We start from the raw sequence: 142,212 nt of genomic DNA, 5'->3' as shown, positions 1-142,212 counted from the left end.
AGTGAACTATGGTTACTTTATTCTGCTTAAGTAAACGATCTGAACACTGTTGAAGTCTTCTATCAGCCACAGTACAGCTACAGTCTGAACAGGTGAGGGAGGCAGCAGAGAGCTTACCAAAGCAGAGATTCGTAGGCATGCTCTTGTTCACTGGGTGGATCTGAGGTAAAAATGGGAGCGCTGTCATAGAGGCCTGCGCTGTCTTCCTCAGCTGAGGAAGAGGAGCAGACAGAGGCGAACCTCTTCCTCATTACAGCCATCTCTGAGTCTGAAGGTTCATCCACAGAGGAAAGTTGATCAGTTGAGTGAATCCACTTCAGGAAAAACAGAAAAAGGCTGATAATATACTTTGGTTTGAAATATCACATGCTCACCACTGCCTTAACAGACTGTAAAGATAAAATTGGCTTGAAAGTGTTTCTTAATGTCATTCTCTTTATTGAAGAGAAAACAAAAATAAATTTAAAAAAAAAAAAACAATAGAACTTGATGGAAAGAGAAAAATGTTTAAACATAAAAAAAATTAAATGTGTTTAACCTATTTTAACCTCAAGAAATTCTCATGATGCTTTGGTTTTTCTTTTGCTAGTTTTAAACAATATGTATTAATTAAACCTGGGCATACACCTTATATACACATTACAGCTGGGGGGTCATTTGTTTGCATTTCCTGTAATTTTTCGTTGTCATATGTGATGTGTAACGATTATCATCCATGAAACGGTGTTGTATGGTCTGTGGGACTAAGCTCAGATCAGCAGATCATTTACATGAGAGCAGCACCTTTATTAACCCAGATACTTAAAGATACCCCCCTGTCCTTTCACACAGAGAAGGAATCTGGCCAAATTCTCATAATAAATGACCGGTTTAACGTCGCCTCGTTTATCTACAAACGTAGACATGTCGTAAGAAGACTTCAGACATTATTTGAGCGTCAAATTTCATTGAGTAAATTCGGCATGCATTCAATGGGCATCCAATGATACACTATAAATTTAACTACAAATCACATTCTATGGGTCGGTATGTTATTGTGTTGTTATACATCACATTTATAAAAGTTGGCCATTTTATGGATTTTATCACTACTTGGTAGAAGACATATATGCCGAATGAAATAACTGCCTTAAATTATTCAGTACTCATAATGTGGGATTTTAATATTATGTGTTACATTTGCTGCTAATAAGTGAAACTTTAAATTGGCAGAAATCTCAATGGAGATCTTCTTGACTTTCTCTAACACCAAACAGCGACAAACCTTGTCATCCCCGCAAAAACGTAGCATCGCTCCGGCAGGTCGAGACACATTAAAGCTTTATCCTCCAACATCCACAGCTCCTCAGCTCAGTGTCAGAGCACATCTGTACAAACAGAGACGTTTTGACCTCCGATTCCATCTGGGAATGTCACGTACCCAGTGTCGCACCAGTCTGCCTCAAGAAAATATTCAAAATAAAAGCCTCTGAGGAAACGTTTTTCTACAATACCAAAAATATAGGGTGTACCTTACTTACTTGAGCCCATACATTTTCAACCGTTTATTTATTCATTTGTTTGTTTAATCTCAGTGTTTGTTCCACATTTTATTTGTTATTGTCAGTATCACGGCTGCTAAACAAATTCACAAATTTATTTCAACAGAACCGTACCACACAACCTTAAAAAACAAAAAAAAACAAACAAAAAAAAGTTAAGTTTTTGCTATCACCACATTAACATTACCAACATTAGCATTTACAGAGTTACCAAAAGAAAGGATGACTCCACCATCTCACTTGATTCCTTTACTTGCTGGGCTGTCTCCAGTGTTAAGTGAATGGCTGTCTGTGTCTGACTTATATATTGATATGTAATATACTGGTTGATTGATTTTATCTTTTTTTGTCTTTACAATGTAGTTTTTTACAAATACCTGAGATTTTATTGTGCAGACCTAGTTTGTTTTTTTTTTAACCTGTTTTATTTGGGTATTTGAGCTTTTATGGTATGTGCATATACAGTACACTGAAATTAATCTTAACCACTGAGAAATTACAATAAAGGAAGAACACCGAGCTCTTCAAAAACAGATTTATTTCAAAGATAACATAAACATGAACAAAATAATAATCCAATGTTTTACGCATTACACTGATAACAACAAAACTAAATCCCTCTCGCACACTGACCTTGACCAGGATGTGTGCCATGTGACTTCCTAAAATCAGCTCTCTGATCATTACAAAGCTGTGTGAAGGAAAGTCCTGGTCTGTTCAGATGGCCTCAGTTGATGGTGAGTACGTCGCTCTGGATCTCGTGGCTCAGCTGGGTCTGCAGGTCACTCAGCTTCTTCTTGAGAACAGCCAGCGCTGACATGACGATGGTCTCTGGTCGTAGAGAGCCACATGACTCCACGTTGTAAAAGAATCTGCAGAGGGGAAAAGAGCCATGCTGTAGTCCTGACACCAGTGTTGTACTGTCCTTCAAGTCTCACCATGTGTAAAGAAAATTCTGTCCTCACCTTTCCGGTTTTCCATTGGGGTCGTAGGGAGCCTGAACCTCATCCTCCTCAATCTCGGAGTATTCACTCTTTGGCCTAGGAATCAGAGTGATGTCACTTTAGTCAGGGTTTTGTGTTGGATTATTTTGTGGTTATCATTGGTGACCAATACTAGAACAAGTTACACACCACTCCTCAGGTCGTGGGTAGACTGTGTGTCTCAGTGCGTTGTCTGGGTCATACTCAAAGGACACGCCTGCTGTTGGGTTCCACTTGGCGTGCTCCTTCCCAAAGCCTTTCTTGGCATATGCCCTGAGTCGCAGTTCCTGGCCTTTACGAAGCTTCACCAGCAAAATGTCTGTGTTGTGTCCATAAATGACGAGGAAGCAGAGAGAACAAAGAGAAGGTGAATGTGATGATTAAATGATTAAAATCTATGTGGGAAAAACCAATAACATAAGGAAAAGGCAAAGGCCTTAACAGCCAGTGTTTATCCCTCAAGATGACTTTAATCTTACCATCTTGTTCAACGTAGTCATTAGGATCATTGTCTCGACTCCTGGAAGTCACCTGGAAAGCCACAATAAAACACAGTCAGCTTTTCATATGTTTCCATGTAACAACTTCAATAAACAGAATAAAGACTCACTGGGATGACTCTGGGGTTGTTGGACAAAAGGTCACGTGAGGTGACATGACGCGTCTGATCTTCTGTGCATCGGACGTCCAGGGTCAACTCGACAGAGCACTCTGGACAGAAATCATCACAGGTACAGTCCTGCAGGAGGAGCACAGCACAGAGGGGAAATGATGTCTGCCCTTCAGTTACAACAAAGAACAAACTCTGCAGGAACTTGGGTATAATATCCCATTATTGTAAACTACATTTATTTAAAACTATGGTTTGGAGCTTTGTATTAAAAATAAAAATCTAGAGGACTCTAATACCAATACTGAATATGTGTTTAAGTATAATAGATCTCATGTTAAGACAATCAAGCTGATGTCTATCATGGGTATGATCCAATAGAAGAGTGACTTTGTGGTGTTCATGGAAAATGCCATGACATGATTACAGTCCTAAGCAAACAACAATAAATGATTAATACTTGTATCATAAATGTAAGAACTTTTAGGACTTCATAGTAAAATGTATGATGTAGCATGAAAAGGAGGATACAAAACAGGAAATAAGCACAAGAGATAAAAGCCAGTTATACTAAAACAACCAGTTAAAACAACCAGTTTACCTACCCTAGAATACTGCATTTTGTCCACAATGTCATCACTGGTGAGAGGTATGAGACCTGACAACACAGGAAACATCAGTCTAACAGGCACCTTCATATGTATTAGACCTCTGTGGTTATTTCTGACACTGTATCAAATTACTATCATCATGTCACACTGGTGGTTCATCACGAATGCTGTGATACATACCAACTCTGTGGGCAATGAACTCATCATGCAGTACTGATGAATTGGCATCGATCTGGATCCAGTCAATCGCTGTGAAAAAAGTAATGCAAGTTCAAATTATTAAATTAAGAGTTTTTGTGGCATATTACTGTTGGTAGAAAAGTGCTATGCAGACTTCAATTTCCATGTGTTTCAATGATGCTGATGCAGTCACACAACTCTACAAGATCATCTAAACTCTCTTCAGCTTACTTATTTTGTCATTTCTATGTGACCCCCAATAATAGTGTACCTCAGGGCATATGCGGGTACAGTAAGTTATGCTTTTGTATCATCATTATTAGTTTTTTGGTCAGTAATTAGACTGGACTGAGAGGCTATTTAGACACATCCCAGTAGGAAAAGCGCAGGCTTAATAATAAAATTAATAGTGGCTGAATTCCACTGAGCTGTTTTTGTTAAAGGACTCTGGTTTAGTCAGTGTCATGACATACACTTTGACTTGTCACAAGAGATTAAGATTAAGATAACAAATTTTGTTAATGGTGACTCAGTTCCATTAAGTACATACCAATGAACTGAGTGTTCCCAATTTCCAAGATCATGGTATTGTGCATGTCAGTCATTATTAATGTTATTATTTACACCTATGTTTTTTTTTTTTTACACTTGTGTTTTTCCTGCTATGACATGCCAAAATGTCCACTATGAAAAAGGGTCTGATATCTGCACTGTCGATGAAGTATTAAAATATTAGAAGAGAGCAAATATTATTAGTAACATCTGTGATTTTCCTAGCTGCATGTCAAAATGTCTATTGTGAAAAATACCTGGGACAACACTTGAAATTTTATAGCTGAGTCGACTGCTTGCTCCATCAAATTGAACTGAATGAGTGAGTTTTAATGATCCCAACATTTGACCAGCACCTAGCACCTTGTTACACGCACATATTCATATGATAGATTAGAATAGAGACCAGTAGAAACGCTCTTCTCAGTAAAATAGTTTTCATTTATGACACTGTTTACATGTAATGACAAACAGGTTATGACAAAGGCCAAACACATACTGAGGTACCTTAAGTTCTGAAAGTAAATCTAACAAGACAAGTTACTTTACCTATGGTGGGAACTTCTGACATAAAGACACGGCGGAGAGAATTTGCAACCCTGAGAAGGAGAAAGACAGATGTTTTTAGATGTGAAGAGAACCTGCACTTAAATGACCATCAATGTTTGTAACTGGGATAGTTACACACCACCGTAGAGTAACAAAACGACGCTGAGATGCATCTAAAACACAGTAATTCAGACTGTAGCTTAACTCAAGTTCAAAACAAGCAACGCTTTCTCACACTGGGCTACTGTATTTAACAACCGAAATGTAACATTACCATTCTTTTTAACAATTCATGTAACCGTAAAGATTATTTGACATAAGACGTGTAGTATCGGTAATTATTCCTGTATCCACCTCTTAGTGAGCCGGGTTTATATTTCTGCCTGAAACTGAGATACGAAAGAAGACCGCTCTACATATAAAGATCATAATACTTTTATTTAACGCGCCATATCTTATAACATTAGTGTGTTTTGGTGCTGAGGAGAATCATGGCTGCTCCCTGCCGCACAAACGCATACACACACTCTTTGAATGGACAAGTAAATGCATACTCACGCCAAGTCGGTGTTTTCAATGACAAACTTGACATTTTCGTCTGTCAGTTCTGTAATTTTCACCGTCGGCTGATTAGCATACGGCATTATTGGAATTAATGAACAATTAACTTTGATAACTCGTTCCCACACTCCACAGCCGCTGCTTCTGCTTGAAGGCCTTCACGGAAATGTGTACCGCTCTCTGATTGGCCAGGAGACGTAAATCTGACTAGTGATTGGTCTCGTTGAGATATGGAGGCGGGTATTTCTTTAATATCCGGGTCATACATAGTTAGAGATTCTTTTCAAAATAAAAGCGCTCACTACTTTGTTTTGAGCAGATAGTTATTTTGTCCAGGCAGGAACATTTGATTTAGATACTCAACAACCCCAGTCTGTAATGTATTACATTGCAAATTACTCAGATTCGCATTTGTATTTATGTATAGACCATCCCACTGAAAAGTTTACATCTTAATTTCTGGACCCAAATTTGACCTTCAGAGTAGATAACTTATTTTAATCAGTTAAATCAAGACAAACAAAAATGTTAAATATACAATAATACTACTTTATTGAACTCTTAATTGATCCAACAACAAAATGACAGATTTGAGTGTCCTTTTATACAAAGAGAAAATGATCTGAGCAGGATATTGAAATCTTGGGCAGTGAAACAAAACTGGACAAAGCCATTGGTCGTGCAGGTGAACAAAGGGAAAGACCTATGGCCATTGTCATAATCCAATACTTTCAGAGTCATTTCATACATGTAATCAGAAATAAGAGCAAAAAGAAATTAAATTGATCTCAAGCTCGTGACACAAACTAGATGTTCTGTCAGGATCAGTGTGACTCAGATGTTTTAATATCATCGCCTCTGGTTCAGTCCTGTCAGGTTCTTCAGCTGTAAAACACAACACTTGTATGAGACACATGTCTATCAATACAATTACATGTATTTACATAAATTCAAAAAAATGTTTGTGCTACCCTGTTAAAATGCACTAAATGTATAAATCAGTATAAAAATTCATGCATGATTCAATTACTAATGTCATCATGAGGAATGAGCACACACTACTGAACTGCACATATAGATTTAAAAAATTGAGTGTATGATTGTTAATGTGGGTGAAGAAGTTTCAAAAAGAATACTGCACATATAAATGACGAACAACACCTCTGAGCAAAATACTCACTGTTACAGCAGCTCCCATCAGCCCCTGCACAACTGCTTCACCAGTCGACTGCACCTACAGAAAGTAGAGCACACAACTTAAAAGGTATGGCTTAAGAACTGGGTCAAATGGAGTCCAAACCTATTCCTTAATGACCACACTTCATCTGTTTGCCTTCTTGTTCAGCTCTTTAACGCTGCAGACACTACGCACTCTACCTGTTTGGCAGTGGTGGCCATGTTGACTACATCCTGAATGCGGTTATCAAGGAAGTTCCAGGTGTCCTGAAAGTCTGGAGAGGAATCCTGGACCATCACCAGCTCTGTGGTGTTATAGATGCCCGTCAGCGCTGCTCGTTTGGTGTACCAGTTCATCTGCATAAGAAACAAGACAATTTTATTTCTACTGCAGCTTCCACTACAAGGAAAATAACTATGCTTGATATTAAAATGCATAAAAATGTAGCATATACAGAAGAATACATTCAATGAAGAGCACAGCAGCAGCGAGGGAAAAGAGAAAAATTACAGACGGAAACAACTCAGACTGCACACTTTATGACACATTCTTCCACCTGTGAGAAAGAAAACAGTTTGTTCAACAATGAGATATCATTTAAAAGGACAGGGACTGGACAACAGGACCAGGCTGCTTAACAGACAGGACAGAGTGCTCCAGCAGGCACTCAGCGGACAGCCAACATAAGTAACTCTTTAGGACACTGGTTCAAATGTTGTATGTATTCCTGCACACAAGCCTTCATGGTGCTTGGTCAATAACTTGAAAGTCATAAAACAGCTGCCCAGTCAATCATACACATAGGCTACCACATTTTATTCTGGGGTTCTTTATGAACTGATACCTGTAGCTACTGTAACTCATTGCCACCAAATGCACAACAAGAAGTTACTTATGTTTTCCAATTAGTGTTTTCTTTTGTATGGTTTATGACTCTGCAACATTTCTGAAATCTATATTATTAGGAAGTGTGTCTTAGAAATAGAAATGTATGCTCTCACAGTTAACAGTTATATTTCTCACTGAAATATAGCAGATAGCAGGGTTGTTATTTTTCCCAAATAATCGTTTAGTCAGACTTAGCACACTTAAGCAATGTCACAGTGACAACCACACCTGATGTTACTATCAGGGTGCAGAGGAAACAAGAATAGATTGTGTAAGGGATCATTATATAGTCATCATGCTAAAGCCATGAACACTCACTGACGTAAACACACTAGAACTGAAAATCATCAGTCTGTCTGTTAAACGTCTTCTGGCCCATGTGGTGAGAGTATGTGGTTTAACCCTTTGATAGGTTTAAATTCCTCACTGTTGTTTGCTCTGTAGTCTGTGCTCTGGGTGCTAAAAAGGCAGGGGAGTAACCTGAAGGGTAGCAGGCCGGATATTGTGGGGGTGGTGATGAAGAGGGGACAGGAAGGTATGAGTAGAAGAGGAAGGGGATCGAGGGTGATGGGATCCACTCACGTCTGTGGATCGGTCTCCAGCATAGTACCAGATGTCGTCCACCAGGGTGGAGAGGTGCTTCAGGCTGTCTGGGATGTTGTGAGGAAGGAGCAGGATGCTCATTGCCTGAGGACACGGACACAAAGTTAAAATGTAGTTTCCACTTCGCTGACTTTCATATACAGTCATCTCTGTTCATCAATGCGCCTACTGTACCTGTGGCCATGTTTCAATGTAGGGGATGTACATCCTCAGTCTGGTCTCTATCGCATCTCTTAGAAAGTCAGCAGTCTCCTTTGGTCTGAAACACAGACGTCAAAGCTATAAGCTAAAATGTGCAGTTTTCTATCTGGAGCTCAACTGTAGCAGTTTACACAAACAGCAAACTGTAAAAGAACAACTTCAGGTGGCTGTGTGACATGAGAAAAGGAGAATGCTTTGTGTGTGTGTGTACGTACTCAGCCTGACCCAACTGGACCTGCTTGTGTTGTTCAGCCAGGATCTCTGTCAGCTGTGAGTTGCAGTGGGTGATGAAATGTAGGACCAAGTCTCCAGCTCCATTGTAGAACATACCAGTGGAGGCAGAGGACAGACCCAGTGTCTGGTGCCAACACACAACAACAACAACAACACATAATTTGAAACCTCCATTCACAACTGCGATAGTAGTTTAGTTTCCTTCTCATTTATATTTCAATAATAGTTGGTTTTTAGTTGAGGTTTTTCAGGAGAATTTTCAGGCCGTTATTTTGGCAGGACTGTAGAGATCTGACAGGAAATGAGTGCAGAGAAAGGGCGAATAATATGCAGCAAAGAATTCACCACATTCCACTCATGATTTTGAACTTTAGTTTAGGACAGCCCAAAACTGCACAGTGTGAAGGGCCCCCAAGTCAGGTTAGGTACATGAGAGCCAACGGAAACGCCCCCTGAAAGTGTCTTCATCAAATAATATGTGGTAAATGTCCACTAGCAGTATATTTCTGCTATATGTGACGTGATGTGAACATAGCACAGTATGGCTGTTCATTGTAACAGCAGCTCACCTCAGCACCAGCTGCAATGGCTTCCATTGACCAGCCGTGCTGCGGAACGAACTCCAGAGCAGCAGTCAGGATTCGAGCTTGAAGCTGCTCCTCTGTTTCGTACTCTTCACCCTGCTCTCCGCTCTGGTCCTGGTAACTTTACAGAGACACACACAGCCATGTTTCAGCATGAACACAGCAGAGGGAGAGAGAGCATGAGATGAGTTGAGGTGAGGGGTAGCTACTGTTGGAACTTCAATACCTGCAAAGTGTAACACTTAGAAGGTGACCAGTAAACTGCACACAACTTATACTTATTTGCACAAAACTCTAAATGCAGACATTCTGCTGGATAAAGACATTTGTGGTGGCTGACCTGGTGTTTGGCCCGGAGGCTGTCTCTGCTGCTGGGTCAGATGCGGAATCTTCCTGGGAAGCTGCTGTTGTGTCCTGTTCAGTAGAGTGAGCCTGGTAGTGCTCATGGTAGGTTGTGGATGAGGAGGAGGGGGGTTTATCTGATTTAGATTCGTCTTGAAGTCTCAGTGCTGCACAGTGGAAACCTCGTCTCAGGCTGCTGCACTGGGGGGTTGTTGCTGTCGGTGTAGCCACCACTGGAGGGGGAAATACTTTGATTAGCTTCAAAGAATGTGGCTGAGAGGGAATCCAACCATAATGAATCCTTACATTTCTATTGAAACTCCAGTTCCACAAAACCTATGTATTCATAACTTTGTTTTTCTATTCAGAGCTGATGATATCACATGCATACCTTTATTGGTAGTTAGGACCACTCCTCTTTAGCAAAATGATCCAGTTTTCAGTTTTGAAGGAAGCCGTCTACCTACTGCTGTCTGCAGATCTCTGCACGGGTGTTAAGACTCATTTCTGACCTTTTCATTCAGTTGGAGAATAATGCAAGTTAAACTCAAAAAACAAATGTTTGTGTGAGTCTGCCTGGCTGCTGCATCTGGCTTTTTCTCCAGCACTGAACAATCCTTCAATCCAACCTTTCATTAGCTTTTCTAAAGCAGCCATGAGCCTCAAATGTCTGAATGTGTAGAGAGTAAAATGACTTAAAAGACACTGTTTTAAAGGGGTTTTGATACAAGTTGTGCTGAACTGTATACGGACAGGTTTGTCTATTATTTTGACAACCTCACTTACATCAACGGGTAGGCTTAATAAAACAAACAAACTTGAGAAAACGCCCCCCAGTTACAGGAACTTGTTTATCATGCCACGCATGTCTAAATACTAAGGTCAACAAAACCACAGCACCATGTCAACCAACAACTATCCGCCTAACGACTTGTTTTTCTAAAGCCACAGTCAACACAACGTTGCCCATTTCTGTCCTTCATGATCACCTTCTATGCCAAGTCACATTAGCGCTGACAGCTAACGTCAACACTGACTCGTTTCAACTTCACGCATGTACATATCAGACAAACAGTAATTTCCCAGGCTGTTCATTATTAACATGAGACTACAATACCACCGTGGCCTTGTCTTACCGCTGCCCAGCCCCCGAAGTGCCCTTCCAGCCCGTAGACCTCTCAGCAGCGCCGCCATGTCCAGCTGCACTGAGAGGCTTTTTTTTTAGACACAGCTGCGTCACTTTAGTGCGACTCGGTTGAGAAATACAAAATAATCAAGCTAGAAGAAGGCCGAGAACAAAGGGATACGTTCTTCAATCTAAAACGTAGTAAGTATTTTCTGTAGGGGTGAATGAAAAAATAACAATGAAAACAAATTGGGGGCGGGGGGGGTTGTGTCAAATTACTTCGTATTATTCCTAAAAATATATGGTATGCGACACGTTCACCGGATATGAAATGTTACAAGACAGTAACAAATATTTTATTTTGAAAACTGAGGCCGGAAAACGTTTTTTAGATTATACAATTTGACACTTCAATCGCCATCAAGCTAGCAGGTAGGTCAGTGAGTACATTCGCTTGAAACTTTCTTTTGATTAACTACCAAAAAGGTTCAAGAACAATCGTATAAAACTGTGAGTATATTTTGTTGGCGGGTAGCTGTGCCCCGGACTCGCAGTGTTATCAATGGGCTAATGAACTTGATAAGCACCGGCGTTTTCTGCGTCACGCTGTTTGCCTGGTGCAACAGAGAGCTAACCCTTGCTTTTTATCAGTGTCAACATCAAGCTAGTCCGCTAACTACCAGTTAGTCCATTGTAACCTTTAATTACATAATTCTTTAATCACTACAGTCGACATAAAGGCGAACGAATAACCACATTTCTGGGCTGTTGGCATTGCGGAGAAACCAGTTCAGGGATAATAAACTTTTCAGAGAACTTTCGAGATCATTCTCCAGTTTTAGTGAAGAATAACACTTTATAATACGACAGCACTGTTTTTTTATTATCACGGGCTAGCTGCTAGTTGGATTTAAGGTAACAATATATTATTGTTATGATTGTCTCTATTATTTGAATATCAGTAATCTTGGTGTTCGTATAGTTTTATTAGATTGTCAGAATGGAGACTACAGAGACATTATATGCCAGCGTTACCACAGTTTCAGACCACCTTTTCTCTCTCACAGAAATCATGGCGGACCTTGGCATCAAAGCAGGAGACAAGGTGCTGTTTGTCTGGACTCAGCCCTCAGCTCCAGCAGCCCTGAAACAGTTTGCAGAGGAACTTGGCGCCACTGTTGGTGCAGACGGCAAAGTGTCAGTGGAGAACATGGAGAGACTAATGCTGTGTGAGTGACTTTTGGTCTGACTTTAAATTACACACAGCAAGATTTTTATTTAAAAAAACAGCATGTGACTCAGTCATAGATTATACACAAGAAGACATGACTCAAAAGTGAGGAGTAAAATTTTCTCTCTTCCCCTCCTCTCAGCCTCCCATTCAGCATCCTCCTTTGACTGGGTGCTCTCCTGCCTTCTGGCTGACAGCTCCTCCATCCACAATTCAGAGAGTCTAGCTGAGATGGCCAGAGTGCTCAAACCTGGTGGGAAGCTAGTTCTGGATGAACCAGTCACTGGTGAGATAAAGTTTTATATCAGTATCAGTATCATGCTGGATTGCAGGTTTGTTTGAAAGGAACAATGATGACTCTCTAGAAGGAAATGTCAGTGTACATTGTTTTATTGGAAGTTGAGGTCTCTGAGTCACAAGTCCTGTAAGATCATCATAAGATGGAAGAGGTATCTGGAAATGCTACACAAGCCTTTTTGTTCTCTTTACATCTGAGCGTGTAGGACTTGTTTTTCTCTGTTGCAGGAGCTGAGATGCAGAGTGTGAGGACGGCTGAGAAGCTGATGTCAGCTCTGAAGTTGTCAGGCTTCATGTCAGTGACAGAGGTGAGGATCCAGCACAGAGCTGCAGGATAAAATACACTCACACTTAAAGGGTTTAAAACATAAATCATACATGTGTCTGAGTGTGTGATTCATTTGTGAATATGTTTCCTGCTATTGTACTATTATACATAAATGTTTGCACTAAAAGGAAGTGTTGCATTCATCAAACCACAATGTGCAGAATAGGAAAGAATCCCAGAAACGTAATCCTGGGATTGGCTCCATAAATACAAATCTGATATAAATCTTATATTAGTTTTGGTAAAAAAAAAAAAAAAGAAAAAATCTTCATCAGTTAAATTCTGTTGCAGAATGTCTCTGTTTTGACCTGTTGACCCTCTTGTCTTCCCTGTGTAGGTCAGTAAAACAGAACTGAGTCCAGAGGCACTGAGCTCCCTCAGGACAGCCACTGGTTACCAAGGAAACACCCTGTCTAGAGTCCGCATAACTGCCTCCAAACCCAACTACGAGGTGGGCTCATCCAGCCAGATTAAACTGTCATTTGGGAAAAAGACAGCCAAGCCAGGTGGGTTTATAAGATCAGTTTTCTTTTACTGTGTTTTTGTCCATAAGTGTTCAATTTTGTTAGATCTCTTGTCTTAGATCTCTGTTGATCAAGTGACACAGGGGATCTGAAAAAGTGGATATATGAGGGATCTCATTGGTTTAAGTTTGTAAAGAAAGTATCAAGTTGAGATTGTATTTAGGTTGTGGATCAACATATATAAAAATATCAGCTCCAGTTAAACTTTATGCAGTTTTGTTCTAACCTTTATAGATTCTATCTAATATTTTTCATGTCGTTAATCAGTGAACTACAAATAGCTGTGATCCATCACAACACGCATGAGACTGTACTTAAAGTTTATTGATTTGAGAGGTTATAAACTACAGGACAAGATATTCAGATCTGTGATCCAGCAGATACAGAGGTTCCTTCAATTTCTTTACTTATTGTCATTAGTATCAGTTTGTGTCCGATTTTTTCTTATAATAAGCATAATCATTGAATTGCCTCATTTTATTTACTGATGTAACAGATAATGAACTTTGTCCAGTGAACTGTCCCTCACAGTGAAGTTGTATCATCTAAACTGTTTTCTGCTAAACAGTGTGAAGCTTATTTTTGCTCATGTCTGTGGTTGCAGCAGAGAAACCTGCTCTGGATCCCAACACTGTCAAAATGTGGACGCTCTCAGCCAATGACATGAATGATGACGATGTGGTGAGTTCTTGATTTCTGTCTCTCAAATCACTGAATACAGTTTGGCCAGCTTGGGAGCGAGACGTTTCCTCTTGACTGTAGTTTACCACTTCGTGTATGGTAGCCTATTCATATTCAAACGAGATGTGTTTGAAGTGTTTCTTGTTCCCTCTGTCCCCTCCCTAGGACCTGGTAGACTCCGATGCTCTGCTGGATGAAGAAGACTTGAAGAAGCCAGATCCAGCTTCTCTTAAAGCCCCCAGCTGTGGAGAAGGAGCTGGAAAGAAGAAGAAAGCCTGCAAGAACTGGTGAGGTCACCACACAAGTGTTTTTAAACCATAGATGAAGAATGGCACAAAAACATCAATTATTGCACCTTTATCTGTGCTTTGACATGCATGTAAACAGTGTTTTGTGTGTTGTATGTGTAGCACATGTGGTCTGGCTGAAGAGTTGGAGGCTGACAGTAAAGGAAAACAGAAGACAAATCTGCCAAAATCTGCCTGTGGAAGTGTGAGTACATGTTTATTTAGTGTCAGGTTCATCTTTCTATCACACTAACCTGTCAACAGAGTGACAATAATAATTTCAATGATTTTCATCTCACGTTTGTGGCAGTGTTACCTTGGTGATGCATTCCGATGTGCCAGCTGTCCCTACCTGGGAATGCCAGCGTTCAAACCAGGAGAGAAGATCGTACTGGACAACAAGACACTGACGGATGCTTGAAACCAGAGTTCACACATTTATCGTTTATGCTTCCAAACATTACATTCCTTCCCTTTTCCATCCATCCTGAGACGTCCCAAAGATTTGATGGGTCTCTGCAACAGTGACTGGTGTCTGTTTCTTCAGTGGACCTCACTGCTGACGTAATGGGGATTTCTGTCTGTTTGTCTGGAGCTCAGTGAGATGGTTCCTGTTTGATGAGTTCAGAGTTTCAAATTACCACACACAACACCTTGTTTTCGCAGTGATTCACCAGCACTGATTGTCATGCTGTCACGTCACAACAATAGCAAGTCATGTTTGTAAAGAGTTTCCTAATTTGAGAATTTGGCATTGCAGCTCTGACAGTGAGTGGGATGAAATGGAAAAAGTGCATTGTTACTGCAGTTTTACTCAGTGTTGTTAATTATGAAAATTCTGATGTGCTTGAGGGATTCAAGGAAGTCTGAAATTCATTTGTTCTTTTCATTTCCAGTTCTATTTACATCTGATCATTGAAGTAGTAATAGTACAGTCAGAACTCATTAACATTCACCATTACAGTTTAGGCACAGAGGTCCATACAAGAAGGATACAAACTGATGTGATTCAAGCTTATTTATGTAAGTCAAGGCAAAGAGTGCTGTTTCATTTTAATACAATAAACTAAAGCCAGACTAATGTCTGTAGGTTCCCACTGATGATTGAGTGAAGTGAGTAACTTTACAACTTAACAGCAATAAAGACAACCAATATAAAACTTTATTAAACATTTCTGTAACAACACATTTGGCTTTTCCAGGGACACAGAAAGTCACATAAGCTGTCTGTCATCTCTGCCACACAGACCTGAGTTCTCCCAGTTTTTTAATGACCCTAATCTGTTACCAATTAGTATTTCTAGTTGTACTGAACTGACTGAATATCCATCAGCCACCCTGTGTTATTGAAATGATATATATTGTTTAAAATATTGTTTAACTGTAGACATGGTAAACACTTCACCAGCTGCTTACAGGAAGCCCTTCATATGAACTATTTACTTACATATGAGTTATATATATATATACTCAGTATGAGCATAAATAACATTCTGGGATTTAGTGGACATTTTTCATCTTCTTCAGTCTAAGAACAGTAAACTCTGGTCAGTGAATTAATATAAAGGCAGACGGCACATAATACTGGCTGAACCACAGATGTTAAATATGCCAAAAATGCAGTGACATGAGGTAAAAAGCAAGAAGTATTAAGAGTTCGTTCTTCAGTCAGGGACTGTTCCACATCACTGAGACTCGATGCTGAAGTCCATCTTAATGTCTCCTAAACTGGGTTCAAAGGTGAAGCTGTAAGACACAGCAGCTCTGCCATCACCTGAGCTCTCCCAAGGCGACCTGAAGAAATACACTCCCTGCTTCCTGTGTCGACTCCACTCGCAGTCACCCTGCAGGAGGAGCACCAAGAATCATCACATCTGTCAGAAAATCTGCAACTGTCCCACGTCACCAGGCTTCATTTAACGGCTTCCAGTTGATGAATGCTCTTTAACCAAAGACAGTGGAGTGATGGAGCCACAGAAAGTATTACAGATAACACATTTGAGCTGAACTTCAGACATTACACCTGAAAATGATGATTTAAAGGTGTGATTTCAAAATGTTTCATAATACAAGCTGGTCATTTGACATGTTTATGTTCAGTGAGTTGGAGAAATTGATCCATTACTCATTTCTAGTAGTATTCACAATCTGAAAACTTCCTCAGTCAATACTGTCAAAGATACTGAACCTTCAACAGAGTAGCTCAGTGGAAGCTGGAAAACAACCGACATGCTCAGATTTAAAATACAAAAACAGATAATATACATCACCAGGAAAGCACTTAAAACATTACCTGAAGTAAGATGATGTGACAGACAGTGAATCAGTCAAATTAAACTAAGAAAAGCTCAGGGTAGAAAGATGCTCAATTCAATTAGTTCAGGAAACAAAGATGATAAAGGCAGTGATACCTGCTCACTGATTGGTCCAATCAGACCCGCACTGACAGTGATGTCGCTGGTTAGGTGGTATTCCATCCACAACGCAACTCCATGGCAACGACCAATCCTGAAGCAGACGTTTAAATAGACTGTTCAAATACTCAGCAGAGTGTGAGGAAATGTGAGAATATAAAAGCTCCTGTTTGACTGTGTCCACCTGCTCATGTCTGCAGGACCACGTCGATACACAAAACAAGGTCTGTCATTTGTCACAAATGAAGTGATTCAGGTTTAATTGTTCAAAAAGCAAGAAAAAGGATTTTAGAACCAAAAGGCTGCACTTCATCCCAAAAACTATCCATTATGGCATTATTTTGTGCAGAGGAGAAGTTACTTCTTTTATGTAACAGGCAGGTGAAACAGACAAACAGTCAGTCTAGTTCTGCAAGCTCTAAGCTGCTGCCTGCTTGGCTACCACCTGCTTTTATCAGGCTGTACGATTTATTTTAATGCCTTTTGAGAACTGCTCAACTGCTCCTGAGAGGAGAGATGGAACTACTTGTGTTCAGACTTCAGTGTTCAGAATGACTGTGAGAAGACAGTGACTGAGTTTTCATTTTTCTCCGCATCAACATTCAGTCACAATCTGCTCACAATCTACTCTCTTGTCTAGTCTATCTATAAAATTTCTAAAGTGTAATCATGATGATAGAAAGAGACTGTACCTTATGAAGGGCAGAGAGCCCTGACTGCTGATTGGCTGCCGAGGGACACACTGTGTGAAGTCAAAGGTCATGACGGCTGTTGACTGGGTCAGAGCGCGGCACGGGTACTCCCACAGAGGGTGGGGCTCTGCCTCACGGGACTCACGGAAATCCAGAGATTTCTGGAGGGACAGATGTGGAGAGTTATTTCTCTTCAAACAAATCTTACTGTAGCATCCAAACCCATTATTTTCAAGTATGGCGGCATCACTATTTGTCTCCTTCTCTACACTTCATCCAATAAAGTCAACTAAAAGATCAGTCATTTTCCAAATCAACGACTCAAAACAAGATTTTTGACCCGATGTAAAGGTCCAGATAGAGATGTTCATCTGAACATGAACAGAGCTGTCCATCACCTGTCCTGTACTTTTCTCTGTAACACATTCCCTCTCCATGATCAAAATATAGGTCCCAGTGAAAGACGCCCACAGTGGATGTAAAAACTGACAGCCAAGAAAATAAATAAATTACAGAAAACAGAAAGTTACCTGGACCATTTCATCCATGGGTGTGACATCAAAGCCCTCACACGTTCCACATGGTGCCCTGATCCTCCACAAATCCTGACAAACACACGAAAAACAGAAGTTATTCAATGGGAATTTTTATTCTGTTGTATCGCTGCTGTTATAAAAAAGTGAATATAGACATTTACACATAAAAACTTTACATTCTGGATCTTCAAACAGTGATAATGCCATCTATAGAAAAGTCACAGAGACACTGAATGAGAATGACTGATGAGGAGGACAGCAGGATATACTGCATCTACCCTGACGCAAAATACTAAAAAAAAAACAACAGTGTAAGTTCCCTTATGGCCTCTTTTAAAGGTAATTAGAAAGACATGTTTGAAAATATTCGCATGTGTCCCACCTGGAACTCCACAGCCACCATGTGAAGAGTGGCAGCGCAGGGCAGGACGGTGGCACTGGGCTGCAGGAGGCCTGCCAGGGCAGTCCGACAGTACCAGAAGAAGAGAGAGTGCCAGGGTAAGAGGCTGGTGCTGAAGTACGGTTCACCCATCAGGACTGAGATCTGTACGACACACACAGCACACACTGAGTTACACATCTCTGGTATTTTGTTACATTACCAAATTTTACAATACATGTTTGGTGGGGACTTTTGACCTCAAGTGTTGAGAACCGGGTGGAATTCCAACAAATAACAATCAGAAAGCAAAGTGTTGAACATGAATAGATTTTTTGGCCAGTTGAGGGCAGTAAAACAGGCTGCAAATACAACACTAGGTTTCCTTTGACCTTTGACCACCAAACTCTAATCAGTTCACTTTTGAGTCTGAGTGAAAGTTTGTGCCAAATGTAATGAAATTCCCTCCAGACGTTACTGAGATATCACATTCACAAAAATGGGACGGATAGACGGACAGACAACCTGAAGATATAATTACTCTGGGATCACCTGTCACTGGCACAGAGGCATAAAAATAATGATGAACACAGCTCTAACATATTTATGCACTACTGTATTCTGCTGATTTAACATACATACATACATACTGTTTGTGTCAATAAGGGATGGGCATAATAAATCAATGATCAATTATTATAACGATTTTGTCAATCACATGGAATTTAGTTGATGCGTTTGTATCACTGAGGTTATGTTTTGTGTCTTGAAGCAATATAATGATTTTCAGTAAGTGACAGCAACCAGCAGGAGGCGCCATTTAAATTCAACAGAAAATCAAGCTGCGTCTGTGTTATCGTAGGGACTGAAGGTAAACATGAAGAGAGTGTTCGCATCTCACTCGCTGATGTCTCAACCCGGTTGCTCATCTTTCTCAACAACAATCAGGAGCTGGAGTTACATTACTCCCTCAGCTTGGTGCCTTTTGTCTTCTTACAAGTAACATTTAGGGAAAACTGTCTGTACTAAATCAAACTTTAGTATAAAGGTGTGTTGTTTCACATTGTGAATTATTAAAATATTAATTAGTTAAGCTAACCTGTTCTCCTCCTAAGTCATTACTGGTCAGCTGGTCAGGCCTCATCTCCAGCAGCTCAACACCTCCTTTCATCAAGTTAGCATCCATCACCTGTAGAGAGAAATGTGCAGTATTAATACTTTTACACTGAGAGACAGTGCAAGGATATAAAGGAGCATCTGTCAGTTCTCAGAGATGAAGTGGTTCATTTACCTGCTCAATAACTTGTTTGGACATTCTGGAGTTTTCTAAACCAAAGACCTGAGCAGAGAATAAAAAGAGATTTCGGTCACAGAGTTAGAGCGTGGCGTTCAGTCAGTGAAAGGACAGTATGTGCTCACACAGTCAAAGCAGAGTACCTTCTTAGCTCCGAGCATGTGAGCAATCACAGGAAGCAGACTTCCATCACTGATGCCAAGACACACGCTGTCCTCTCTCAGAACCTGCAGGTAACACGGGAGGTGATGAGAGAGCAATCATGTCCAGTTCTTCACCAACAAACAGTCGTGGGTTCTGGTTTGTCTTGACTTACACTGCGCAGTGCACTGACATAGCTCTCCGAACGCTGCCTGTCATTGAGTTCACCAAAACGAGGCCGGGTCCAAACCAGGTGAGCCTGGCAGGTACAACTTGGCCGAGATGGAAGAGCTTTAGCCTGCGAGTCCTGCTGGCTGGAAACATTAACACACAGACTGTCACAGACTTTTTAAAAAACATTTTTTTAAGTTATTTGTTAGGGACAGACAGGAAATCTGAGGAAAGAGAGTGGAGGAGTAACATGCAGCAAAAATGCTCTGGCTGGTCAGGAACTGAACTGATTGGTACTGGTCAGGTTTCCACTGCTTCTTACAAGTAGGAAATATTTCAACTTGAGGAAAAAGTGTTGCTTTTCCATTGTTTTTCCATGATTTACAAACAGGAACAAAGCAAGGCACAAGAATGCTGTTCTATCTATCCAGCACTCTGACAGGTACTGACCACTGCAGCCTCACTAACAGAACCTTATACTGAGATCAGACTGTCACAGAGTCAGAAATTCTTTGCTGTTGATGATATAAATGACTTGGCAGAAAGACAGGGCAGAATAAACAACGGATGTTGAATGAGCTACGTCTGGAGACTGTCAGTAAACTACGGACATGAAAATGATGGCTGAAGTCATTTCATTATTTTGTGCGTATTTTGTGTTCTTTTGTCTGACTTGACCAAACAAACAAACAAACACAGGTAACTGACAGTCAATTTGCGTGTTGTGTGCATCAGTTATGTATATAATCACATCTTGTTCATACAATATTAATGATGGAGCTGTGCTGTTACAGACTGTACTGAATATGGACATGGACATGGGGCAGCTGTGGAGAGTAGTCGCCCACCAATCAGAAGGTCGGTGGTTTGATTCCCTGCTCCTCCAGTTCGCGTGCCGAAGTATCCTTGGGCAAGATACTGAACCCCAAATTGCCTCTGATGTGTCATCAGATGTGTGTGTGAATGTGTGTGTATGTGTTAGAAAGCACTAATATGTATGAATGTGTGTGTGAATGGGTGTTGAATGAGCTACGTCTGGAGACTACAGTAAACTACGGACATGAAAATGATGGCTGAAGTCATTTCATTATTTTGTGTGTATTTTGTGTTTTTTTTGTCTGACTTGACCAAACAAACAAACACAGGTAACTGACAGTGTGAAGCGCTTTGAGTGGTCGAAAAGACTAGAAAAGCGCTATATAAGTACAGTCCATTTACTCCATCTCCACAACAGATACTAAATGAACCTTTTGCATTTTCCTGTGTCACACTGGGTTTACAAAACAATTCAATAGTGCAGCAGGCACAGATTCATGCTGTATTAACACTACATTGTCTGAGCTGTTTTACCTGTGAGACTGCAGGCTGTACCACAGACTGTAGTCGTCATGGCAGACAGTCAGACTGAGCTCCTCTCCCTCTGTCACCCTGCTCTCCACAGGCAGGAAGTACACACTCTGCATCCAGTGGTCCCGCCACTGAAACACACTACAGCATTAACAACGAGCCATGGGAGCCTGAATCAGAGCATCATAACATTATGTCCTATTAACTCACTGGAGCAGTCTTTGGCTGTGGGTATGTCCAGCCGGGAGCCATGGTGCACACAATGCTTCCGCTGGGATCCATGTCGAGGTCCCACCAGGACAGGACCACGTGGGCTCGACCGCCGGACTGAGCCACAAACTGGGAGGAGTGGGACTGGAAGGCACTGCTTACCGGTTTACTGAAATCCACACTGAGAGGGGAAAATGGAGTGCAGAGGTAGGGGAGGTACGATGTGAAAAAATGTTGAGAGAAAACAATCTGGAGGAAAATGTGTCTCACTGTCATACCTGAACATGGTGCAGAGAGGACCCAGTGGGGTAAAGCTGTTTGGAGACACCTGGCTCAGCTGGATGTCACACACTGAATGAGATCCAGCACAGCGGCCCACAGCGGGCGGCGGGACCAGACGGGCCCCCTCCACCTCCACTGGCTGCAGCTGAGCCCAGCTCCACAGCAGCTCCGACTCCACAAGCTGAGCGTACACGGTGGCCCGATGAGGAACCGCCTCGCAGCCTTCCTGCGGGGCGGAGGGACACGACAGATTAGAAGACTGTAGGTGGATTTCACTTCTTGCCCTCAGGCAAATACAGAAAAATACGACTGGAAAAACACACACACACACACACACACACACACACCTGGACCAGATACTGATGAGCATGTTCATAGCTGGGCAGAGCTCCTTCACCGATCAGCTCTGTGTCAAACAGTTCTGTTATCAGGACGTTGGCCTTCATTTGCATATCGCCATCTGTAATAAATCACAGATGTAACACATCTCCTAAGAACAAATGAATCCAACCTCTGAGAAAAAACCTGCACAGTGCAAGTTCCCATCAAGCAAATATCAGCTGCAGATACACACCTATATGACAATATTGTGTGTGTGTGTGTGTGTGTGTGTGTGTGTGTGTGTGTGTGTTGTTTCTCTCTGACCTGGCCCCACAGTGACATCAGTAGAGTGTTTGTTAATAATCTTGATCTTGTCAGAGAAGCCGTTCTTCTCCACGATGCACTGCGCTGCTTCAGCCATGGGCTTAAAAACCTGCACACGCACAGGAAACAGAGACGACACCTGAAGCTGGACAGTGTCTGACATCTGAGACTGACAGGTGCTGAGTGAGTTAGTGACACAACACATAAGTAAAGTCCTTCAGTGAGATGAACAATAACATCGTTAGGGCTCAAATGATTAGTTGTGTAATCAATCTGTCATGAGTAGAGTAGAAAGAAATTTGATCGATGAACTACTTATTTTCAGTTGATATTAGGTCAAATACCGAACCTTCTCTGGTTCCAGCTGAACAAATGAGAGGATTTGTTGTGTTGTTTTGTATCATTGTACAAGTTAATACATATATTTGGGTATGAGTATGAGTATGTGTACCTCCACAGCGTAGCAGAAGTCAGCACCAGCAGTGACGGCCATCATGGACAGCAGGCCTGTTCCTGTCCCGATGTCCAGGACGATCACCTTCTCACCACGAGCCTGTACTCTGGCCACAGCCGCCCGGATCCCCTGGTAGTACTTCTCATTCTGAGAGGGAGAGAGGATGTCAGCTGTGATATGGGAATGATAATGATTATGAGTGTAATGTTACACAGAGAAATCATCAGCAAATATACTGATAAACTCATCTTTAGTCATATTTAATAAAAAAAATAATAAACATTCTCAAGTTCCTGCTTCTTAAATATAAGGGTTTGCTGCTGTTCTTTAGTCTGGCAGTGAGCTGACTGTTGGTGGGTCAAAGATTAAAGTATGAATAAAATAATCGTTAACTGAAGTCCTTGTTTGGTCCTTTGGAGTTCAGTCAACTTTCTCAGAAGACAGATACTGAAGTATGAACTGAGAGTTTAACAGTGTGTTATTTTTGTAGTCATAAGCAGTGTACAGGTCTTTGTTTTGACCTCCTAAGATTCAGATTCAGGAGTTTTTTCTTCCACCTCAGGCAAAAAGAAGTGGACAGATTTCATCATGTGTAGATTTTTGACTTTGAGGAAGTCAAATATATATATCCATAAACATTCATACCAAGGACACACTATACAAATCTCAATAACATAAATTCTCCTTTGTCGTGTTGTCCATCACTCACCCTGTCACGATCATGCAGCATATCAGCGTAACAGGACCTGAAAGACACACACACACACACATCTCAGGAGAACAGGTTCACAGTGTGTTGATGTCTGTGATGGTTTAGTGAGGGTGTGTATTTTAATGAAACAGACGTGAGAGAATGACAACACATCAAACTCGAGTTAACCTCAGTCTTTGTGGGTTGTTTTAAAATTGTGGTGTAATTATGTGAACCGGACCACACAGTATTGATGTGTATGTAGTGTACTCTGAACAACACTGCTTTACAACATTATGTTTCTGTAGAGCTGCCATACACTGGGAATACACTGACACGACTACTACACACAGCCACTGTCTCATAGTGAGTTTGCGTTTATTTCCAGCGCCGACATGTCAGTGTATTGAGTTTGTGTCCACGCTGTGGTGCGGGCTCAGTACCTGGCTATCTCCTGGTGGTAGTCGTACTCCTCACTCTCCTCTACCCAGTCTAAAGCTCCGGTGGTCGGGTTGGCTCTCCCACAGAAGGTCTTCATCTCTGCCACAGCTGCTGTTTGACTGTACAGCGAAATAAAAACTGCTTTTTTTTAACCAGAATATTCCACACACTGCTAAAAGTAAATTGGATTACAGGAGCAGCGTTGTTCCAACGGAGGCGGCCATCTTTCCCGGAGACGTCACGGAGTCACTGCATCACGTGACTGATGTCTAAATGTTTTGTTTGTTTTTTTTACTTTGGCTTTTTAAGGGGAAATAAAATGAAGAGTACCCAGTTTACCCTTAGTTTCACAGTAGCAGCGATAATATAAAATCTGAAAATTCTACATTTAAATTCCAATTTAATTTGGAAATAAAATATATATCTATACATGCTATTTGACTTTCTGATCTAAATATGTGAAAAGGACCATCACTAACTGGCACGTTTTTAATCCATATATTATACTCTTATTGGAATTACATATGATAATAATAATAATAATATAATTGATGATAATAACAGTTTACTTTCTAAAGCAGTCATGTCAGCGTTTATTTAACAGCATTTACAATGTGCTTTAAAGATTGTCATCAAACCACGAAAAGCAAAATACCCTTTAAAATAGCAGTAGGAAACACTATTCAAAAGGGAAATGACATAAATACAATAAATATATTTAAAAAGCTGATTAAAAACACCCAGTATAAACAATGACACAAGATGAATTTGGAGAAAATAAAAATATATAAAGACAGATGAATGAAAAAGAGAGATGTATAGGTAATGAATTAGCAGCCTGAGTTTATCAGGTAGGATGGTTCACAGTCCAGGAGTCCTCACTGAAAACATACCGTACTCTCTAACTCATACAACTATCATCTGTTACACACTGTAAAATAATCAGTACACTTCATGGACTTCATTCTCTTCTATTTCTACATGATGCTGTAATTTTTTCCTTCATTATACCAGTAATTAGCACAATGATGTTTTACTCTGATCAATTTTAGACCTCTCTGTCTGAATACAAACACAATGAGTCTGAGGCTCAAATAAACAACATTAACTGATGGAAATCACAGTTTGTTTCTTCAGTAGGAAGTTATCAGAGGCTCTGAGTTGCTTATATTCAATGATAATTTGCAGATTTCAGTAAATAATTATTTCTACAACTGCCTGAAGTACAGTGGAGGTGAATGACATGTTTGTTTTTTGTGCTTAAAGCATTTCTCAGAGTACTATCAGTGAAAACTGTGGACAACAACTAACTAAGCCTTTAAAGTGACATTATGTAGCTTTTGAAAGGGGAAATAGTACAATCCACCTGCTGAATGAAAAGTTGAGCTCATAAGCAACAAACTAAACCACTCCACTTAGAGGTTTTACTGTTACAGCCGTACTTGTTCTGGAATGATTAGTGGGTTGTGATGGTTAATGTTAGCAAACCTCTAGTGATCGATAATGCTTCATTAACTGTTTGGCAACTTTGTCTCTTCTCTGTTTGTGCTACTGTTTTAGGATTCACATATGAGGGGTGAATGATAATTTTAAGGTCGAAGCAGAGTTAAACATGTGCGTGCAGATCGACTCTTTGAGTCACTATCTGAGAAAATGGCCAGCATCAGCCTTCATAAAGTCATATTGTCCAACTCCCACCCTGTCCACCTGATGTGACCCCCCCTCAGGCTACAACCTCTTCCCCAAGATGATGCAGGAGCTCAGTGTCACCAGCAAACACACTTTTGAAACATAATCACTCAAAGAGTGGAACTGCATGTGCATGCACAAGAGCTGTTTAACTCAAGTCCTCCTACATTAGGACACAAACTTATCAATCACCCCTCATATATATATATATATATATATATATATATATATCACATAATTCTTTCTTGAGGCTGCTGTTCAGCAAAACTTACATAAGATTGTTTTGAAGTTGCACCGTCCTCATTAATCATCATAAACCTAGCAACATAAAGAGTGCCATGTACAGTTTACTAATGACATTTTACATGATTTCTGAGTGAGAAGAAGAAAACTTTATAGTTGCTATTCTTGCTGTTTAAAAGCTGATTTATGCAGCTTTAAATCTGTGCCACAAATAGCTGAAACACAACCTGTGACAGGGAAGAAGATATTGGTTTACCAGTGATATTTTTAAGGCATTAAAGGAGCCCTCGTTACCAAACCAGCCACAGGGGCTCATAAATTCAGACAAACAACAACAACAGAACTTAGCTGATGCTCCCTGGATAAATAAAGAGTTGGCCTCTGTCAACTTGAAACACAGCAGGAGCAGATCCAACAGCATTTTTTTTGCTCGGTCCTGCATTTCTCTGCTAATGTCAGGCTGAGGGGATCCGGCCTGAAGATCCATCTAAGATTCAGATCCAACCTGATCTTAATGTGAAAAATTTAAGTTTATGTTCTTATAGTCATGCACACTTGGCAGTGGGCAGACAGAAGGCCATGGTAGAGGGAGGCACCAGGATGTCAGTGAAGATGGGTCGGTATCCTGCTGGCAGAGGGGGGGCGCTCTGCTCCAGCAAGTCCAGCACAGCCCCTCTGATGTCCCTGGAGACATCACCACGAATGTCCAGCAGCACAGACACATGCTCCTCACTGGTGGGACAGAAAAACATGACTTTATACATATTTTATTTTACATTTTAATGGTTCCCATGAGTGAAAACAAATACCATTCTAATTTTGCAAGAAGGATCGGAACTATATTTCAACAACTACACATCAAACAGGGTCAGCTGAAGGGCATGTGACAGTGGGTGGAGAGCAGGTGAGGTCAGTTTACCTGATGTCGGGGTATTTGGCTGCAAGTCCTGACACTTCCAGAGTGAGCATGCTGGGGTCTTTGAGTCGGATGAAGTCAGCCAGGACGGGTAGTAAGGTTAAAGGGTTCACCTCAGGCACTGACCCCTCACCCTCCTGCCCAAGCACACAGTTACACACCTGAGTTTCGACTGATTATTGGATTGTAAAAGCTGATACAAACACAGGTTCTCTGACTGAGCTGCTGTTTTGTGCAGATGATGCAGATATTATATTTTTATTCACACAAATCAGTGTCAAACCTGTACTTCACTTAAATCGGCTTTAAACTTCTAAAACAGTAAAACTCTGTAGTAAATTACAAAAATGATTTAAGATAATATTGTTCATTAATGTAGAGTCAGGTGATAGAATGCGTTCATTTCCAGACTTTCCAAGGTCAATGTAGTATTGATTTATTTACTAAATCAATCAAACCCCAGCACTTCTATCATATGAGAGATGAATGTGACACTGACACATATTCACATCAGACACAACACTTCAAAGGGCTGGGACGTATTAACGAGGAACATTTCTGAAGCGTCACAGCTCCAGTAAATGCAAGGTGACTGTGAAGATGTTTTTACATTAATGATGCTCACCAGGCCATGGAAGATTTCCCGGTACAGCTGGTCATCCTGAACCATCTGCTGGGCGAGCTGCCTCCTCTCCTCGGCGCTGCGGCACACCAGCCTCTTCTGCATCAGAGCCCTGACGTACTCTACCACCATTAGCCACTGGGCCTCCTCCTGCAGACGCTGCAGACACAAATATAAGATCAGTGGGTGTTGACCATACCTAAATAGGTTTGTTGATTTGGGTTTAAGTTTGACACCATCATCTTGTTATTTTGATGCCCAGTAAACCTGATAGATTGCTATGAAACATGCTCTTATGCGTCCACCAAAGACCTGCACCAAAACATTACAGTAAAACTGGTAAATCAGTATTATTATCCTCCAATATGATGGCTATTTTAAAGCAGTATGATTGATTTTATATGTATTGTAAATTCTTTGGTGAGTACTAAGTTATCAAACCTGAACCACTGATTAGATTCAACATGAGTATTATTATTGTATATATATAACACTTATATAAACTTTAATTTGCATCAGTGAATAGATCACTGCAGGTGGTGGAATCAGAGAAGCTCTGACCTGTCGGCAGGGAGGCCGAACGCGGCCGTACAGGTCCAGGTGACGCTCCAGAACCTGGCAGAGTTTGGGTGTGGGGTCTCCCTGGACCAGCCAGGGTCGGGTCAGCAGGCCCGGGAGGAGAGGCTGAAGGTCCAACAGGAGCTGATCCATCACCAGGCGACAAGCCCGCCTCACCGCCCGGTCCAGAGCTGCCAGTGGGTTGGGAGGAGTCCGAGAGAACTGGCCCGCCAATCGGGACGACTGCTGCTGCTGCAGGCTCTCTGTGGACTTCCTGCATTGGACACAAGAGGGCACTGAACTTCCTACAAACCTACAAAGAGATTTGAACTATGACCTGTGCCTGATTTTTATTCAGACTTAATTTTGTTGTCATCTGGGTCTCCTGAAATTATTTTTCCTATCATTATGAGAGGAACACTAGATAAACAGCACCACCTTAACTGGATAGATGATTATTCATTAAGGAACAAATTATCTACATGATAACCTTGTTACAGGAACTGAGAACTTCCCTTTTCTCTGAGTGGAAGAGCAGATTCTACTCAGAGTCTTTCCCAGCTGCACGGACTGTATATTGAGAGGAGACTGTAGAAAACACTAATGCTTGTTATACTGGCTAACAGGATATTAATCCACTCTGGTTCATTCTCTGCCATAATCTTACTTGAGGATGATACAGTTGCTGATGGAGGCCAGCAGATAGTGGAGGTAGAACTTGTTTTTGTTGTTGCTCGGATCCCTGCGATGCTCTCTCCCAAATTCCACCAGCGCTTCCCGAAACCTGGAGGTAAAGATGGGAAAACATGAGGGTAAATGAAAGGTGAGCTGCCCAAAGCAGCTGAGAATAAAACAGGATGCAGGTATGTGAAGGTAAATCACAAGAAAAACACGCACAAACACACACCTGTTCAGGAGGTTCTCCATCTCATACAGTCCCATCTGTATGGTCTGATCTCGTAGGGATTCTCCGATCATCAGAGCCACGCGGGCGTTCTCCTCCAGCATCTATTACAGTCCCACAAACAAAACAAGTCCACACAACATAATAAAGTATGATATGGTATGAGCTACCTCAGGCTCGTGCTGCAGTGCTGGACAGTGGCTACAGAGTCTGAAAGTTTAAAAGGAGAAGCAGGAGTAAAGTAAATTCAGTTTAAAGAAGCAATAAGCACATAATGTCATTACAAACTGTGAGTCCAGGCAGTGGACAGGGGATGGAGACCATTACTGTGATTCCATTAGATTAGATGAGATGAATCTCACTTTTCAGCCTGAACTCCAGCATCTCTCATCTCCATCACTTGTGTGTAGACAATTTCACTCTTCAGTTAATCACAGCTGAGCTGACAAGCTCAGATGAATCAAAGGCATGTGTGTGTGTGTGTGTGTGTGGTTGTATTTTTAGTAGTACCTGTGTAATGATGGTAGGCAGGCTGGTTTGGTAGAAACCTTCATGGTCTGTGTCTGGTTCCTGGTCTCTCTGCCAGTCTTGCAGCTCCACCTGCAGAGCTTTGTGCATCCACTCTGACACACTCTTCTACAACCACAACAACATGGAAACAGATGTTGAATGTACTCGAATGACACCATTGTACTCCACTTTTCTTAATATTCCAGAGTCCGGACTTTTGCAGAGATGATTTTGAATTATTTTCGCAGGCACACACACACCCCTCTCCAAAAAGCAAATACTCATGAACAAAGCGTGATGGGTGTTTAACTCAAATGAGCAGTCCCAAAATATTACCTACGTTGGGACCCTGTGGCTTCTATACAGAAACATTTGTGTTGGACTCACCCGAACACTCTGGACATATTTGTTCTGCAGCTGCTCCAGTCCCTCGGTGGAGATGAGAGGTCCCAGCTCTTCTTTCTCCATCTCTGTTACCAGCTCTGGATGACCCATCATGTCCGGGCTGTCAAAACAAGACTGTCACACTCAGACTTTTCATGGGATAAGTAAACATACAGACAGCAAAATGTAGAGAAAGTATTGAAGTAAAAGTACTGCTTTGGTCCCTCTGTCTGATATATTATTATATCGACATCATTAGATGATTAATAGTGAAGCGTCAGTGTGTAGCAGCATGTTACTGTTGTAGCTGCTGGAGGTGGAGCAGGTTTATAGACAGGGACAGCAGATAAATCTGAGGAGTCATCAGATGATTCATGGGAGAGAAAAAAAGAAAAAAACAAAGTTCTGAGTCCACAAATCTGTTTTCAGTTTCTGGGCTTTTTCTCTAATCTTTAATTTTTGCTGAGATATTGGATCACTAGAACATTTCCTAAAATCAAACCATGTGAGAAATTTAGAGGAAAAATCACTGTTTAGTGAAGCTGTTAACAAACAAAGACATCTGAGGTGTGACCCTGACTACACACCGGACGTCAGACACCAAAACGTTTGGAAACCACTGGTTAAATCTTTGACAATGTGTTGTACCTTAAAAGTTTGTTATGTTATCCACTGTGTAAAATTTTAACCTGAAATATAATTAATAACAATCTGTCTAATGTATGTGGAATAGAAAGTGCAATATTTTCCTCTGAGGTGTAGTGGAGTAGAAGTATAAAGTAGTAAAAAAAAAAAACAAAAAAAACCTCAACTTAAGTACAGGTACCTCAAAATTGTACTTATGTACAGTATCTGAGTAAATATACTTAGTTACTTTTCACCACACTAAAAGTCCGTCCTACTGAGTCAAAGTGATTTTCAAGTTCATGCTGAACTATTTGATTGAGTGAAGATCAACTCTCCTGTAAAACGATCTTGTGCACACACACACAAGCGTGCACACACACACACAGAGAGAGAGAGAGAGAGAGAGAGAGAGAGAGAGAGAACAGTACAGAATCAGTGCAGGTCATTGACGTCACCTGTTGTAGATGTGGAGCACCCAGTTAAGCACAGCAAAGATCTCACCACTCTCCAGGTCCCAGCTGCTAACCTAGGCCACAAATATCACTTACATGTGTATAGAGAAGCTGTCAACAGTTTCACTTGATACACATATATATATATATATATATATATATATAAAAGTCTACATAGTAAAAAGACATATCATGGTTTATCTCTGTCACATCACTCACCTGTGCCAGGTGAGTTTGTAAACAGCGATGGCTGGCTCTCAGGTAAGCCCCTGTTAGATGATAGTGTGGTGGGACACAGTGCTCCAGCAGGTGGCGGACAGTGGCCAGGTCAGTCATTGTAGCGTGCTGGAGAGCAGAGAGGTGGCCTGCCAGACCCGGACCACGCGTGTGCAGGTAGGAGACACTACGAAACCGCGCAGAAACTGCCTCCTCTAGTACCTGACGGGCAGGAGATGTGACAGAGGACAGAATGTAACGCACAGATCAGAAACTTAGGAGAAACGTAGTAACAGGTGAGGTGTATGAGCTGATGCTGACCTGGAAGAAGCACGCTCTCCAGCAGCGAGGTCGTCCAGGAGGTAAGGGCCTGCTGTTGCTTCCGGTTCCCCCCCTCTCCTCTAGGAGAGCTTGGTCCAGGGCCTCCTCCCGCTCCACTATCCTCACTGCTGATACAAATGGTGTGGGGTTTTGTCGGGCCAGAGCCAGACCACTGCTCACCACCGCCCACAGCTCCTTACCTGCAGTGACAGGGTGGATGTTGAGGATGTGAGGATCTTTTTCATTAATGCTGCTGATACTAACACTCTCAGTTTCCCATAATCCACCACCACAATTTGCTGCAACATTTACACACAGTTAAACAGGCAGATGAATGCTAATATCACCCTGTGTCTGCTGGACGTGTAAATAGGAAACTGTCTGACAAGAAGTTTCACCATTACAAGGGGAACTTCAGTCAGTGTGGTGTTAGGAGCTTGTTTTGTTGCTCTCAATAGGCAAAAAACAAACAAACAACAACAACAACAAAAAAAAACACATTAACTTTTATCCAAGCTTGTTGAAATCTCAATTCTTTAGCAGAGGATGAGTCTGAGTTTGATCTGAATTTTGATTTTAATGTGAAGATTGAAAATGATTAAGTGAAAACGCTGCATGGGTTTAAGTGTGTAGAGAACTTTTCTGTCATTTTGGACTTTTTGATGCTTCCATCACCTTAAAAAAAAGAAAAAGCGACTGGGTGGAGCTGAATAAATGCAGCCATATCTAATTAAAAGCTACATGTTGGATCTAAACTGAGAAACAATCATATAGTGTAATTTATCACAATGACAAAATGATAATACAATATTTTTTAAATTATAGGCAAACTTCTCAAATGTGTTTAATGTTGACAATCAACAATCAGTTTTCAGTACTTGATAGTTTTCGAGACTAGAAACTGTAGGAACAGTTTGGTTGGTGCAAAGAGAACTGTTACCTCGCCTTAGTCCTGAGTCATCAACATCTTACAACATTCTGGACACATATAGATTTTTATATATATATATTCTATTCTTTCATTCACTGTATGTTTTGTATTTGATTTATTCCTATATTCTAATAATATATGTTTTATTAGTGCAATGCACCAAACAAAAATATGTGTCAATAAACTACAGTAACAGTGTCATACATATATGCTGTACTGTTTTGTATGTTTTGCTTTTGAATGAGTTAAACTGGCTGAGTGAACTGAGGATTTCCTCACCCAGGGCGTCCACAAGCTGCCCAACACCAGAGAAATACTTGGCCACCACCTCCTGGTCCTCGGTGCTGAGCGGACTTCCTGCCATCCCAGCAGCTCCATGGAGCTGCCACAGGATGTCGTCCTGCCAGCGCTCCAGATCCATTAGCCTGGCGTGGGCCTCCAGGAGCCTCCGGGACTCCACCAGACGCTCAGTCTCCAACACCATGCTACGCACTGCAAAGGGCCAAGAGAGGGGGGAAGGAGGGATAACTTTAATTCCTCCAACTGTCAACAATTTATGCAACCTCTTGCTGCTGCTTGAGGCTATTAAACAGTGAGGTTACTCATTTTAGTTTCCAGCAGAAAATGTTCTGTTTTATAGCATAACTAGCTGTGAGAGTTGTAGAGCCAGAAACATTTCTGTTCTTCTGTGGTTCTACACAGAATCAGAATGAGTGGGTAAAAGAAATGAGATAAAGAACAGACTCTGTTTTGACTGTGTAGCAGATGTAAACACATTAAACTGCACTTATATTAGAAAATGTTGACATTTAGATGTTTGTTAGTACGGAGACCAACTTTGTCTTTATTTTACACATCTATAAAAATCTGACATTTCAGGATAAAAAGTAAAACCAGCCCCATAAACTCATGATTTCTTTTCTGATATAATGTCAAATTAAACACTTCATAAAAGTGGCATTTATTGCAGAACTGATGTATTGGATCCCATTATATTGCCTGTACAATATATTTAGAATGCTCTTTAAGTCTATATCATTCACTCATACAGTAGGTACAGTAGGATTAAGGCAATTACATCCTTTAGCTCCTGAATACAACAGGACATCACTGACACTACACTGTAAAAAACTGATGTTTTAAAACCTTTTTAAACTGTAACTTAAACAGTAATGTTGTTTCAAGCTTTTTTCCCTATTTTGTCAAATAATATTTAGTAGAATCATGTGGAAAAATATTTACATGCCATTCATGTAAAAAACAGTGAAAAACTGTGAACGATATTCAGAGAATTTAATTTTTCAGTTCATAATATTTATGGTATTTCTGCATCATTCTTTGGGTGATAATCTGTAATTTAACATTCATCTCTCATTTAAAGGTGATTACTATTCTATATGTGCTATTTTTATGTTCTATTATGTTTATTTTTTTCATTAAATGACAATACTTACCTTGGCAGAGAAGAGCTCTAACTGTAAAATAACAGGTATGTACTGTATTTTAGGTGCGACCAATAATTTTTTTAGTCACAGCGTTCTGCTGCATTTTAATGTGTTTTTTCTGGTGCCCTTGTTGCCAGATTTTCATTGTTTTTTTAGACAATTTTTTAAAAGTGTATTAGAACAAAAATAATTTCTATTCCCAAAAATGAATGAAACAGTTTCTTTTCCTCATAAGACCCTATTTTCACCCATGTAGAACAAATATACTGTGTTACTGTAAATTAAAAAGGAAACTGATTCATAATGACTGGCAGATTTTGAAGCCTGTGTGTCCACAAAGCAGCATCTCACCAGAGTAAAGTCGTGGTAAGTTGCTGACAGCAGCGAGGAGCTGACAGTGGTTGACTGACACTTCTCTCAGCCTGTCCAGAGACTTCACCCCCTCTGCATTTTGGTTGGATTCCAGTGCTGCTTTCTTCAAGGCATGTGACACCTCTCTCAGCTCAGCTTTGGCCTCCTGGAGCTGCTCCAGACCCCAGCCTACCCCCTCCAGGTATGACTGGACCATGGACTGGAAGGACATGACGGACAACCAGAAATAAAGTAGTGCTGAGTCACTAATAGCAGGGATTCAAGTGCATGGTTGTTATTCATGAGACCAGTAAATAAACTGTGATCTTTCTGTATCATTTGTTTGTCTTAACATCTCTGTATGTGTGTCTGTGTGTGTTCTGATGTGTTGTCACCTTGAGTCTGGTGTGTATGGAAGCAGTCCTCTGACTCTCTCTCTTCCTGTACTGGCTCAGTCTCTCCAGATGTTCGGGCTGACAGAAAACACCTGACGCCCACTTCAGGGCAGCACCGCGGGCCAAACACTCAGCCCTCTCCACCTCTGGCCATACCTCCACCGCTGACACCTTGTCTGTCAGAGAGATACAGGAAGCAAAGTCAGGGCAGTGTTTTGAATCCTGCAGTGTAATGTTCACAAAATGATTTAAATATTTTATCCTTTTAGTGATTTTTTTAAAGGTTCCAGACACCATAAAGAGACAGACATTTTGTCTAAAGAAACCAAACTGATAACACAGATGATATATTATCTTATCTTATCCCAAGGGTCCTGACTTGCTTGTGCTGAGAAGACAAAGGTCAGGTGACAGTGGAACATCAAAATGTTGACACAAAGATATCCTGTCAATTTCAAGACTCCAAAAGGACTGTAACACACTGCAGGATCACAACATATGATGAAATATCCCTTATGCTTGTTACAGCTCCGACACAAAGAAAAGTCACCTCAGAGTTCATTCTATGTTCTGTCTTCTCTAATTTAAAAGTTTAAACAAACAGGATTTCTCCACAGTGGTGTAATGGGAGAAAGATTCTTTGTGGCCCAGCCAGGTCTGTCTGAAAGGAGTAAAATATTAGTTCAGAATCAAAATTAAATCTAGACACAACAGACACTAAATGATTCCATTCAGCCCTGTCAAAGGTTTTCTCAGCGTCCACAGAGATGGTCACCATTGGCACCACATAGTCATTAATATGACAGAGAATATAAGAATATTGACATAAGCAATAAAAGACAACCCTGCACAAAACCTTAAGATTAGATACTGCTGCATATTCACAGAGTAATGGCTGCAGGGCGAAGAGAAGGAACAGGTATTTTTTTTCTTGAGGCAGGTTAAAGCCATAGAAACAAAAGAAGGACATCAAACATTGGGAAATGTTTTCTGTAAAATTCAACAAGGAAACCATCAAACCATCAGGTATTTAAAGAAAACCTTAAAATCTCAGATTATACAACCATCAGGCCTTTATATCTGGAGCACAACCTTCCCAATGAGAGAAAAGTGGCCTGGTTATCTGTAAAATGAGGTTTCACTGACTCAGCCAGTGTCATTATTTCAGCAACTCTGCCTCAAAGAAACATTTGGTGGAAAAAAAACAACACAAAAATCCAGTGAATTATGATTTGTGATAAAGCTTGTTCCCAGATGGGAAGATTACTATCAGGAGTAATTATGTTATTTTTGTTATGTTGCTTACTGTTATTTTTCTCTCATTTACCAGCTCAAGAAACGTACACCCTGATTTTGTTCTGCTCCCATTATTGTCCCCAAATGTCCTCCCAGCTCTGCCATGTTTTCACCGCTCACTGTTGAGCTAACAACTATATCACCCCCATAAAAAGAGACAATTATGAACACACTAAACAGCACTGATATCGATGTTTAGGGAATGGGATATGCTGAACAGTCTGAGTCAAACATATCTCTGTGTCCTAATGGAGAGAATATTTTTATAGCAGAGAGAACTGAGGCTGTGTTGTCAGTCAGGTAAGCAGGATATCGTTTCTCATCTGTTAGTCAGCGAGACGGGGAGCTGAGCAGCCATCGCCGTCACATGATGGTGCCTCCATTTGAATTACACAACTTAATTGGTCTTAACTGAATAATGTACTGGTTAGTGACTCAGCAGAGAGTAATGCGCTGGGTCACCAGCACAGAGCAGTCTCTCTGTGACTTTAGGGTTGAAAGATTAGTTGACAGTCACAGACTTTTCTCACCAAAAGTTAAGATGCTGTGAGTGTGATATCCTGGTGAATATAATAATTCATGGCTTGTTTTACAGTATTTGTGGGGTCCAACAGCTTTGTGGGGACCAAAATGCTCAACCCCACTAGTTTAAATGGCTTTCAGAGTATTAAAGACTTGGTTTTAAGGTTAGGGTTAGAATTAGGTTCAATTAGTGTTAGACTTCAGTTGTGATGGTTAAGGTTAGGGTAAGGGGCTAAAGAATGCACTATATCACTGACGGGAGCCCACAAAGATAGGTGTACATGGAAGTGTGTGTTTGGACGTCTCAATTACACAAACAGGACTGTCTCTGTCTCAGAGAAGGTTATGGGACACTCTGCTTTCTCTTACTGAGTCTAAATCTGAAACGTCATCAGCAGAGCTCAGAACATTCAGGAAAGTGATGAGTGTCATGTAATATGCTGCTGCCACAGCACAGTTAATGACACAACAGCACAGAGGACAGTGCAGCAGTCACTCACTGAGCACTCTGCTGTAATGGCGGTCTGGTATGGAGACCATCTGGTCATGATGATGACAACACAACAAACCAGTTTTTAGCTTATTTAATGCTAATGTTCAGTGCATCTTTCTAAAAGGGGAACTACGCTAATATTATTGTTATCAATACTGGTGATGGATGTTAACACTAATTTTCTAGTCATGTTGAACACAGAAGATCAAGTTGCATTATGGGAAGTGTAGGCCTCAGAGATTTTGGAACCTGACTCATACCAGACCCTAAAAGTCAGAATATCTCAGCCTCTGTTGCTTTTGTTAATCAGTCTTTCCAAAATCCAGCAGCTTTATACAAGTCAAAGACTTACTCAAAGGATTATCCTTTTAAATTGGGCTCTTTCACTTCAGAAAAAAACAAATACTCACAATTTTCTTCACCCCCCGTCAGGGTAGAGAAGTAATTTAAGAAGGTGGTTGTGGAGCTTTCCATCATATCACATGATCTTTATCAGCAGATGGCACTTCTACCAAGTGGCCCCAGGAGTTCAAATTTTTATTTTTCTCAAAGCAGTAACCATCTGCTGATGAAGGTCATATGATGAGACTGAAAGTGCCACAAGAACTACTAAATGGACCTTATGGTGACATAGTTTTCTCAACTATTCAGAATCACATTTGGACCACCAGGGGACACTAAAACTTTCTATTCAAACAGACGGCCCAGACCTCTTTTGTTTTTGTTTTTACACTCAGGATGTCTCAGCCTGTTTTTCTGTGGCTGTAATCAGAGAGGAACCTTTATCACACCGGCCTAGATGGCACTGACCTGCAGATGTTCAATATGAAATCAAACGCCACTCAAAATCAGTACATCACTCTAAACCTGATTGCTGAATGATGGATACTGAGGAGTTCATTCATTTCTCTCAGAGAGAAGCAGCACACTGTCCTGCACTAGATTTGGTTTGTCTCTAACCATTCAGAGACTTTAGAAGAAGACATGGGTGTTGGCTGTATTATAGCAATGCTGTCAACCCGTGTGTGTGTGTGTGCATGTGTGGTCAGTGTGTGTGTCCCATTACCTTCTGGTTTGTCACCACCATGCTTCTGATCTCCTGCTGACATTGAAGTTCAGTTTTCAGCCGCCCATCCACCGGACGAGTCTCCTGTTCCCTGAGGGCCGGCACTGAGGGTGCCCGGGATGTGACACTGGCAGAGGAGGGTGAAGAAGGACAGAGGAGACAGAGGAGAAGAGAAAGAAGAAGGAGGAGATGAAAGGGTGGAGGAGAGAGGGCACAAATCCATTCTACTGACGGCTTTCCTCTTCTCCCTCACACACACTCTCTCACCCAGACACATCCTCTGCTGAGAGGCCAGCAGGAAAGGGAGGGAGTTGAGGGAAGGGGGGGGGCGGAGGAGAGAGAGGAGAATAATGCTGGAGGGTGGAGAGGTGGGAGGGGGGAGGGGAGAAAGGGGCAGGCACAGGGAGGGTACAAGTAGATATGCTGCATTCAGGGGCCTGTTAAGAAGATGGTAAATACTATTACAGAATAATTTACCTTAGATTTCTGATCTCAGTTTCTACTTAACTAACAAAACAATCCCAACTCAAGTTCCACTTACTAGATTTTTCCAAAGCTTTCAGTCACACAGTCTTCACTGGACAAAAACATCATTATGGATGCAATGTTTACACCACTGAGGTTGCATGTCAACAGATACATCTCCAGTACAACCAAGCAAAAACCACCCACTCATGAAGACCATGTGGTACGACTGAAAGCCCCAGGAAAAGTTTGAAAGTTGGGGTTGTTTTGTCGAACCACTATTCAAAGATTACATTGTTCTGTTTTACATTGGAAATTTTTAGGAAGATTTTGGAAATATTTTTATTGCCGATAATTAAGACTGAATACATGGGGACACAACCAGCCTGGCATCAGCCCCACAGCTCACTGATTAACATGTAGTACCTCATTTGTTTAAGTCATACAAAAACATAAGTGTGGAAACACATATGACATACATGTCATATGAACCTGAGTCACAATGTCTTGATTTCATCAAGAGAACTCAAACATGTACACACTAAATGAACACTGTTTTCATGTTGAAGAAATTCAGATTTGTCCCATATGACTTTAAAGGCCACAGGAGAGAAAGACATGGTGAAGGTAGGGGACCAGGAAAAGAATCCAGATGGTGGAGGAGGGGGTGAGGGCGTGGGGTGAGTAGGGGGGTAAGTGGACCTGATGTTCCACAAAACCTTCTGGGAGTCTGAGAGTCTCCTTGACTTGTAAAGGGAAACCAATCAAACACACAGTTACAGGAAGAAACAATGTATAATGCATAAGTCATTAGCTCCCAACCCACAGTAAAAGACAGGAACATGAAGGAGCCAAGAACTAATGGAGTCACGACGATTACGCTTCCATTGTGCTGCACTTCACAGGTGTCTCAGATGATTCACCTCATCTCTCAATCGTTCCCCTTCCTTTAACACCAGGTAGATAAACTCTGTGGCTCTATTGTTGATGCTGAACAAAAAGTGTGGTATTTTTCCACTGAAACAAAAACAGTGTCACTGACCGTCCCTGATCCTCTGCAGCTGTTTGACTGGCGCAGGCTACTACCACTGAGGGGAGTTTGTTTATTTGGGGACCAGTTGAGTCCTCTGACCTCACCACCCTGTTTACGTCTCCAAGCTTCCCGGACCTCTTAAAAAACACAAGGAGGATCGTGCCAAATGACCCTGGAGCTGAAGCCAGCTTAAACACAGTATCTGAAGGAAACACAGCACCATCATCCATCAGTGCCGCACTTGAAATCTTTTCATGCAGTTTTAAAATATATGCGTGGGGGTTCTGTGAGGTAACTTTGAATAAGAAATTGAATCTGAACAAGGGACAACACTGTGAAAGACTTAAGGAAGATTGTGGACCCTCCCCTTGACTTACCCCCTATATAATTATGTATAAAGAATTTCAGAGGATGCTCACCAAATATACCTGCAATATCTGATTTTTCTGGCCACCTGGGGGCAGTAGAAACAAGCTGTCAACCTAAAACTGACACATTATCACTTTATCAACTGTTACAGCAAACTTGTCGGCATACACACCCAACAGATATGGAGCAACATTAGCATCTATTTGAAGATGTGTATCTGGGAACCTGTAGAATATAAATATAATACTCACTCAAACTTCAGATCTGCTTTGGTTTGGGGAAACATATCTGGCTTTTAGCTGCTAAATGTTTCACTATATTCACCAGCTAGATGCTGCTTTGCCTGCTCCCTGGTGCTGGTAACTCACAATGGGTATGTAGAGCTTTTTCCACACAAAACTGTGATCTGCTCCTGGTGCTAATAGAAATGATGATTTCTAAGTGGTTAAAATAATTAAGGTATAAAAGTGTAAAACCAAAACAATGAGCTGAAAGATGCTAAAACGCTCCATAGAGCTGAAGGGAACTGCAGAATTGGGTGATGATTCTCAGAATTTATCTCTACAAATGGCACATTTCACATTATACAACCTCCTTTCTTACTCTGTCTGATCATTTTTATGCAGTGTTGAATTCTCTTCAGGGTGCAAGATCTTAGCACACAGAATGTTAAAATTCTTTGTTGAACAAAGCAGTGTGGAAATGTGTTGTCAGTCAGTTCAGGTAGAAGGATTCCCTTATGAATTTAAATGAATCTATGTGACATCCACATCCATTTGTTCATACTGTGTCTGCTTGTGAATCATTCTGTCTGTTTGTTAGTTGTGTTGGCAAGGCCGCTCTCCTCTGTATCACCTCTGGTGTTCTTTGTCACACAGGAACAATTTCCTCTAAAGTCGTGTAAGGAATAGAGCAGAGGTTGACACCAGGATGTTGTGCAGATTGTATTCCTGCCAGGGTGGGACAACATTACTGAGGACAACAAGGCCACTGTCCTGCTGAGCTCTAGTCTTGTCAGTGACAGCAGGGCTCACTGCACTAGAGTGTTTCCTCCCCTGTCTGTGTTTGTGGCAGCTCGGTCACTCCCTCTGCTGTGGAGCACTGATCTGATTCACGTTCACAGCTGCCCAACAGCTTAAAATCAGAATTAAAGATGAAGTTTATCCTCCAGACTAATGACACTAATGTTCTAACTTTTGCACCTTCTGACTGACTTTCCAACGGCCACTCATTCCATTCAATACTTAATCCAGAGCTAAATATTTTCTCATATTGACATGAAATTCACTGGATGTTCTGGGTGTCTAGACAATGGTGACCTGCTGACCTTTCGTCCAACATTTTCATCAGTACTCAAGACAGAGAAAAGATAACAAACTCTTTTAAGCAAATTATGAAGAAATTGGTCAGATTTAGCAAAATATTTACATTTTGATGAGTTTTACATGGACAGATCAGTTATCAGATTAGTGCACAATGTGTACAAGCCTCCATTTGCATTAACCACCTGCGCTGAACTTAAACTACTGCCATAAATCTGTCAAAGCTGTGTGAAGGTGACAGATCCATAGAAACCCACCGTGTTGTAGTGTGCACGTATAAGAATGCTGAAACAACTGTGTTGGCCGATTCAACACAGTTGTGTGTGTGTGTGTCCTGAAAGCAGAATGAAGTGCTCCCCTCCCCTTGTTGTTGTCATCACCTTGAGCTCCATAACATCCAGCAGTGCCTCCACCCTGGAACGAACAGGATGTCTAATTCTAGACCACTTCCTGTATGACATTCCTGACCTGGGCTGCCTTCCTGTCAGACTCTCTCAGACTCTGTATGTATAGATCATCTATGGCTCAACCACCTCAACTTTTACATTCGTTTGTATGTGAATGTAAATGTGAGAAATTAAGGGATGGGGAAGACATGGACATCTGTCTAAAATAATATTGTTTATGGATTTTATGGAAGGAAAATTAAAAGGGATATTGCAGTATATATGTAAGTAAAAGCCACTGTCTGAACTGCTTTTGTAGCCATTATATTCCATTTATTTTATTGGTACCTTCCATTAAGTGCATAGAATGAGAGTTCACATGAATAACATTTAGAACAAAGTGACAGACTGATATGTGAAAATACATGGAAAAGAACAAGACATCAGACAGAACAAACTACATCCACTGTAGCAGTGTCACTGCAGTCCCTTCTTCTACCTCGCCAGTTCTGGTGTATTACATATATAACATGGCTTTACATATGTAAATACAGGATTATATATATGTGCTGTAAGACAAATAATGCACTGAGGAATGTGAGTGAACACTTCAGGGCACTGAGAAGGAAGTCAAACCCTAAGACACCAATGACACAAGAGGAATAGATACAGATGCTGAGCCTTATCTCTTCAATCACAGCAATAAGTGAAATAACAACCACATGTCTGTTGGTTCAGTGGAACAAAAACCTCCATTAACTTCTACTTAGTATGGATTGAGTGTGCCCCTCATCAAAAACTTCTTATTTCTCAGAAGCAGACAGTGTCTACATTCAATATTTATTAGTGTATCTATATAAATTAGTTTATCCTTCCAGTCTAAATGAGACAAAAATACAACTTGAAGCAAAACAGGAAGTAGTGTAAATCATTTCAAAAATATAAGCTTCTGCAGAAGTTTCACCTTAGCTACTGAAAGTGACCAAATAATCGTGCCAACAAAGGCTAAAGCAGCTGATTACCATGGAAAAAGTCAAAATAAAACCTGATTTCCACAAACTCATAATAAAGAAAAACTAAAAATATTCAAATGGCAACTGAAACTTATCAAATAAAAGTGAAAACCAACAGTAATGATTGGATTCAGATTAAAAGAAAAAATCTGAAACTCATAGATAGCTCCCAAAGATAAATCAACATGAGATACATTACATTTTGTCTGGCTATATGTTTGTAATTTGGCTGTTTCATTTCAACAGTGAAACTGAGCCTGTAAAGAAGCTTATCATCTCTCTGAGCTGCAGCTCTGAGATAAAGAATCTAAATCCTGATGTCAGCTCATACTGTAAGAAGCTGCATCTGAGTATGTATGTTGGTTTAGTGATGGAGTTACAGTATGCTCTCCCTCAAGTTCCCACTGCTCAGTGTGTTTGACTGCTGACTTTCTGTTTGGGTTGCTGAGGTTCGGTTCCATGTGTGAAAGTCCAAAAGGACTTGGTTGAGTTTCTCCATCCAGTCCAGTCGCTCCTGTTTGGTGTCGGCTGAGAACCAACTCCTGAACAAGAGGGAGCAAAACCCATCAGTCTGTCTTCTTTCACAATTAATCTCAAGCTGCAACCCAACTGGTGATGTCACAGAAGGTGTTTCCCATCAACTGTCTAAAGTAAAACACCCACTGTGACATCACTAGTTGGGTGCAGCCAGAGAAGAATACCTCATGCTTACGGTCAACAAACATGGCAATCCCTGGGACCTGTTTTAAAGCGCTCAATGATAACTAAAAGCTAGTTCATGTATTTATCACTTAACACTTCAAAAACTCCAGAAGGTGTAGTTTTTCAGGGTGTTGAGAGTTATTTCTTCAGACTTACTTGGCCAGGGCTTCCTGGCTGTGGTCCTGCTGCTGATGTGGGACGTTGCTCACAAGCTCAAAGGTAAAAGGTCGAGCACATGAGTCCCTCTTGACAGGCCTGACACACTGACTGGGAGAGCTGGACAGAGAGATGCTGCCCTCTGCTTCCTGAGATGTTCAAACAGAAAACTGAATCAAACCTGATGGAGGAAACTCGGTGACGTTGTCTGCACATCTGTCAGCTGGTCTGTTCATACCTTGGTTTCTTTGTCATTGGGGTGGTTCCAGTACGACATGCTACATCCCTCCAGGACAAAATATCGGCGATGCCACACCCCGTATCCACTGATCAACTCAAACATTGTCTGAGAACAGACCCAAAAAACAGAGAGGAGACTGAATTTGATGCAACTAAATGCAACAAAAACACATTTACACTGTTTCCCAACATTCTCCATTTGCTTGAAATCATAACATTTTAAAACAGTATGACACTAAATCATTTGCTAAGGTGGGCGTGTTTGTAATGTAGCCAGAGTGTTGAGTAGAAGAGAAACATTACTGACCAGGAAGCCTTGGTGCTGCACATTAGAGTGACTCTCGCTGTCCAGGCGTAAGTAGATGTTGCCCTCTAGAGGAGAGAGAAAAGGCACCTACAGTCCAGAGGAGGAGAGGGAGGGGACACGCTGTAAAAAGAGGTATGATGTGGAGGACAGAGAAGCAAGAAACAGAAAACTATATGTTGAAGAATTTCATTCCAACATGCTCTTCAAATCAGTTAAAGAAAAGCAACCTGAAATCAAAATGTTCGGGTCAAACTGTCATCAGATGTGGGATTTTATTTTTACCCCTTAGAAATGCTAAATCATCAAGGGAATCAGGAAGGGATATGTGGTGACTGATAAGAATCAGGGGGCATCTACATCATTGATTCCAAAAGTCTTGTTCCTGCCCATCCACACTAAAACACAACCCCAGAGATTTTAAAGTAAACAGCATTTCCAAAAGGCATACTGCATTCTGGAGGGAAATTCTTCTTGTATATTTAGACAGCTAACAGAAACATGAACGTGACATGTGGAGCCAACGTAATGAATGTTTAAGATCAGATGGGAAAGAACTTGAACTAAAAAGAGGAAATTCCATCAGCAGATTATTTGTATGACTGAAATCATGAGCTAGAGGTTAGTTAGGGGAAATGTGAGAGGTGAGGGGGTGACAGCGTTGAGAAAAAGAGTGAAACCTTTTCCTGAAATTCATCTCCCAGCAGCCTCCTGATTTTGCCTTCAAGTTTCATCTGAGTGGAGGAAGCAAGAAAGAGAGAGGAGTGGGAGAACACAGGTTACATCACCAGTGAACCCACCCATGTGCAGAAAGCGCTCACAAAAAATAATAAAAGGAGCAAAGGGATTTATTAGTGGTGCCTGAAGTGCTGAGCTTCTGTTTGGTCACAAATAAAATGCACAGACAGTGACAGTGGATGTGTTATATGGACCAGGTGTTCAATTAAAAAGCATCTACATGGCTGCACATATAAAAACTTATTGATATAATGTTATTTTTTCCATGGCAAACTGACACACGTTTCTGAGTTGATATAAATATGGTGTATTATATCACTGGAATTCACCAGTTCCCTCAAAGTTTTACTGATGCTAAGTAAGTTTTTTAACTTTTTAAATCATTCAACTGACCAACAATCCTGATTTCATCAACATCACTCAGTAAATCGTTCAGGCACAATCTCTGGGCCCAGAGTAAGAAAACTGTGTTTTCACTTTCATTCTTAAGGATGCCAAAAACAGTGTGAGCAGCTCTTCCCAGAAATATCGAGACAGACAGTTACCTTATCCAGAGGGAACTTGCTGTGTCCCAGTGAGGCCAAGGTGATCTTATGGGAGCCGACGAGACAAAAGTTACTGGAGCGACGAGTGTTGAGAGCAGGAGGAGCAGCAGCTGAAGGACCAAGGAGGACAGAAAGTGAAACTGCCACAACATCAAACTGACAGTTTATTTTTGCCATTAGAGAGCTCCTGAGTTTAGTAAAATGGGGAAAATGAAAACCTCAAACTCACACAAATACTGACCAAAATAAACTTAACTTACATGTCAGACTGTTACTGGATCTCTGTTGAAAACAAAAAAAAGGTTTAGGTGACATTTCTGTGTGAGGGGAAAAAAAAAATCTAACATCCCACTCAGGACAGTATTTAGGCATGAAACTGAATACTCACTGTGATGGTGTTCAGAAGCTTTCTTGGTGTGACCTTCATCATGTAAAAACATCCATAATGAGTTAGACTGTAATTAATAAATACACACCTGGCTCATTATTTGAGAGAAATTCAACCACTGACCCGTGACTTGGTGGTGGCCCGGTCCATGCTACAGTTACTGGCTGAAGTGTGGGACTAGATGGCACAAAACAGACACATTAAAAATTCACATATTACACTGATTTAACAATGCTGTGCACTGAACAACTTGGAAAAAAAGTTATGAAACAGTGAAATGGAGTAAGAAAGTAACCAGTGCTGGGCAGCTCTCTCACATGGCCAGGACACCAAACAAACAAATTATATGTACTATGTATCTGCTCAGGCTAACCAACATTAGCTTCCGCTACAGGACTGATTATGTCAGAATCAGACTACATGTTTTTTTTTTTGGTCTTTCATGTCCGTGTCTTGGTCAGGAGACTGAGTTTGGCCCCCACCAGTCACTGTTCACATCCTTGTGTGTCGTTGGGGGAGAAGGGTGATAAGTGATCAGTATGACTGTTAAAAACACTATATAAATGCTCTCCATTTACTAGCACTGAACAACTGCAAGTACAATATCTAAATCTCAGGAATTGCAGTTTTTTTGATAAAGGTAAAAGTGTCACAACATACCGTTAGAAATCAAACACTGTAGTGTTACAGTGACACATTGGCCTACAAATCATATTTCCAGATGTATGGGAATATTCTTGTTTGGTACAGACCCCAGCAAAAATCAAATCATCATCATCATTTTTATACATACATTTTCTTTCCACTAATTTTGTGACTGATATCGCAATTCCAATGTCTGTCAAAGTAATCGCTAAATGTTTTTTTGTTGCCAATTGCCCAGTCCTACCATTTACCATTGGGCCTGATGCTGGAAATTTGTGGTAGAGCAGGTGGTCCATCTGGCATGACAGGCAATTTCATCTGAATGCTGCAGCCATGATTGTATATCCAAGTCAGTCTGTCTATAAAAGCCACTAGCATGATATACTTTTTATAACATAGGTTGAAAAAGCATGTTCATCACTTCCATAGCAAGTTATTTTACTTTTGTCTACAACGTTGCCAGCTAACAGCACACTACCTTACAACAACAAGCTAACAACATGTCAAACTAAGGAGCAATCACCTGCAGCATGCTGCTCAACTCACCAAGCAAAAGCTAACAGCATGCTAAGTCAACCAGCACAGCACCTGAGCTGCCAAACAAACTAAATAATCTGTCAATAACATCACTAGGTCTAGCCTGGAATAAATATGATTTTCAGAATAAAGATGATATTTAATTAAGCTGAAATATTTATAATTGATGTCCTATTCATAACATAAGCATGCAGTCCATTACTCTGAACTCCTATGTGTAAATAATAGTAAACTGATTTATGTTGGGGAAAATACTATTACTAGAACTACTGCAAATCAAAATGTTATTGTTTTGTCTCACCAGACTGTAGACTTCCACATCAATCTCAAAGGATGAGCGAATATCCTTCCTGGAAACATTACGGAGACAAACAAGTCAAGATTATAGATTTCCACTGAAATAACCACATCAATAGTCACAAAACTCTTTCAGTTCCATGGGCAAGTGAGCCAAGTCATATTTCAGAGGTCTAGTTCACATAGACATTTATTAAACTGGGGTGTTTTCCTCCTATATACAGTTCAGTATATTTATCTTATTTCATTCTTATTTTATTCTATTTATATTTTGTATATTTAGCTAAGACTTTACTGTGCATAAGAGTTTACTGTGCATTTTTTTTATCCTATTAAGAGTCTACTGTTTATTGTTTTTTTTTTAAATCCTATTCTCTATACCTGTATGCAAGCAGTTTTGTTGTTGTTTGCAAACTGTCCTGTGTGCTGCTTCTGTCTGTATAAGCTGCTGGAAACTTAATTTCCCTAAGGGAGTCATCCCAAAGGGATCAATAAAGTCTAGTCTAAGTCTAAGTCTCTAAGTCTATGTCATTCTTTCAAAACACATTGTCAACAGTGTGTAAAACCAACAGGTGGCGATATAACCCTCACCATAAAGCCATGGAAATAGAAAAAGCTACATACATAAGTGATGGTTAAAAAAATTTATGAGTACACGTGGACTTGGTCAGAACTTCAACATGAAATTTGTGCAAAAAGATGTGATTTGCATCACAGTTATTCATTAGTTATTTAAATAATAAATTGCAGCTTACAGTGTGACAGATGTAGGGAAGGAGATAGTGTCTCCATTCTGAGCGTCAGCAGCTGTAGCCAGTGGGGTGGCGATGATGTTGCACGGCCCGTAGCGGATCAGGATGAAAAAGTAGTGACTTGGCCGACCTGAACAAGTACATTACACAGTCCTTTCAAAGTCATTGTCAACTACAATGTTTGTGTTAATTAAGCCCTGGATGTTAAAATGAGCAGTTTTTATTGACGTCATACAAAAGCATCAATATGTTAAATAACTGAGCCATTTAAAAACACAAAATAGCAGAAAAGCTTTCTTGCTGTGCTACCTGTTCGGCTGTGTGAGGAGCAGACAAATTCAACCTTGAGAGGCAGCTGGATGTTTGTGATGCTGACAGTCCCTCTGCAGGGCTGCTGGGAGACATACTCCCTGTCTTCCCCTGTGCCCTCTCGCAGTCTCTGAGTTCCTCTCCTCCCTCAGTCTGGCCACCTCTGCCAGCAGGGCAGAACGTTTCTCACCTGAAACAGATCACAAGAATAAGGAAACGGAGAGATAAAGGAGAATAACATGAAGTGTCGATGCCATTACTATTAAATAAACAGGTAAATGTATGTGTCTAATATTAGTAATACTGTTGTTGTTTATCAACTGAATGTAAAATGTGCCAACATAGTAATGTGAACATGGCTTTCTATCTATGATGCACAAAGATGCTTCTATTAAATCAAATAGTGCTACAGTCTACTTACAGGAGACTAGCAGTAGTTTTTCAGCCTCAGCCTCCTCCAGTGAGCCTCGTCCATGCTCCTCATCAGTACAGCAGCTCAGAGCCTGCAGGGTCTGGTTGATCACAGTCTGCAGCTTCCCTGCTTCTTCATTAAGGGCCTGAAGGAACACAGAACAACACCTAGCATCATGGATAAAGGAACATTTGCACAAGATTTAATTCAATCAAACAGAAGTCAGTTTCAGCAATTGGACAATTTACATTTTCAAATGGCAGGAGTTAGTAAAGTTAGTGTTTGGCAGTGGGAACAAGATAGTTAGAGTTCATTCTGAAAACTGACTCATGTACTGTGAGAGTCTGGCTTTCTCCAATAATCATAAACTGTGTTACACACCGTGATTTTCTCCTTGGTGTTGACAGAGTGTTGAGGTTGTGACTTCTCTGGAGCTCGTCTCTGAACCCCAGGAGTGACACTCTGAATGGTGGGCAGCTTACTCTGTCTTTGTGTACGGTAGGCATCAATACTGTCAAACACAGAACCAACCAACAACACATTAGAGTTAAGCATGATATAGTACAATATATATTCATATTGAAGGTTATTAAACATTTATTATTAAACACTGGGCTTGTAATTTCTCAGATTTGTCACACCAGTCTGGAAATAGACAGCACTGATGATTCAAGACTGAGAATTCAATCAGGGTTTATTCCAGATAAATGGCTGTGCTGCTGCTGTGACCTGTACCTGTACAGAGGAGCAGATTCAACAGGAGGGGTGGTGGTCTCTTCTGGAGTCAGGAGCAGAGATGGAGGGTTCGATTCCTGGGTTGCTGCTAGCCGCTGTTGGTGGAATACAGAACATGAACACACAATAAATATTTTTTTCAGTTTTTGAATACATTCAACTCCAGAGAGCTCCCATAATGGAAATCATGTATTGACATCTCAAAGTTATGAGTTAACCTTACCAGAGGGGTGACCACAGCTTCAACAGACTTGCTGAGAGGAGAGAGGATGCCGCTGGGAGGGAAAGTGAGCAGCTCATCTCCATTGCTTTCAAGATTCTCGCTGTCATTACACTCGTCTTTGACCTCTCCCTCTTCATTTTTATCCTTCTCTGACTCCGTGTCCATTTTATCTTTGTCTCCAGAGCAAGCACCAATACCACTGTCGCGGTCCTCAGCATCTTCATCAGTCTCCCGCTCTTCCTCCATCCTTCCAGCATATTCCAGCACCTCCTCGAACATCCGATCAATTATTTCAGTGGTGTTGGTCTCATCGTGAGAGCTCAAGTCAACATCTAAGGAAAGAAACATTAAAAATGTACCAAATCACTTTCAGAAGTAAATACGGATGGATTTCTATGATAGGTAGATAGCTCATGAGTGTTAAAAATAAAGAGAAGCCACAACAGATGGTCACCCACATGTCTCAGCTGTATGCCCTGTCACCTTTATTGTAAGTGCACTCGTGCAATACCAACTGTATACTTGAGATGCCTTGGTGAGTACAAAAGAAACAGCAATACCAACATCTCTGAACAACACCTGTTAGCTTGTGTGCAGCATGTCCAAATCACCCTGCATTTTCAAAAACATGCTGCTCTTAATGTAGACCCAGTGTGTGCAGGTTAGCAGTGGTCAGGTTCTGTCTTACCAACAACTTCACCAGTGTGCTCCACCTCTCCTAAGGTGTCCTCAGGAAACCCAGGTGCTCATACATACATCTGGTTACTGTTCTCACCTGACATACTTGTCTCTGCCCTGGACTCCACAGAGATACTGGTCTCAGACAGGGATGAGTCATTGATTAGCTCAGGCTCCAGGATAAAAGTGACTTTCTTTAAGCTCTCTCCTCCCTCTGCCTTGTGAGTTTCTGCCATCAGCCCATCTTTAACACCCTGCCTTTCATCTACTGCTTCCTGATCCACTTTCTCCATCTCCAAAAGGCCCTCTGACACCTGGACCTCTGTCAAGCTCAGAGCACCATCATTTGTATCAGCATCTACTGGTTCAGCATAAGCTTCTGTGTTTGGCTGTGCTACATCTTCAGTGTTTCTTTGTAGTTCCATATACACTGTCTGTGTTTCTTTCAGAGCCTGAGCTACATCTGCAGAAGGAGATGGCTCTGTTTGTTTCATTCTGCTATAAGGACCTGTTCTGTTTGACTCTAGATCCATGTTTTCTTCTTCTATGGTGATTGTCTGGATGTCCTTTGACTGTTGACATATACCATCCTCATCAGTACACCCTTCTGTGTCTCTCTGATCTTGCCTTATTGTAAAAATATCAGCATCTCCTCTAGCTGTTTCCTCATTACATTCTTCTAAATTCACTTGGTCTCTGTTTAAAGTAGACTGGTCTGTCACAGAGTCCACATCTGGTTTCTCATCTTTCTGCATTTCAGAGGAACCATCAATCTCAGCAGAGACGTTAGCAAAATAACATTCACTGTCCTGGATGACAACACTACTTCCTTTCTCTTTTTCCACTATGGATGATTCTAACTCCCCCTCCTCCTCTTTAGCACACACATCTTCCTCCTGTTCCTCAGCTATGACAGACTCTCCCTGTTTGTACGCTGTGTGTTGAGGATATGTCCACAACCATAACTCCTCATCTGTTGAAGGCTCAATCACCTCTTCACCGTCTGAAGACTTTTCATCTTCAAATGAAAACATCTCTGACCTGCTCTGTTCAGTTACTTTGGAAACCTCATCCATTTCCTTTGACTTGTCTAGACGAGTTGATTCTAGCAGTCTCTGTTCATCACCTGACACATTCTGATCCTCACTGAAAGAGGTCTTGGAGAGACTCTGATCCTCACTAAAAGACAGCATCACTACAGTCTGGGTCTCTGGTTCTTGGGATTCACGCTGTTCTTCTTCATTTCCAACTGAAGCCTCATGGTCTTTGTCCTTCATGAGTTCTTCACCCTGATGAGTATTTTGCTCCTTCCGTTCCATTCGCAGCTGCCCTTCACCAGAGCTTTCAAGCTCTACAGATACTGTTGGGGCTTTAGAGACACAATGTGCCCTTTCACCTGTTGAAAGATTAGTCTCACATCTTAACACTAGTAGTGTAAGCACCATATTTAACATTAGAGTAGGTACAACTATTAATATCAACCCACAAGCTATTTAAATTCTGTAGGATAAGATACAGATTGTATCAGGAAAACACAATAACACAGCTTAACAAAAGAAATACATCTGGCATGATAGCAAATGTAAGGACTGACTGAATTTTAAAAATGCAAGTCAACTCTTTTTGTACTTGCTGCTACTGGTGTGTCTCTACTTGTAGAAAACACTGTATTAAAATAGGGATGCACTAATCCCAATTTTTCTACCTAAGTATTGATTCTTCCCAAAACCTAGGGTACTGATTGATCTGATACTAGTGCTTTTTTTCTTTTTAAAATGATAGTCTGTACACCACACTGTGTGGAACTCATTACTCCATGTGCAAAATAACCTCAGTTTATAACAACTGACTTGGGTAGCGACACAAGAGCCTACCAAAGGATTTAAGACCAAGCATCAGCAGGCAAGACACAGGGTATGTCAGCTGAGTTTACCAGCAAAAAGGAGCTGCCACTACCTCTGCAAAGAGAATAAAGAAACAACCACCAAACTCTTCAACAACACTGAAGCCTCACAGCCAGGCGAACAACAACAGGACCTTGCAAACCAGCAAACCAAAAATGCATCTTCTTTTTCCTTTAATGAACTTGGTAATGTAACTGGGTCTAGTTTACTCTACCTTACATAACATATATATAGCTAAGAATATGACTATTCAACTTGGTATTGTATTTGTATTGCATTGTACGCCCTGAGCTTTGTTGTAATGTCTGGTTATAGTCTGTTTAGTCAGATTATTGGTTAATGTTAGCACATTCAGCACTTAAAGGATTGAGGGTACATCTCTTTTAAGCCATGCAGCCTGAAACAAAGCAGCCACTTTGAATTGGCCATCTTATCATCAGTCAGTGTAATTCTGTCAGTGTACTGGATTGGTTCATCACTGGTTAGGAACAAATCTTTGGACTGGGCTTTACTATGTATCATACAGTAGTCCATGGATACTGTCTATGATAGATAAACATCAATCCAGGACATTCATGCATCTAGGCACATTCATACTTCACCCAGGTCAAGTCTAGGGAAAGAAAGTATATACATTTCGTTATGAGTAGTTTATCGAGGAAAACAAGATGCCAAAAATCATACCTGTTGTATTTACAGGTTGCTTCTCTGCACCTGATGTAGGACCTTCTGTGAAGCTGCCATCTTTCATCTCATTATGACCATCAACCTGCTGGAAGAAACAATATCATCAGCACCAGGATTAAAGAATAAGCAGCAGAGATGAAGAGCACTGCTCTGTTTTCTGTAGATTATTGCAAATAAATAAGTAAATATACAAACAAACAGATATGATTGTGATTTTATTTGAAGGGCATCTTCAATATACACGGTGTATTTCCATTAAAGGTAACTAATAAACTAGAATACATTCTTTTAAAAAAGTTAAGTAACTCCATCAAATCTAATATCAAGAAAAAACAAACCATCAAACCAGACAAAACAGGTACTGTAGGAAATGACCTGAGTAACTAATAACGAGGTGGAGTGGTGCTAAATAGAAAAATAAACCCCTCTAAGGTTTTCCAGTCCACACTGTAAGTATTTAGACAATTACGACTGTGTTTCAGGACATTCAATTGGAAATATAAAAATGTATTCTTCATAAAGTGCCATGTCTCAGATTTAAATCAGATTATGTCAAAACTGAAAGAACTGTGTGGGAGATACGGCCCTTTTAAACACACACTGCCTAAATTGTAAGGGTTAGGAATTAACTGGTCAGTTGTGTGTTGTTTTAATTAGTTCATGTATGTGAAGCTGAGAGTTAATAGAGTTGCAATTTTAGATTGAAATGGAGCTGTCTGTCAATATGTGGAGTAAAGAGGTGGCCATGCAAGTAACAACGATAATGATAATAAGGCCCAAAAACAGCACAAAAGTATTCCATAAATATCAAAGGTCGGGTTTTCGCAAAAACAAGATTTGGGTACACTTTTTAAAAAAGCAGGTATTCACAGGGAAAGTAGAAAATGGAAAATGACAAGCAGATGATGGGAAAATGATGTGTAAAGTGAAGAAAAACCCTTTTATGACCACATAGCAAGTCAAGAATGCTCTCCAGTATGTAGGTTTCCATGTCAACAATTAAGAATAGACTTCGTGAGAATAACCTCAGAGGATTCACCACAAGATACTGGTAAATTTCAAAAAAAGAAAGACCTCGTTGCAAATTACAAAAACCACCAGGTGGAACAAAGCTCTGTGGACTGATGAAACAAATATCAAGCTCTATCAAAGTGATGGGAAGAGGACTGTGTGGAGAGAAAAAGGAGCAACTGATGACCCAAAGCCACCTCTTCTGTTCGAACATGATGGTGGTTCTGTTATGGTTTAGGAATGTACGGCTGCAGTGGAACTGTCACATTGGTATTTACAGGAGCATTCTGTGCTCAGATTCAACCAAATGTCTCAGAGATGCACTGGAAAACATTTCATCACTCAGCAGGACAATGATCCTAAACATATGGTCAAAACAGCCAAAGAGTTTTCATGGTGAAGAGGTGGAATATCCTCGACTTAAACCTGCTCAAATTAAAGCTGAAACATGGCTCTTAAATGTAGCAATTATTATTTAATTTATGTTTGAATGTGCTGAAGCTCAGAACCTGAAGAACAAAAACTGTCTAACCATCCAAGCACTTGGTCTGGACTGTATACCGTACATTACAGGGACTGTGAGGATAACCACTGTGAAACTTAAAGAAAATGTATGAAAACTTCTCTGTGGAGCAGTTTATCACCTCATTATGACCCCACACCAAATAAGACAGTAACTTTCCACTGCTGTTCATGTGTGAAGTGTGAAGAGAATTCCTTTATTCCACCAGTGAGCAGCCCACCAAAACCACACCAGACTACCCTCCTCTGAAGAGTGGAGCCATGTAAATGAGGACATTCTTCCACAACAGTGCTTCAATAGTGATGAGTTCCCTATTCCCCATCCAATTTAATTCTTATGAAAGCCAATTCAATATTACTTAATGTACTAGCTCAAAGTATTGCCCATGTGCAGGAAGTGACCAGACAGTACTGTGTGCTTTTTTTCTTTAACATCACTGACTCACATCCCAGGGCTGCATGGGAGGCCAATGAAATCTCCCTTTAGATCTAGGGACCCAGGAGGAGGGAGATGATGGGCCAGGAGGGGTCCTTACCTGCTAATGTTTACACAAGCAGGTGTGTATAAAAAAAACTAAACAAAATGGAAAAGAGCAGACTAAACAAAAATTACATTCACAAAAAAAAAAACAATTTAAAATATGAGTTGTCAATCATCTGCAGAGTCAGGTCCTTTAGGACATACTATGTTCTGACTTTGACTGTAATCTAATACAAAAATAATCTAAAGGACTGTGAGACAATTGAGATTATCATGGTCAATCTACGGTTTAGGAACCAAGAATTTCAACATGACAAGACAAACTTGACAGCTGGGACAAAAACATACTTGAATGTTTGACAGCCAAAATACCACAATCTCAAACCCACCTGAGCCAACGAGGGATCAGAGCTGCTCCTTTTGAGCCAGGCATTCTCACTGATTGGTTGGAAACACAACTGGTTCAACTCCTGCTCCCGTTCCTGAACCAGAAAACCATGTCAGATGTCAGACATATCCTTTTTAGGTCATCTCAAAATCAAATTCATTTTTAGAAAAAAAAATTACATTTAAAGACTTACAGACACCATTAGGCAATGTGGGTATATTATAATTAATTAATGGGTATAAATAATTTAATTCCTAATACTTTTGAGCTTATTTACCCTTCTAATTATGCATACTTGGGAGCTACAAATGTGCTGATCCCACTATGATACTACTCATGGTTTCAGTTATAAACCCATTCAGACAACCTGACGGATGCGAGAGGCCTGCTTGGAGCTGGGTGTTGTGGTGCCCTGGAGCTTCTGATGAATGTCAGATACAAAGTTAGAGCATGTCCGGGGGCATATGTTGGCAGGGCTCGGTGTGGGGCCAGCCTGGAAGACTGGCACTTTAAACCGCTCCATTCGCTGACTAAACTCTCCCTCATCTGAAGGGACAAGAAACAAAACAACAAACAAACAAACAAAATTAAAATAGTTTTTAAAAAAAAAAACATAAGTAGAAATTAAGTCATAAATCAAATAATTGATATTGATGTATTCTTGCCACAATCCAAAAAAAGTTTAAAGCAACACCATGTAACTTTGCTGAGCAATAGCGGCCTCTACAACTCAACTCACTTGTACCAGAGTGCCCTAACAATTTTTTCAATGCATTTAACAATGCATTCAACAGAGACAAGATTGATGTTCACTCTCAGAGGTTTCTGAATGTGCATATTCATATGCATGCTTACTGAGGAGATGCTCTCTGAAGCCCTTGTCATGGATGGCAGCTGATGGGCTGTCAGCCCCAGGATCCGACAAGCACCTCTGGGCCAGTGGAGCTCCTCCAAAATAAAAATAAAAATGCTGTTACAAACTATAGCATTTATCTATCATCCACACTGACTTGACACAGAATACAGAACCCTGGACAACATCTTGCATGCAGATAATCCAGCTTGACTGTTGACCTTGGCTACCATGACATGTCACCATCTTAAGCAGTAACAATAAAGCCTGCAAAAAAAACACTATAACACTATGTACAGATATGCACACATACACACTTAGTTGCCAGTTTATTAGCGCCAGCTAGCAGGGTCTAATGGAATCTAATACAACAGCCCTGCAAATGAATTCTACCTTCATATCTACCATCACCATCTATATATATATATATATTATATTATATATATTATATATATATATATATATATCGTGTTGCATCTGTTGTAGAGAGAGGTTGATGAACTCATGGTCATTTTAAAGGTTGTACTTTGTTAATAGTAGTCTGCTGAGTTGTATAGTGTTATACCTAGAGATGACTCAAATATTTTGTCATTTCATTGATAAAAAAATATTATTAGAATAGAATGGCTCTTTCAACAGGAAAGGTAGGATTACCCTCTCTTCTCTGGGTGAGCTGATGGACTCTGGACCGGATTGAGGGAACGATCGGTGTATCTGGCTTTGTCCCTAGCTCAGCTAAGCGTCCAGAGTTGGATGGTGTAGGACTACGGTTCTCCTGACCGGCTGCCTCCAGACGCCGTCGCTTCTGGCCATCACTCACCTCTGAAACACAAAATAGATAAACAACAAGTGATAAGGTAAATATATATACAATAACTGCCAATACCATAGTAAATATGTGGCCACTCTGTAGAAATGCAAACATTGGCATTCTTGTTAATAAAGGCACAAACAAACCTGCTGATGAGAGGACATTGTCTTCAGAGTCTGACAGAGGTGCTCTCTGTCTCTTTAAGCTGATGTTGCAACTATTTTCCTCACCAGCTTCCATATTGAGCTGCAAACACAGTGACATTATAGACTGAATATTTTGTTGAAGATGTCAGAAACATAGAGCTGTAGTACAAACAAGGGTCAGCTTTTTACAGGAGTTAGTCTTCAAAACACCTGTTTATGTGGTACTAAAATCGCGCAGGAAAGTAACAAAGCAGATATAAAAATAAGATTTTTATGTTCAGTGAGGGTCACGGACGTAACTATCATGGACCGTGTTAATAGGTTAAAACTCTTACTATGACATGATAGTTATTTGGTTAAAATTATTAATGCCAGCTGTCACATACTTTTATTCAGACAGTGCAAACACAATATTGGACTGAAATTTTTCAGCAATATCTCCAATTCAATGGAAGGCGACAACGCCCTAGCGTTTCAGTTTCAGCTCAGGACAGTTTAACATGAAACGCACATTCAATGCTAGCTGTGCTAGCAAGTCAGCTAAATACACAGCGTTATATTGTTAACGTTGTCAAGACATCAAAACCCCGTGTTAGCTCAATTTGATTACTCTTCAATTTTCGAGCACTGACAGCCTGCTGCTAAGCAGCTAGTTACATGAGCTACATTAGCTATCTTATGTTAGCAACGCTGCCTTTTGAGTCAACTCTGGCAGGATCATTTCAAGCTAACTTATGAAAAGTTGGCCAACAAAACGTTAGCCTAGCTTAGAATGGCAAGCTAACTTTAGCAGGAACAAACTCTCTTGGCGTGTTACAAAGTTAGCAGGGCATAGCAAAGCTACTGAAAATAGCTAAGCGAGTCATTTTGTTGTCTTACCTGAAAAGAAGTCTGTAAGAAACTACAGTAGTAAAACAGGTCCACGCTAACTGACGGGAAACAAGAAACAACACTTCTTGTTGTTTTGTGCTTTCAGTCTCCTCCTCTTCTAACTTTGAATTTCAGCGGGTCTTCTGACGTTAGTCGAACTACAACTGGAGTCCCATAAATACTCTTGAAGAGTGCTGATCTGGGAACAGACTAAATTCACCAGGCATGGTTGACTCGAAGGACTGCACAATTCTGTAATCTGATTCCACGTCTGCACCTGCTGCGTAGCTCGCAGTGAGGCCGCTTTACCGTATTAAACCAAGTAAATACGCAAATCAAGATTCCATTACTTTGTCGTGGTAGAGCTTTAACCAAAAACTGTACAGGTCAGTGTTTTGGTGTGTGACACATAGCTTTAACATAGCTAATAATTCGATGCCATATGAATGAAGTCTGTTTAACACATCAGTTGGTTTGTTAATACGCTATTTGTGCTGGTTCTGTCCTCATCCAGTTTTAGGACTCTGATCAGTGTGTGGTTAATCCTGGAATAACAGAAAGAAAATAAAATTTGAAAAGCCTGTGGTCAGGACAGAACAAATGGACTATAGCTGGAGCTACAGGCCTGCTTTGACTGCACTGATTCTGATGAAAAATGTATGTACTTCAAAAAACTTTATCTATTTTTTGAAAATATGATTCATTATAGACATAAGTTTATGTTTATTCTTTGTTGCCCTTGCTTCTACTGTATGTCCACGTGTATTTTCTTGAACATTTCTATTAGTACTGTTTGAGGGCCACTATAAACTAGAGTCAGCCCCCGTATGAACAAATATACTTGGCAGATTCTGATGTGTCAAAATCAGAAACCACAGTAAATAGGATGTTCATATCTTAGCCATATGAATCAGTCAGTCCTCTACTGAAACATCTCCCCCATGACATTTAGAGTATGTGACTAATTATATTATGTACCCAGGGTTCAGCAAATAGCTTCTACCATCTTTGCTTTCTCTGTTTTAAGACAGTATCTGAGGTCAGATGTAATTATGCATGTTCATTTATTTGCAAATACAAATGTATGTGTTGCACTGTGGGTCTATAGATGTATTTGATAGTTTATCCACATATGATAAACAGTGGCCTGACTCAGTTATAGCTGAATGAAAGTACTGTTGTTGTTGTTGTTTTTCTTTGACTCTGCTCTGTATGTGTTTTATTTAAATGGGGTAAACTGTACTATTTATTAATGCTTTTAATCTACTTTGTTTATCAGACTTAATCTCAGCACCATGTTGGATTTCAATAGCTGTGTTAGCATGTCTCCATTATTAGATGTTAAGATGGCCTATTCATTGAAATTTACTTGCCCTGGCCTTGTATTTACATTATTATCTACCATATCTGTGTGGACAGTCACGTAAAAGTCTTAATGTACTTTAAGTGAAATGTTCAGCTTTTGTCATATGTATTCTATTCTTTTGTTTTTTTTTCTTTTTTCTTTTTTTTTTTTTGAAGGACCGGATTTGGCCTATATGTGATGTATTCTACTGATCCAGTTACAGTGAGTTACAGTAGCAATAAGTGCAGTGGCCAAAAACTCATTTTCCCCAACAACTATCCCCAAGTAATACTATTTGAATCTATTTTGTGTTCTACTCAATCAGTGACATAGTGCAGAGACCGCTGACCTTTAATATGCCACCCTTTTATCTAAACTGAAAACCATCAGCATGGCACGGTGCATAGTGAAATACCTTATTCAAATAAAAATCAATTAAATCATGTGTCTTCGGATGAAGGAACTATTTACATTTGTTGATGGGTATGTTTATACTTATATTTTTGAATGTGAAACTTCATCGTACCACAGTTACATTTCCTTGAATATGTTGTATAGCTTGTCTGACATATTAGTAGTTTAACTGAAACATATGCAGCACATGCTTCTCAAATGTACAGCATCTTTGAAAAGGACATCATACGACATATTTTATATAAAAAGCTCATTGCATTAAATGTCAACCTGTTGACAGAGTTATGCAAATAAATTACGGTTAATAATCGCAGGGAAATTGATGGGGTTGCAAACACATGCATGAAAGTGATCTAAATAGGTCACAGCTGCATTGCTGAACCTTGAGTGGCGTACTTGACTGAAAATAGCTGTGATAAGATCTTGTGAACATCATGCTATCTTCATCACTTCAGTCTGCACCATACATATTTGCATATGTGGTGGAACTGAGCTCCTGATAGACTCTTAATGTAGTTTACCCTGGAGGAGGCAGAAACCAGTGTGATTTTGTGGCTGGAATTTTTTTGTTTTATTTCAAGTTCCACAGCCACCTGATTTAAGAACTTAAAAACCCTGAACTTTGACTTTTAAATTAGAGATAGAAAAAAAAATTATGGTTTGATACCACTAATGATGGATGAATAAACCCTGTGTGGTGTGAATAATATAATCACCTTTCTTACTGTATCTACAGATCTATCAAACCTCCAGACATACAATACACTGTATGTCAGTCCTCTAGGACTGTAAAAATCTTAATCTAGTACTTATTGCATTTAAAAATCCACTAACCTCTGAAGTGACTTTGGCAGTTTAAGTTTTCTTATTCTGTTTTCCTTTGCTGGATTTACCTGCCATGGGGAGCTAGGGCAAAAATAAGCTGTTTGGTCACGATTTACCCCACATTCTATTCATCTTGTACAGTATTACTATGCTTTTTTCCTAAAACACCTGGCACATGGGGAATAATTTAATTACAAGCATTAATCTATGAGTATAACATTAAAAAAAAACTACAACCCATTGACCTTAATAATAATAATAAAAGTCTTAAGGATTCTATGGAATATGTCAATAAAATGTTGTGATTGGCAAATATTGTACATGCTGGGTCATTCTGTGTGCCTTTGGTTTATGGAGCAGTTCATTTGCTGCCACTGAAAATGTAAAAGATGAAATGTTAACAATTAATTTTATGATTAAATTATTAACAAAATGTCTCTCAAACTTGAGTCTATTGAGTCTAATTCAAACAAAATGTGCTTCTTGTCTTTGTGTGTTCTTTGTGTGTGGTTTAAAACTCATAAAAGCATATAAGGAACTTGAATGAACAAGATAACCTTTCCACTAAGTAAATATAAACCGAGATGTAAAGATACTGAGGAATAGAATCTTCCACTGTCTCTGGTTGTAGACATGATTAAATCTGTAGACTCTCTACTTACTGTAACCTTCCTAGACAGCTGCAACTGTTTGATGTTTCTGTGCAGTGGAAAGTTGAGGAGGTGTGGGGGAATTATACTCTATGTTTTTTGGCTGACACACACATCTCAGTTCCACAATGGACAAAATTTATCAGTTTTACCCAAATGAGTAAACAGACTGTGTAAATGTTATTAAAGTATAGTTTAATATCGAGTTGAGTTTTTCCTTGAAATCAACTGGAGCCTATCCCAGCTGTTATTGGGCAAGTGGCAGGGTACACCCTGTACAGATCACCAGTCCATTGCAGGACCAATATATATATCGAGACACACAACCATTCACACTCACACCTACATGCAATTTATAGTCACCAATTAACCTAAGATGCATGTCTTTGGACTGCAGGAGGAAGCCAGAGTACCTGGAGAGAACCCACACAGACACAGGGAGAACATGTATACTCTACACAGAAAAGGCCTGGGCTTGAACTGGGGCTCAAACCCGTAACCTTCTTGCTATGAGGCAACAGTGCGAACCACTCCACCACCATACCACACAAGGGTAAACTGAAAAAAAAAAAAAAAAAAAAAAAAAAAAAAAAAAAAAAAACGAAGTGTGTCCTGAGTGTGACTGGTCATACCAGGCCAAGGAAGGCTGTAGTGTTGCAGGTTGTAGTGACTTGTGTTATTTTCTCTTTCAGTAGTTAGTGTCATGGTTCCTTCTGTGACCTGAGCCTCTCCAGTGTTTTCTGGTATTTTCCTCTGCTTCCCTAGAGCCTCTGCCTCTCTGCTCTCTGTGTGTGGAGGAGTGGAGCATCTTCTGCTTCACCTGTAGCTCATCGATTGTTGTTTCTGCTTCACCATGTGGTAACACATCTGGGCCACCGTAGTTGGTATTCGTGACGACTGTCACGCGTCTCCTGTTCTCCCAGTCCCTCATCTTTACCCCCCCAGTACTCTCTTCAATATCCATTAAAGCCACTTACTTTCATCATCACCAGTGTTCCTGCCTGTGTCTGCTTTGGGGTCCGACACAAGACGTCAGCTTTCCAGCCCTGTAACATACTGTGAATAAAGATAAGAGACAATGGATGAACGATTGATCTAAAGGTCTCAGTTGGTGAAAATTTGTTCCACTTGTACTGTATAGATGTGTGAAGTTGTTAGATGACTTACTAATGTAGTTGTGTTAATGATATGGAATGTGATATTATTCAAAAATGTGTACTTTCAAGCCCACCTTTTTAAATGTGATACTTCATATAATGAATATTGACCCTGAGTATATGTTTCTCAAGTCAAATTCTGTCAAGTATTCTGTAGTTTTTAGAGAAATTTGTAAATATACAGTATATATATTTTTTTATCAGTACTTAAATGATCTGCAGCAGTTCGAGCAATAGTCTTCCGCACACACTTACACCACATGGTGCTTTTTTGTGGCGATAACATCAGTGAGGTTTTAGCATTTAGATCTTCCCTGTATGGAAAGTTGTTGATTTCGCAAAGTACATTTTCTTTTGGGGCTGTGTGTGTGACCACAGCTTGAAACAAACATGATTACATCAGCATCATGTAAACCTCCGCCCTGATAACATCAAGAGATGCTGCTGATCTGTAGTGCTGTGTACTGTGTACATGCAATTTTATCTTAAACACAAATATGTTGCTTCACCCAATGCACATAACAACACAACAATAACTGCTAAACCTAATCTAGGTTACTGAAAAGACAGTGAAATCTTACTGTTTTTAGAGTTGATTATATGATCTTAGAAATGGCTAGATTAGATTAGATTAGAGATTAGGTTAGTTTACAATACATTTATGTAGTGCAGGGACATAATATAACACAGTATACAACATTTAGTTTATGTGATTCAAAGATTCAAAGGCTTATTTGTTATATAACTAAGGTGTTTAGTTAAATGCAGTATGGCTTGCTATGAGGTCTTTAAAAATGATAGCACCCATTTTGACAACTTTACAGACAAGACAGAAGAATGACACACAAAACACAGAAAGAGTGATTTAAATGAAAATCCATACTGCTTTTTGTAAGTCGCTGAATAATTACTACTCCATCACAAAAGACCATATTGATGTTTTGAGGTGGAAGCTTTTACATCCTGTCTCTGTTTAAAGATCATCTCTGGTGTCAGGTGTGAATGTCGTCTTTGATCATTCTCCAACTCTCCATTGATCATTTAAAGTGCTTCTGGTGGACGCTGTGACCAGTTTTGCTCAGGTGTTCACTCAGTCTCCATGGTCACTGCTGTTTCACTGATGTAGGTTAATGCTCCTCTGAGTCGTTGAATGTGAAATCATACACAACTCTCGACTTCAGAGTTTTGATTCAAGATGATTCTGTCACACATACTGTCCCCGAAATCAAGAATGAACTTCTATACTCCAATACAGAACTCACTGTACAGCTGGTGATCTGTCGAGAGAACAGTTTCCTTTGTGTATATCACATTTACTTAATAAGTTCATCTATAGTATGTGAGTTTTGTAACAAAATGCTTCATTGAAAAAAAGCTCATCAATGCCATCTTCAGTCTGCAACTCACAAAACCATGCTGTACAAAACAGCACCAAACTGAAGACCAAAACAGAGCTTGAAGGAGAGTAAATATTTGACTAACATTTATTTGGTTGACAGACTGTTGTGGGAATTTATAATGAAAGTATATGTATATGTATAATGAAAGCAGAATTCACACAGAGAAATAGTCTCTCCAAGTTTATTTCATGATCACACATGCACAGTAAAACAGTAGTGGGCAGGGGGAAGTTCCTCCAACTAAAGAGGCGGGCCAGCTTTCAGATACAAATATATGCAAGCTGCTATAAGACAGTCAGTGAGCAGAGTGAATCACTTCAGACAGCAAAGACAGGAGAGAATCATCAGCTCTACACTGAGACACCATGAAGACTCTGAGCTTTACAGCGGGACTGCTGCTGCTGCTGCTGCTCACTGTTTACCACTGCACCACCATGCGTAAGTGTGACAGTCTACTCTCTGTCATAGTGTTCAGTTTTCAGGATGAAGGGTCTCAGTGATGTTTTGTACAGTTTTATCACATAATTACCTCATGAGAAAGGTTCACAACAAAGAACTAAATTAAGTCTGATTGTTAAAAGTTTTTTCTTTGTACTCAACTCGATATTAAAACTGATTTCTTGTGAAACCTGTAACATAAAATCATTCATTCATTCATTATCTATACTGGTTATTTGTGATGGTCGTGGTGGCGGTGGGGGGGCTGGAGCCTATCCCAGCTGTCATTGGGCGAGACGTGGGGTACACCCTGTACAGATCACCAGTCCATCACAGGGCCAACACATATAGACAAACAACCATTCAACCTGCATGTGTTTGGACTGTGGGAGTTCGAGCCCGGGGCTTCTCTGTGTAGAGTTTACATGTTCTCCGTGTGCCTGCGTGGGTTTTCTCCAGGTTCTCTCCTGGTTCTTCTCGCAGTCCAAACACATGCAGGTTAATTGATAACTCTAAATTGCCTGTAGGTGTGAATGTGAATGTGAATGGTTGTGTCTATATGTGTTGGCCCTGTGATGGACTGGTGATCTGTACAGAGTGTACCCCACGTCTCGCCCAATGACAGCTGGGACAGGCTCCAGCCCCCTGTGACCCCTCACGGATAAGCGGTATAGATAATGGATGGATGGATGAGCAACTAAAGGTGAGTCAATCAGAAAATTAAAAAATTACATTACATCATGAATTATTGTACACTGTTATGAATAATTCTGACATTAGACTGAATTTGATTTATTGTTCTTAGAGGACTGCTGCAGTGCAAGTATATTTAATTATATTAAATATATTTAATATACATTAGATTACATATACAATAAGTAGACAATAAGTATATTGCCTAAAAGTCTATACGTTGATAATGACAACTCACACACTCGTCATGAACTGCTTTTGCTGCCTGATGACTTATGAGCATTATTTTTATGGTTTAGAACCACTGACTCGTTCTATGTAGATGTTATTGAATGAAGGTGTACAGGTCTAAATGATCCCTGTTATTATTATTTTTTTTTTTTACAGCTCATGGACCAAATGAAATGTCACCTGCATCATGCTGCTTTAAATTCTTTCCAAAAAGAATACCAAAACCACACATCATCTCCATCATCAAAACTCACAAAAGATGTTCAGAAAAGGCATTTGTGTAAGTCTCTAACACCTTCACTCTGACAAGTTTTCATTTTTATTTATTTATTTACTTTTTAAATTCTATCACAAGGAGTCAGCAAAGTGAGACATTCTGAAATTCTATACATAGAGGCTTTAAATCTGAATGTGATATCAAAATAACTTTCCAGACCCAACTGTGATTACTGACTCTGCCACTGATTTCTCTGCAGGGTCGGTACTCCCTATGGACCATTATGTGTGAGGCAGGCTCTGGATTGGGCTAAGAAAGCTTTTAATGAACAATCATCTGAGAATCAGTGAATGAACAGCTCCACCCACTCCACCTCCAGCCATGACTCAACTCTGACATTAACAACCTGTATTATTCTATGATTTAACTAACCATTAACCATTTTATTATTAATCCTATATACCTTTGTTCTGCTTTACTTTTAAATCATTAAAGTTTTACTTCACAAATCATCCTGGCTTGATGCACCCCTCTGACTGATGAATGTAAAATGAGTACCTCACCGCTGGGCTGCTGATCTGTAGTTCACCCTGACCTCTGAACTGACTTTGGCAGTTCAGGTTTTCTTATTCTGTTTTCCTTGGCTGGATTTACCTGCCATGGGGAGCTAGGGCAAAAACAAGCTGTTTGGTCACGATTTACCCCACATTCTATTCATCTTATACAGTATTACTATGCTTTTTTCCTAAAACACCTGGCACATGGGGAATAATTTAATTACAAGCATTAATCTATGAGTATAACATTAAAAAACTACAACCCATTGACCTTAATAATAATAATAAAAGTCTTAAGGATTCTCTGGAATCTGTCAATAAAATGTTGTGATTGGCAAATATTGTACATGCCGGGTCATTCTGTGTGCCTTTGGTTTATGGAGCAGTTCATTTGCTGCCACTGAAAATGTAAAAGATAAAATGTTAACAACTAATTTTATGATTAAATTAACAACAAAATGTCTGATGTAAGTGTTAGGGAGAGGGGCTTTTTCTCCCCTCCTCTTGTTTTTTTGTAATAAGAGGTCATTGAATGAGGTCAGGATGTTTCGCTAGATTATAAAACATGTAAACAATTATCCTATATATACTGATGTTTAGAGCTGTTAGGGGGAGAGATCAATATTGGCTCAGATCCTCTCATAAGCTACCGCGGTGCTTGTATTGATGCTGAACTTCTTTGTAATAAACTTACTTATACTTATATACAAGAAAGATAGTGTCAGTGGAGATCTCTTCATCATCTTCACATCATCACCATTGAATATATCACATTCATTAAGATAATTGTCATGCACATGCAACAACACAGTGTGTCCTGAGTGTGACTGGTCATACCAGGCCAAGGAAGGCTGTAGTGTTGCAGGTTGTAGTGACTTGTGTTATTTTCTCTTTCAATAGTTAGTGTCATGGTTCCTTCTGTGACCTGAGCCTCTCCAGTGTTTTCTGGTATTTTCCTCTGCTTCCCTGGAGCCTCTGCCTCTCTGCTCTCTGTGTGTGGAGGAGTGGAGCATCTTCTGCTTCACCTGTAGCTCATCGATTGTTGTTTCTGCTTCACCACGTGGTAACACATCCGGGCCACCGTAGTTTCTGGTGTTTCTTGTGTCTCTAGTGTTTCTTGTTTTTCTCTAGGTCTTGTTGTCCAGTGGTTTTTGTGCTCTACTGAGTCCAGTCTCAGAACTCACCTGGTCCCTTGCTGCTGCTCACCTCTTGCTGCCATACCCTGCCAGGCCATTTGCCTGCTTCAAGCCTCCGGTCTCCACTGCTCCTCCCGGGTCACTCCATTTCCCTGCTACAGCCACTTACTTTCATCATCACCAGTGTTCCTGCCTGTGTCTGCTTTGGGGTCCGACACAAGCTTTAATCAAAATGTAACAGATGGTCTTTAGAGTCAAGTTGGTACAAAACACAGAAAGAGTGATTTAAATGAAAATCCATACTGCTTTTTGTAAGTCGCTGAATAATTACTACTCCATCACAAAAGACCATATTGATGTTTGGGCTGCTGATCTGTAGTTCACCCTGACCTCTGAACTGACTTTGGCAGTTCAGGTTTTCTTATTCTGTTTTCCTTGGCTGGATTTACCTGCCATGGGGAGCTAGGGCAAAAACAAGCTGTTTGGTCACGATTTACCCCACATTCTATTCATCTTGTACAGTATTACTATGCTTTTTTCCTAAAACACCTGGCACATGGGGAATAATTTAATTACAAGCATTAATCTATGAGTATAACATTAAAAAACTACAACCCCTTGACCTTAATAATAATAATAAAAGTCTTAAGGATTCTCTGGAATCTGTCAATAAAATGTTGTGATTGGCAAATATTGTACATGCCGGGTCATTCTGTGTGCATTCGGTTTATGGAGCAGTTCATTTGCTGCCACTGAAAATGTAAAAGATAAAATGTTAACAACTAATTTTATGATTAAATTAACAACAAAATGTCTGATGTAAGTGTTAGGGAGAGGGGCTTTTTTCTCCCCTCCTCTTGTTTTTTGTAATAAGAGGTCATTGAATGAGGTCAGGATGTTTCGCTAGATTATAAAACATGTAAACAATTATCCTATATATACTGATGTTTAGAGCTGTTAGGGGGAGAGATCAATATTGGCTCAGATCCTCTCATAAGCTACCACGGTGCTTGTATTGATGCTGAACTTCTTTGTAATAAACTTACTTATACTTATATACAAGAAAGATAGTGTCAGTGGAGATCTCTTCATCATCTTCACATCATCACTATTGAATATATCACATTCATTAAGATAATTGTCATGCACATGCAACAACACAGTGTGTCCTGAGTGTGACTGGTCATACCAGGCCAAGGAAGGCTGTAGTGTTGCAGGTCGTAGTGACTTGTGTTATTTTCTCTTTCAATAGTTAGTGTCATGGTTCCTTCTGTGACCTGAGCCTCTCCAGTGTTTTCTGGTATTTTCCTCTGCTTCCCTGGAGCCTCTGCCTCTCTGCTCTCTGTGTGTGGAGGAGTGGAGCATCTTCTGCTTCACCTGTAGCTCATCGATTATTGTTTCAGCTTCACCATGTGGTAACACATCCGGGCCACCGTAGTTTCTGGTGTTTCTTATGTCTCTAGTGTTTCTTGTTTTTCTCTAGGTCTTGTTGTCCAGTGGTTTTTGTGCTCTACTGAGTCCAGTCTCAGAACTCACCTGGTCCCTTGCTGCCATACCCTGCCAGGCCATTTGCCTGCTTCAAGCCTCCGGTCTCCACTGCTCCTCCCGGGTCATTCCATTCCCCTGCTACAGCCACTTACTTTCATCATCACCAGTGTTCCTGCCTGTGTCTGCTTTGGGGTCCGACACAAGTTTTAATCAAAATGTAACAGATGGTCTTTAGAGTCACCTGAACTATAAACAAATGACAGACATCAGCTTTCCAGCCCTGTAACATACTGTGAATAAAGATAAGAGACAATGGATGAACGATTGATCTAAAGGTCTCAGTTGGTGAAAATTTGTTCCACTTGTACTGTATAGATGTGTGAAGGTGTTAGATGACTTACTAATGTAGTTGTGTTAATGATATGGAATGTGATATTATTCAAAAATGTGTACTTTCAAGCCCACCTTTTTAAATGTGATACTTCATATAATGAATATTGACCCTGAGTATGTGTTTCTCAAGTCAAATTCTGTCAAGTATTCTGTAGTTTTTAAAGAAATTTGTAAATGTACAGTATATATATTTTTTATCAGTACTTAAATGATCTGCAGCAGTTCGAGCAATAGTCTTCCGCACACACTTACACCACATGGTGCTTTTTTGTGGCGATAACATCAGTGAGGTTTTAGCATTTAGATCTTCCCTGTATGGAAAGTTGTTGATTTCGCAAAGTACATTTTCTTTTGGGGCTGTGTGTGACCACAGCTTGAAACAAACATGATTACATCAGCCTCATGTAAACCTCCGCCCTGATAACATCAAGAGATGCTGCTGATCTGTAGTGCTGTGTACTGTGTACATGCAATTTTATCTTAAACACAAATATGTTGCTTCACCCAATGCACATAACAACACAACAATAACTGCTAAACCTAATCTAGGTTACTGAAAAGACAGTGAAATCTTACTGTTTTTAGAGTTGATTATATGATCTTAGAAATGGCTAGATTAGATTAGATTAGAGATTAGGTTAGTTTACAATACATTTATATAGTGCAGGGACATAATATAACACAGTATACAACATTTAGTTTATGTGATTCAAAGATTCAAAGGCTTATTTGTTATATAACTAAGGTGTTTAGTTAAATGCAGTATGGCTTGCTATGAGGTCTTTAAAAATGATAGCACCCATTTTGACAACTTTACAGACAAGACAGAAGAATGACACACAAAACACAGAAAGAGTGATTTAAATGAAAATCCATACTGCTTTTTGTAAGTCGCTGAATAATTACTACTCCATCACAAAAGACCATATTGATGTTTTGAGGTGGAAGCTTTTACATCCTGTCTCTGTTTAAAGATCATCTCTGGTGTCAGGTGTGAATGTCGTCTTTGATCATTCTCCAACTCTCCATCGATCATTTAAAGTGCTTCTGGTGGACGCTGTGACCAGTTTTGCTCAGGTGTTCACTCAGTCTCCATGGTCACTGCTGTTTCACTGATGTAGGTTAATGCTCCTCTGAGTCGTTCAATGTGAAATCATACACAACTCTCGACTTCAGAGTTTTGATTCAAGATGATTCTGTCACACATACTGTCCCCGAAATCAAGAATGAACTTCTATACTCCAATACAGAACTCACTGTACAGCTGGTGATCTGTCGAGAGAACAGTTTTTTTGTGTGTGTGTATATCACATTTACTTAATAAGTTCATCTATAGTATGTGAGTTTTGTAACAAAATGCTTCATTGAAAAAAAGCTCATAATGCATCTACTGTGCAAAACCTGCCCAGCACCAAACTGAAGACCAAAACAGAGCTTGAAGGAGATTAAATATTTGACTAACATTTATTTGGTTGACAGACTGTGGGAATTTATAATGAAAGTATATGTATATGTATAATGAAAGCAGAATTCACACAGAGAAATAGTCTCTCCAAGTTTATTTCATGATCACACATATACACAGTAAAACAGTAGTGGGCAGGGGGAAGTTCCTCCAACTAAAGAGGCGGGCCAGCTTTCAGATACAAATATATGCAAGCTGCTATAAGACAGTCAGTGAGCAGAGTGAATCACTTCAGACAGCAAAGACAGGAGAGAATCATCAGCTCTACACTGAGACACCATAAAGACTCTGAGCTTTACAGCGGGACTGCTGCTGCTGCTGCTGCTCACTGTTTACCACTGCACCACCATGCGTAAGTGTGACAGTCTACTCTCTGTCATAGTGTTCAGTTTTCAGGATGAAGGGTCTCAGTGATGTTTTGTACAGTTTTATCACATAATTACCTCATGAGAAAGGTTCACAACAAAGAACTAAATTAAGTCTGATTGTTAAAAGTTTTTTCTTTGTACTCAACTCGATATTAAAACTGATTTCTTGTGAAACCTGTAACATAAAATCATTCATTCATTCATTATCTATACTGGTTATTTGTGATGGTCGTGGTGGCGGTGGGGGGGCTGGAGCCTATCCCAGCTGTCATTGGGCGAGACGTGGGGTACACCCTGTACAGATCACCAGTCCATCACAGGGCCAACACATATAGACAAACAACCATTCAACCTGCATGTGTTTGGACTGTGGGAGTTCGAGCCCGGGGCTTCTCTGTGTAGAGTTTACATGTTCTCCGTGTGCCTGCGTGGGTTTTCTCCAGGTTCTCTCCTGGTTCTTCTCGCAGTCCAAACACATGCAGGTTAATTGATAACTCTAAATTGCCTGTAGGCGTGAATGTGAGTGTGAATGGTTGTGTCTATATGTGTTGGCCCTGTGATGGACTGGTGATCTGTACAGAGTGTACCCCACGTCTCGCCCAATGACAGCTGGGATAGGCTCCAGCCCCCTGTGACCCCTCACGGATAAGCGGTATAGATAATGGATGGATGGATGAGTAACTAAAGGTGAGTCAATCAGAAAATTAAAAAATTACATTACATCATGAATTATTGTACACTGTTATGAATAATTCTGACATTAGACTGAATTTGATTTATTGTTCTTAGAGGACTGCTGCAGTGCAAGTATATTTAATTATATTAAATATATTTAATATACATTAGATTACATATACAATAAGTAGACAATAAGTATATTGCCTAAAAGTCTATACGTTGATAATGACAACAACTCACACACTCGTCATGAACTGCTTTTGCTGCCTGATGACTTATGAGCATTATTTTTATGGTTTAGAACCACTGACTCGTTCTATGTAGATGTTATTGAATGAAGGTGTACAGGTCTAAATGATCCCTGTTATTATTATTTTTTTCTTTTACAGCTCATGGACCAAATGAAATGTCACCTGCATCATGCTGCTTTAAATTCTTTCCAAAAAGAATACCAAAACCACACATCATCTCCATCATCAAAACTCACAAAAGATGTTCAGAAAAGGCATTTGTGTAAGTCTCTAACACCTTCACTCTGACAAGTTTTCATTTTTATTTATTTATTTACTTTTTAAATTCTATCACAAGGAGTCAGCAAAGTGAGACATTCTGAAATTCTATACATGGAGGCTTTAAATCTGAATGTGATATCAAAATAACTTTCCAGACCCAACTGTGATTACTGACTCTGCCACTGATTTCTCTGCAGGGTCGGTACTCCCTATGGACCATTATGTGTGAGGCAGGCTCTGGATTGGGCTAAGAAAGCTTTTAATGAACAATCATCTGAGAATCAGTGAATAAACAGCTCCACCCACTCCACCTCCAGCCATGATTCAACTCTGACATTAACAACCTGTATTATTCTATGATTTAACTAACCATTAACCATTTTATTATTAATCCTATATACCTTTGTTCTGCTTTACTTTTAAATCATTAAAGTTTTACTTCACAAATCATCCTGGCTTGATGCACCCCTCTGACTGATGCATGTAAAATGAGTACCTCACCGCTGGGCTGCTGATCTGTAGTTCACCCTGACCTCTGAACTGACTTTGGCAGTTCAGGTTTTGTTATTCTGTTTTCCTTGGCTGGATTTACCTGCCATGGGGAGCTAGGGCAAAAACAAGCTGTTTGGTCACGATTTACCCCACATTCTATTCATCTTATACAGTATTACTATGCTTTTTTCCTAAAACACCTGGCACATGGGGAATAATTTAATTACAAGCATTAATCTATGAGTATAACATTAAAAAACTACAACCCATTGACCTTAATAATAATAATAAAAGTCTTAAGGATTCTCTGGAATCTGTCAATAAAATGTTGTGATTGGCAAATATTGTACATGCCGGGTCATTCTGTGTGCCTTTGGTTTATGGAGCAGTTCATTTGCTGCCACTGAAAATGTAAAAGATAAAATGTTAACAACAAATTTTATGATTAAATTAACAACAAAATGTCTGATGTAAGTGTTAGGGAGAGGGGCTTTTTCTTCCCTCCTCTTGTTTTTTTGTAATAAGAGGTCATTGAATGAGGTCAGGATGTTTCGCTAGATTATAAAACATGTAAACAATTATCCTATATATACTGATGTTTAGAGCTGTTAGGGGGAGAGATCAATATTGGCTCAGATCCTCTCATAAGCTACCGCGGTGCTTGTATCAATGCTGAACTTCTTTGTAATAAACTTACTTATACTTATATACAAGAAAGACAGTGTCAGTGGAGATCTCTTCATCATCTTCACATCATCACTATTGAATATATCACATTCATTAAGATAATTGTCATGCACATGCAACAACACAGTGTGTCCTGAGTGTGACTGGTCATACCAGGCCAAGGAAGGCTGTAGTGTTGCAGGTCGTAGTGACTTGTGTTATTTTCTCTTTCAGTAGTTAGTGTCATGGTTCCTTCTGTGACCTGAGCCTCTCCAGTGTTTTCTGGTATTTTCCTCTGCTTCCCTAGAGCCTCTGCCTCTCTGCTCTCTGTGTGTGGAGGAGTGGAGCATCTTCTGCTTCACCTGTAGCTCATCGATTGTTGTTTCTGCTTCACCACGTGGTAACACATCCGGGCCACCGTAGTTTCTGGTGTTTCTTGTGTCTCTAGTGTTTCTTGTTTTTCTCTAGGTCTTGTTGTCCAGTGGTTTTTGTGCTCTACTGAGTCCAGTCTCAGAACTCACCTGGTCCCTTGCTGCTGCTCACCTCTTGCTGCCATACCCTGCCAGGCCATTTGCCTGCTTCAAGCCTCCGGTCTCCACTGCTCCTCCCGGGTCATTCCATTTCCCTGCTACAGCCTGTCGACCTCCATATCCTTCACCTGCTGGTCTTCACACTCACCTGGCTGTCACGCGTCTCCTGTTCTCCCAGTCCCTCATCTTTACCCCCCCAGTACTCTCTTCAATATCCATTAAAGCCACTTACTTTCATCATCACCAGTGTTCCTGCCTGTGTCTGCTTTGGGGTCCGACACAAGCTTTAATCAAAATGTAACAGATGGTCTTTAGAGTCAAGTTGGTACAAAACACAGAAAGAGTGATTTAAATGAAAATCCATACTGCTTTTTGTAAGTCGCTGAATAATTACTACTCCATCACAAAAGACCATATTGATGTTTTGAGGTGGAAGCTTTTACATCCTGTCTCTGTTTAAAGATCATCTCTGGTGTCAGGTGTGAATGTCGTCTTTGATCATTCTCCAACTCTCCATCGATCATTTAAAGTGCTTCTGGTGGACGCTGTGACCAGTTTTGCTCAGGTGTTCACTCAGTCTCCATGGTCACTGCCGTTTCACTGATATAGGTTAATGCTCCTCTGAGTCGTTGAATGTGAAATCATACACAACTCTCGACTTCAGAGTTTTGATTCAAGATGATTCTGTCACACATACTGTCCCCGAAATCAAGAATGAACTTCTATACTCCAATACAGAACTCACTGTACAGCTGGTGATCTGTCAAGAGAACAGTTTTTTTGTGTGTGTGTATATCACATTTACTTAATAAGTTCATCTATAGTATGTGAGTTTTGTAACAAAATGCTTCATTGAAAAAAAGCTCATAATGCATCTACTGTACAAAACCTGCCCAGCACCAAACTGAAGACCAAAACAGAGCTTGAAGGAGAGTAAATATTTGACTAACATTTATTTGGTTGACAGACTGTTGTGGGAATTTATAATGAAAGTATATGTATATGTATAATGAAAGCAGAATTCACACAGAGAAATAGTCTCTCCAAGTTTATTTCATGATCACACATGCACAGTAAAACAGTAGTGGGCAGGGGGAAGTTCCTCCAACTAAAGAGGCGGGCCAGCTTTCAGATACAAATATATGCAAGCTGCTATAAGACAGTCAGTGAGCAGAGTGAATCACTTCAGACAGCAAAGACAGGAGAGAATCATCAGCTCTACACTGAGACACCATGAAGACTCTGAGCTTTACAGCGGGACTGCTGCTGCTGCTGCTCACTGTTTACCACTGCACCACCATGCGTAAGTGTGACAGTCTACTCTCTGTCATAGTGTTCAGTTTTCAGGATGAAGGGTCTCAGTGATGTTTTGTACAGTTTTATCACATAATTACCTCATGAGAAAGGTTCACAACAAAGAACTAAATTAAGTCTGATTGTTAAAAGTTTTTTCTTTGAACTCAACTCGATATTAAAACTGATTTCTTGTGAAACCTGTAACATAAAATCATTCATTCATTCATTATCTATACTGGTTATTTGTGATGGTCGTGGTGGCGGTGGGAGGGCTGGAGCCTATCCCAGCTGTCATTGGGCGAGACGTGGGGTACACCCTGTACAGATCACCAGTCCATCACAGGGCCAACACATATAGACAAACAACCATTCAACCTGCATGTGTTTGGACTGTGGGAGTTCGAGCCCGGGGCTTCTCTGTGTAGAGTTTACATGTTCTCCGTGTGCCTGCGTGGGTTTTCTCCAGGTTCTCTCCTGGTTCCTCCCGCAGTCCAAACACATGCAGGTTAATTGATAACTCTAAATTGCCCGTAGGTGTGAATGTGAGTGTGAATGGTTGTGTCTATATGTGTTGGCCCTGTGATGGACTGGTGATCTGTAAAGAGTGTACCCCACGTCTCGCCCAATGACAGCTGGGACAGGCTCCAGCCCCCTGTGACCCCTCACGGATAAGCGGTATAGATAATGGATGGATGGATGAGCAACTAAAGGTGAGTCAATCAGAAAATTAAAAAATTACATTACATCATGAATTATTGTACACTGTTATGAATAATTCTGACATTAGACTGAATTTGATTTATTGTTCTTAGAGGACTGCTGCAGTGCAAGTATATTTAATTATATTAAATATATTTAATATACATTAGATTACATATACAATAAGTAGACAATAAGTATATTGCCTAAAAGTCTATACGTTGATAATGACAACAACTCACACACTCGTCATGAACTGCTTTTGCTGCCTGATGACTTATGAGCATTATTTTTATGGTTTAGAACCACTGACTCGTTCTATGTAGATGTTATTGAATGAAGGTGTACAGGTCTAAATGATCCCTGTTATTATTATTTTTTTCTTTTACAGCTCATGGACCAAATGAAATGTCACCTGCATCATGCTGCTTTAAATTCTTTCCAAAAAGAATACCAAAACCACACATCATCTCCATCATCAAAACTCACAAAAGATGTTCAGAAAAGGCATTTGTGTAAGTCTCTAACACCTTCACTCTGACAAGTTTTCATTTTTATTTATTTATTTACTTTTTAAATTCTATCACAAGGAGTCAGCAAAGTGAGACATTCTGAAATTCTATACATGGAGGCTTTAAATCTGAATGTGATATCAAAATAACTTTCCAGACCCAACTGTGATTACTGACTCTGCCACTGATTTCTCTGCAGGGTCGGTACTCCCTATGGACCATTATGTGTGAGGCAGGCTCTGGATTGGGCTAAGAAAGCTTTTAATGAACAATCATCTGAGAATCAGTGAATGAACAGCTCCACCCACTCCACCTCCAGCCATGACTCAACTCTGACATTAACAACCTGTATTATTCTATGATTTAACTAACCATTAACCATTTTATTATTAATCCTATATACCTTTGTTCTGCTTTACTTTTAAATCATTAAAGTTTTACTTCACAAATCATCCTGGCTTGATGCACCCCTCTGACTGATGAATGTAAAATGAGTACACTTACTGTACAAAACCTGCCCAGCACCAAACTGAAGACCAAAACAGAGCTTGAAGGAGAGTAAATATTTGACTAACATTTATTTGGTTGACAGACTGTTGTGGGAATTTATAATGGAAGTATATGTATATGTATAATGAAAGCAGAATTCACACAGAGAAATAGTCTCTCCAAGTTTATTTCATGATCACACATGCACAGTAAAACAGTAGTGGGCAGGGGGAAGTTCCTCCAACTAAAGAGGCGGGCCAGCTTTCAGATACAAATATATGCAAGCTGCTATAAGACAGTCAGTGAGCAGAGTGAATCACTTCAGACAGCAAAGACAGGAGAGAATCATCAGCTCTACACTGAGACACCATGAAGACTCTGAGCTTTACAGCGGGACTGCTGCTGCTGCTGCTGCTCACTGTTTACCACTGCACCACCATGCGTAAGTGTGACAGTCTACTCTCTGTCATAGTGTTCAGTTTTCAGGATGAAGGGTCTCAGTGATGTTTTGTACAGTTTTATCACATAATTACCTCATGAGAAAGGTTCACAACAAAGAACTAAATTAAGTCTGATTGTTAAAAGTTTTTTCTTTGAACTCAACTCGATATTAAAACTGATTTCTTGTGAAACCTGTAACATAAAATCATTCATTCATTCATTATCTATACTGGTTATTTGTGATGGTCGTGGTGGCGGTGGGGGGGCTGGAGCCTATCCCAGCTGTCATTGGGCGAGACGTGGGGTACACCCTGTACAGATCACCAGTCCATCACAGGGCCAACACATATAGACAAACAACCATTCAACCTGCATGTGTTTGGACTGTGGGAGTTCGAGCCCGGGGCTTCTCTGTGTAGAGTTTACATGTTCTCCGTGTGCCTGCGTGGGTTTTCTCCAGGTTCTCTCCTGGTTCTTCTCGCAGTCCAAACACATGCAGGTTAATTGATAACTCTAAATTGCCTGTAGGTGTGAATGTGAATGTGAATGGTTGTGTCTATATGTGTTGGCCCTGTGATGGACTGGTGATCTGTAAAGAGTGTACCCCACGTCTCACCCAATGACAGCTGGGACTGGCTCCAGCCCCCTGTGACCCCTCACGGATAAGCGGTATAGATAATGGATGGATGGATGAGCAACTAAAGGTGAGTCAATCAGACAATTAAAAAATTACATTACATCATGAATTATTGTACACTGTTATGAATAATTCTGACATTAGACTGAATTTGATTTATTGTTCTTAGAGGACTGCTGCAGTGCAAGTATATTTAATTATATTAAATATATTTAATATACATTAGATTACATATACAATAAGTAGACAATAAGTATATTGCCTAAAAGTCTATACGTTGATAATGACAACAACTCACACACTCGTCATGAACTGCTTTTGCTGCCTGATGACTTATGAGCATTATTTTTATGGTTTAGAACCACTGACTCGTTCTATGTAGATGTTATTGAATGAAGGTGTACAGGTCTAAATGATCCCTGTTATTATTATTTTTTTCTTTTACAGCTCATGGACCAAATGAAATGTCACCTGCATCATGCTGCTTTAAATTCTTTCCAAAAAGAATACCAAAACCACACATCATCTCCATCATCAAAACTCACAAAAGATGTTCAGAAAAGGCATTTGTGTAAGTCTCTAACACCTTCACTCTGACAAGTTTTCATTTTTATTTATTTATTTACTTTTTAAATTCTATCACAAGGAGTCAGCAAAGTGAGACATTCTGAAATTCTATACATGGAGGCTTTAAATCTGAATGTGATATCAAAATAACTTTCCAGACCCAACTGTGATTACTGACTCTGCCACTGATTTCTCTGCAGGGTCGGTACTCCCTATGGACCATTATGTGTGAGGCAGGCTCTGGATTGGGCTAAGAAAGCTTTTAATGAACAATCATCTGAGAATCAGTGAATGAACAGCTCCACCCACTCCACCTCCAGCCATGACTCAACTCTGACATTAACAACCTGTATTATTCTATGATTTAACTAACCATTAACCATTTTATTATTAATCCTATATACCTTTGTTCTGCTTTACTTTTAAATCATTAAAGTTTTACTTCACAAATCATCCTGGCTTGATGCACCCCTCTGACTGATGAATGTAAAATGAGTACCTCACCGCTGGGCTGCTGATCTGTAGTTCACCCTGACCTCTGAACTGACTTTGGCAGTTCAGGTTTTGTTATTCTGTTTTCCTTGGCTGGATTTACCTGCCATGGGGAGCTAGGGCAAAAACAAGCTGTTTGGTCACGATTTACCCCACATTCTATTCATCTTGTACAGTATTACTATGCTTTTTTCCTAAAACACTTGGCACATGGGGAATAATTTAATTACAAGCATTAATCTATGAGTATAACATTAAAAAACTACAACCCCTTGACCTTAATAATAATAATAAAAGTCTTAAGGATTCTCTGGAATCTGTCAATAAAATGTTGTGATTGGCAAATATTGTACATGCCGGGTCATTCTGTGTGCATTCGGTTTATGGAGCAGTTCATTTGCTGCCACTGAAAATGTAAAAGATAAAATGTTAACAACTAATTTTATGATTAAATTAACAACAAAATGTCTGATGTAAGTGTTAGGGAGAGGGGCTTTTTCTCCCCTCCTCTTGTTTTTTGTAATAAGAGGTCATTGAATGAGGTCAGGATGTTTCGCTAGATTATAAAACATGTAAACAATTATCCTATATATACTGATGTTTAGAGCTGTTAGGGGGAGAGATCAATATTGGCTCAGATCCTCTCATAAGCTACCGCGGTGCTTGTATTGATGCTGAACTTCTTTGTAATAAACTTACTTATACTTATATACAAGAAAGACAGTGTCAGTGGAGATCTCTTCATCATCTTCACATCATCACTATTGAATATATCACATTCATTAAGATAATTGTCATGCACATGCAACAACACAGTGTGTCCTGAGTGTGACTGGTCATACCAGGCCAAGGAAGGCTGTAGTGTTGCAGGTCGTAGTGACTTGTGTTATTTTCTCTTTCAATAGTTAGTGTCATGGTTCCTTCTGTGACCTGAGCCTCTCCAGTGTTTTCTGGTATTTTCCTCTGCTTCCCTGGAGCCTCTGCCTCTCTGCTCTCTGTGTGTGGAGGAGTGGAGCATCTTCTGCTTCACCTGTAGCTCATCGATTATTGTTTCAGCTTCACCATGTGGTAACACATCCGGGCCACCGTAGTTTCTGGTGTTTCTTATGTCTCTAGTGTTTCTTGTTTTTCTCTAGGTCTTGTTGTCCAGTGGTTTTTGTGCTCTACTGAGTCCAGTCTCAGAACTCACCTGGTCCCTTGCTGCCATACCCTGCCAGGCCATTTGCCTGCTTCAAGCCTCCGGTCTCCACTGCTCCTCCCGGGTCATTCCATTCCCCTGCTACAGCCACTTACTTTCATCATCACCAGTGTTCCTGCCTGTGTCTGCTTTGGGGTCCGACACAAGCTTTAATCAAAATGTAACAGATGGTCTTTAGAGTCACCTGAACTATAAACAAATGACAGACATCAGCTTTCCAGCCCTGTAACATACTGTGAATAAAGATAAGAGACAATGGATGAACGATTGATCTAAAGGTCTCAGTTGGTGAAAATTTGTTCCACTTGTACTGTATAGATGTGTGAAGGTGTTAGATGACTTACTAATGTAGTTGTGTTAATGATATGGAATGTGATATTATTCAAAAATGTGTACTTTCAAGCCCACCTTTTTAAATGTGATACTTCATATAATGAATATTGACCCTGAGTATGTGTTTCTCAAGTCAAATTCTGTCAAGTATTCTGTAGTTTTTAAAGAAATTTGTAAATGTACAGTATATATATTTTTTATCAGTACTTAAATGATCTGCAGCAGTTCGAGCAATAGTCTTCCGCACACACTTACACCACATGGTGCTTTTTTGTGGCGATAACATCAGTGAGGTTTTAGCATTTAGATCTTCCCTGTATGGAAAGTTGTTGATTTCGCAAAGTACATTTTCTTTTGGGGCTGTGTGTGTGACCACAGCTTGAAACAAACATGATTACATCAGCATCATGTAAACCTCCGCCCTGATAACATCAAGAGATGCTGCTGATCTGTAGTGCTGTGTACTGTGTACATGCAATTTTATCTTAAACACAAATATGTTGCTTCACCCAATGCACATAACAACACAACAATAACTGCTAAACCTAATCTAGGTTACTGAAAAGACGGTGAAATCTTACTGTTTTTAGAGTTGATTATATGATCTTAGAAATGGCTAGATTAGATTAGATTAGAGATTAGGTTAGTTTACAATACATTTATATAGTGCAGGGACATAATATAACACAGTATACAACATTTAGTTTATGTGATTCAAAGATTCAAAGGCTTATTTGTTATATAACTAAGGTGTTTAGTTAAATGCAGTATGGCTTGCAATCACAACCAACATACGGTAAACCAGTACAAACTTTACAGACAAGACAGAAGAATGACACACAAAACACAGAAAGAGTGATTTAAATGAAAATCCATACTGCTTTTTGTAAGTCGCTGAATAATTACTACTCCATCACAAAAGACCATATTGATGTTTTGAGGTGGAAGCTTTTACATCCTGTCTCTGTTTAAAGATCATCTCTGGTGTCAGGTGTGAATGTCGTCTTTGATCATTCTCCAACTCTCCATCGATCATTTAAAGTGCTTCTGGTGGACGCTGTGACCAGTTTTGCTCAGGTGTTCACTCAGTCTCCATGGTCACTGCTGTTTCACTGATGTAGGTTAATGCTCCTCTGAGTCGTTCAATGTGAAATCATACACAACTCTCGACTTCAGAGTTTTGATTCAAGATGATTCTGTCACACATACTGTCCCCGAAATCAAGAATGAACTTCTATACTCCAATACAGAACTCACTGTACAGCTGGTGATCTGTCGAGAGAACAGTTTTTTTGTGTGTGTGTATATCACATTTACTTAATAAGTTCATCTATAGTATGTGAGTTTTGTAACAAAATGCTTCATTGAAAAAAAGCTCATAATGCATCTACTGTACAAAACCTGCCCAGCACCAAACTGAAGACCAAAACAGAGCTTGAAGGAGAGTAAATATTTGACTAACATTTATTTGGTTGACAGACTGTGGGAATTTATAATGAAAGTATATGTATATGTATAATGAAAGCAGAATTCACACAGAGAAATAGTCTCTCCAAGTTTATTTCATGATCACACATATACACAGTAAAACAGTAGTGGGCAGGGGGAAGTTCCTCCAACTAAAGAGGCGGGCCAGCTTTCAGATACAAATATATGCAAGCTGCTATAAGACAGTCAGTGAGCAGAGTGAATCACTTCAGACAGCAAAGACAGGAGAGAATCATCAGCTCTACACTGAGACACCATGAAGACTCTGAGCTTTACAGCGGGACTGCTGCTGCTGCTGCTGCTCACTGTTTACCACTGCACCACCATGCGTAAGTGTGACAGTCTACTCTCTGTCATAGTGTTCAGTTTTCAGGATGAAGGGTCTCAGTGATGTTTTGTACAGTTTTATCACATAATTACCTCATGAGAAAGGTTCACAACAAAGAACTAAATTAAGTCTGATTGTTAAAAGTTTTTTCTTTGAACTCAACTCGATATTAAAACTGATTTCTTGTGAAACCTGTAACATAAAATCATTCATTCATTCATTATCTATACTGGTTATTTGTGATGGTCGTGGTGGCGGTGGGAGGGCTGGAGCCTATCCCAGCTGTCATTGGGCGAGACGTGGGGTACACCCTGTACAGATCACCAGTCCATCACAGGGCCAACACATATAGACAAACAACCATTCAACCTGCATGTGTTTGGACTGTGGGAGTTCGAGCCCGGGGCTTCTCTGTGTAGAGTTTACATGTTCTCCGTGTGCCTGCGTGGGTTTTCTCCAGGTTCTCTCCTGGTTCCTCCCGCAGTCCAAACACATGCAGGTTAATTGATAACTCTAAATTGCCCGTAGGTGTGAATGTGAGTGTGAATGGTTGTGTCTATATGTGTTGGCCCTGTGATGGACTGGTGATCTGTAAAGAGTGTACCCCACGTCTCGCCCAATGACAGCTGGGATAGGCTCCAGCCCCCTGTGACCCCTCACGGATAAGCGGTATAGATAATGGATGGATGGATGAGCAACTAAAGGTGAGTCAATCAGAAAATTAAAAAATTACATTACATCATGAATTATTGTACACTGTTATGAATAATTCTGACATTAGACTGAATTTGATTTATTGTTCTTAGAGGACTGCTGCAGTGCAAGTATATTTAATTATATTAAATATATTTAATATACATTAGATTACATATACAATAAGTAGACAATAAGTATATTGCCTAAAAGTCTATACGTTGATAATGACAACAACTCACATACTCGTCATGAACTGCTTTTGCTGCCTGATGACTTATGAGCATTATTTTTATGGTTTAGAACCACTGACTCGTTCTATGTAGATGTTATTGAATGAAGGTGTACAGGTCTAAATGATCCCTGTTATTATTTTTTTTTTCTTTTACAGCTCATGGACCAAATGAAATGTCACCTGCATCATGCTGCTTTAAATTCTTTCCAAAAAGAATACCAAAACCACACATCATCTCCATCATCAAAACTCACAAAAGATGTTCAGAAAAGGCATTTGTGTAAGTCTCTAACACCTTCACTCTGACAAGTTTTCATTTTTATTTATTTATTTACTTTTTAAATTCTATCACAAGGAGTCAGCAAAGTGAGACATTCTGAAATTCTATACATGGAGGCTTTAAATCTGAATGTGATATCAAAATAACTTTCCAGACCCAACTGTGATTACTGACTCTGCCACTGATTTCTCTGCAGGGTCGGTACTCCCTATGGACCATTATGTGTGAGGCAGGCTCTGGATTGGGCTAAGAAAGCTTTTAATGAACAATCATCTGAGAATCAGTGAATGAACAGCTCCACCCACTCCACCTCCAGCCATGATTCAACTCTGACATTAACAACCTGTATTATTCTATGATTTAACTAACCATTAACCATTTTATTATTAATCCTATATACCTTTGTTCTGCTTTACTTTTAAATCATTAAAGTTTTACTTCACAAATCATCCTGGCTTGATGCACCCCTCTGACTGATGAATGTAAAATGAGTACCTCACCGCTGGGCTGCTGATCTGTAGTTCACCCTGACCTCTGAACTGACTTTGGCAGTTCAGGTTTTGTTATTCTGTTTTCCTTGGCTGGATTTACCTGCCATGGGGAGCTAGGGCAAAAATAAGCTGTTTGGTCACGATTTACCCCACATTCTATTCATCTTGTACAGTATTACTATGCTTTTTTCCTAAAACACCTGGCACATGGGGAATAATTTAATTACAAGCATTAATCTATGAGTATAACATTAAAAAACTACAACCCCTTGACCTTAATAATAATAATAAAAGTCTTAAGGATTCTCTGGAATCTGTCAATAAAATGTTGTGATTGGCAAATATTGTACATGCCGGGTCATTCTGTGTGCATTCGGTTTATGGAGCAGTTCATTTGCTGCCACTGAAAATGTAAAAGATAAAATGTTAACAACTAATTTTATGATTAAATTAACAACAAAATGTCTGATGTAAGTGTTAGGGAGAGGGGCTTTTTCTCCCCTCCTCTTGTTTTTTTGTAATAAGAGGTCATTGAATGAGGTCAGGATGTTTCGCTAGATTATAAAACATGTAAACAATTATCCTATATATACTGATGTTTAGAGCTGTTAGGGGGAGAGATCAATATTGGCTCAGATCCTCTCATAAGCTACCGCGGTGCTTGTATTGATGCTGAACTTCTTTGTAATAAACTTACTTATACTTATATACAAGAAAGACAGTGTCAGTGGAGATCTCTTCATCATCTTCACATCATCACTATTGAATATATCACATTCATTAAGATAATTGTCATGCACATGCAACAACACAGTGTGTCCTGAGTGTGACTGGTCATACCAGGCCAAGGAAGGCTGTAGTGTTGCAGGTTGTAGTGACTTGTGTTATTTTCTCTTTCAATAGTTAGTGTCATGGTTCCTTCTGTGACCTGAGCCTCTCCAGTGTTTTCTGGTATTTTCCTCTGCTTCCCTGGAGCCTCTGCCTCTCTGCTCTCTGTGTGTGGAGGAGTGGAGCATCTTCTGCTTCACCTGTAGCTCATCGATTGTTGTTTCTGCTTCACCACGTGGTAACACATCCGGGCCACCGTAGTTTCTGGTGTTTCTTGTGTCTCTAGTGTTTCTTGTTTTTCTCTAGGTCTTGTTGTCCAGTGGTTTTTGTGCTCTACTGAGTCCAGTCTCAGAACTCACCTGGTCCCTTGCTGCTGCTCACCTCTTGCTGCCATACCCTGCCAGGCCATTTGCCTGCTTCAAGCCTCCGGTCTCCACTGCTCCTCCCGGGTCATTCCATTTCCCTGCTACAGCCTGTCGACCTCCATATCCTTCACCTGCTGGTCTTCACACTCACCTGGCTGTCACGCATCTCCTGTTCTCCCAGTCCCTCCTCATTACCCCCCCCAGTACTCTCTTCAATATCCATTAAAGCCACTTACTTTCATCATCACCAGTGTTCCTGCCTGTGTCTGCTTTGGGGTCCGACACAAGCTTTAATCAAAATGTAACAGATGGTCTTTAGAGTCAAGTTGGTACAAAACACAGAAAGAGTGATTTAAATGAAAATCCATACTGCTTTTTGTAAGTCGCTGAATAATTACTACTCCATCACAAAAGACCATATTGATGTTTTGAGGTGGAAGCTTTTACATCCTGTCTCTGTTTAAAGATCATCTCTGGTGTCAGGTGTGAATGTCGTCTTTGATCATTCTCCAACTCTCCATCGATCATTTAAAGTGCTTCTGGTGGACGCTGTGACCAGTTTTGCTCAGGTGTTCACTCAGTCTCCATGGTCACTGCTGTTTCACTGATGTAGGTTAATGCTCCTCTGAGTCGTTGAATGTGAAATCATACACAACTCTCGACTTCAGAGTTTTGATTCAAGATGATTCTGTCACACATACTGTCCCCGAAATCAAGAATGAACTTCTATACTCCAATACAGAACTCACTGTACAGCTGGTGATCTGTCAAGAGAACAGTTTTTTTGTGTGTGTGTATATCACATTTACTTAATAAGTTCATCTATAGTATGTGAGTTTTGTAACAAAATGCTTCATTGAAAAAAAGCTCATAATGCATCTACTGTACAAAACCTGCCCAGCACCAAACTGAAGACCAAAACAGAGCTTGAAGGAGAGTAAATATTTGACTAACATTTATTTGGTTGACAGACTGTTGTGGGAATTTATAATGGAAGTATATGTATATGTATAATGAAAGCAGAATTCACACAGAGAAATAGTCTCTCCAAGTTTATTTCATGATCACACATGCACAGTAAAACAGTAGTGGGCAGGGGGAAGTTCCTCCAACTAAAGAGGCGGGCCAGCTTTCAGATACAAATATATGCAAGCTGCTATAAGACAGTCAGTGAGCAGAGTGAATCACTTCAGACAGCAAAGACAGGAGAGAATCATCAGCTCTACACTGAGACACCATGAAGACTCTGAGCTTTACAGCGGGACTGCTGCTGCTGCTGCTGCTCACTGTTTACCACTGCACCACCATGCGTAAGTGTGACAGTCTACTCTCTGTCATAGTGTTCAGTTTTCAGGATGAAGGGTCTCAGTGATGTTTTGTACAGTTTTATCACATAATTACCTCATGAGAAAGGTTCACAACAAAGAACTAAATTAAGTCTGATTGTTAAAAGTTTTTTCTTTGAACTCAACTCGATATTAAAACTGATTTCTTGTGAAACCTGTAACATAAAATCATTCATTCATTCATTATCTATACTGGTTATTTGTGATGGTCGTGGTGGCGGTGGGGGGGCTGGAGCCTATCCCAGCTGTCATTGGGCGAGACGTGGGGTACACCCTGTACAGATCACCAGTCCATCACAGGGCCAACACATATAGACAAACAACCATTCAACCTGCATGTGTTTGGACTGTGGGAGTTCGAGCCCGGGGCTTCTCTGTGTAGAGTTTACATGTTCTCCGTGTGCCTGCGTGGGTTTTCTCCAGGTTCTCTCCTGGTTCTTCTCGCAGTCCAAACACATGCAGGTTAATTGATAACTCTAAATTGCCTGTAGGCGTGAATGTGAGTGTGAATGGTTGTGTCTATATGTGTTGGCCCTGTGATGGACTGGTGATCTGTACAGAGTGTACCCCACGTCTCGCCCAATGACAGCTGGGATAGGCTCCAGCCCCCTGTGACCCCTCACGGATAAGCGGTATAGATAATGGATGGATGGATGAGTAACTAAAGGTGAGTCAATCAGAAAATTAAAAAATTACATTACATCATGAATTATTGTACACTGTTATGAATAATTCTGACATTAGACTGAATTTGATTTATTGTTCTTAGAGGACTGCTGCAGTGCAAGTATATTTAATTATATTAAATATATTTAATATACATTAGATTACATATACAATAAGTAGACAATAAGTATATTGCCTAAAAGTCTATACGTTGATAATGACAACAACTCACACACTCGTCATGAACTGCTTTTGCTGCCTGATGACTTATGAGCATTATTTTTATGGTTTAGAACCACTGACTCGTTCTATGTAGATGTTATTGAATGAAGGTGTACAGGTCTAAATGATCCCTGTTATTATTATTTTTTTCTTTTACAGCTCATGGACCAAATGAAATGTCACCTGCATCATGCTGCTTTAAATTCTTTCCAAAAAGAATACCAAAACCACACATCATCTCCATCATCAAAACTCACAAAAGATGTTCAGAAAAGGCATTTGTGTAAGTCTCTAACACCTTCACTCTGACAAGTTTTCATTTTTATTTATTTATTTACTTTTAAAATTCTATCACAAGGAGTCAGCAAAGTGAGACATTCTGAAATTCTATACATGGAGGCTTTAAATCTGAATGTGATATCAAAATAACTTTCCAGACCCAACTGTGATTACTGACTCTGCCACTGATTTCTCTGCAGGGTCGGTACTCCCTATGGACCATTATGTGTGAGGCAGGCTCTGGATTGGGCTAAGAAAGCTTTTAATGAACAATCATCTGAGAATCAGTGAATAAACAGCTCCACCCACTCCACCTCCAGCCATGATTCAACTCTGACATTAACAACCTGTATTATTCTATGATTTAACTAACCATTAACCATTTTATTATTAATCCTATATACCTTTGTTCTGCTTTACTTTTAAATCATTAAAGTTTTACTTCACAAATCATCCTGGCTTGATGCACCCCTCTGACTGATGCATGTAAAATGAGTACCTCACCGCTGGGCTGCTGATCTGTAGTTCACCCTGACCTCTGAACTGACTTTGGCAGTTCAGGTTTTCTTATTCTGTTTTCCTTGGCTGGATTTACCTGCCATGGGGAGCTAGGGCAAAAACAAGCTGTTTGGTCACGATTTACCCCACATTCTATTCATCTTATACAGTATTACTATGCTTTTTTCCTAAAACACCTGGCACATGGGGAATAATTTAATTACAAGCATTAATCTATGAGTATAACATTAAAAAACTACAACCCATTGACCTTAATAATAATAATAAAAGTCTTAAGGATTCTCTGGAATCTGTCAATAAAATGTTGTGATTGGCAAATATTGTACATGCCGGGTCATTCTGTGTGCCTTTGGTTTATGGAGCAGTTCATTTGCTGCCACTGAAAATGTAAAAGATAAAATGTTAACAACAAATTTTATGATTAAATTAACAACAAAATGTCTGATGTAAGTGTTAGGGAGAGGGGCTTTTTCTCCCCTCCTCTTGTTTTTTTGTAATAAGAGGTCATTGAATGAGGTCAGGATGTTTCGCTAGATTATAAAACATGTAAACAATTATCCTATATATACTGATGTTTAGAGCTGTTAGGGGGAGAGATCAATATTGGCTCAGATCCTCTCATAAGCTACCGCGGTGCTTGTATTGATGCTGAACTTCTTTGTAATAAACTTACTTATACTTATATACAAGAAAGACAGTGTCAGTGGAGATCTCTTCATCATCTTCACATCATCACTATTGAATATATCACATTCATTAAGATAATTGTCATGCACATGCAACAACACAGTGTGTCCTGAGTGTGACTGGTCATACCAGGCCAAGGAAGGCTGTAGTGTTGCAGGTCGTAGTGACTTGTGTTATTTTCTCTTTCAATAGTTAGTGTCATGGTTCCTTCTGTGACCTGAGCCTCTCCAGTGTTTTCTGGTATTTTCCTCTGCTTCCCTGGAGCCTCTGCCTCTCTGCTCTCTGTGTGTGGAGGAGTGGAGCATCTTCTGCTTCACCTGTAGCTCATCGATTATTGTTTCAGCTTCACCATGTGGTAACACATCCGGGCCACCGTAGTTTCTGGTGTTTCTTATGTCTCTAGTGTTTCTTGTTTTTCTCTAGGTCTTGTTGTCCAGTGGTTTTTGTGCTCTACTGAGTCCAGTCTCAGAACTCACCTGGTCCCTTGCTGCCATACCCTGCCAGGCCATTTGCCTGCTTCAAGCCTCCGGTCTCCACTGCTCCTCCCGGGTCATTCCATTCCCCTGCTACAGCCACTTACTTTCATCATCACCAGTGTTCCTGCCTGTGTCTGCTTTGGGGTCCGACACAAGCTTTAATCAAAATGTAACAGATGGTCTTTAGAGTCACCTGAACTATAAACAAATGACAGACATCAGCTTTCCAGCCCTGTAACATACTGTGAATAAAGATAAGAGACAATGGATGAACGATTGATCTAAAGGTCTCAGTTGGTGAAAATTTGTTCCACTTGTACTGTATAGATGTGTGAAGTTGTTAGATGACTTACTAATGTAGTTGTGTTAATGATATGGAATGTGATATTATTCAAAAATGTGTACTTTCAAGCCCACCTTTTTAAATGTGATACTTCATATAATGAATATTGACCCTGAGTATGTGTTTCTCAAGTCAAATTCTGTCAAGTATTCTGTAGTTTTTAAAGAAATTTGTAAATGTACAGTATATATATTTTTTATCAGTACTTAAATGATCTGCAGCAGTTCGAGCAATAGTCTTCCGCACACACTTACACCACATGGTGCTTTTTTGTGGCGATAACATCAGTGAGGTTTTAGCATTTAGATCTTCCCTGTATGGAAAGTTGTTGATTTCGCAAAGTACATTTTCTTTTGGGGCTGTGTGTGACCACAGCTTGAAACAAACATGATTACATCAGCATCATGTAAACCTCCGCCCTGATAACATCAAGAGATGCTGCTGATCTGTAGTGCTGTGTACTGTGTACATGCAATTTTATCTTAAACACAAATATGTTGCTTCACCCAATGCACATAACAACACAACAATAACTGCTAAACCTAATCTAGGTTACTGAAAAGACGGTGAAATCTTACTGTTTTTAGAGTTGATTATATGATCTTAGAAATGGCTAGATTAGATTAGATTAGAGATTAGGTTAGTTTACAATACATTTATGTAGTGCAGGGACATAATATAACACAGTATACAACATTTAGTTTATGTGATTCAAAGATTCAAAGGCTTATTTGTTATATAACTAAGGTGTTTAGTTAAATGCAGTATGGCTTGCTATGAGGTCTTTAAAAATGATAGCACCCATTTTGACAACTTTACAGACAAGACAGAAGAATGACACACAAAACACAGAAAGAGTGATTTAAATGAAAATCCATACTGCTTTTTGTAAGTCGCTGAATAATTACTACTCCATCACAAAAGACCATATTGATGTTTTGAGGTGGAAGCTTTTACATCCTGTCTCTGTTTAAAGATCATCTCTGGTGTCAGGTGTGAATGTCGTCTTTGATCATTCTCCAACTCTCCATCGATCATTTAAAGTGCTTCTGGTGGACGCTGTGACCAGTTTTGCTCAGGTGTTCACTCAGTCTCCATGGTCACTGCTGTTTCACTGATATAGGTTAATGCTCCTCTGAGTCGTTGAATGTGAAATCATACACAACTCTCGACTTCAGAGTTTTGATTCAAGATGATTCTGTCACACATACTGTCCCCGAAATCAAGAATGAACTTCTATACTCCAATACAGAACTCACTGTACAGCTGGTGATCTGTCGAGAGAACAGTTTTTTTTGTGTGTGTGTATATCACATTTACTTAATAAGTTCATCTATAGTATGTGAGTTTTGTAACAAAATGCTTCATTGAAAAAAAGCTCATAATGCATCTACTGTACAAAACCTGCCCAGCACCAAACTGAAGACCAAAACAGAGCTTGAAGGAGAGTAAATATTTGACTAACATTTATTTGGTTGACAGACTGTTGTGGGAATTTATAATGAAAGTATATGTATATGTATAATGAAAGCAGAATTCACACAGAGAAATAGTCTCTCCAAGTTTATTTCATGATCACACATGCACAGTAAAACAGTAGTGGGCAGGGGGAAGTTCCTCCAACTAAAGAGGCGGGCCAGCTTTCAGATACAAATATATGCAAGCTGCTATAAGACAGTCAGTGAGCAGAGTGAATCACTTCAGACAGCAAAGACAGGAGAGAATCATCAGCTCTACACTGAGACACCATGAAGACTCTGAGCTTTACAGCGGGACTGCTGCTGCTGCTGCTGCTCACTGTTTACCACTGCACCACCATGCGTAAGTGTGACAGTCTACTCTCTGTCATAGTGTTCAGTTTTCAGGATGAAGGGTCTCAGTGATGTTTTGTACAGTTTTATCACATAATTACCTCATGAGAAAGGTTCACAACAAGAGCTGACACTAAACTACCGTAATTTCCGGACTATAAGACGCTACTTTTTTTCACACGCTTTGAACCTTGCGGCTAAAACAATGATGCGGCTAATTTATAGATTTTTACGGGCTAACGAGCTTCATGCCGCAAAGACATTTAGACACCTGCGGCTTATAGACAAGTGCGGCCTGTATATGTACTTTTTTTTCCTTTTCAAATTTAGTGGGTGCGGCTTATATTCAGGTGCGCTCAATAGTCTGGAAATTACGGTACCCACTGACTCGTTCTATGTAGATGTTATTGAATGAAGGTGTACAGGTCTAAATGATCCTTGTTATTATTATTTTTTTCTTTTACAGATCTTGGACCAAATGAAATGTCACCTGCATCATGCTGCTTTAAATTCTTTCCAAAAAGAATACCAAAACCACACATCATCTCCATCATCAAAACTCACAAAAGATGTTCAGAAAAGGCATTTGTGTAAGTCTCTAACACCTTCACTCTGACAAGTTTTCATTTTTATTTATTTATTTACTTTTTAAATTCTATCACAAGGAGTCAGCAAAGTGAGACATTCTGAAATTCTATACATGGAGGCTTTAAATCTGAATGTGATATCAAAAATAACTTTCCAGACCCAACTGTGATTACTGACTCTGCCACTGATTTCTCTGCAGGGTCGTTACTCCCTATGGACCATTATGTGTGAGGCAGGCTCTGGATTGGGCTAAGAAAGCTTTTAATGAACAATCATCTGAGAATCAGTGAATGAACAGCTCCATCCACTCCACCTCCAGCCATGACTCAACTCTGACATTAACAACCTGTATTATTCTATGATTTAACTAACCATTAACCATTTTATTATTAATCCTATATACCTTTGTTCTGCTTTACTTTTAAATCATTAAAGTTTTACTTCACAAATCATCCTGGCTTGATGCACCCCTCTGACTGATGAATGTAAAATGAGTACCTCACCGCTGGGCTGCTGATCTGTAGTTCACCCTGACCTGATGAAAGGATCAAGTAGTGTTAGAGTCAGAACTTGTAGTTCTGCTGAGAGGGTTCATCCCTCCGGCAGGTTCCATCTCTGCAGAGGATCTCTGCAGCTCTGTTAGAGACTAATGGGTTCTTGGTCACATCTATGAAGACTGGTGGTTCCACACTTTCTTTATTCCACAATTATAGAGGCCACTGTGCTCCTGCGAACACTCGGGAGCTTTAGAAATACGTTTCTACTTTTGCTACCTTTGATTTCACGGCTTAGTCTTTGTTCTGACATGCAGTGTGAATTGTGGGAACTTATACACTTTCTAAACTATGTTCACTCGGTTAAGTGTGCCAGAGGTGGACTCTGATCAAGTTCCAGACACATCACCAGGATAATTAAAGCAAACAGGACGCACCTGCCCACAGTCTGGAATGTGACACCAAAGGGTCTGAATACTTACTTATGGATTATTTAGTGCAGAATGATGGACAAAAACTGCAATTTTGTATACTGTGTGTCTTGATTTTTGCCTTTATTTCCCATTATGTAAAACACATTTTATAATTATGATAATTTTGATAAATCCCAAACCTGACCCAGAAAGATTCTATGTTTTGACAACATACTGAAAGATTATTCATTTCATGACAGTGTTAAAAAGAGAACTTGCACTGGATGGAAGTTAAAGCATAACCTGTCAACTTTAATATTAACCATGTACAGTTAGAGACAGAACACATGATAAAACAAAGAAGAGAAGCAGAAAACAGTGTACTTATATAAAAAAAGAAAATATTACAAAAAAATCCACCTAAACTTGAATATATCTTAAATTGGTGTTATTGGAAGAGTGAGTGGTTCACAAGAATTTGAAAGAAAAATTGACTTTTTTTAAAAACTTGTAAGACAACAGGATTGCTTTTCTCTGGACTTAAAAAGAAAATCTAGCATAACGGAGCAGTCCTGAGAAGGTGTACTCATTGGCATAGATGTATACAGTATATATGTGTGTATAAATGTGTGGAAATGTATTCATGGACTCTTAAGAAGAGTTTAATATCTTCAGTTTTGAGTACAAGTTCTGTTGTTATTCCTGGCAGAAAATAATCTGGGGAAAAAAAAAACTCAAGAAAAAAGGCCACTGAGCAGCCTCCAGTATGTACACAATATATGCATTTCCATCATGAACAAATCCAAACAGGCAATATTTAATGTGCTGAAGGTATAAGGTTTGTCCCTTTAGCATTTTGCTGTAAATGCAGGCAGTCTGAAAACTACTAAAATAAGAGATTAATCTATGAGTTATTTAAGAAAACTACAAGGGAAGGAGTCATTCTTCAACCGTGCATATAGTATTATTAATATCATCATCATCATATGAAAATAAAACATGACAACTCTGGGAAAGGTTTATTAAAGGTTCGAACGTGTTGCACCGTGTGCTGCTTTCTGACTCTGAATCAGCTCAGACCTGGACTTTACATATTCTGTCTGGTAGAAAAGCAAAGTAAGTAATGTTTCGTTGTATGTAGAATATTCTAAAGAAGTCAGAGACAGAGTTATGGCTCACTTGGCAAACTTCTCTGAACAGCTGTCTTTCTGACGAATCCAGGGAGAAAGAAAGGAATATTTCAACTTTTTTTTCTTTTTTTTTTTTTTAATTGAACTGTCCCTCTGGTTGTTTTACCCAAAGCAAAAATATCACAAAAATCTGGACATCAGGGTTCAGGTCCACAACAACACCCATCACTTACATCACGATATATAAAACATCTTTGTAATCACTGTAACCTGTGAAGCTGTAGACACCAATGAGCCTTTTGCATAATATGTTCTATTCAAATAGAGAACACACACTGTAATGACAATATTCTGTTATTTTCTCCTTTCTTCTGTCTGTGTGGTTCAGATCACAACGAATCTATGACCTCAGACATCGCATTTCATAAAACACACCTGCTCATACACACCTGCCACTGCACCGTAAATCCTGTCCAAAGGCCCAGTCACACCAGCATTTAAAACCAGAGACATTCTGAGTTTGAATTTTTGCTTCAGGTCTCTTGACAGAGAGTCCAAAATGGAGGAAGCTACTAAAGCTGATTACCTATTAAATCTTATTTATACTGGAGCACAAAAGTTTTCTAATAAGTTTTTAAGAAGCAAACCTTGTTTTATTCAAAAGATGTAAATGTTAACAGGACTATTCATTCCTAATGGGACAATAAGTTCCATTAGAAAACATGTTATTTTATTTACATGTAGGTTTTGTTCCATTGACTGAGCTAATGAGTTTGTTAACCAACTCTTAACAAACTGCTCAAGAGTTTTTTCCCACCTTCATGAACTCTTAATTGAAAGAAATGATGTATACCTCCAAGTTAAGGGCCCGGTACAAAAAGCCACTGTAACTGAGCAGCCCTAGCATTTTCCAGGCTTGTTAGCATGTTAGCAGTAAGATAATTACCTAATACCCAGTTCATTACCTGAGTCAAGTCGCTGGGCCACGTTTTGGTGTGACTGGGCCTTAATTCCTCTTCTTCCTCCACAGCTGCCGACTGATTCAGTTACCTTCACTCACATACACTCTCCCTTCTCCTAACACACTCTGATGGAGGTCCTGATGACTGAGTGTTAAAGTGTGTGTACACTTGTGTTACATTTTGAGAACAGTTTTAAAAAAAAAAAGAGCGCTGAGGAAGGAGAGAGTACGTCTATCTGCATGTCTACGAATATCTAGAGAACATACGACTACTACATGTGTACAAATGGCTATGCATGGTCCCTGCCATGTATTTAATCAGTACTGTAAGCTCAGAGGAAGTCGGGCTTCTACTCTTTGTCAGGAAATATAGGAAAATAGACTTTCACAAACACATGCATTCCTCAAGAAAATGAAAAAGTCTCAACAAACACAGTAAAACCCTGCGGAGAGACAAGCATGTGGGCTGTTGTGGGCATTTGCATGTGTATGCATATGTGTATGTAAAAGATGTTGTTACACTGATAAATGTAATGGAAGGTGGTGTGTGTGTGTGTGTGTGTGTGTGTGTGTGTGTGTGTTCTGAGGGCCACAACAGACGTGAGCTTCAGAGAGGATGAAGAAAAATAAGTTTGTGTAAAACTGAATGAACGGGTCGTCTCTCTCTTCAAAAGATTTTTCCTTTCTTCTTGTTCTTTTCCATCGTCCTGTGTGAGAAACGAGAAAAGTGATCAGAGAACACTACTATTGTATTTTTTACAGTAACATGAAATACAGAGATCATCATTAGGCCTCACAGGCACCTTGAGAGTACACTGGAGCCAACTTAAAGAGTCAAATCACTTAAACAGAAGGTCTTGAGACTTCTGCCTACACACCATCATGACGGAGATTAATAACGTTTCCTTGGTGTAACTCACAGCAGTGAAAAATTTACAGGGAGAGTAACTTTTTAAAGCACTGACAGAGGAAACAAAAGTGTTTCTGTCTTTTCACGATTAATATACTGAATGTATTACTGATTAAAATCAATGAATAAACAGCATTACCGTGCAATGTGTCAAACATTCTTGTGTGTGTGTTAGCTTGGATATATAGCAGAGAATATTTACCAAACTGTCATTCATCTAGATACCATGTTTTCTGGCTACATGAGGTGGAGTTGTGAACATTTCGTTGTTAGTCATATTGCTAACCTTTAGAGGTCAGTGAGGGTGATGTTATATAACTATAAGAAAATGTGTTAAAGGAAATTCAGCTGCAATGTGGTTAACGTCAAACAACCTCTCAAAAGATACCATGTCATATGCATCAATTAGTATCCATTCTGCACACTTCTGATGGACAAATGAACAGTATAGTCAGTTAAACGGACAGACAGGTTATCGGTGTGTGAGTGTTACTGACTTGGAGGCGTCCAGTTTCTGCTGCTCGAGGATTCTCTGCTGAGCCTCCCAGTTGGCCTTCTCCTCCTCAAACACTCGTCTCTTCTCCTCCAGCTCTTTGTACTGCGCCTCCAAGTTCCTCTTCATCTGTTCGTGGCGCCGCTCCAGCTGAGGGTCACAACATTTCATACACTCACTCAAACATAACTTCAAGTTGCGTGTTCCATTGTAATTGCACATGGAATGACCTGATCCTGCAACTACTGGTCATTCGTTTACATAATATCCAATTCATTTTTGAGCTCACTTTTCTGCTATGAAATGTAGCTCTTGTATCAGGCTAGGCTACACACACGTTAGCTCTCTATCACCGTCACTATTTCCCTCTCACTCTGTATTTTCTTTTGGTGACGTTTCATAATGATTATGAGAGTAATATCTAAATCATCTAAACATGGATACTGGTAATCTACAGTAAATACTTAGGCATCACTGCAGTATGAAGGCTTTGAACAGAACATATATCCACATATATTTAAAACCAAGAACAACAGCTGCAGGTCACATATTTTAGAGGTTAATTATTTGCATAATTTTTTCACGCCTTCAATGGAGGCGATGGAAAACTACAAGGCACCATATATTACTAAGATCATGTTCGCAATAAAATTTGATTCTTCTTCTTGTCATAACATAATGTTACTGCTTATTTTACTGAAGGTTGGAGCTTATCACTCATATTTCTATAGTCTGCAGCAAACCTGCTGTAGTCACATGACTCATCAGCCTGCCTGACCTCAAACTGCTACTGCATACCCCTGAAAAACACACACACACACACACACACACACAAATCCTTCGACCCACCTCAGCCTCTGAATCCTTCAGTTTCTGCTTCTTCTCCTTAACCTTCATTTCAAAGACTTGTTCCATTTCTGCCTCCATCTTCTTCATTTTCATCACGTGCTCTCTACGCTCCTCTTCCATCTGTGCCAGGGGACTCCTGTTGATCACAGAAATGAGGTAGAAGTTAGTGGCTGACGTAGCTGATCCACACTCTTTATACAGTTGGCTAGCACTGCACTTAGCCCTTTCTACTCTGACTGTCTGTAATCTGCAGTCACTGAGGACGGACCACTGTTAGGAAGCAGGGAGGCACCGGCTGGATCCGCAGAATCGGTGTCCAGGTCGATGCTGGCCTTGTTAAGCAGATCAGTATCAGCCAGATGTAACCAATCCATACTGACAGCTGTTTCATAAAGTTTAGTGTTTCTGCTATCAGTTACATTAACTCAGTCACAGTGAGCTGCAGTGCATCCCTCTCATGAAACAACAGTCTGATGATGTAGGGATAAAGTGACAGAGACCACTGAGTTGGGGGACGTAATAAGTTTTTCCCTGAGGACTCAGAGGTAACTTGGTACAGACCGTGAGCACTAAACCAAAGATTCTTCCTGAAACTTATCCAACCTAATGAGTCAGCTTTTGAGGCCTTCTGTACTCTAGAGGTAGAGCTGCGGCTTTGCAGAGAATGGAGCAAGGCCTGTTCTCCACTGGCTCCAGGTTTCTAACTGTAACTCCTTTTCCCCTCCCAGCAGAGAGAAAAGCTGTGGCATCAAGCTGGCCTCTAGTGTTTCAGTATGTGTCTTTAAAACCGAGGTCGTACTTAGTGAGCTGTCCCTTGGTCTTGGAAGTGTCCACTCCGTTACAGGTGACAGCAGCAAGTTTCTTACTGCGGTAGTTCTCATAGTGGACATTGTTGGTGACATCCTTTAGATCCTGCATATGGGTCCTATGGAAGGAGTGAGGAGAAGGAATGAATTGAGAGAGAAAGCAACAAGAAGGTTTATCTATACAAGTACAAGCGAAACCTACAAATGTAGTAGTATATTCATCTTTTTAAATTCATTTTCTGTAAGCTAATGAGGCAATTAGAAGAAATCTGTTGATCTCTAATGGACTTCGGTTTGACAGGAATTAATAAAACTGATTCACTCATCAAAGGATCAGATATTAAACTGCATTCATGAGTCTGAATCAAGTCAAGCTAAACAGTAAAACTCTGTCCCACCTGATCAGCATGTTGCGGAGAACAGTGAAGTCGCAGTGTTCCCCATTCTCCACTGAAACACACAGGAGAGGAGAGAGGAGAACAGAAAGGGAGGAGGAGAGACACACACAGATATTAAAATTACTATACAAGAACACTTCTCATGGTAATAATCATAATAATTAGTATCTGGTCTCAAGGGAAACTGAGCTAGAATATCAGAGCCTCTACAGATATCTGCACATACAGCATGACTGTCTTACAGGTGGAAATGAACTCTGGGTAAATGGTTGTCGGTTGTGTGTTCGTATACAGAGGCAGTCCCAGCAGAAACACAGGTTATTGTGTTTTTGGTGAGTAAAATCAATACAACTGTAGTGTGTGTTATTTACATGAGAAGATGTATGATGGTGGTACAGACAAAAGATCAAAAAATAAAACAAAACTCCACCAAGTTAAAATGACTGTTTCTAATCTCAATCCAGACTTGGTTCACACACACACGCACACGCACGCACACACACAAACACAAACACACACCATAGTATGTAAAGTTCATTCACTCATCAGTTCTAAAAGGAGAGGGACGCTGAGGGGAAGGTGTTTTCAGGTGGAGCTGGTGTGTAAAGTGACAGTAAAAAAGGCACGCTACATTATCAGCTGTAGCAGCACATTAACAGACAACAGCAGAGGGCGAAGAGACGTCAGGCCATGATCACATAGGATGGTTTTAATATGAGCACTGAAATGGGTTTGTGTCAAAAACAAGCTAAACACCAGATGTACTGGAGGAAATAAGTTGAGAGAAAACACCTCTACTGCCAACCTATTTTCAGAATCATTCCTTTGTTTGTTATTTAGACATGTTTGTAACCTCTAAGACTAAAAGTTCTACTACTTGGCCCAGGTGACCATTAGCTTGGTGACTATTACCTAGTGTTAGCAAACTTAGATATTGTTATGTAACTTACATTATGGAATTAATTAGCTTACCTTATTAGTCTGGTTTATTTCTTATTTTGCTTTTATGATTAAACAATTTAAGCATTAAGTTTGCTAAAACATAGTGCAACAGTGGCACAAGTAAAGACTGATTAAAGTGCCACCAAACAGAATTTTTAATTAACATTTGCTAACATTAGCCTTAGCCACCATAAGCCACTGGTCATACCAGACCAAGAGAGGCTGTAGCAGTAACAGCAGAGAGTACTGAAATGGGGGGTACTGAAAGGACTCTTTAATTACAAAGGAATTCAACATTTAAGATTATTCTCAAAGGTTAATCACCCTCACTTTAATTATGCCCAACAGTTTACAGCTTCTGATGATGAGTGAACATCTAAAGAGGAAAGGGCACATGTTCGAGTATATGAAGTGTATTTAGGTTGTAATAGGCTCAGACCTTTTGACAGTCGATCGTGCAAATGAGCCATCAAACACACCTGAGCCTTAAAGCTGCACAAGCTGAAGGCACAACAGTAAAAGATAGTATTGCCTTATAATGTTGTTCTGATGATTTTTTTTCCCCACCTGATGAATGTACATTTAATATTAACTTTCCTTTTAGCTCTGTTTTAGTTTCCACCAAGTCTTGAGAAAATATCTGGCTCTTTAGCTGCTAAATGCTCCACAGTGTTTACTGGCTAGCTTCATCTGTCTGCTGTTTGAAAACAGCTGCCAGCTGCAACTGAAAGCAATATTCTCATTGGTCTCATTAATATTGAGACCAATAACAGACCAGTTAAGTTGTGGCCATAAAAAACAAAACAAAACAACAACAACAACAACATTTAGTTTAAAAATCTGACTAGTGCAGCTTTAATATCTTCTTAATGATAGAAAAACATTAGCTGTTGAGCAGGAGTGTTGAGTCTTTTGGAAAGAGAGACTTCACCTCACTTTAGTACAGTTGATCTGTTGAAGCCAGCAGGACTTGCATTTTAGTTCACTCTTGCATTTGATCTAGAATATTTACCCCTGGTGCTGCAATGAGAACAATGAGGAATGACGATGTTCTCTGACCTCCTGTTCTCTGTTACGACTGACTCTGAGTTTTATATTTGAGCACAGGAAAAATGCCTCCTATCTGATCACAGCCTGTCACTGTTGGACCCACAGATGCCACATAGTTAGAACAAACACAAGTTCTTGGTCAGACAACAGTAAACAGAACTGGTCTAGTTTCAACATTGTACAGTTAGATGATTGTACGAGACATGGTTACACGGTAAGATGGGATTCTGGAAAAGGACTGCAAGAACTGCTGCTGAGGACGTGTGTGGTGAATCTCCAGCCTCCTCTTCATCAAATACGCTGCTCCTTATTGGTTAGCCTCCACCCGACTGGCAGTAAATCATCATCAGGGGAGCGAATAAGGAGGACACCTTACCATTGATGAAACTTAAGCAGTCCCGCCCCTTGGCATCCCAAGCCAGCCATTGACCTCCTGTCTCTTCTAGAGGAGGGAGCTCTGACGGAGGGGAGGGGTATGGTTTTTCAGTTACTGTCTGTGCCCAGCGGGGGCTAAATCTGGGTCTGGAGCAGCTGGGTATTTTATGGCTCAGACTTGGCCCAGTTTGGACCCAGATGCGGCCCATGTTTGGCCCAGATTCAGCCCAGATTTGGCCCGGATCAACACCATAGCCTGCATGTGTCCAAGCTAACTGGCTTAAAGAGGTTTGTAGAGGGAGTGTGGTTATTGGAGGGGGTGTTATATGAGGGTCTATGCATGACCAGCTGTGGACAGTCTCAATGAGGGAACAAGTAGAGGAGCTAAGTGGGGTCAAGGGTCATAGGGGAAAAAAAAAAAGAGTTGTAACTGATAGTAAACAGATCTCATTTATTGATGAATGGCAGAAAATACCTGATGGACACGCCAGTCTTTTGTTTTTATCCATGTCACTTCTGTTTGTAATCTGTCAATCAGTGAGACATGGACATTTATGGAAAATTGCCTCTGTCCATCAGGTGTTTTGAGCCTGAGTGCCTTATCTACTAGCAGTGTTTATTAAGGCCATGGTGATGAACTGCATTGGTTTAATGAATCAAGAGCACACAACTTTATTTAAAACATGCAACAACGAGTATGTATGTGTGTGTGCAGGATTTCTTTTGCAAACACAAAGTCTCTATATAGCCTTACATTAAAAGTCCAAGTATGCTAATGAGTGAGAATTCATGATACCAAGCCACATGTTATCTTGATGACTTAAATAAGCTGCTACATGCCCTTCTGCAAAACACTAACTCACCATTAACTGCTCATGAACCTATAAGCAATGTGTTAGGATGGTGGATCCCAGTCCTTGGTCCAGTGATACACTGAGGCCTGCACACCTTTCTCACCCTGCACCAACACAACTGATTCAACTCAAACCAAATACAGTAGGCTGAATCACGTGGTAAAGCAGGGCTGAGATTAAACGGTACCGCTACATTTCATACCACAGGAGCAAAGAAGGGAACCACGGCATTAGAGTGATGTTTCTATTGCAGCTGTAGCTTCAGCACCAAACAGCCTCTAGTTTTCTCCATGACTATTCACAGCATCAGACCTGGGAGTGTATGAAGGCTTTAAACCTCTTGAGAACACCAGACACACAGGAACACTTGAGATATAAGTCAAGTACATATCGTCAAATGAACCTTACAGGGTCATTCCTTTTTTATTACAACCATGATCTTATTTTTTTAATTTTAGCCATTAGACTTATCAGTAATAATAACATTATACTCTCCATGTTAATTACCAAGATCTGGGAGCACAGTGACATCACGAAAATGTCTGAAAAACGCGGTTTAAAACAAATAGTGAAATTATTACCCAGCTGTTTGACCAGCTGTACTTGCTGTAGCTGTGCACACACAGTTTTCCTGTTTAGTATGAGATTACTCAAAACATTTCACTTTGTTCCCAGATCTCAGTAATTACTGTGGTGAGTACAGTATTGTTATGACTAATAGAAAATAAGACCCAGGCTGCAATAAACTGGGATTACAGTGAACATTCAGAGAGGTTGTTTTATGGCTCGACTTTCCAATTAAGTGATAAGAACAAAGACGACAAAAATAATCATTCACGTGTCCCCCTGCTAGATCACCAGCTCTTATGGTAACACCTGAAATACACTGTGATGACTGACGATAAGCAGAGACTTTAACTATTGTTTAATTATTCCTTAGGCAGAGAGCATGTCTTTTAAATCATTTATGAAGTGAAGCAGCAGTGCATGTTGGGTTTTGCTCTGATGTTGCCTGGTTCGTCTTCTCCTTTGATGGGTGTGGATTAAAGTGGATTTATCTGTGTGATATACTCCACACTGTTTGAGAGTTTGAGCGCTCTAAAGCTCAGTGTAAATCAGATTATGATTCATCCACTGATATTTCTTTTTTTAACATTGACATATTTTTGATAAGGAATCCTTAAATCCTTAGATTTATGACCAAGATATGAACTGAATCAGACATTTTGCTAGTGGAAACTTTTCAAAATAAACTTGTCAGCACTCTCTGGTGGACAAATCATGTACCGGCAACACTGCCTCTAAATCACCCCAACATGCAGAATATTTGGGATTTTTTCTTATTACTCATTGGCTAACACAGACATCATTACGAGTATTTCTGTGATAAACTAATCTCAGCGATGTTAATATGCTGTTAAAATTTACACCAAATGACACAACGAGGATAATGTAACATTTTTGACATCCAAGATATAAATAGAGAACAACATGGAGGCCACTGTGCAGCGACAAATCACTGTTCAGTGAATGGATTTGTGGTTAGAACAATAAATCCAGGCCATTGGGATACTACTGTACCAAAAACACTACATGTGCAGTCACATGTGGTGTGTATAGTCCCATTGAAGAGTAAACACCACAGCAATATCTACACTGACTTACTGATATCTAATCTGTAAAATAAATAAAAGAAATCTAAACTATGTCATAATAATAACTGTCACAAGAATGTTTTTAGAAACACAAGGTCTTCTTACTGTGGACAGTGCTCCACTTAGAGGCTCATTTAGCATTGGGGTATATCATAGGTGTTAGCAAAGAGCATTTTGACCCACATCAGGAACATGTGAACGTGTCAATGTTCTTTTGGTCTCAAAATAATATGAATATATTCATGTTCTTCCTTTGTGTTCAAATGTTTCCAAAATATGGTGTGTTCTAGTGTTTGGGAAAGTTTTAGTGAATATTCAGCCCAAGTCTGATCAGAGCATTGGTTTGACCATCAGCCTAATGATGAGACAGCACAGCAACAGAAAAGTGGAGGGAAAGGAGGGATGGAGAGTTTGGGGGACACTCTGAGGGAGGAGGAGTAGAGGAGAAAATGAGGTTGAAATAAAGTGAAAGATGGTTTTGTTTACCAAAAATGCCCTCTGTCAGTCATGGAAAAGAATAGACAAAGAAAAAAGAAAAAGGAGAGAAAAGAAAGAATGAAAAAGTGAAAGACTGATAAACGGTCAACCACAGAGCAACAGAGGTATATTACTTTATATAAAGATAGATACAGCATATCATCTTTCAGGGGACTTTAACACAAATGAAAACACCAGTAGGAGCAACAACAGTTCATTGTGGCTAATGGTGAAAAGGTGACGGTCTGATGTCAGCTGAGTCAGTCAGTCAGTGCCCACTGCCGTACTGATACAACATATCCCATAATATGCTACGCCAATCGTCCTATCGGGGTCGAGACCAATTCTGTCTAAAAGACTGTGTGCATGTGTGTTTGTGTTGAGGGAAAGAAGGGCAGGTATATAAGGTAACAATGTAAGAACTGCCAGATAAATTCATACTTGTCAAACTGTAATGATACTGGCATGACTCTGTGCCTTCAGGTTAAGGTGCCAAAATGAACTGCAAAGCCCTTGGTTTGAATCTGGCCTGGAACCATTGTAGTCATCTCTCTACTATTGCTATCTTAATAAGCCAAACAATGAAAACCATATAAAATACCCCAAAATGTTATTTTTAAAACTGACATCTGAATGAACTCAGACAGTCATGCTCGTCCTACCATCTACTCTATTAATTACTTGCTTGCAGACTTCATCAGGATGTTATAATGTGCAGGCAGATTCAAGCTGAATCTAACCCCGTCATCTAGACACCCTGACCAACCAGCTGGTGTCGATTATGACTGCTCCTCACGGTTTCCCAGCTGTGAACGCTGCTGATTGCTTTTGATGGGGAAAAGTTGGAAGCGTCATGGCATGAACCTGGTCCATGTGGCTGAGTCTCCCAAGCTGGTGGATTAACTGAAGACACTTATACAGTCCCCCAGTAAATCAAGAAAAATTCTTAAAGGAGAAGTATCTTGGCTTGGGGTGGGATGATGTAAACTAAAGTAACACTGACTGACACAGAAAATGAAAACTGAATAGACACAACAAGCTAAAACAGAAAGAGCTGCGGTGGATAAACAGGCAACAAGACACTGGTGGAGTGGAGATAATGGGGCTTTACCACCAGTAGATGAAGACAGTCCCAGGGCTAGACTAACACCAAATCTAACAACAAATAGAAAGGTGATGTCACTGTAAACTCTGTGAAAACCAGTGCCAACAAAGACAGGAAGAACCGCAAACTAATTTTATCACCTCAAACATTGCCATCCAGTAAAGCACAAAGACTACATGCACACAGACGCAAACTCCAGTAATTAGACCAACCCCCTTAGCTTAAACTTACTTCCAGTTACAATATTTCCTTGTTTACATTTTGACAAGTCATTATTTTACCTGGCACTTAGTACATTTGGTGGATACAGAGGGTCCTTGTGGAGAACATGCACTGTGTCCAACACTCTCAGGAACAACATGCTTCATCCATTCCAACAAAGAAAGTACTGTGACAGCTGGACATTCTCAAACACGTCAAACCCAAACACCAACATGCTTCGGCTTCTCTCTCACATCTGTCACTGTCTGACCAAGGTGCAATGACATACAGCATGTGGTGTCAAAATTATTTAAAATGCCAAAAAATTTCCAGATTTCTCATAAACCTTCAAGGTGCAGCTTGGCCACAAAACAGAAGTGGCGTTCTTCCTTTCTAGCACTGGACCTTCGAGAACCTACCTTCTGCCACGCCCCACGGGTACTGGCGACCTCTGACCTTCTTGCCGTTCACCTCAATCACCACGTTGCTGCCGACTACTGCCAGGGGCATTTTCTCCTGGAGTGAGAAGATATACACATTTCTGTTACTACAAACAGAAGCTGTATCTCTGAATGGAGCCACTGCTCAGTTTCATTGGTTGCTTCCTGTGGCCACTGTATTAATGTTTGGGTTGAGATACTCAAGTCATGTTGATAAGTATTTTTACATGAAAACTCCTGTCTTCACCCAGCAAGATGTATATATGTTCTCTCTCACTTTGTGATATAGAGACTACTTAGTGAAGCTACTGTGGCTGGAAAGCTAACAGCTAACACACTGCAGGGATAGGCCAGCACTAACGCAGGCCAGGAACATGCTAGTGCTTTAGCAAATGGAAATGGTGTACTTTGCTCTCAGTACTGTTTTTCATGTCATTCAATAGAATGAGAGTTACTGAAGAGTGGAAAAAGTGCTCTCAGTTAGAAAGCTAGTTAGACAAATTTGTCTTTTGGTGAAGCCCTCCTTATACTCTTACAGTGGAGGGTAAAAAATGGATGCAATATAGCTAATAAGCTACAATAGCTTCCTCCATTTTGGACTCAAAGCTCAACACTATCTAGACAGCTAACTAAAGCTAGCTGTTCCAAGATTAATATAATGCAACAAATTTAAAAATGAAATTAAATAGTTTCACCTACTGGTGTGACTAGACTAATCATGTAAACACAGTCACTGATGACCAACATTGGAGAAAAGCAGGCAGAAAACATGCTGGGCTCTTGCCAGAGGCAACAGTTACTGGGGCAGATAGTTGCATAGACAACAATCACTAGAGAAAGTTCTTCAATGAACTTGTCTATAAAGCCGATGATCAGTTCAGCAGTTTGACTGCCAGTCATGGGGAAAAGGGACAGAGGCAGCTCCAGGGGTTGGATACTGACCAAAGGATAGTCTGACCTTTTATCCGTCTTCCTGCTGAGATCAATCAGAGGCACTTTAATCAAGTTTTAAATTACTAACAAGACTGTGCGGTCCATTACCTTTATCTTTCGGATGAGCTTGTTGTCCTCGTCATCCTCTGTGTCTGGGAATTCATAAATTTTGATTTTGTGCTCCTGTATCTCTTTCATTATCTGAGGAAGGGAGAAAGAAATTAGAATAAAGGCAACATGCACACACACTGTAGACCTGCATAAATATGTAACTCAAAAAAGAATTTTAATTTCTTATTAGGTTGAGTATCCACCCATATGTGCTATGCTTTTTCCTTGTTGCATGTCATGAACTTTGTTGAGGATTTATTGAAAGAGCTGGGGTACATGTTTTCAATTGCTTCCATTATTTATTCTAAGCTAGGCTAAATTGCTTCTTAGCTCTGGCTCCATAAGGGATGCAGAGGCATGAGAGCGGTATTGATATTCATCTAACTCTTGAGAATAAAGCTAGTAAGTATATTTCCATTGCATTGTCTGTCCCTCTAATGTGACACATACCAACACACATACCTGTTTTTTAAAAAGCTGGCACTCTTCGGGGGTCAAAGTGTCGGCTTTTGCAATAAGAGGGATGACATTGACTTTGTCATGGAGTCTCTTCATGAACTCGATGTCCAGTGGCTTCAGTCTGAAGGGGAGACAGAGAGAACAGTAAGAACTACAAGCAACAGATGACCAAAATCATCAGCAAGTCAACAGAAGTCCAGTCATTTGCTATATAGCTACACAACAGCTGACCAGTGTGAGGATGCTTAGTAGGTTTATCATAGAGGAAAAGGGTTCCACGTGTGTATTTTCCTGTTTTTCATTGAGAATTGAATCTTTATTCACAAATGTGAATGTATTTTTTAAAGTGTGTTATCCCAGGCAACTGGTGACCTGCACCCTGTCTCTCACCCTGTGCATGCTGGGATAGGCTTTGAGCCCTTCCTATCTTATGATAAGTAGTTATAGAGGACTGATGGATGGAAACTAACTTGTGGTTGTTCACAATAAACATTATTCTATGTGGGTCAGCAGCTCTGCGAGGCAGGGTGACTCACCCTGTAAATGAAGGAGGAATGAATTATTTTAAAGAAAATAACACACTGTACTTCCTCCATGCATGGATTTTCAAAATAAATGCAGTTCAGTGGGTCACCAGCAGAGGGCTGAACACAAGCATACATAACATGTAGCCTATGGCAAAGACACGCCACAGCCAAATGAGTGCGAGTGACTTTTTGTCGTATTTGTTCTTCTGTGGAGACAGCTCATGGTAATGTCATTTTGAGTTTATAAGGCATTGTCTTTGGTAATGGCCCCATAGGGTCTTCATCTCTGTCTGAGTGACCAGTGGGACTCATATTCAGTTATGTGACCAGAGACAGAGAGCTCTGGTCAGTCATGAGGTTGGTGGGCAGTGTGTAGGAAACTGAGTATGTGCTGCGTAATGGGAGAAAATTCTGTAAACATAGAACTGTACAAGGTTGAAGCTGTGACTATATGTATGTGATTATCTTTATTTACGAGCATGCAAATGATGGATGCTCTGTGTGGACATGGTTCTGTAAAATGTGTGCATGCCTGTGTGTAATGGGTGTTGATACAGGAGAGTTGCTCATCCCAGGAATGCAGACACACAAAAAGGGCAAAAAAACTGCTGTTCAGTGGTTCACTAGTTCACAGAGGGACACAGAAAGTGTGTGTGAATGAACCACTTGGTAAGAACAGGGTCAGGTTGGTGTATAAACTCAGCAGAAGAGGAGAGCTGGAGCGAATGTGGCCCCAGATAAAACAGGAGTCAGGGTGTCTGGCCTGTGGAGGGGGAGACTTGAAGACTGGAGAAGATACTGACCATCAAGACACATCTGTGATCTTAAAATGTTACTCCTTTCAATGTAAATGATAAATCATCTCTGCACACTGACAGTGATTTATCGAACTGGCAGTGAGAGAAAGCTGGACTCACAGTTGGAACTTTTCCTGTCTTCTCCCAAGCTCAGCTTAGAAACATGAGCATGTTGTTTACTCCTAATGCAGGAATTCAAATTTTACAGCCACATGTCAGAGACTTTTGGAGGCAGCAACATGAAAACTACTACTCTGCAGCTGTTGCAGGAAATGTAAAGGGATAAAGTTAAAACAAACTATATTCTATCAAAGTAATGTAGACTTTAATGCACAGTCTAAAGCTGAGCAGCAACTGTACAGTTTTATTAGGTCTGCTTATTTTGCAGCATAATACACACATGCACCTCTTTAGGCAAATGTGATGGCTGTTTTACATGTTTGTTCTATTCATGTCTGAATACGCCCAAGTGGCAAAGTCACAACAGCACTCAGAGTCAGACCAGACATCATCTCCTTAAAACTCCCAAAACAGAACAAGTGTGAAGTGAATGCTGTCAAATAAATGTTGACACTCCAAATGCTAACGTCAGCAAGCTAACATGGTCACAATGACAATGCTAACATTTAAATGTTAAGTAGGGATCATTTTTTACCATATTGGTTGATAACCCAAATTATTAAAAGTTTATCCTCAGGGGCAGATAAACATTTATAATAAATCTTATGTCAATCAAAATAATTTCATTGTGTTATGTAGAAACAGAGCTCCACACTTTCACTCAGGCTGGTTCTGCAGCTATATTGAGAAACAGGGAAAGTTCTAGTGATGCCAAGTGAACACACACACACACACACACACACCATCTGAGACACTGCAGGATGACAGAAGACAGAGTGTGTTTGTCTGAAATGAGAGGCCTGCCTCTGTTAGCTTCTCTGAGCCTCCACTCTGACTGGATGATTCAGTGATGGAGAGCAGAACTCTACTGAGCATGAGCAGAATTGGGTTATATAACCTTTGTGGGTCACAAACACTGGCTGGCAGCCTCCTTGTCTATGGCACAGACACACATTCACTATACTCTTACAGCTGGCAGAAGAGAGGGAGCTGGGTGGAAATGTAGACTTTTCCTAAGAATAAAGCAAACCAAGACCAGCTGATTTCACTGATGCACTGTGATTTGAACCTGAGTAGATGAATGTCAGCCAACAGGAGCCATGATCACAAACAGGCTCATAAGGGAGCATCTTGATGAGAACAAAACCATCCTCCCACTTGCCAACTACTGCTGCTTGTAAAATCATTGGTTTTATCTTCCTCATTTTCCAAGTGGAAGTACACAGCTGGAAGCATCACATTCCATTAAAGCCTCAGGAGAAATTTAAAGCTGCACTATTCGATATATCAATAATATGGATCAAATGAGTATCTCTAATGCGAAATGGGCTGCTCATACTGACAAACCCCCAGAGAATTATCACCTGACTTCAGTTCAACTCAGCTCTATGATACATTGTAGCATCTCTGTCATAACAGGAAATACATTATGATACAGCTCATATGATCTTTAAAATGCAGTGTTTTGAGATTAGATCATCTTGTTTGTTTGTTGAGGCAGTTATGCATACTCCATTTATCTACTGATTTTGATTTCTCCGACACATGGTTCAGCTTAATAAGGTACTGATTAATTATTTACCCTCATGCATCGAAGCTGTTGTATGGAATCACACAGTACTGTGAGATTATAAAACTGACAGTATTAGCATGCTTAGATTATTATTACCTATTTTTGTTTTAACTGACTTCATGTTACATTCATCTTATCTTATTACAGGTTCATGCCGTGCAGCACTTACCCGTGTCCAGAAGGCGCAATGAAGTATAGGCAGCAGTGGACTCGGTTGTCTGGCATGGATCTGCGGTTTACCCTTGACTCTGCATTCAGGAAGTCCTCACACTTACTGTCAATGTAGTTTATGACTGGCTGCCAACTGGGGTGATGGAAGGAAAGGTATCAGACAAAGGAAGAACAGAAAAACAGATCACTTCACTAAATCTAATCACATTTTTTCTAGAAACAAAAAGTGAGTATGAGAGTGCTCCTCACCAGTTGCTGTTGTCCACTGCATCTCCAAACCCTGGTGTATCGACAATGGTGAGTGTCAGCTGGACCCCTCCTTCCTTGATCAGCACTTTAGACTGCTCCACCTGAAACACACCGACATAGACCCCTGTCATACATGAATCCTGCTTGTTGCAATGGTCTGATCTTTCTGTATTTGTGAGGATTTTACACTGCTTAATACACTTCAGAATACAATCTGGCATCAATGATGGACCCACACACATTGGCCTACACGTTTAATTATGTGACACTATCCACTCCCACTCAGGGCAATGATGATACATCATCACACTTTAAGTGCACCCACACAGCCTGCTGGGAGCTGCTGGTCGTATGTGTGAGGAATCAGACTCAGGCTAAATTGTGTATGGAGGAAAATCACTGTTGCAGTGATTTCTAAGAGTTGTAAGCTTCAAATCTGTTGCATTTTTGATCACATACAGCTGTGATATCGTGCCCTCAATACTGCTACTACTGAGATTTACTGTACCGCACAGGGTGTGGACAGAACAACAAGAAGATTAGTCTGGGTGTAGTTACTCTTAATACATGGTTTATGATTCATGCATTAGAATGAATGCTGTAAAAATGACATCATTGTAGATTGAATTATTTCAGCATTCCAGTGTCACATGAATTTTCAAATCAGCATGAAATCATATGTATGACCATACAATGGTGCTGTAAAAAAAAAAAGAAAACAGTCGGTCCCATGATGCTCACTGTGATGGATTACTCAAAGTTTAAAGAGTAAAACAACACAAAATCCACTTTTCTTTGAATTGGTAAATTTAAAACAGTCACTTCACAATACCATCAATTGATGTCAGTATCAAACTAATACTGCAGCAATATTAGCATCAACAGTATGCCCTTGACTAAAACATTTAATTAATTATCAATTTCATTTTAAAAAATCTGTTAAAAATATAATATAAATATACTCCACACTTCATCACGTTTACTCATATCTGGTTATTGGCTCTTATAAAGACATAAATCAACTCCCAGTAGTGTGAAGTTTAGAGGTATAACCCTCATGAAAAGAATTAAAGACACTGAGTGCGCAACTGAGAACTGTAGCAGTTTACAGTGTTGAACTAAGCGTTCTGAGACACTCAGTAAGTGACACTGCATTTTCTGATCGATTTATTAGATCTGATAATAGACTAATAACAATGTCACCTAAGTCAGTGTCAGTTGGGTCTAAACACAATAAGTTTTTAATGAAGAACTCATTTAAGCCTCACTAACATTGTTGTTAAAAAGAAATATGGTTCTGAGCCACCCTCCAGTCCACGGGATAACTGGGAGGGCTTGATGCTGACCGGGCATAATGACGCATTAAGTTGCAGTTACTGATCAGTGACATGTCTGTTCTGTCATAGAAGAAGCATAGAAGACGAGCAACTCGATAACTTAGAGGGATACTGGAGCAATGATAAGTCTCTACTAGTTGGTGTTAATACTTCACTGAACTGCATGGAAAGCAATGTCTGCCAAGGATAAGATATTAAATATCCTCAAAAATGATAAAGTTGTGACCAATAATGTAAAGAATGTGTCAATCAAAGGTAACTGGACTTAGCTGTAGAAACCTGAAGATATTCCACCTACTGGGCTTCTTCTGCAGGGATCTTGTTATATTACTGTTAGAATGACTCTGTGTTTTGCAGACATTGTTTGTTTACAGTGAACTGAACAAAACCTGCATAATGCTGCCGTGTGATGGTCAGAGCTGAAATCAGAGGCATGCAACACAACAGCGCTGACGTCTGACCCACCATGCCAGGTCTCCCTTTTACACACACACACACACACACACACACACACACGTCCGACCTGGCTCTGTGACCACATCTGCTGCTAGCTTAAAGACGAAACAACAATGCTACTAATGTATAACAGGCAAGTGTTACTGAAAACAGCAACAGTTAACATGATATCAAAGGTAAAACCTGTCCTGTTTACTCTATCTGCAGAGCTACAGTATGCAGTGCTAAAGTAATTCAAGATGCAACACACTACTGCTGTGAAAATCACTGACTGATTTCTGCTTGTGGCTTAGTTTCAAACAGTAAAAGCAGACAAACAAAACCGTTCTCACTCTTCACATATATTCACATTCCGTCCCACAGATCCATCATATCCTGCAGCTTGTCTGCTGTTCCCTCACTTTGCTGCATACTTTCACAAGGCCATCTAGTTATTTTAGGATCACCCCTTTAACTCAAACTACAGCCCTCTTGCTCTAACACAAACATTCTTCAGCTTCCACAAACCTTCAGATAATCTGTCTGTCTTTACAGCTGGGCATATATATATCACACACCACAGTCATTTGACATATCTGAGCTTAATTGTGCATCCAGCGTGTGTGTTAAAGTGTGTGTTTGTACTGTAAGTGTTTGTGCATGACATGTCAACCATCTCAAAACCAAATCTGCTATTTCCACCATTTCTGCAAAGAAAAACAGATTGGGAGAAAACCTCAAAAATGCCGTCAGTCTCAACACCATCATTTAAAAGAAATCTGATCTGGGGGAATGTGAGTGAGCGACAAAACATGAGATTGTTCTGGAATATAAATACTCTGACCCTGTCTCTCCTCCTCAGCCTCAGACCACAGCACCCATGGCACACACACACTTACACACGCTAACTGTTACTTGCAGGAGAGCATTTATGCCCATGATGTGCTCATGGGGTTCACTTGAGGTTTGATGTGAGCGATGGACCGAGAGGGAGCTCGGAGCAAAAAGATCTTAATGTTTTCAGTCTCGCCAAAACGGAGTAAATTTAGCACTGTGCTGGTGCACAAACTGGAGCATAACACAACTGCTGTCATGTGGAGATGCAAAAGATACAGCAGCATCACTTGATTTGCTTCTACAGGCCATAATTCAGGACAAACTGCATGAGGATACAGTATTAAACATCACAAATGGCCCGGTAGCAAAAAAAAATGACCAATCATGAACTGATGTAGTGGGAAATTTTATGCTGAATTAAGAAATTAAAAACTAAATTTGTAGAATCTATGCTGGTGACAAAAACATTACAACTAATTTTTTCTAATGCCCTTTGATTGAATGTTATTTCTTAAAGTAATTTACCTGGTAACGGCTGAAATTGGTCTTCCTTGTGATTGTTCTTTAGTTTAGTTTTTTTTTTTTTTTTTGAGTTTGTCTTGTTGTGTTTTCTGTCTGAACCTTTGTGTATTGTTTGTGCTGCTGCCTATCTCGGCAGGGTGCCTTGAAAAAAAGATTTTTAATCTCAGTGTGATTCTCCTGGTTAAATAAAGGTTAAATAAATAAATTAAAATCAATGATTCTCTGTGTCAGGAAAGTCCTATGTAGCCATACATGTATATCAGCGATGTATAGTCCACAGTGCCCCTGGGAACACTTACAGCCTTAGAAATGGTTTTCTACCTTTGCTTTGATCAGTGTCTCACTCTCATTTTACTGCAGAGATCTAGAGAGAGCTCATTGGATGTTACGGCCTGGTTTCTATCCTGACATGCGGTGTGAACTGTGGGACCTTACATACACGGGTGTGTCACAGGTGGACAAGTGACACACCCAAGAGTGATGGGGAAATGGCAGTTTGATTATGACACAATTTAGTGAGCAAAAAGTGAGGCAGCTGTGGGTCATGTGGTGACAACAAGCATTCAGACTGTCGGGCCATGGTGAGAAGTTCTGAGGTTCAATACTGCAGCCCTAGAAATCTGGGCTCATGAAAGCTGTTCAGCCCTGTAGTTGTAGTAGTTGAACTCAAAAAGGAATTCCTGGTCATGACAGAAATATCTCATTCCAGTCTAAAAATCTGACTTTGTGGAGAGACCAGATAACTGATTCATGACTCTACACAGGATTGTGTGACTCTGATCTCATGTTTACGATCTAAACTTTTAAATCAGGCTTACTGTGGCTGGGAGCTGTGACATCAAGTCCATGTTTCTCATGTCAGCATATCAACACTGACCACCCTGTGATCATTTCCTGTCTTTTTCATCCTGATGAAATAAGATAAAGGACATTTTCTTTTACATCGCGTGGACGGCCGGGTGCATGTGCGTCAGTTTTACCACACTACGATGAAATCTGATTTCACCCCAGAGCTGCGAGCAGCACATTGATTTTGTTCAGCACGTCCTCGTCCCGCTCTCTCTCTCTCTCTCTCTCTCTCTGTGACAAACACATTGACAGTGGACTTGTCTGTTTATAATAGCCCTTCCTCTCAGTTCACACTATGAATCAAAACATGATCATGCATGGGAGGAATGATTGTTATTGGCTTTTCCCCAGAGAGAAGATGGCGGGTCAAATTCTTGTACAGATTCAGTCTGGAGTTGAGGAATGGTTAGTATCATGAAACTGATAACTCTGATAAACCAGTCTATCTATGCTGTTAACGATGCAGTCAGTCTGGGAGACCCAGCTCTTCAAATACACTGGTCACCCACTGACAGGTGAAGTCAATAACTGATCATCTCATTACAATGGCACCTGTTAATCAGGGTTTGGGACGTATTACACAGCAAATGAACAGTTGTTTCTTAAAGTTTATGTGGAAACAGGAACTAGAATAACTGACTCATGCTTGTGTGTGTGTGTGTGTGTGTGTGTGGTGTGTGTGTGTGTGTGTGTGTGTGTCACCGGGGGGTGTTGCATTTCATGGGAACATTCTTGCCCCGCTGCTGACCCTCTTAGACCTCAGGGGAACTGCAGGGACTCTCTCACCCCATTCCCTGTTTTTTCTGCTCATGTCCCTCTTCTGTTACCTGCATCCCTCCCTCCCTCTTTCCTCCCAGCTTGCATTGCTCCTTTACATACAACCCTTTTCTCCAACCTCATCGTAGTTGAATTCTCCATCTTCTACACTGTGCTATTTTTTTCCCCGTCTTCTCCTTTCTCCTTTCACAATCCTCCACCCTTTTCCCAAACTGCTTCTCCTCCCTCCCTCTGTCCTCTGCTCCCCATTGCTGCTCCAGATGCAGCCTCCCTCCTCCTCCTCAGTTTGTCATGACCATAAAAGGACAAATCCAGGCCCTGTGGCCCTGCTGTTCCCCTCTTAGCTCCTCCATCTCTCTCTCTCTCTCTCTCTCTCTTTCTCCTTTTCCATGATACTCCATCCCTCTTTCTTCCTCCTCTCCCAAATACTCCATCTATAGCTCCTTCTCTCCTTTCTTCTCTATGTGCCGTATACCTTCAGTGATTGTGTGACAATGAGGCTTCTGGTTTTGAAGTCAGAGAATATTTTTGTGTTCACGTACGCAGCAGTGTTTTCCTCTGAAATGAAACTTCATTCACTTTAGATTACGCAACTCCTTGAGAGAGTCAGTCTCTACATTTGAAGAGGTTCTAAAAACAGCAGGGCTGGTGGACGTGTTATGGAAACAGAGTGGTCATAGATAACTTGTCTTTAACCTTTTCACCCTTCAGACCAGACTCACGTCATGTTGTTGACTGGACTCACCACAGGCAAAGTTCAAGACAAAGGTGGGATGTCTGAAGAGACTTTTGATTCCTCAACAAAGTACAGTCACTACATCTAGGAATTCATGAGAATGACATGTTTGCTGAGATCTAGAGGTAGAGGTAATTTACATACATGACTGAACAAGCTGAAAATATTGGAATATTATACACTGCATCACAAAAAAATATTCGTAGTAGTTGGATTTGGGCAACGACTCTCAGTTCCGAGACAGTTCTTGTGAAACTCACTGCTGCCTCCAGACAAAACCAAAACAAACCTGAGAGACGACTTTTAGTTTCAGGTTGTTTTTTTTTTTTTCTTTTCGTGCACAAATGAACTCATCTCATTTCACATTTAATCCTGCGTTGATAAACATCTGCAGCTCAACTGTGTGACTTGGACGTGCTGATGCATTCCTCAGACTCTATGAGTGCACCTGATTGTTTTGTTTTTTCACACTTAAGCTTGCCCTCAGTGTGTTTTAAATCAGAATATTATGCCATGAAGCAAAAATCAAACACTACAACGTCAGTCGTAATCTCAACCAGCAGTGGTTCACCATACCCGACTAGTTCTACAGTACTGAGAAAAGAGTTGTGTTTTCTGGGTGACCTGCCCAAACTACAAAAGGAGTCTTAACTCTTTACAAACGCTTTTTGATGATGAGGGCCCTGACAGGATGGATCGAACAGATGTTCTGAATACCAAATAACAGGGCCTTATGCAGTCCAGAGGTGTGTCCAGTGTGACTGAAAGTGTGCTGTGATGCCCTGTGAGTTTTTAATTGAGCTACAGCTTGAATAAACTCACCTGTACAGTCTTCTTGATGCGCTGTGAAGGCCCAGGGTAGTCCTTAGAGTACAGGTCAGTCAGGAACAGAGAGTTGATGAGTGTTGATTTCCCAAGACCAGATTCACCTGTAAACACAGACACAGGGTTTAGCAACATTATACTGTACATATCTGTATGTATGTGTAGATGTGTGTGGGATCCATGTTTTTAGTGAACTACAAGCACACACAAGCATTAAAACCATACACACACAGGGCCTGGAGGGACAGGGCTGAAGCAGAGAAAATAAAGTAGATGCATTGTCTGAGAGGGAGAAGGTCAGGAGCTCGTCTGCCAGCAAGAAAAGCTTTCAGATAGAAGGGATAAACCATTTCCTCTCCACCTCCTGCTCACTCTCTCCCTCCCCATCCCCATTCATCCTCCATCACTTCCCTTACATATAAATCTTCCTATTCCTCTGTACTGTGCCAACTTTTCATTCCCTGCTCCCATACTGATGTTAAGGGCACAGCAGCCACAGAGACACACAGTTAACATTGTCCTGACAAAGAACACAGCCACTCCAAACATACACACTGCACAAACATTCACACACACACACAATGCTGTGATTAATGGCTGAGCATCTGGCTCGTGTCTCATGAAAAGGTTCTGGGGGAGTGTTTGGCTGGAGGGAAGGAGGGCTGCTTGTCCTAGCAAGACCTCTATGCCACTCTGAGCCACTACACCCAACGATTTGTGACCGAGCACAAACCCGGGGTGGGTGCACGGGAGCTTGAGGGGAATATACTTTATTTTCATAAGTTAGCAAACATAAAAAAAAACAAATGTTGGAGGTGGAAAAGTGGAAATCCTACTTCAGACTAAATCAGGTAATGACAGCGTGTGGTATCATCCACACACACATTGTAGCAGTGCTTCAGCACTGCCCCAGCAGTCACTCTGAAAAGAGATGGATGGACCTCTAAGGCTGCACAAAGTCATGTGAACGTGTAAAACTTGTAAACAGATTAAAGTCTTGACTGGAGTTTAATGTTAGATATTCCAATTGCTACATTTTAACATTAAAAACTATGGCCAACGAGCTTCCATTTAATATTTTCATTTTCAGAATAAAAGAAAAAAAAAATGTCACCCTCTGGGTTTCCTTTGTTTCCCCTGCTGTACTGAAAGTTACTGAAACATCCTCCCAAAGGTAGGCACATACCACATTGTGGATTTTGTGAACTATTACACCTCTATCGACAGATCTATTGATTTTCTTTGTATTCACTGAGCTACTGTTTTGCCTAAAAAACGCCAATCAAAAGTTCCCAGAATCCAAAGTGTGTTCAACCCACAGTCCAAAATCTAAAGACAATAACACTGAAGGATATTATCACAGCTGAAATGAGCAAAAGTTTGGCATTTTTGCTTGATAAATAACAAAAAAAGTAACTTGATAATACAAATAGTTGCACATTAACTTTCTGACAATCAGCAGTTCACTTTGGCAGTAACTTTTAGCATTGCTAAAGGTATGTGAAAGCCTAGGTATGTTGCAGTATATAAAGTATAAATATTAAATTTGCAGACGCTGAATTTCAGTGTTGCAAACAGACAAAGACATTGCTGCATTCAAAGAAATCAATAAAAATGTGTATATTGTGGCTATGCTCTATTGCTCGTCACACAGCATCTGTGTGCAGCCTGAAAGAAAAAATCTGGAGGTTTTCCATTTCAAAATGATCATCAGATGTTCCTCAAGTAATTCTAGATTGACTGAGTGATTTTCCAGACATCCGACAGCCCTCTGGCTTCCTAGGGGGCTCCACATGGAGTTGGTTTACTGCGCTTGGTTGGTGTGAAGTAAAATGCCAATTCAAGAAACACACTTAAGGCTGTAAAGCTTTGAAATGCTACATAATTATTGGGCAGATTTTGGAAGTAAAAAAAAAAAGAGTTAAAGTCAGTTTTGCTGTAAAATGCTTTTCCTTGAAGCATTATTTCATAGTAACATTCATTTTATGGATAGAAATATTGATTCCCTTTCTAATCTCTTCAAATCAGACACCTGCTGGGGTGAACTTCATTCTTTCTCATCAATCCACATTGACATGGATGTGATGGCCTGGTGAATTCCAGTCTTTACCCCCTCTTAATCCCTTGGTCTGTCCCCAGTTTGTGTTTGCACAGTTCTGGATGATATGCTGTCCCTGTGTGAGTTATGAACACAGTTTTGACTCTGAGTCTCCTGCAGCTGGGTAGACGACAGCGGACTCATCCATGATGGACTGTTTGGAGTTTGAGGTCAAGCATGTGCACATGCACGCGCACACACACGCACACACGCACGCACACACACACACACACACACACACAAAAAGGCCAATTCATGCCGAGATAGCACAGATGTATGAAAACCTGAGTAAACTGCTCCCAGTCTGTGGAGAGGAGGAGCTGAGTGTGTGTCTCTGCTTATCTATGTCTGCTCCTCCTGTTAGTTTTGCTGTGTTGGTAGGTAGGTGTTACTACTGATGCTAACTTGACAAAACAAGCAGCAGGAAATGAAGTGAAACAAACCTAACAATGACCCTACTCACATGTAGGCTTCAGGTTTATCTTCCACCTTAGCTAATTAAAAAAATATGATAAGCAGTGATAGATTAACAGGAATGTTTTTCCTGCTATTACAATGTTAAAATGCATGAAAAAGGCCTATTGGCTCCTTTGTTGAGCAAGTACGCAGCTACTTAGCAAGTTAAGATTTTGTTCCACTATCAGAGATATTCTTTAAAGCAGCTCTTTTTTGGCCTTTTGCGGGAAGTAAAGCAAAGTTTAACATAGACATATTATCACCTTATCAAGTAAAGGTGGTGAACATGAGTAGACATAGATCAATATTAGTATTCATTTGTGCAGTTGTTTTTGCCCAGCCAACAAATGTAAGTCTAACATACACTCTTCTTTAAGCTCTGTTTTGGTCTCCACCAACTGAGAGACTATTTAGCTGTTTAATGTACATTCACAGAATTCCAACACAGTTGAATTCCCAATAAAGCTGTTCTCATTTACATGTGTCTGTCTGTTTTGTCAGACCATGGAACAATTATGAAACAGTGACTGACTGAATGAGATGCACCTGTACCTGTGGAGGAAAAGCCCAACCTCGCACTCGTAGGGCAATAATAGCAACTCTCTTCTACAAAAAGCTTGGGGTGTTGCCAAGATGACTGCCGAATGGTGAGACAGGACTTTGGTGTGACCTTATCACTCGGTCATGTGGCATTTGGCCGACCAGTGGTGTCAGTAAATGGCAGACAATCGTGCTTGCAGGGCGGACCCTGTTGTTGAGGTCAAGCTAATGGACTGAAAGATTATAATGCGCCATAGAGTTGAAGTTAACTGCAGAGTCAGGTTGTAATATATAAAAATTTAAAATATTGATTAGCACAGCTCTGAATTGATTTCATCTTTCATGTTATAAACTCACATATCTAAGAATGTTCTGTGTGAACAACAGCAGGTCACTTGTGTGAAAGTTGGGTCCCAGTATCATGTCAGGACAGGAAGTCATGGGCCAAAGGTTTCAGTTTCTGTTCCTGACAGGTTACATCTGTGCTGAGACAGGCTTGCCCCATCTTGTCTGTGGTGAAGATGTGATACTGAGAGCTGTCATCTCAAAAGTCCCAAACACCACAGGTCCTGGGTACTGATCAAACACTGGCCAGGAGCTCACATAAACATCCCACTGACCAAACATCGCAGTAGATCCTCAGCAAACAGCACACAGGCTGTTCTGACCAAACTAAACAGGTTTCACAAACACTGTAATGTTTGGCACACGCAGAGCAATGAGCAGTTGTAAGCTGATTTCTGTATATCATTCTACCCCCCCCCCCCCCCCCCCATGTGAACTATACAGAGGTCTGATGGTATCGGTTTTTAGTCCAGTGTCAATATGTTTAGATCAAAGTTGCTGATGGCTAATATCAGTGGCACTCGCCTTGCACATGTACAGAGAACATGTCACTCCAATATCCATTGTTTGCCTGTTGATAAAGGTTTATCTTGGGAAGAACATGACTTAAGTCCTTTCAGGAATGGTCAGGACGCATCCTTCAACAAGGCACACAGAAAATATGCAGCATTTTTGATTGATGTTTATGAGAACAACAAGTAAAGCAGTTTACACTGTAACATTTTACCAAATTAAATGCTGAGAAAAACTGTAAATCATTGGTTATTAGTTGTTCTACAGAGGAAGTGGGGAATTTCAAGCTAAAAATGATGGATTTCTAAGGGAGAGAGGCCCACAATGACGGATGCTTCCATCAGTCACAGCAGTAGCCTAAACCCCCCTGAGGGCAGGTCCGTCCCAATTAGCCTCCCTCCGTTCAGCTTTAATTAAATATTGGTTCCACATGACAAGTGGAAGCGCAGTGCCAGCTCTCTGTAAATAGACTAATGACCTAAACGTCAGTGATGGATGGCCGACCCTTCCAGCTCATCGCTGCTGTTTCTCTTCCTCTTCCTCAGTGAGCCATCAGTCCATCTCTCTGTGGCTCTGTCTCTGTCTTAGCTATGTACCTGCTATATATGAAAGAGGAACAAATTTGTTTTTGATTGGTGCTGTGGAAGTCTGCATCATTTTTGAGGCATTGATGTTTTTTCCCTGTTTCCTCTCTATTTTTACCATTTCAATTTAATTAAATCATGGTGCAGTCTTAAGCTGTGGGAGCAAATGTAAGTGAGTACATCCACTGTATAAGTAAGCAGTCCTTCACGACTACTTTAGATTTCCCTCAATATCCGTCAGATACATACAGTACATTCTTCTCCACCTTACCTGTTTGTCATTATTGGGAGCAACAGTGCAATGAGCTTTACAACTTGAGTCGAGTCTTGTCTTAAAATGGGGGTAGAGACCGTGATGAAAAAGGAAGGGAGTAGTGACTCGTTTCTGTTGCCCACTCTAATAATCGCAGCTCCAGGGTCAGGTAAGTTCAGCCTATCTGTCGAGAGCTTCATTCCCGTCACCAGAGACCGCACAGCTAAAGCCAAAACTACTGGTGTTATGGTGAGTTAACACTGGCTGACAGTGACAGCAGCCCGGCAGCAGAGACACTCCACAGTGCAACAGGTTATAACTGAGCTATCACCAAGATGCTAACTTTATATCTGCAGTGGTTCCGCCGTATACATTTGTTGCCACCGTTGCAATGTTACAAAGTATCATACAACTCTGCATTTGAAACAATGGGAAGACTGGTTCCAGTATTTAAAACTAGGACAAACTGCAACCAAACTGAAGTTATAGACACTCATTCCACCAAGGGATTTCCTACTGACTGATATTTCTAATATTTGCCATTAGTTTGAGAACTTATTGTAATGTTGTGTATTTATTCTCAGGTTCCTCCTGCAAAAGCGAAGATATTGGCGAGATTCAGTACTGGGGCTGCAGCTAATGATCATTTCCATTTTCGATTATCGATTAAACCTAATAATTTTCTCAAATTGAGTGCATTAGAAAGCACTGGATATGTCTGTTACAATATCCCAAATCTCAAATCTTCAAATGTGTGTCAGTTCAAAACCCAAACGTATTCAATTTACAATGATACAAAAGAGAGAAAAGCAGCAAATCAACACATTTTGAGGCTGAAACAACCCTGAGTCGACTCATATTTTGTCAGTCAACATGTTTTTAGCTGACCCTGCACACAAAAAGCAGTGCAAGATCTACAGCGTGGCAGGCTGTAAACTTTCCAACCGAATCTTGTCTGAAAATGATCGAACCACATAATTAACTATGATGGAAGTAGAGACGGGTGATGGAAACCCCAGACAGTGTGAGGAGGGACAGCACAACTCGTGTCAGCAGCCTGTGCTGACAACTTTTACTTTCTTTGACTGTATCAAAATCAGATGATTCACATCCCAGATTATGAACACAAACATTAATGAGTTTTTGGGTAAACATGTGCAGGAGTGTGGTGTATCAGTTTTGAGTCGACTCTGAAAATCTTGACTTGACAGCCCTAACTTAAATAATTAACCATTAAAATTTTCTCCCAATCAACTTACTGTTTCAGCTCTGTAGAGTTTTAATGATATTGTTATGAACATTTATTCACCATATACTACTGCTGTACCTGGAATGAATCATGATTGGTCTGCTGATGCTTACTCATTGTTGTGCAGTAGCACATTACAGGATTAATGTTGATTAATGTTGAAAACCATGCATTATATATGAATATGTTGAGTTATAGCGAGCTGGACTGTGAGAGACAGAAAAACAAACATGTAAATGGTCAATGTGGGTTTCCCATAGGATTCCTCACATTCCTCCCTATCTGTCTCTCATTCTGTCCCCCCTCTCTCAGCCCTGAGGCAGCAGCTGGCCCCCTCACATCCTGACAGGCCTACTTACTAGCACCCAACACAAACACACACAAACACACACAAACACACACACACACCTAACAGATGTGTGAGGCCTGAACCAGAAAGTGTGAAAAGAGACATCTGGGGAACATACAGGCATGAACGAGAGAACAGCAGAGTCACAGACGGATGGTGGATGTGAGGGAAGTTATGTTTACCGAACACCAGACTGTTGGAAAAGATAATTCTCCATTGTTGAGGCTAAATGGAACTGGCTTAAACAGGGGGCAAAGGTCAGAGTTTTGGGAGAGATAAGGATCTGCAAATCCAGCAGAGCCTATGGGAGAGTTAGAATCCAAACTGAACTGTGTCAGCACCCAGTCTGACCGAGGTGGTCCACATGGGCTGGCTACAGGAGCCTTGGAGGGACACAACCCACTTTCCTCTGGTTTTTTAAATTAGGGAGTGAGTGTTCTGCTGTGATCCACCGAGCCTGAGACTAAATCTGACAGAATCGGCACGTGCTGGGTCACAGCAGACATGTGCGTCTCAAAATAGAGACGCAAGGAACGGGAGCAGAGCACTGAGAAAGACTGAGAAAGAAGAAGGAGAGACCCGCCTGCAGTGGCTTGACTGAGCATGCAGCCCATATGTGCACACGCATACACAATGACAGAGAGGCCTGTGCCAGAGGTAATGAGGAGTTTGTAAGGCTGCTGTCAAGTAATAACGAGGAAGTGTGTCCAGCTCTAACATGGATGGCTTAATACATATTCAACTGACCACAGATCTTGGATGGTTATCAGACCAGAAAATGCTGAACTTGAGACTATGACATCATTCTGTAACTTTCGGCTGGCCTGCTTAGAGAACAGGAAGTGGTTTCTGGGTAGCAGGATGTATTTCCAGAGCCACAAGACTCGTCTCAGTACATGTTTTGGTATTCTCTATGATGAATATAGAATAGCCAAAATACAACTGATAAAACATCCAAGGTTTTTCTTGCTAAACAAGAATGTAACCAGAGATGAAAACAATAGCAAAAACACACAATATCCTGCTGGAATGTTGCATCTTGTACAAGAGAAGCAAGCATCCACAGTGTGTTGCCGACTGTATCATTGGGGGAATTAAGCAGCTGTGAGTCTGCTGAAGTTATGCCAAGACACTGTAACTGCCCAAGTTTGAGAATTTTGTTGTCTTCAAGGTGACTAGGCAACGTCATCCTGCAAAAGGACACAAGTATCGACTTGTCATTCTTTGGATGTGACACTCCTAGAACGTGGCAGCTGAGAAACTGCAGAGAGCCTGTAAGATTAACCAGCCAGTGAAATTTTTTATGACCATGAAGCACAGCTGTGTGTAGCCCGTAATGCATTATACAGGGTGTGGATACAATAAAAGCAACACCTGCGCAATGTAACATAGTATAATAGCCCATTCAACCATCCATTCATCTTCCAGGTAGCCCATATTTCCATCTGCACTGCTTCCTCCAGCTTCTTCTGGGAGATCTCTGGACATTCCCAGGACAGATGGGACATATAATCTTTCTAGCATATTCTGGGTTTGCCCCAGGTTCACCTCCACATTGGATTTGCCAGAATACCTCTGAAAGTAAGCCCCAGAATAATTTTTCTTCCCATTCTGTCTTAGTGGAGCAAATGAGGATGGACATTTAATACAGCTTTTATTGGTTTCCCGTTAAATAACTTTGGTTTTTGAGTAACAGTAGATGCCAAGCATTAAAGGCCTTGTATTGTGATTGGGGCCAAAAGAAAATGATTAGGGCATCCCTAGTTTTGGTTCAATGCCACAGACATTTTGAAACCGCACTTTGTGATATTTTATTAAACTGCACTGTGTAACACTTTAAACTGCAACACTTCAGCTAAAAAGGTTTACTTGATCAGATCTCAGGCTGTTAGAAAGTTCCACTGTAAACAGTAAATGATCTTCAGTCTTGTTAGTCCTTGGACACTTTGACTTGTCAAAGCAGGAAAAGCACAGGTGTTAGCAATAACACTAACGATGGTTCTGTGCCATTAAAGTGTCCCATTAAACCATGCCAGTGAGCCAGATACTCAGGCTCTGGAAATGACACACCTGAATGGTATGCAGCCATCGTTAAGGTTATTAATTGCACCTGTGTCTTTCCAGCAATGACATGTCAGTACACCTCTGCACCTGACGAAAAGACAATTTGGGTTTAAATGTTGTACTTCTACAAATGTAACAAAGAAAAAACTCTTGGCAGATGAAGGTGTTTCATTCCTGTGGTAGATAAAAACACCTGTCAAACTGGCGAACCACAACATCTTGACCTCTGACAATGGTTAAGTGGGAAAGGTTGACGAGGGAACCGAGCTCTAGACATATTAGAGGATAGCTGATCATCTCTTAATGCTACCGACTGCAACACTTTAATATTTTGCAGACTGCAACTGGTCTGTTTCCTGAGAGAAAATATGTGAAGAGGTGTGATATTTTACATAATCTGCTGCCTCATTTTCAAGTCTTAACTCCTGCTGTATGAGCAGGTCAGGGTCTTTAAATCTCTTCAGGGAACAGTTGGTATTAAAGAAAACAAAAGTACTTTTCCAAAAATTATATTTATTCATTTTTCTGGCATATGTAGTTTGAGAGAACTGAAATTCTAAATGAGGAATTACAGGCAGCCACTAATCACCACGTCAGTAGGTTCTCACTGTGGCTGGGGTGTTTGAGAATTTCACCAACTTCTTTGTCGAGTTAACGACCACAGTTTGTTCTTTTCTTTGTTACAGATGACTTTGGTGGTGAAACAGGGACAGTGGCAGGGTAAAGCTGAAGTCCTTCACCCCTGATGAGAGTAAGAGACTGGAATAAGAGTGATTCAGCAGATAGAAGCAAAATTTGTGAGATCGTTTTCACACAGAGAGGTCGATATACTAAACAGGGAACGTGTGCTCGGTGTGTATTAATGCATCTGGTTAAACCAGCAGATTAACTAGACTAAAGCCTTCCTTCACTCACTCCCTTCTGCAAGGTCAGTAGGCAAAGCGGTCAATCCTAAGCCTGTCAGACTGTCTTATCTGTATACACAGAGAGACAGAGAGAAGAGAGAGAGAGAGAGAGAGAGAGAGAGAGAGAGAGAGAGTTCACCAGCTTAGAGGAGTGCAACAACAACAGGATAGACTGCAGGGCGGACAGGCAAACAGTCTTACAATCACACACAGATCAGTGAGACAGATGAACAGATACTGACTTAGTGGGCAGACTACTATTGGACTGTAAAACACACTCAAGCTCATCCAACACATTACTGGCTGCTTCATTCACAGGCCTCACACACATCAGAAAACAAACATGTTTGCATAAAACCAGTTTTACACTGCTGTGTATTTGCATGTTGCGTCAATGCTGAAACCACAAATCAATGATATCAAAGACGGTGTTTTGCAGAGGAAAAACACCCTCTGTGACATTATTAACTAAGGTGTGTGCAAGTGTAAGAGGCCACAGACTTTCATAGAGAAGACTTGGGTCTATAAGGAGGTTTGTCAAATAGGGAATCAGTGGATAGCTGGGTATTAAAGGATGGGTTCACAGTTTTTCAAGTCTCCCCTCAAACAATAGTCAGGTGTCCATTTAAACACTGAAACAGGCTTGCTGTAATCACTTCCCTGTTAATGCAACCACTAAAAAAAATCCCTTCTTAATGGATTTTCAAAGAAAATAATGGAGGACAAGTGTTTTCTTGTTGACCTCCAGTGGAGGGACAGTCTCCAAGAGACACTGACTTCATATCAGCCTCAGATAAGCTTTGAAATAAATTATTTACAAGACTCACCATATTGCTTTAGCATATTAGTGTGTTAATATTTGGGAAAGACATTAGTTTTGAAGGTATTTCATCATAAACTAATATTTGACCTGATGATGGTGCTAAATCAAAGAGTTATTAGAATTAGAATTAGGAACCTGACTGTGAGAACCAAGTTTCATGGCAGTCCATCCAAATAATCAGTCGTTATAATAGTTGACATTACCCTATAAGACAAAAGAGTCGACCTCATGGTGGTGGATGGAAAGTCAGGGTGGGCTCACCAAAGTCACCAGGCTTCATCTGTATAAATGTCTGTAGCTGTTGATATTTCAGGCTGGACCAAAGTGGTGGACCAACACCACCTCTCCTTTAGCTACACTTTTAGCAGGACTAAAAATACCACACATTTGCTCAAGCTTCTCAAATGTGGGCGTGCTGTTTTTCTGTCTTTAATATCAGTGTTAATTGAAAACCTGTAATTTTTTTGGAGCATCTGCCAGCTCTAAGTAATTAGTTTGAGCTACAGTATGTAAACTTGTGAATTAGTTGTAATATTCAACATAAAACAATTAACTGATTAGACTAAACAGATTTTTTTGACAGTGAGAGTAATCTTTGGTTGTAGTTGTAATTGTTTTTTTTTTAATATGTGTGTTTACATGATACCCAGGCTTCGCTATCACTACCAAAATCAGCATTTGTCAGTACCTTACAATCAGAAACATTTATGTTTTTCTCCAAATGAAAAATTAAGAATACAAGCCAGAGAAGAAATAAGCTTAAAATGTATCAAATTTTGATCTAAATCAGTAACTATTTCATCCAAAAAAAGAATTATTATAATACTAAAACTAAATTCTGATTCTAACCAGACATTCAATGCCAGTTTTGGGACAATTCAACAATTCGATCAGTACCAAGAAGGGATTTTGGCACCAACCAAAGAGCACTTGTTAGTTGTAGTCTTTTTTGGTTTGATTCAAGTTTGTGTCAAAGGATCAGTCACCCTGATAAGAACTGCATTCTTTCAGTAACTCTAAATGCTGAGTGAATGAGCACGATTACTAAAAGTCAGTGAAACTTTGGACAACCCTGTAAATGACCCAGTTCAGCTTTAATGCAGTGTCCCATTTGCAGCTAACAGCTCTGCTTACAAGATCAGACCCATAAAAAGCTTCTGATGTGCCGTCCTCCTGAGTTGCTTTAAGAAAGCAGGGGCAGCAGGGTTGTTAAGTACTGGCCTTGTAACACATCAGAAGCAGCATGAAGCAGGCATTGCTTCCCCTCTCCTCCCAGTTCTCTTGAGTCTTGATCTGACTCTCGGCTCTGTTCAGCCCTCTGCACTGGCGCTGAATCTTGCTAATCTTTCCAGGAGTTTCTATTCAATCTGCCAGCTGGACAAAGGGGCAGGAAGCAGCTTTTTCCCCCTCAGTGAGAGGCGGACTGAGAGGGGAAAGACAGATTTGGACAGAGAGGAGGAAGAAAAGACAGAGGTAAAGTAGAAACAAATACCAGAAGAGCAGTTTCTGGTGCCGTTCTCTCTCAGGGAGTGATCAACTGACCGCAGAACAAGCAGAGCTGCTTCCTGGTGAGCCCAGAGCTCCGCATGGGTATGACAAGCACCTATACACACACACTGTGTGGTCGCACTCATTATGACTTCCACACCAACAGATTTAATATATAAAACCAAAAACGACAACACTATATACCACATCAGAGCAAAAATCACAAAACCACAGCACAGCCAGTGGCACAGAGGCTGTTCATCATCTGTGCTGGCACAGTGGGGGTGCACACAGTAAAAACACAAGGTCCTCTGGCAAAAAAGTGGTGTACCTCAGCTTTTACTGAAACATGATGTGTCATACAGCAATATGCTGCACTAGCCAATGTGTTCATTTTGGGGCCTAATTTAGATTCGGATTTTGAATTTTGGTGACTCTGGCTGTTGTGTTGTATCATCAGGTCTGTCGCCGTATGTCTTGGACACTCGGGTGAAGAGAAGGACAGAACAACTGATCACCATCTGGTGGGGAGTAGGGATGGGCGATATAGACTTGAAATGTTATCACAATATTTTCTAGTATTTATTACGATAACAATGACGATAAAAAAATAGTCCCATTCCACTCTGTTATCACAGCAGTGGAGCCACTGTTGGCAGATAGCAAGCAATATGCTGAAATTTTGGTCTGACTTTCAGACGTTTGGGGTCGACGTCTGGATGATTTACAGAAACTTTTAACACTTGTAGGAGCTTTTCTTGCACTTTATGGGGGAGGTGGGGAGAGAAACGCAAACATAAACGATTTCTTGATTTTTAGACTTTTTTCTTTGCAGCCCGTCTGCTCCAGATTAACAAGGTAGCTCCTCATTTAGCGATGAACTCCTCCTCAGCTTTAACTCCCCCTTCTGCCTTGTTCGTCCTCCTGCATGTGAGCTGTAGGCTGTGAGTGCATGGCACACACAAATATGCCATCAACTACAGTCATTATCATTATTATTGCGGGACTAATTCTTACCATGTGGATTTTTTTCCAGTATATCACAATTGATATTATATCGCCCATCCCTGGTGGGGAGTTGGAACAGATGGCGGGGAAGGCTTCCATACAGACCTGGCAAACCCAGAGTTGTGGAAAGATCACTTTGAGGCGCTCCTGAACCGACCCACTCACCCTGCCACCCTGGCAGAGGTTGCTGAGGTAGTCAAGAAGACAAGTATAAAGCTGCAGTGCATCAACTCCTGGAGTATTTTACAAATTTGTCAACAACAAGGTGAGACACAGTCCATGACAATACCGTAATTTCCGGACTATAAGCCGCTACTTTTTTCACACGCTTGGAACCTTGCGGCTTAAACAATGATGCCGCTAATTTATAGATTTTTACTTTTTAAATTTAGTGGGTGCGGCTTACTATTCAGGTGCACTCAATAGTCCGGAAATTACAGTAACTCTTGCTCAACAACATCTATCAGCTCAAACAGAGGCCTTGATAAATAGGGAGATGGTCTCTGAAACAGGTCAAAATGTAGTCAAGTAGCAGTTATAGCTGCAGTTGATCTGTTCATAAATAATAGTAGCCAAAAGGGAAACTTTGATACCTGGCCTTTTGTAATATAGATTGTATCTAATTATCGGGGGTGAAGAGGTGTTGATATTAATCATCAAAAGTCCCTTCATTCTCACATTTTAAAGAACCAGCTGCAGAAATGACTTCCTCTGGCTGAACTGTAGGAATTTGAACAAGTTACCTGCAGGCATCAGCTCAGTCTTCTCATATTCCACCATCTGTCTGTTTCAAAATGACAATGGAGGAACACTGGGCCTCTGAGTCGAGCCAAGCTATCACACTTCACAGCAATGCCAAGTACAGCAGTGCTGAAATCAGCCTTCAGCCTACTTTTACAGTCTGCTGTATACTGTAGATCCAGCTGGCTGCTGCTCAAACCACAACACTCAGCTCCTCTGACTCTCTTCCTAACACTGGTATTTCCTTTTTTCAGTCACTTCTCCATAACATTGTTTTGTGATCATGGTTACATTTACGAACTTCATAGTCCTGATTTTTGGCTCATTCTGTCTTTTACAGTGCAGGAACTGTGCATACACACATACTGAAATCAAACATTTTATCTAGCATGTTTGCGGCTGGTTAGCTGGACCACTAAAGGAGGTTACAGGAGAACTTTTGGCAGAGCCCCTACGTATCAGGTTGCTGCGAAGAAACACGTATGAATTATGCCATGCCACTTCCTGAAGTCCTGAGAATCAGAGTCCACGTGTCCCTGTTTTAGTCTTATTAATTCACCTTTGTCCTTATTTTTAATTAAGGAGCTACTCGACTCTAAAATATAAAATTGTGTTTCCTTGTGTTTTGTCAATGGAAATATACGGCCATTTAATTATATAATTAAAAGTTTATATTTAAATTTCTATTTCTGTCATTCTCTTTGGGTAAAGGATGTTATATGGAAGTTTGGTCATTTTTTGTTTCCTCAGCTGTTTCCTCTTGTCAATATTTCATGGTTCAACAAAAGCCCATAACTGCAGTTGAGCTTTCAGAAAACATTCAGAAATGTGATGAACAATCTCCAGCTAAGAATCTCCTCTGATCCTCATCTATATGTGTACACTGTTGAATTGTGAACACACTGCTGTGCTCTTCACATTTGCTATGTGTGGAAATTTGGATCAGCTGGGGTATGTGGAACTGGGAGCCAAGAAAGCTGGAGAGACAGACAGAGGGGCCCATGTGTGAGAAGGCTTGAAACAGGATCTAGTTGATTGTGGTTGTCTCTAGTGCTTTCCCAAGCCATCACTCTGCTGTCTTTGTCTCCCTCCTGCTACTCTTCTACAGTGGCTGTTTACTAAACAGGAAGCTAAAACCCCAGGCTGAGATAATAAAGGCTGGACGCCTCTTTGTGTTAGTGTCGGTCTCCTTTCACTGGACTGATCGGGGTCACCACAAGATACACAGAGTTTAGATTTATGACCTTTTAAAACATTTTAATAGGAGCTGGAATTGTGTTTAAGACCAATGTAAAAAAAAAAAAAGTAGATGCAGAATATCCAGAATATTTTTGAAGGAGCAGAAACAAAGACGAGCACAGTAGAAAACACAGACATGATGTGAATTATTTAAGTTTTTTATGATGCCATCAGAGTTTTCAAGCCTTTGGTCTAGTTAGGATTTTAAAGGACTAGTTCAGCATTTCTGGGGAAGTGAGAAGAGGAGACTGAGCTGAAGTCATGCTGGTACAATTAGTTGGGACACAATAGCTAGTTGTAGTGACTTTGAGTTTCCTGTAGTCTTGTTGTCACATTGCATTTGTGCCTGTACATAAACCAAAAACAAACCCTCTCCTCACCAACTGTATCTGACACCTTCAACCAGAGATGCTATACAGAAGCACAGAGCAGAGTGTTGGCTGCTGTTTGTTGTCACTCACACACTTCTGGTTTTGTACATCTTTGTACATCAGTTAGTTTTATACATTTTAGACATGGCAGGTGTATATGTGGACTTGAGACAGAGCAGAGGCCTGTACTACAAAGCGATGTTACTGGCTTATCAGGGCAACTTCAGGAGTAACTTGGTGACGTCAGGTGTAACTTCCCGGTTAACCTGTACTACGAAAGGTGGATAGATTTTACCCGAGTTCTGCTGCCATGGTAATTTACACTGCATCTCTAAACTGCTCCGAGCAGTTTATGTTCGTGGTTAACTTAGTGTTACCGGTGTTACTTCTGCCTAAGTACCACCCCACAGGTGGAGCAACCAATCAATACTGGCACAACGATTGAGAGAGGCTGACTCTGCAGGACAGGGGTTGTCTAAAGACTCAGTCAGTCCCCCCGAACCCCACCAAAAAAAAAAAAAAAAAGGTAGTGGATGGTAGAGGTATGTGGACCAATAAATGGTGCTTTTTTTTTAATTCTCCATATTTTCTATTTTCAATTTCAGTTATTTAATTTGTGTTTTTTCAAGCGCCAGAATTTAGCGTCATTAGTGTTGCATATTACCTCCAATATTATATATAATATAATATTATATATAATATAATATTGGAGATAATATGCAATATTAACACCAATATTATTTGAATAATGATTTAAATGGGGCTGGGGGGCATTATTGTCCTGAAAGACAATATAATGCGACAGGCTGTTGTAAGTGTAGACTACAGACCAAAACATGCAGTATTAATGATGGGAAATATGAATGTGTAGCACTTTATAGAATGTTTCTATTTCATCCAGGTTCAGTTTCCACTGAGGCTGAAATACTGTTAACATGAAGTTCATACTGAACATAACAGCTTTACATTCATACATATACAGCCTGAGTGTTCCAGGCAGAACAACGTTAACAGTAACAGCTCATTCTCAGACATGTGACCCATGTGTTGACTGTAATCCAAGTATCCGGAAAATCATCACATATTTTCCGTGTCCTTACGTCTCATATTACAGATAAAGAACTCAGGGAACATGTAACAAGTCTCCCTGTCTTTGTTGGCAGCCACAGCTCTACATTTTGTCGTTAGAGTCTCTTTAAATTACTCACAAACTGACAGAATTAACGTGCGCTCTTCATCTGAGAGATGCGCTGCACGCCCGTGCAGACGCACTAACTCTGATTAAGTTAACACCAACTCAAGTTACCGACATCTGAACCACCGTCGTAGTACCGTCTAACACAGATCGAGGCAGTCAGGGTTTGTTAACCCTGACTTTCCTTGATAACCCCGAGTTAAATCAGAGGAGGTTAAACTCCCTTCATAGTACAGGCCTCTGGTCTAGCTGTTTCTACTAGCTTATAATGCTAATCTAAGCTAACCAGGCACTTTTTCCGGCTCTACATTTAATGCAAAGACATGAGATGAAATTGGTATCGATATCCAAATATCTGTATTTCCTTAATTGTTGAACTTTTCCTTTAAAGGATCGATCTGTCACAAAACTATTTTCAATATAAACATTGAAGAAGGTTTTAATTGCTGTTATCATATAAGGTCTGAATGTCTTTGCAGGGAACAGAAATGATGCACAGAGAACTTTTAACTCCCAGATGCTGCCAATAGCAGAGAGGTGTATGTGGCAGACATGGCACTTAAGCCCAGAACCATCTGATTTAAATGGAACATATGGTAATAATTGTTAATAAGTGCAATATGGAGATGTCACAATCAAATAAAAAATTCTGTATCCAATACAACTACACAGTGCACACTTGGCCTACACTTGGTGTGCACAGGAAGAGTAAAGAAGGCAAAATAATTTAGAAAAGATGTGTCTGATGGCTGAAAAGCTCCACAGGAATTTCTTTGCACAATCCATATCTGCTCATTACGCGCCCCTTTCACACAGAGCATGGTTCAATATGTCATTACAACACTGCTCTGATGTGTGTGTATCCACACACACAGCCAAACCCATGATCCCTCTACTCCTCTGTCCACTTCCCTCCCTCTGTAATGCTGTTAGCCACATTTTGCATCCGAGTTCATTCATACTTGAACCGACATCCTGCGGCTCACTTTCCAAATCAAATCATCCAAAACACACAGATGTCATTGTGCATCCTGGGGTTACAGAGAGAAAACTCCCCTGGGAAACTGTGGGAATCCTGCTCTTACAAGAAATATTTTCACATGCACACATTCTTAGTCACTGAGCAACACTGCACATATTGTAAAAGCCACGCAGAGAAACACCGTTCTGCAGAAACTGCTTTTTAAATTGTCAGTTCTTTTTCCTGAGCAGCTGAGTGCTCAGGATGCCACACATGCTTTGCCGCCTTTCAACCTGTGCTGATGACCCTCATACACACAAGAATGAAAACACACTGATGAGCAGACGCAGATAGACAGGCAGGTGTACATACACAGGTGTGGCTCGGGAGAACACACTTGCACAAGAGCAGAAGCAAACACACACATTCACATCCTCGCTCATTGGTCCAATGTTGATTATTCCAACTTACCTACAACCATTAGCGTAAACTCAAAACCTCTTTTGACTGACTTCCGGTACACCTGGTTGGGGAGATTGGCGAAGCCCACATAGCCCTCCAGGTTCCGCTGCTGAAGGAAAACACACACAGACACACTTTCTGTTAATGCAAGAATCACAAAGCATGAACATACACTCTCAAACTTGTCTAAAATTACATCTTTAGCATAGAGAATAGACCTGTAACAGTATAAACAACCTTTTAGTAAATGATGAGCCCTGAGATGACAAATACTATGGTATTTGTCATGTGTGTGTAAACATAGCAATACAAAGGGGAAAAAATTGCAGCTGCACACAAACACACAGTCATTATGTGCACACAAAGTGAGAAAAACCTTGTTTTTTTGTGAACCTTCAATTAGCATTTCTGTGTCCTGCAGCGACAAAGCCCCTTTGAAGTGAACTACAGCTGGGATAAATACACAAGGGGAAAAAGGGTGTTTTAAGGAGAAGAGAGGTGAGGGGAGGGAAGACTCGCAGAGAGAAATAACAGGCTTTCCCCGAGGAGCATGGAAAGAGGAAATGGAGTCAACACCGCCAAAATCCATCAAACAAATCAAATCATACAACAGAAAAGTAACAGAGACCAGCAAATGAAGCCGAATGGAGAAACATAAAGCTAAGTAGATGAAGACGAGGCAACACAAACAAACAAATCCCCCTACGTGTTGAATCATATCCATCATGTCCCTCATGTAGGACCGGCCGCGGTGAAGGTAGTGACTCTCAGTCCAGATCACAGCCAGGCTTCACTCCAGCTGCTGCTCCCCACTGATGTATCTCTTCATCCCATCATCCCCTCCCCATCTCCTCCATTTGCCTCTCTCTATCTCCCAGTCTGCTGACTGATAACCCACCCACCCCCAGTCACTGTGCACTGTCCTGCACGCTACACGAGGCAAACACAATTGATTGCTGGCCTCTCAGGCTCTGTCATGCATGGCACCAATGGAAAACTGCAGCGCTGTGCTGAGGTCTGCTGATAGATTATCAGATTATCATATGTTCAGCTTCTCTGGGTTTTTGACTTTTGGTTCAACTAAAAATGACATCTGAAGACACTGGCAAGTTTTTGACACTTTATAAATCTGGCAGCAGTTTGGTTAATAATAACTGAAAAAATAATTTGCAGATTTATCCAAAATCATTGACTCAGTCCTGCACTGCAGACACTGAGGTCAGATTGATAGTCACCAGATAGACACATGGTCTGCATCGAGTTATGATTAGCTTCTAATTTGTAGTCAATCTGCTGACCAGCATCCTTGGATAAACCGGCCATTATGTGTCATCTACTGCACTGAAATACCGAAAAGCAGAAATCAGGGCGAGTCAGAGGAGACGGAAAAGTTGACCTCTTAGCACGAGCGCTGACTGTGAGCATGCTGACATTTATGAGAGATTTATCACGACAGTCACACATTACTGTCAAAAACCTCAAGACCTCTACAAGACACCTCACTGCCATGTTCAAGTGTAACCACCTTGAAAGATATCTTTTATATGGGATCAAAAACACTGGCTGTTGATGGCAGTACTTTCAGGCATTCAAACATTGTCCAATAAAAAGTAACATAGTTGTTACAGCACTGATTTATACTGTTCTCTTTTCATTTCATTGTGAAAAAAACTTGGTAACAAAATAAATGCAGTGAGTGTAAACTAATTCTTCAGTTGCCTATATCCTAGAAAAAATGGTTTTGTGTGCGTGTGTGTCATATTCACTGACAACAGCCACTTTAAACAGCCTTTTCAAGTCACAAATACTGCGTCATTAATCTGACTCGTCATTCTGTATAAAAGGCACAGAGGCGGACTGGAGGGGCCTTACAGGCGCACCTTTACAGCGGCAGCAGAGGTAGTCACAGAGCCGAATCCACATCCGTATAGGAAGGAAGAGCCGGTACAACAGAACAGACACAGACCAAAAAAGTAGCAGAGACTTTTCGTTTCAACAGTGAGAGTCTTGAAAGCTTCCAGTCAAGGACTCACCTTTAAGGAAACTGGGCTCACTGAAGGAGACCAGATTCATAAACACACATTTATCAGCACAAACAGGCTGTTGACCCAGTTTTGGTCCAAGTTCCATACTGTTAGACTAATGTGCACTGCAACATCGCAGCATGTCATTTACTTTGGCAATTAAATTCCTCAGTTCTTAAAACATACTCATAAAGAAGTGGAAAAACACAGAGCATGAGTATTCTTGATATGATTGAAGCAGTCTGCTTTATTCTCCCTTGATTCATAGATGTCAGGAGAATGTACACAAAAGTATGTGGACACCTCTGTTTATAAGCTTTTGGTCATTTGGCCTGTTTCTCATGGTTTTGGCTTATTTCAAATGGAAGCATTAGTGCTGCATCATACAATAACACTTGGTTCCAAAATCTTGTGAAAAGTTTTCCTGGAGATAGCAGACTGTTATATCTGTGATTAATGCCCATGATTTTGGAATGCAATGTTTAACAGTCACATATGGCTGGGCTGTAATGTTATGTGTCTGCATAATTTTGGCCATACTGTCTTTTCCAAGTGTGTATATCAGCACTGAGTTGTCATTATGTCAAATACAAACACAAAATGGCTGGAATCTGTTCCCCTGCAACACAGCAATAAAATAAAGATTTCTGAAGGTTTAACATTGGACTTTAGTGAGGCTATAACTAATACTGATATTTAGTAAACGTCCATTAAAAGCCAGACTATATTCTACTGTAAAGTCCACACTTCCCACAGTTGAGTGTGACATTCAGAAAACTGTAGGTTACACACCAACATCACACACAGACTGCAGGAATAGAGAAGGAAACAATCTATTTGCCTCATCAATATTCTGTGATGCATGCAGCTCCACAACAGGCGGAACTTCTCTGAACGAGCCTGAGGCACTTTCCACCATTTCCATGTTTGATCCACCCACATAAAGGTTTTGTGTGTGTAAGTAAGTGTGTGTAAGTAAGTGTGTGTGTGTGTGTGTGTGTGTGTGGTGTGTGTGTGTGTGTGTGTTACATAATGTGCAACCTCTGATGGTTCCTTTGAACTGCACTGTAAGCAGCACAGGTGATGTAAAACTCTGGGTTGGCCATTTAGCAACAGGGAAGGAAATTATTAGTGCAGGCTGGCTCCAAGAAGCTCTGCGACTGTGAGTGTGTAGGTGGGAGTCTATGGATGAAATGGTGCACTACATGAGTATAACTGAATGCATCAACATACAGTTTGCATGTCCATGAGGGCATGAATGAAGAAACCCTTTTATTCACAGGGCTCTTGTGCCTGTAGCACACAATGGAGCATACAATAAGCTTAAAACATCACATTTCCAGCCTTTAATAACTGAATAGTTTCCCTGTGATATCTGCAATGTTGCAATTGGTCCCTTCTGAAATGTATTATGAGTCATGTGGTTGTTCTTCACAAGAAAGTGACTAATGGAGAGAAAAACAGGGAAGGAATGGGGGATGAGAGAGGGAAGGCCGGTCAGTCCATACCATTCATGTTCACCCCTCCCCCCAGTCCACCCACTGGTGATAGTAGCTGCCTGGTTCACTGACATCATCCGTTATTGCCAAGTCCACCAACCCTCATGTATTCAGCAAATGATGCTGGGGGCCCTTCACTGCTTATATCAGCTGTTTTTAAACTTTCATTTATTACATATTCAATATTAATTATGTAATAAATACTGGAATCACTTTACACTGCAGAATGAGAACAGAAACTGTTTGAAAACAGTGCATATGTAATTTTTTAAAAATATATTTTTAGCACTGAGCACATTGCTCCCACTGTACCTTCACTACATCTCTGTCTCCCTATGAGCACATTGTGTTTACCCACCCTTTGGTACAGTTACAGTACAGTTGTGTGGACTTGTGTGGACAGTCACACCAAGCGCTATACCACAATCAAGCAGTTAAATCATGGTAAAGGTAGACATGATTTGGGAACACAGTTAAATATCTCTAGTTGTGAGTGGTTCATCCCTTTCTTTCGTGTACACTACAAAATGCAGTCCACCCAATAAACATAATTTCATTTTGACTTGTAATCTCATTAAATTCACATTTTTGGGAACTGATATTGCTGGCGGGTGGTTTGACTCGCGAGATTTCTTATGGAAATTTGGCACAGGAGAAAATCTTATCTGATCACTCAGAGCATGAAATCAGACGACCACTGGATCATTACCTATATTTTGTTCAATCACATTCTCTAAACGTCGGTGAAAACGTCTAAACAAGAATTTATCACAGCCAATCTCCTCCCCCCAACTGCAATGAGCTATAATTGAGACCAGATCACGTACTCCTAGTAAATGCTGCTCTGTGTAACGTTCAGGGACCCTCAAGCCAGTCTGCCATTCAAAAGACGACGTTACACTGCTATCTCTTCGTAAATGAAGTCTAAACTGTAAATTAGACAAACACGGCATCCACCACACACAGTCTATCACGACAAAAATGCAAATTATGTTATAGTTTCACCAACAACAACCGTACTTCATCAGAACAAGACTACAGAGATGGGAGGCGTGATACATTTTTAAAACTATGGCATCTGTTGTATTTCAGTAAATACAACACAGCAAAATATGTATGTTAGTTATCCCTAGAAGGTATCTATTTGTCACAACGTGTAAGTGATGTTTTAATCTACTTTATGTCTTTGTAGACAAACAAAATATTCTAAAAGGAGCAGATTATTAACGGAGCCTGGTGTGCAGTTCTCTCCGTACATGAAGTGGTCGGTGCCAGGGGGGACTACGACTCACGGGTGCGGTTAAATTCTAACTGAGATTCAACCAACATCTTGTTGAAAACAACAACAGTGTCAACACTTGCACGTCGGTCTATTTCGAAGAGAAGTGGACTTACAGCGATGCTGGGAACCGCGGTCTCTGGTCGCTCGATCATTGTACTGTGCTGTCACCACCCAGCCTGCAACGGACAGTCACCAAGGCATAAACCGATAAACGTTCAGAGGAACGACAGTGCGGAGAGAAACACGCAGCTCTCCTCCTTCAAAACCGCAGTTTGTTGTAAACAAAAAGAAGCAAAATGCGTCCGAAAATGAATGAATGAGGTTAAATTACATATGGCCGCTGAGTATACTACTACCAGATGTAGCTCAGTGACGAAAAATGCTCCGACTGTTTTCCTTACGAGGCAAACAATCATCATTTATACACTGGAACATCCGGGCTGAGAATTTCAGAATAAGACGCAATAGTTGTATTTTATTTTGTACTGGAAAGTAAAGGTAAAAAGGACAAAAATGAACTAGTACAGCTAGCTCTGCTGTTTTGAATAATGTGTTTTACACACAGGTTACTGTTTTTTCAAGCCCCATCTTCAAGCTTTTTCCACTACCTTCCTGCATTAGATTTCTGTCTTTCTAAACAGAGTACATGTGGTGCTTGCATTTTCTGTCCATATTATTAAGTTACATTTGTGACCGTATTGTCCTGGACATTGAACATTTAAACCAGTTTTAACTAGGATGAATTTTCCATTCCTATTTTGTTTGTAATGCTAACTGCAACTCAATTCAAAAATGTAGATGTGCTCACAGTTGTGCAGTAACAGATGTATCAGTTCCGCTTCAAATATGCACGAAAAGAAAAAAAAATAAGAGAAAATTAAAAAGTACAATGAGAAGTGCCGGGTTTCAGGCTCTTAAGTTGAAAGTGAATATACGTCATTTCTGGTCTGCTACTGGATGTGCCTGACCAGCTTGACCCACCTGGAACCGCCTTCCCATTGGCTAAACCATCGAGGGCCAAACTCGAATGTGATCGGCCTCTGACCGTATGTGTGAGGCCTTCAATTGCTGCAGGCAAAAATTTGCTGCCTTCAAAGACTTGTAAATACCGGCACTGAACAGAACAATTGAGAGGTAATGCGAGTTGAGATTAATTTATCTATAAGCATTAGGATTCAGTGAGACAACGTGATGTAAGAAAGACACAAAATAAAGAAGATAAACAGTACTGTGGTAAACTGTCCCTCTTTGAAATGTAGGCTCATGATGAATACTTTTAGGAGAGAATTTATCACCTGCATTGCCTCCAAGGATACAAGTTTATTTTTAGTTTAGTATCTATTGTAAATTTAGATAACAATAATAAAAAATAATATCATTCTTCTGGACCACCTCTTTCTTGCAAGATAGCCAAAATATATACAGCACTGCTGGTTTAGCGGCAAATGTCACAAAATGCAGGAATTTTTTGATTGTCCATTTATCAACTAAAACAACTTGATTAAATGGCCGCAATGAAATGCAGTCTGTTTGTGAGACAGGTGGTGAGCTGTGGCACAGTTCAGTTCAGTTCATTGTACGTCCACCTCTTTCCTTGAGTGTAGCAACAGTAGAAGCGAAATTAAAGGAACCAAGTGTCTTATCAGTGATGCTTCTGCTATTGTGTAGAGCCACTGTAAACTGAACAGCGTCAAAGATTTGCATGCACCTGTGCTCAGATACTGAATGGTTTATTTGCACACTCTAGTGGCAAAGAAAGCAACTTCCATCAAATTTTGCCAAATTCCTCAGAAACCACAGTACACACTTACTCTCAACTCACTTTAGTCAAATCTGCATTACTGCTGTGCTGTAGTCCAGATTAGAGGAAACCATGAAGAACACTTGTAACTAAAAAAGTTCAACTATTTTGAAAGAAATCTTTATATCAACTGTTACAACAAAATATGTTGTGTTGAATTTGCATGCTGTGTTGTCTGTTACACAATTTCATATGTTTACATGTGTGAAGATAATTTTAAAATATATGAAGTAATAGATTTTAAACATTCAACTGTAGGTAGCAGTGTATGTGGTGACATATACATGATGTGCCATATCAGCAAGTTTGATCAATAGTAATAAGTATAGCAATTATAATTCTGTTTTTAAAAAGTGAACTTTAAAGAAACAATCTAACCTTTGCTGTAAAGGAGCTACTGCAGCTGCAGAATCATGTTAAATTTTAAACTGTAGTGGAACAGTGGCACAGACAGAGAGGAGTCATAACAACAGCAAACTGATACAGTAATTCCAGGGGAACATGTGTCTTAAGTTAACTCAGGCCAACATCAGCCTCCATTAGCTACAGGTCATACCAGAGGTGACGGCTGCACCTGCAGCCTCACAGCTATAAAAGGACTCAGTAACATTGTTTTACACTAATATTGTACATACACACAAACACATAAATGATGACATCACTCTAAATTTCATACAGCATACTGTGCACTTTATTTAATGTTTGCTGGAAGTACATTAGTTGTATTTGCAGCACACACATTTAATTAACTTTGGTATATTCAGTATTTTTTACGTTAATTTATGTTAAGTTGTTGTGCTTTTGTTTTACCAGCGCTAGGGGGCATCCTCACTTCTGCTGCTGGGGACTTCTTTTTCTTCTTACACCCTGGACAGATCACCAGTCCATTGCAGGGCTAACACATAGAGACAAATAACCATTCACACTCAACACAAAACATTCACACCTACAGGCAATTTAGAGCCAATAATTAACTGAACCAGCATGTCTTTGGACTGTGGGAGGAAGTCAGAGTACCCAGAGAGAACCCACACAGGCACAGAGAGATCATGTGAACCGGGACTCAAACCCAGAACCCTCTTGCTGTGAGGTGACAGTGCTAACCACTGTACCACCTTGTTAAAGCCTATGTTTTATTTAACCCAGTATGAGCAAACCTAATTTGAGTTAAAACTGTTTCCTCCCCTCTGTTTTTTCTAATAAAAGGATGGGGCCCCAGAGGGCCTAAACACAGGAAATCCTGGTCAGGGTGAACCACATGCCCACCACACTGAGGGGGATAAGGAATATTTATTTTAGATATTTTGTGTATATTCGTTAGATTTAAGTTCCTTTGGATACTTTTGTTTGTAGTCTACCTATCTCAGTTTCACAGACTAACTGTCCTGTGTTATTTCTTTTGAAACAAAATTAGTGTGTTATGTGTTTTGTTATCCCTATTGTTTAGAACTAGTACTAGAGATAGCCAGTATATATGTTTCCTCTGTTCTCTGTTTGTCAGGTCAGTTGAGTTGGTTTGTTTATTTTCTTATCATAG

General features: G+C 40.3%; 11 protein-coding genes and 1 long non-coding RNA gene across 30 annotated transcripts in view; 5 read left to right on the top strand and 7 right to left on the bottom strand.

Moving 5' to 3' along the window:
- Positions 1-1,420, bottom strand: part of LOC108901956 (diacylglycerol O-acyltransferase 1) — an 11,318-nt gene extending 9,898 nt beyond the window's left edge. For 2 of the 3 annotated variants that reach the window (XM_051073634.1, XM_018703637.2), the window contains exons 1-2: positions 1,265-1,420; positions 118-314 (exon numbers count right to left, since the gene is read on the bottom strand). In XM_051073634.1, coding sequence (XP_050929591.1) covers positions 118-314; positions 1,265-1,291 — 224 coding nt within the window. In that variant the 5' untranslated portion in view covers positions 1,292-1,420. The remainder of the gene's footprint in view (positions 1-117; positions 315-1,264) is intronic. The other variant, XM_018703638.2, reaches the window with a different exon arrangement.
- Positions 1,421-2,062: 642 nt separating this feature from the next.
- Positions 2,063-5,769, bottom strand: polr2c (RNA polymerase II subunit C). The gene is made up of 9 exons (XM_018703661.2): positions 5,585-5,769; positions 5,027-5,076; positions 3,926-3,994; positions 3,740-3,792; positions 3,135-3,263; positions 3,004-3,055; positions 2,675-2,843; positions 2,507-2,581; positions 2,063-2,413 (listed from the first exon to the last, which is right to left on the bottom strand). Exons 1-9 carry the CDS (start codon positions 5,668-5,670, stop codon positions 2,269-2,271), a joined length of 828 nt encoding a protein of 275 aa, XP_018559177.1. The 5' UTR covers positions 5,671-5,769; the 3' UTR covers positions 2,063-2,268.
- Positions 5,770-6,115: 346 nt separating this feature from the next.
- On the bottom strand, positions 6,116-10,901 carry coq9 (coenzyme Q9 homolog (S. cerevisiae)). 2 transcript variants are annotated; one of them, XM_051073632.1, is made up of 9 exons: positions 10,753-10,901; positions 9,615-9,849; positions 9,260-9,395; positions 8,672-8,814; positions 8,430-8,514; positions 8,133-8,339; positions 6,965-7,120; positions 6,768-6,821; positions 6,116-6,472 (listed from the first exon to the last, which is right to left on the bottom strand). In XM_051073632.1, the coding sequence occupies exons 1-9, from the start codon at positions 10,808-10,810 to the stop codon at positions 6,437-6,439; spliced, it is 1,110 nt and encodes a 369-aa protein (XP_050929589.1). In that variant the 5' UTR covers positions 10,811-10,901; the 3' UTR covers positions 6,116-6,436. The 2 variants fall into 2 exon arrangements, with proteins under 2 accessions (XP_050929589.1, XP_018559170.1); XM_018703654.2 differs by having other exon boundaries at positions 8,235-8,339.
- ciapin1 (cytokine induced apoptosis inhibitor 1) lies at positions 10,799-15,191 on the top strand. Of its 4 annotated transcripts, none has more exons than XM_018703657.2 (9): positions 10,799-10,943; positions 11,810-11,971; positions 12,116-12,259; positions 12,499-12,578; positions 12,936-13,104; positions 13,727-13,803; positions 13,969-14,090; positions 14,214-14,295; positions 14,401-15,191. In XM_018703657.2, exons 2-9 carry the CDS (start codon positions 11,815-11,817, stop codon positions 14,509-14,511), a joined length of 942 nt encoding a protein of 313 aa, XP_018559173.1. In that variant the 5' UTR covers positions 10,799-10,943; positions 11,810-11,814; the 3' UTR covers positions 14,512-15,191. The 4 variants fall into 4 exon arrangements, with proteins under 4 accessions (XP_018559173.1, XP_018559171.1, XP_018559174.1 ...); XM_018703655.2 differs by lacking the exon at positions 10,799-10,943 and adding an exon at positions 11,035-11,174; XM_018703658.2 differs by lacking the exon at positions 10,799-10,943 and adding an exon at positions 11,120-11,178.
- A 39-nt stretch (positions 15,192-15,230) lies between these two features.
- On the bottom strand, positions 15,231-24,045 carry prmt7 (protein arginine methyltransferase 7). The gene is made up of 17 exons (XM_018703653.2): positions 23,790-24,045; positions 23,365-23,401; positions 22,653-22,802; positions 22,202-22,310; positions 21,904-22,016; positions 21,553-21,782; positions 21,275-21,455; positions 21,068-21,195; positions 19,722-19,860; positions 19,549-19,632; positions 19,403-19,450; positions 19,211-19,300; positions 18,115-18,276; positions 17,727-17,801; positions 17,197-17,357; positions 16,502-16,598; positions 15,231-15,934 (listed from the first exon to the last, which is right to left on the bottom strand). The coding sequence occupies exons 1-17, from the start codon at positions 23,882-23,884 to the stop codon at positions 15,776-15,778; spliced, it is 2,058 nt and encodes a 685-aa protein (XP_018559169.1). The 5' UTR covers positions 23,885-24,045; the 3' UTR covers positions 15,231-15,775.
- Positions 24,046-24,351: 306 nt separating this feature from the next.
- On the bottom strand, positions 24,352-38,028 carry exoc3l1 (exocyst complex component 3-like 1). Of its 2 annotated transcripts, XM_018703668.2 has the most exons (15): positions 37,729-38,027; positions 34,352-34,527; positions 33,957-34,176; positions 32,440-32,652; positions 31,230-31,429; positions 30,912-31,130; positions 30,696-30,766; positions 29,617-29,734; positions 29,230-29,355; positions 28,723-28,823; positions 28,483-28,599; positions 27,819-28,089; positions 27,261-27,416; positions 26,639-26,772; positions 24,352-26,451 (listed from the first exon to the last, which is right to left on the bottom strand). In XM_018703668.2, the coding sequence occupies exons 1-15, from the start codon at positions 37,769-37,771 to the stop codon at positions 26,265-26,267; spliced, it is 2,352 nt and encodes a 783-aa protein (XP_018559184.1). In that variant the 5' UTR covers positions 37,772-38,027; the 3' UTR covers positions 24,352-26,264. The 2 variants fall into 2 exon arrangements, with proteins under 2 accessions (XP_018559184.1, XP_050929588.1); XM_051073631.1 differs by lacking the exon at positions 26,639-26,772 and having other exon boundaries at positions 26,315-26,451; positions 37,729-38,028.
- A 3,586-nt stretch (positions 38,029-41,614) lies between these two features.
- On the bottom strand, positions 41,615-57,890 carry si:dkey-30c15.10 (uncharacterized protein LOC559353 homolog). The gene is given in 26 exon segments (XM_051073630.1): positions 41,615-42,858; positions 43,175-43,323; positions 43,413-43,520; positions 43,722-43,808; positions 44,399-44,452; positions 45,002-45,111; positions 45,262-45,283; positions 45,390-45,422; positions 45,513-45,566; positions 46,873-46,921; positions 47,624-47,750; positions 47,930-48,056; positions 48,058-48,119; positions 48,351-48,486; positions 48,723-48,852; positions 49,077-49,171; positions 49,300-49,631; positions 51,104-51,373; positions 52,566-52,653; positions 54,548-54,640; positions 54,972-55,064; positions 55,338-55,516; positions 55,826-55,918; positions 56,478-56,645; positions 56,781-56,880; positions 57,660-57,890. Coding segments are annotated over 25 exon segments (2,919 nt in total). The 5' UTR covers positions 56,875-56,880; positions 57,660-57,890; the 3' UTR covers positions 41,615-42,692.
- Positions 57,891-63,717: 5,827 nt separating this feature from the next.
- LOC108901959 (C-C motif chemokine 4-like) lies at positions 63,718-79,899 on the top strand. Of its 3 annotated transcripts, none has more exons than XM_051073621.1 (4): positions 63,718-63,879; positions 71,495-71,618; positions 71,815-71,901; positions 79,575-79,899. In XM_051073621.1, the coding sequence occupies exons 1-4, from the start codon at positions 63,807-63,809 to the stop codon at positions 79,606-79,608; spliced, it is 318 nt and encodes a 105-aa protein (XP_050929578.1). In that variant the 5' UTR covers positions 63,718-63,806; the 3' UTR covers positions 79,609-79,899. The 3 variants fall into 3 exon arrangements, with proteins under 3 accessions (XP_050929578.1, XP_050929580.1, XP_018559156.1); XM_051073623.1 differs by lacking the exons at positions 71,495-71,618; positions 79,575-79,899 and adding exons at positions 64,960-65,083; positions 73,244-73,292 and having other exon boundaries at positions 63,719-63,879; XM_018703640.2 differs by lacking the exons at positions 71,495-71,618; positions 71,815-71,901; positions 79,575-79,899 and adding exons at positions 64,960-65,083; positions 65,280-65,532 and having other exon boundaries at positions 63,720-63,879.
- Positions 74,442-92,066, top strand: LOC108901966 (C-C motif chemokine 5-like). Of its 7 annotated transcripts, none has more exons than XM_051073629.1 (3): positions 74,442-74,608; positions 87,071-87,194; positions 87,391-87,643. In XM_051073629.1, the coding sequence occupies exons 1-3, from the start codon at positions 74,539-74,541 to the stop codon at positions 87,479-87,481; spliced, it is 285 nt and encodes a 94-aa protein (XP_050929586.1). In that variant the 5' UTR covers positions 74,442-74,538; the 3' UTR covers positions 87,482-87,643. The 7 variants fall into 7 exon arrangements, with proteins under 7 accessions (XP_050929586.1, XP_050929584.1, XP_050929583.1 ...); XM_051073627.1 differs by lacking the exons at positions 87,071-87,194; positions 87,391-87,643 and adding exons at positions 82,870-82,993; positions 83,190-83,442 and having other exon boundaries at positions 74,448-74,608; XM_051073626.1 differs by lacking the exons at positions 74,442-74,608; positions 87,071-87,194; positions 87,391-87,643 and adding exons at positions 81,624-81,786; positions 91,493-91,616; positions 91,814-92,066.
- Positions 76,584-78,399, top strand: LOC108901965 (C-C motif chemokine 4-like). Its single transcript, XM_018703648.2, has 3 exons — positions 76,584-76,743; positions 77,827-77,950; positions 78,147-78,399. Exons 1-3 carry the CDS (start codon positions 76,671-76,673, stop codon positions 78,235-78,237), a joined length of 288 nt encoding a protein of 95 aa, XP_018559164.1. The 5' UTR covers positions 76,584-76,670; the 3' UTR covers positions 78,238-78,399.
- Positions 92,067-92,645: 579 nt separating the features above from the next.
- LOC108901962 (septin-7) lies at positions 92,646-139,282 on the bottom strand. 4 transcript variants are annotated; one of them, XM_018703645.2, is made up of 13 exons: positions 138,988-139,282; positions 134,079-134,178; positions 116,423-116,529; positions 110,108-110,208; positions 109,857-109,991; positions 106,674-106,791; positions 106,209-106,301; positions 105,147-105,243; positions 98,069-98,120; positions 97,664-97,789; positions 96,865-97,000; positions 96,020-96,165; positions 92,646-95,319 (listed from the first exon to the last, which is right to left on the bottom strand). In XM_018703645.2, the coding sequence occupies exons 1-13, from the start codon at positions 139,024-139,026 to the stop codon at positions 95,280-95,282; spliced, it is 1,290 nt and encodes a 429-aa protein (XP_018559161.1). In that variant the 5' UTR covers positions 139,027-139,282; the 3' UTR covers positions 92,646-95,279. The 4 variants fall into 4 exon arrangements, with proteins under 4 accessions (XP_018559161.1, XP_018559163.1, XP_050929576.1 ...); XM_018703647.2 differs by having other exon boundaries at positions 134,079-134,175; XM_051073619.1 differs by lacking the exon at positions 138,988-139,282 and adding an exon at positions 134,776-134,933.
- Positions 127,561-134,763, top strand: LOC127142895 (uncharacterized). Its single transcript, XR_007814004.1, has 3 exons — positions 127,561-128,616; positions 129,129-129,365; positions 134,491-134,763. It is a non-coding gene; the product is annotated as an uncharacterized LOC127142895 (long non-coding RNA).
- Positions 139,283-142,212: the final 2,930 nt, after the last annotated feature.

This window comes from Lates calcarifer, linkage group LG10 (assembly GCF_001640805.2).
Source record: "Lates calcarifer isolate ASB-BC8 linkage group LG10, TLL_Latcal_v3, whole genome shotgun sequence".
In the NCBI taxonomy this organism is placed as follows: domain Eukaryota; kingdom Metazoa; phylum Chordata; class Actinopteri; family Centropomidae; genus Lates; species Lates calcarifer.
Note: the sequence above shows the minus strand (reverse complement) of the source record. Positions and strands in the feature narration are given on the sequence as shown.

Coding starts and splice junctions, on each gene's coding strand:
- polr2c (XM_018703661.2), bottom strand. CDS start 5,670: ATGCCGTATGCTAATCAGCCGACGGTGAAAATTACAGAACTGACAGAC. Junction 3,056..3,134: donor ACAACCCCAGAGTCATCCCA/GTGAGTCTTTAT, acceptor GTGGCTTTCCAG/GTGACTTCCAGGAGTCGAGA. Junction 2,844..3,003: donor TGACTACGTTGAACAAGATG/GTAAGATTAAAG, acceptor GACACAACACAG/ACATTTTGCTGGTGAAGCTT.
- coq9 (XM_051073632.1), bottom strand. CDS start 10,810: ATGGCGGCGCTGCTGAGAGGTCTACGGGCTGGAAGGGCACTTCGGGGG. Junction 8,340..8,429: donor ACATTGAAACATGGCCACAG/GTACAGTAGGCG, acceptor CCGTGTCCTCAG/GCAATGAGCATCCTGCTCCT. Junction 6,473..6,767: donor TGATGGGAGCTGCTGTAACA/GTGAGTATTTTG, acceptor TGTGTTTTACAG/CTGAAGAACCTGACAGGACT.
- ciapin1 (XM_018703657.2), top strand. CDS start 11,815: ATGGCGGACCTTGGCATCAAAGCAGGAGACAAGGTGCTGTTTGTCTGG. Junction 13,804..13,968: donor ACATGAATGATGACGATGTG/GTGAGTTCTTGA, acceptor TCCCCTCCCTAG/GACCTGGTAGACTCCGATGC. Junction 14,091..14,213: donor AAGAAAGCCTGCAAGAACTG/GTGAGGTCACCA, acceptor TTGTATGTGTAG/CACATGTGGTCTGGCTGAAG.
- prmt7 (XM_018703653.2), bottom strand. CDS start 23,884: ATGAAGACCTTCTGTGGGAGAGCCAACCCGACCACCGGAGCTTTAGAC. Junction 22,311..22,652: donor ACTTCTGCTACGCTGTGGAG/GTACACATACTC, acceptor GTGCGTGTGCAG/GTTTTTAAGCCCATGGCTGA. Junction 19,861..21,067: donor TACAGCCTGCAGTCTCACAG/GTAAAACAGCTC, acceptor TAATGTTTCCAG/CCAGCAGGACTCGCAGGCTA.
- exoc3l1 (XM_018703668.2), bottom strand. CDS start 37,771: ATGTCAGCAGGAGATCAGAAGCATGGTGGTGACAAACCAGAAG. Junction 30,767..30,911: donor TACAAACTCACCTGGCACAG/GTGAGTGATGTG, acceptor TTTGTGGCCTAG/GTTAGCAGCTGGGACCTGGA. Junction 28,600..28,722: donor ATGGAGAACCTCCTGAACAG/GTGTGTGTTTGT, acceptor CTTTACCTCCAG/GTTTCGGGAAGCGCTGGTGG.
- LOC108901959 (XM_051073621.1), top strand. CDS start 63,807: ATGAAGACTCTGAGCTTTACAGCGGGACTGCTGCTGCTGCTGCTGCTC. Junction 63,880..71,494: donor TTACCACTGCACCACCATGC/GTAAGTGTGACA, acceptor TTTCTTTTACAG/CTCATGGACCAAATGAAATG. Junction 71,902..79,574: donor GAACAATCATCTGAGAATCA/GTGAATAAACAG, acceptor GTTTTTCTCTAG/GTCTTGTTGTCCAGTGGTTT.
- LOC108901965 (XM_018703648.2), top strand. CDS start 76,671: ATGAAGACTCTGAGCTTTACAGCGGGACTGCTGCTGCTGCTGCTGCTC. Junction 76,744..77,826: donor TTACCACTGCACCACCATGC/GTAAGTGTGACA, acceptor TTTCTTTTACAG/CTCATGGACCAAATGAAATG. Junction 77,951..78,146: donor TGTTCAGAAAAGGCATTTGT/GTAAGTCTCTAA, acceptor ATTTCTCTGCAG/GGTCGGTACTCCCTATGGAC.
- LOC108901966 (XM_051073626.1), top strand. CDS start 81,714: ATGAAGACTCTGAGCTTTACAGCGGGACTGCTGCTGCTGCTGCTGCTC. Junction 81,787..91,492: donor TTACCACTGCACCACCATGC/GTAAGTGTGACA, acceptor TTTCTTTTACAG/ATCTTGGACCAAATGAAATG. Junction 91,617..91,813: donor TGTTCAGAAAAGGCATTTGT/GTAAGTCTCTAA, acceptor ATTTCTCTGCAG/GGTCGTTACTCCCTATGGAC.
- LOC108901962 (XM_018703645.2), bottom strand. CDS start 139,026: ATGATCGAGCGACCAGAGACCGCGGTTCCCAGCATCGCT. Junction 97,001..97,663: donor ACCAAGGGACAGCTCACTAA/GTACGACCTCGG, acceptor TGTGATCAACAG/GAGTCCCCTGGCACAGATGG. Junction 96,166..96,864: donor TGAAGGATTCAGAGGCTGAG/GTGGGTCGAAGG, acceptor TGTGACCCTCAG/CTGGAGCGGCGCCACGAACA.